Genomic DNA, 119,176 nt, shown 5'->3' with positions numbered 1-119,176 from the left:
CCAATAAATAATGACAATTCTATGTAAAAAAAAAAATTTTCTATTGTTTCTTATGAGTACAGCTTACAACTTCCCAACTTAGCTACTAGATTTCAGCAATCCCTATTTTATTGTAGCTGCCTTATCCCTCCCCCCCTTTACAGCAGTGGTGTTAGATGGTGTCTCCTGATCCATACAAGGCTGAGAGCTTTAGCCAGGCTGTGCTCTTCAGAATGTTTATAAGTCAGATACAAATTGCTGTGTCCCTGAATTCTGGGAAGTACCCTTCCAACCCTTTCATTTGTTCTTTTCAAGTGTCTCCCCCTCCCCCAACTTTGACTAGACTAATGTCTTAGTTAGGGTTACTATTTCTGCTACAAAACTTTATGACCAAAATGCAAGTTGGAGAGAAAAGGGGTTATTCATCTCACACTTCCACATTGCTGCTTATCACCAAAGGATGGTTCAAAATCATTCTATTGATTCATTTTTTTTAAGGGAGGAACAGGCTTATTTGGTTTACACTTCCACACCACTGCTGAACGCTGAAGAAGGTTAGAACAGGAACAGAGCAGAATCCTGGAGGCGGGATCTGATGCAGAGGCCATGGAGGGGTGCTGCTTACTGGCTTGCTCCTCATGGCTTGCTCAGCCTGCTTTTTTATAGAACCCAGATCATCTGCCCAGGGATGGCACTACCCACAATGGGATGGACTCTCCCAAATTGATCACTAATTGATAAAATGCCTTACAGCTGGATCTCATGGAGGTATTTCCTCAACTGAGGCTCCTTCTTCTCTGATGACTCTGGCTTGTGTCAAGTTGATACACAAAACCAGCCAGTTCATCTAACAATGGCATGAGTTCCACATCTAGTATGGAGAGGAGAGACTCCATGGCTCTTTAGGATTTTATTTAGAGGGATACTTGCTTGGTCACTCCATCCTCTCTTATCCAGCATGTAGTTTTGAAGTGAATGTTGATTTAAGGATGGTAAGAAGTCTCACGTTCTCTTATAGTATACGTTAGAAAGCTATGAGGCGAGGAAGGGTGTGATTGGGAGGGAATGAGGGAGAGGGCTACAGCTGGGATACAATGTGAATAAATTGTAGTTAATATAAAATGAAAGAAAGAAAGAAAGAAAGAAAGAAAGAAAGAAAGAAAGAAAGAAAGAAAGAAAAGAAAAGAAAACTATGAGGCCTTGGCTGCAAGTTAGATTCAGTAAATGAAGTCATTGTGGATGTCTTCGTACATACACCTCTATCTGTATTCACAATATGAATCCATAAACACAAAACAAAATAAAATCACAAGTCTCAACACCTATCAAAGAACATGATTCATACCATGATTCTGTATTTCAATTCAGTAAATTCACATATGAGCAAATAAAAAGATAAATAATCTTCAGGTGGGTAGATGGTTTAAAATAACTCAATGTATAGGATAACTTGGAAAATAATTAAAATTAAATTATAGAAACACCCGTGTGTGTTCGTTAATTTTCTGTTGCTGTAATAAGGTACCATGACCAAGGCAGCTTATAGAAGGAAGCATTTAATTGGGGCTTATGTAGGTTCAGAGAGTGAATCCATGAGCATGGCAGCAGGTAGGCAGGCATGGTGCTGGAACAGCAACTGACAGTTTATATCCTGACCCACAAGCACAAGGTAGAGAGAGCTAACTGGAAATGAGGTGGACTTTTGAAAACTCAAAGCACACCCCCAGTGACCCACCTCCTCCAACAAAGCCATTTGCCTTCCAATCCTTCCCAAACAGTTCCACTACTGAGGAACAAGTGTTCAAATATATGATCCTGTGGGAGCCATTCTCATACAAGCCACCAAACTGTGTATCGATATTTATGTACCCGTAATTTGATTTAAAGGAAAATTAAAATGTATATACACATGTGGTACACTGACATGCATGCAGACAAAAAAAAAATATATGCTGGGGCAACATCGCCTTTGGTTTAATGTATGTGTGTGCTCGTGCAGAAGCCGGAGGTCTACACTGGAAAACTGATGTCTACAGCGTACAAACTACTTCTCCTCTGGTGTTCCACATTATCCCTCAAGACTAAGTCCCTCACTGAATACAGTGCTCAATATTGGCTAGACTGAATGACCAGCAGACTTAGAGGATCCGCCTGTGTCTGCCCTTTGGTCCTAGGGTTGCACATGAATGTGACCATGCCTGGCTTTTATGTGGGTGTTAAGGATCAGAATACAAGCCTGCATTTTGCCAATTGAACCATCTTCCCAGGCCCTCAATTGAATGCTTGTTTAAAAGGAAAGAAAATCACCTAGGAAAATCACATGTCTTAAAGTTATAGTGCCTGGGCAGGAGAGATGTCTCAGCAGTTAAGAGCACTGGCTGCTCTATTAAGGGACCTGGGTTCAATTCCCAGCACCCACATGGCAGCTCACAAGTGTCTGTGAGGATCTGATGCCCTCTTCTGGCCAGACACACATGTGCTACACTGACATACATGCAAAAATAAAACAAACAAACAAAATACCCATAAAATAACGTTTAAAATAATAAAGTGCCAACAGTAAAAAAATAAAAAATAAAAAGCTAACCCATGATGGGTTAAAAATTAAGCTTTGACATTTTGCATAAGTGAATGAACATGCTTAACAGGAGGAGAAAGCTGGGGTCACAAATAAATGCAGTTAGAAAAGGGAAAAAAAAATTGAGCTTTGAGCTCCCTCTACTGGTTCAAAGAAAAAAAATCGAGAAATAATTAAAACCCAAACCAGGAGCTTGTAATGAAGTAATTCTTGACCAACATAGATATTAAAAGGTCATCAGAGTTGGCATGGTGTCTCAGCACTGATGATTCTGAGGCAGAAGGATTGCCTTAAGTTTAAGGACAGCCTGGGCTCCCTGCCCTGTACTTCTATGTCAGAAGTGTCTGGGTTACTGGTTACTGCTTGCTTCAGCGGGAGCGTCTGTGGTGACAAAAGGCAGAGTGTACTCACATCCTCAGAATGTTCTGGACTTTCCCCTGCCTTTCTCTCTCATGAGAGGCAGGTTGTCCTTCTCCCCAGCGTATGTTTATACTATAGAGTGTTTTCTAACTACCCTTATTGCAGGCATAGAATTCATAGAGCCGAGAATAAGATCTAGTCCATTCTGCCATTTTCCACCTGAAGAAACAAAACAACATTATTCACAACAAGATGAACGCACCCTCTCTATAGGTATGGATTGACGTTTAGAGTTAAAAAAAAATCTCTATGTTTCCAAATTAATTTAGAGTGCTTATCTAGTCTGATTTATTTTATTGATGGGACAGTGCTGCGGCCTTTTGTAAAATGTGCTTTTAAGACATGTGATTGTTGGTACATACCATAATATCATTCATTTTAAGTCAACAAATATTCATTGAGCATGCTGACCTTGAGCTACAATAAATACAAAAAAGAGATTCCCTCTGTGGAGTCTACAGAATGATACATTAGTTTTTTTAATTTAGAAATTCTGAAAAGCAGTGGAGAAACTAAAGATGATACTTCATTACCTGGATGCTAGTGTGGCTTTCTGTATCAACAACTTGTTCACATCAAAATATTAGCAAAGCCGACTGTTGATTCAGAGGATTTGGTTGGAGTCTAATGAGTGAGGAGACTTTCTCATACTCTGATAGCTTCCCACTTTCTGCAGTAGGAATTGTGCTTATAGCCACTTCAGGAATTGCTCGGCATATAACGTAGGTGGGGTGCTTGGGGCTGGGCTGAGGGAAGTGCGCAAAAGATGCCAGCTGGAGCTGTGATAAAACTCCAATTCAAGTGCCCATGTGACCGTTTAGCTCACAAAATCTCTAACAGTGGCTGAAATCAGGACAGGAAAATAGGAAATACATGTTCAAGGCAGCCTACTTATGAAGAAGGCTGTGTGGTGGTCCTGCATCGGAGGGGAAGAAAGTTGTCACCCCATCCTCACTACAGGAAAAGAGGAATAAAGCTGAACTGAACACTTTCTCCCAGTTCAGAGAATTGATGTCACCTTCTCCCCTCCCCACTTAGCACAACTGACCACCGTGAAAACCGCAGTAAACAAAGAATACAGAGGACCCTAATCTAACAAAAGCAATGCTTCTGCCCCTAGAGAGCCAGGACTGGTAGGAAATTAAGCTGTGTTTATGAACTGCTGGCAGCTCAGAGTGAAAAATTGATTGTTATGAATTTTACCTATGGCAGGGAAATCATATCCTCAAATTATGAATCACCATGAACTAATCCAGTCATGCGATCAGAGCTCCGATAACTCTAGCACGTTGTTAATGACCCATCTCTGAATCCTGGGAACCAAGCCTTCTATACATGGCTGTCAGGAAGACACTTCAAATCCAAATCGTAATATTTATCTAGGAAGAAATGTTTTCATATATATATATGAATATATGAACATATATGATTTAAATACAGTAGAAGGAATGAATGAGAATAAAATGTTTTATTTTTCTACTCTAGGTTTAATAAATAACATTTTCCTCAAAAGAATGGTAGCAGAAATATGCTTGGTGATTATGCCTTGTGGATGAGTGATGCAAATGACGGATGTGCTGCATTATCTCCATTTTCAAGAATGTGCACTATCCGCAAAGCGGTGCCGTGTTAGACGATGCTGTTCTTGGGCTGGTTAGAGCTGACCATTGCTAACTCTAAGGCAGTCACTGAACTGTTTCAAATAATGCTACGCCAACGGGAGGGAGAAATGGAACCAAATATATGTTCAGCCAAAATTACAGAAGAAAACAGTGGAAGACAAAGCAGGTAAAAAACAAGGACAACAAATATTACACCTGTAAAATGTAATAATTCAATTATAGCAATAATTGTATTAAACATAACAATCTAAGTATGCCACTGAAAATGTACCAGTGTCACTTTGGGTTAAAAAGAAAAAAAAAAAAGGCCCAACTGCATGTGTTTGCATGAAATCTACTTTGAACATGAAGACATTGATCAGTGTTTGGAGGCACCATGAGTTTTGCCCTAGAAGATAAGATTTTTTTCCACCTGCCACCTTGTTCTCCGGCCTTTATTTTGGTGTCCTTCACAGCAATATTAAAATTATGCTTTTTAATGGCAGAAGCATCTAATGGTCAGGTGTTTAAATCTAAAGCTTGAAATAACTGAACTTTGCCAAACACTGGGCCTTCTGCACTAAGTAGCCATCAATGCAAAGGGAAAGTTTTGGAAGGAAATTAAAGGAGTTATTCCACTAAGAACACAAATAAAACAGCCTTGCTGCTAGTTTGAAGAAAGCTTTAATGTCTGGGTAGGACAAACTGGCTCCACCCGTCTGTGGGTTGGGAAGTCCTGAGTGAATGTGTGTTGTTGACAGGAGCGTGACCCCTATGTCTGGGCTGTGTGACAAGACTCTTCCTGAGAGGACACAACACACATATCTGGTCACCCCCAACAGAGAGCCCAGGACAGACCAAAGTACAGATAGCACCACTGAGTGGATCAATGAGTTTTACTGGGGTTACTTGCAGGCATATGGGTGAGGGGTGACTTACAAGAGCAGAGATGACCACGGACAGCTGCACCGCCAAAGCCCACCCCAGCACTGGTGGCAGCTCCCCAAAGCTGGGAACCTGGAGTGCGCTGCACAGCACGTGGGCAGCTCGACATGGTGGAGAGTGTCCTTTCCAAATGACTCCGTAGGCCTAAGCCTCTTCCAGACAGCCCTGCTTCTGGGCTTCTCTCAGGCAGCTGGGCCCATCTCAGCCTTCTTCATGGCTTGTGTTGTCTGAGTGGCTCTCAGCAGCTTGGCTGGTTTACTCTTGAGAAAAAAAAAAAGAGGGAGAGAGTCAAATGAAACTGGTCAAGGTGTGGAGAATGAGACCGTGGACTGCTCAGCCCTAAAGGGATGGCTATATCACAGCCCTCCTCCAGAGGTTCATGGATCATCCCATACAAGGAGCAGAAAGATCATAAGAGCCAGAGGTGGTGGATGACTACAATTAAACAGTGTTTTGGGGACAAAAACAAGGCAGTTACACATATGAATTCACAGTGGGTATCACTACTGGAGCACGAGCTCAAACCAGACAAAGATCTCAGCATAGAGTGGGGATGTGGTCATGAAGCTCCACCCCAGCTGAGGAGCTATGGGAAACTACTGGCTGCTGGGAGAGGGAGAGCAAGCTTCTCCTGAGAGGCATATCCATGCTACATCCACACACACACACACTGGCAACCCTGAGCAGATTCAATGGGGAGAAAGAAGAACACATGAAATTGGAAGAGAATAGTGGTCAGAAGGATGGGAGAGGAACTGGAGTGGAGGGAATGGAGGTTGGAGGTTGACAATGATCAAAACACATTGTCAGCATGTACAAAACATGATTTAAAAGGGAGAGCAAAGCAGAACACAAGTGCCTGTGTGGAAGATGAATCAAGATACCCACAGAGAAAGTGCTTGGTCACTACAAAGCTCTGAGAAAGATGTACAATGAGACCACTGTTGTTTCTATAGCTGTGACACACCCATTCTGCTGCCCATAATCATGACATCATTCTGATTTGAGAGTGATATATCTATATAATATATGTATATATGTGTGTACATATGAATTCTGATTTTAGAGTGATATATGTGTGTATTTGTATACACACACAGACACAGACACACACACACATCTTGTTTGCTTGCTTGCTGAGACAGGGTCTTTTCTGAAGAGCTTGGCTGACTTCAAGCTTCCCATGGTCTCCTGCCTCTGTCTCTTGAGTACTTCACCACTACAGGTGGCAAGTCTTATTATAAGAAATTTTGCAAGGCCACAGTAGCATAGATAGTTCTCTGATGGATACGGTCAGAATAAGTTGAAAACTTGGGAAAGTTCACCATTATAGTTGCCAATAATAATATGTGTGATTTACAGAAAGTCAAAATATCAACATCAGCAGTACTTTGGAAGAAGTTGATACCAACATTCAAAGATGAGTTCAAGGATTTCAAGACTTCAGTGGAGCAAGTCTCTGTAGATGTGGTGGAAATAGTGAGAGGACCACAGTTAGAACTGAAGCTTGGGAGTCGAGAGGCCCTCTGTGAGCATCCATTACTTTGAGCAAGTGCAAGGTGGCACGCCTCTTTCCACTCTAGGAGAACCTGCTGGAGGATACCTCTGGAATTCATCTCACACAATGAAATGTTGGCACTATTTGGGAAGCTGGAAAAGTATGTCACAACTGAGCATGTACTTAACAGACAAATGATGGCCTAGAGCTTGCTGGATATTCTGAGGGAAGGCTGCCATGATGAAAGAGACTGCATCGCTGTCTTGAAAAGAACCAGCAGCTTTGATGATTCAGAGCACTTCACTGTTTTGTCAGGAGACTTGGCCTTCAACACCATATGCTTCTCCAAATATTTATGGTTAGAATTAACTTGAAGATCAGAACGATCAGGTGAGGAAAACCGGTAAGGCAGCTTTGCTAGCTCTGCTAGAGCAGGAGCTGATGGAGTGATTCGAGGTGGAGGCCAAAGTGTGCCATGTCCCCCTAGATAGCAATGACAGCATGAAGACAGAAGCTGTGGCTGTAATGTGTAAGATGGCTCCCATGGTTGTGGACATTACAGAGTTTCTTATCCTCCCGTTTGTGAGATGTGCTGTGACTGTAGAATGTTTCATGTTTGAAAAGTCTGCGCTGCCAATTTTGATCATATTAGGGGAGTTGGCAGGCAAGCTACCAAGGAAATGCTGCTGCCCAAGTTTTTCCAGTTCTGATAATATGTGGGGAGTCCGAAAGGCCTATGCTGAGTGTTTCATGGCTGTCTGATGTGTAACGTGATGAAATCCGATGTAACACGTGATGAAATCCAGTGAATGAAGTTATCAGCACTGTTGTGGTAATTGAATTCACCATGGGCTCATATATTTGAGTGTTTGTTGCTGCAGCTGGAACTGTTTGGGAAGGATTAGAAGGGGTAGCCTTGTTGGAGGATGTGTGTCCCTGGGGATCAGCTCTGAGGTTTCAAAAATCAAAGCCATTCCTATTCTTATTCTCTCTCTTTATGTGTGTGTCCTCTCCTCTCCTCTCTCCCCCATCTTTCTTCTCTTTCTCTCTTTCTCCCTTCTTCCCTCTCTTCCTCCCTCTCTTCCTCTCTGCCTCTTGCTTGTGGATCAGATGTAAGCTTATAGCTACGGCTCCAGTGCCCTGCCAGCCTGCTTGCTTCTATGTACCCCATCATGATGACCATGGACTCACCTTTTGAAACCATGAGCTCCAAAGAAATGATTCTTTCTATACGTTGCCTTGGCCATGATGCCTTATCACCACAACAGAAAAGTAACTAAGACTGCTACTTATTACCTTGATCGGTGATCCTTCAGGTTGGGTTAACCAAACAGCCCTTTTCATTTGTTTGTTTGTCTGTGAGGGTGTCTTTCATATATCCTTTTAGTAAAAGTCAGAAGATTCATCAGCAGAGACAAAAATAGCATCACACGATGTAGAAGGACTGATTAAGCCAGAGGCTGCTCCTCCAGACCTCAGTGTCCTTCATTCTGGTGCCAGACTGTGCTTCTATGACAGCTGGGAACTCTCCAGGGGACATAGATGCTCCAATAGACAGCTCCTTACTCTGTACTTTGTCCTCTAAGTCTCTTCAGGCAGCAGCCACTAATGAGAATGATTTAAAAAATGCCCACTAGCACATGTCTATGTTCCTACCTGAGGTTGGCACCAGCTCACCACATTTGGCTCTGTTAATCAGGGATGGTTCAGTCCCCTCCGTTTTTGAAGGGACTTGTCTACCTGAAATAGATATTGACATAGAGCTCAAATAGGACTCTGAGGACAGAATCCTCCCAGAATGAGCAGAAGCACCTGGAGTCCTCATACAGGGCTCTCCTAAAATCACCGTGGCCACCTGGAAGGAACTTGAAGAGGGGACAGAGAACCTGGAGCCCCACCTGGATGAGGCAGACACTAAAGAACAGGTTGGAGCCCTGTCAGCTAAACTGCTTCTAGCCTGAATGTTCATAAAGTGGTAGGTGGCATAGAACAGGGGAGTGAGATGCAAGATGTGCTGGCTATAAGTGAGCTACCAGACTGTACCAAACCAAGAAGACCCCGTGCTTTTAGTTAGTGCTGCTGCTGAGAATTTGGATGCCACTCCTCACCATGTCCATGAAGAGATGGATATGAGCACCAGTATTGGCTGTAACCCCAATGAGGAGAGATCTGAAGTGCAAGGTGTCAAACCACAAGCTTTACGATCAGTACTTCACAAGGACCAATCCCTTTTGAGCACAGTTGATGTCGCGATTGCTATGCATTGGGCGTGAAGCCTTCCAGGTGTGGTCCTAACACTCCACAGGCAGAATTGGCACTGCCAAAGACATATTTACAACTCTACAGCATCAGACATGTGGTGGCAAGTGCAAAGAACTTTAGTATTCTTCATCCACAAGCTTCCAGTTAATCTTGGAGACCAGATGACAGCTGCAGATCTGGTTCTAGTTTTTAATGGATTTTTAAAAGACCCCAATGACCTCAGGATAGGTATTCATAAACACGTTCATGATTTTCTTAATTCGAGTTGGAAACAAAGGTGCAGACTGGCTGCCTTGAGTTTCTGCAGAGAAGTTTAATACTGCAATGGAAGCCAAGCATGCTGGCACACACCTGCAACCTCAGCATCGAAAGGCAGGATCATGAGTTCAAGGCCAGTCTCAGCCAGCTTAAATGACCTAAATAGAATAGGGAGGTAGTCAACTAGGGAACTAAGCCCTATATAACACAAAAATAAAAAGAAAGATTATGGCTTCTTTTATCACACAAAAAAAAAAAAAATTAAAAAGAAAAAAAACCACAACATTTTGAGTAGCCATAAAACCTCCCTTGATTGAAATATGGTACAATGTTTATCTAATGTACTGAAGCATTGAATGGTACTTAACGTAACACATGCAGTGTGTGTTTGCATGTGTGCGCATGTGGGTGCATGCTTTTATTTGGGTATTATTTTTGTTTGAGTTTCCATGTACCTGGAATTCTGGCTTATTACGGAGAAACTAAAATCCCTGCCTCCTAAGTTGTTACCCAGGGTTCTGTTCACCGTATGATGGTTTGGACAATGGTCCGACAGAGCAGCGGCCCTTGCCGCTTTCCACCCAGACTGTCACTGATGAGGTGTCTTCCCATAGACCGGTTGCTGTGCACCTGACACCACATTAGCTTGCTTTGGCAAATGAAGGAGTTCCAAATATCAAAAGTGCTACTCACAAAATGATTCCAACAGATGCTACTGTAGGCTTTAGATTTTTGAAGCACCTATTTTATTGAAGGTTCTTAAACACCTCTTCCTCCCTAGGGAAAGGGACTATAGGCCTCTTTTACCTACTTCCTGCTGATGAGAGTCTTTGGGTTCTTTGAGGATTACCAAACTCGGTTGTCAGGATACCAGCAGTCTAGTCAACATCCAAGTAGCAGCAGCAAGACTCATCAGGTGCAGTGAAACAATTAAGTAGAGGTGGCAAGACTCTGCCCAAGCAGCACAAGTACGTGGAAGTGGCAGAACTCCACCAAAGCAGCACAAGCAGTTCTCTTTTCAAACATTTCCCTCTTCGAAGTCCGGCGGAGGCTGCAAACCATAGCAAAGCGCAGCAATGCAAAAGGCATTGTCTCGCTGTCTGTGGGCTTCTATTTATCCCTTCTCAGTGTCCACACGAGGTTTGTTTTCCAGCTCACGAAAACCACGCCCCTCGTACAAGGTAGTTTCCAGCTGACAGACATCATGCGCCTTTTCACAGAGGCTGTTTTCCTCAAAGGGGCAGGGCACATTCCCCCATCCCACACTTGGGAGCAAGACAAAAACCACATTCACACGACACAACTGAGTTTCCAAAGAAACCATAAACTTCCAGCTCAAGCTACTGGAAAAAAAGAATACCACTTAGCTTCTGCTAACTGTCATGAAGAGGCCCTGAAACAGACCGCTATGACACCCCAGTGATGACAAGTACTTTGCAAGCATCCACCCATCCAGTCCCAAAACCTCTGAAGATGCGATGAGCACTGCTTCCTCATCCTATTGGAAAGCATGGTCCAAGGTGTTCTTTCTGCTTCTGCAAGAGCTAAGGTTTGACTGCTCTGACCCAGATGTGGGACAGATGTGAGAGGACCTACCTCTTGCCCTCCATTAGGGGTGCTATTTGCTACCCAGATGTTTAGGGGTTTTATGAGTCAAACAAAACAAAACAAAACAAAACAAAACAACCCCCCCAAAACAAAACAAAAAACAAACAAGCAAACAAAAAAACAGTCTATAAAGTACTAGTATCGTATCTTGCTGTGAGAGAAAGTACTTTTTCAGAGGATTACAATAGTCACCAAAGCTGCAACTCATCTTCCTGGCTGAATGAAGCCTGAACTGGAAGAGCATTTTCTCTTTGAAAAGGATGAGTTTCCTAGAGACTTGCATTGTTTTCTCCGGGTTTTATTCAATGACTAATAAACAGCATACTTATGGCCAAAAGGCTGATGTGCAATGGATGGGGGGAAAAACACTTCTGTATTAGTTTAAGCATTCATTCCATGTGCAGAGTCTGTTCAGCACCATAGCTGACCATCCCAGCCCTCATAGAAAATAGTTTTTGGTGTCGCTACATGGTAAAAGAGGGTTTTAAAATTTTTATCCTAAGGGCTTGATGTTAACACTAAATAGGCTCTGATTTTGACTCCTAATGTAGCACATTGCTTCACACATTTACACAATGTTTGCAGAATCTCTCTCTACTTTTTTTTTTCATCCTGGTCATGATCTGAAGGAAATTTCTGGTTTTTTTACTTTATTTTTTATTTTTATTTTTTAGATATTAATCACAGGTTATTTACTTTGTATTCCAGCCGTAGCCCCTCCCTCATTCGCTCCCAATCCCACCCTCCCTCCCTCATCTCCTCTCTGTCCCTTTCCAAGTCCACAGATAGGGGAGGTCCTCCTCTCCTGAGGGAAGTTTCTTGTCATGAATAGTATATGTAAAGAGTATTTCAACTTGATTCACAGTCAGCTCTCAGGTGCAATCTTTTCTTCCTGTACTGCACAGGTGCTGCCCTGGTGAGGGCAGACTTTTTAATTATTTATTTATTTATTCTTTATTACAATTTATTCACTTTGTACCCTCTCTGTAGCTTCCTCCCTCATCTCCTCCCAGTCTCACCCTCCATTCCCCTTCTTCCCCTATGCTCCTATCCTAGTCCATTGATAGGGGAGGTCCTCCTCCCCTTCCTTCTGACCCTAGGCTATCAGGTCTCATCAAGACTGTCTGCATTGTCTTCCTCTGTGGCCTGGCAAGGCTGCCCCCCTTCAGGGAGAGTTGATCAAAGAGCCAGCCACTGAGTTCATGTCAGAGACAGCTCCTGCTCCACTTACTAGGGTACCCACTTGGAGACTGAGCTGTCTATGGGCTACATCTGAGCCGGGGTTCTAGGTCCTCTCCATTCATGGTTCTTGGTTAGAGTATTGGTCTCTGCAGGTCCCCCTGGGCCCAAATTTTTGGTTCTGTTAGTCTCTTTGTGGAGCTCCTGTCCCCTCAAGGTCTTTCTATCTCTCCCTCTTCCATAAGATTCTCTGCACTCTGTACATTATTTTGTGCTATTAGAATGGTCATGGAACCAGTGCCTAAAGATAGAACTGAACTGCTCAAGCCCAGGAAAAATGACCACTGAGTGAGGAGATGTTTCTTACTCATGAGCAAAGAAAGCCATCACTTGAAATGTGCTCTTGGAGGACATGCTATGAACATTATTCTAATGACAGCAAAGGACTTAGATGATTGTATACGCTTAGTTGAGAAGATTGGCTCCAGTTTTGATAGATGCTCTACTGCAGGTAATTAAGCAGCATGGAGTTACAAAGACACCTATCAAAGTGCATTGCACTTTGTACATTGTTTTAAACATCATTCTATTGCAGATTGTATGCATAAGTTTTATATGTGATGAGAAACAAAGAAATTCATGTTGCTTGCTCTGCTGTGGCATTTACTCAGTTGCAGTGTTCTGCAAAGGAACCTTCGATATCTTTAAGGCACGCTTGTGACAGGATGAAGAAGTATACAGCATGCTAATATAAACCATATCTGGAGCAGCTATATTAATGTCATACAAGGAAGAACTCAGACATCGGGACGTTATCAGAGAAAAGTGGAATATTGCAAATTGGTAAAGGAATTATGTATCCAGAATGATACCGCAGTCCCTAATGTGCATGAGCCAGCAACACATCAACGCACATGAACCCAGGTCACACAGCACTTTGGACAGAAGTAAGTGAACCGGTCATTCTAATTAGAGATTTCAGTCTTCCTCTCTCAGTAACTGGCAGATCCAGAGAAGAGAAAATCATTAATGACACAGCTGAGCTGAAGAACCATCATCAGTCGGCTGAATCTAATTGACATGTATAGACATTTATGTTTCAATGACAGCAGAATATGGATTCTTCTCAAGCTTGCACAGAACAGTTGCCAAAACCAAGCCTATTATGGGCCATACAGAGCACCTTAGGGAACTTTCAGAAAAGGAAATTTTCTTTTTAATGAAACATACATTATTGATAAGAAGTGCCCAGAGGTATTCACACGCAGTGACCTGGAAATGGGTGATGTGACATTTAATGGGAAGTGATTTGAGCACCTAGACTTAAAAATATCTTTAAATAATGAAAACATCTTAATATCTAAAAGACACGGGTTAACACTCTTTATAATCTACTGGTCCTCAGAAGCTTGTTTTACGCCTTGGTTGTCTTTTTTTTTTTTTATCTCAGAAAAGGAGATCTTAAAAAGCAAATGCTTGGGGCTGGAGAGACAGCTCTGCAGTTGAGAGTACTTGTTGCTCTTGCCGAGACCTGAGTTTGGTTCCCAGCACTCATGTCCGGTGGCTCACAGCTGCTTACATCTCCAGGTGCAGGAAATATGACACTGTCTTTGGCCTCAGCATATACATACTCTCTCACACAAACACACTAAATAAATATAGATGTCTTTCAAAACTATTCTTTTATGCCACAGTGAAATTAAACTAGATACTAGTAGCAGAAAGATATCTAGAAATTTTTAAAAAAGGTAAATGATTGAGAATAAAACTTGTCAAAACATGTGGGTGCTGGCAAACACTTCACTTTAGGAGAAATTCATAGCTTTGCACATGTGCATCAGAGGAAAGATCCAAAAATCAATAACCTAAGCTTCAAAATTAAGAAAATAGAAAAATAAGAGCAAATTAACTTCAAGTGGAAAGATAAATGCTAAAAGCCAGAAATCATTAACATTTAAAATATCAATAAAGAAAATGTATAAATCCAAACCTCACTCCTTTGAAAATATCAATAAAGTGATAAATACCTAGTTAAGAATGAAAGAAGACACCAGCTGACAATATCACAAATGAGAGCAGCCACCGATACTTATTTCATGGATGCTAAGAGATGCCCAACAGGCTGTTGGGAGTAATTTTGTGCCCACGAGTCTCACCTTTCAGATAATAAGAGACAACACACTGAAAGGTATGGAGCCTGCTAGAGCCAGAGGGGTCTGAGAACCCAGCACAAAACTTCCCCACGAATTTTTTTTTAACCTTGATTTTCGGTTAACAGCCTCTACTCCTGTGTATCTCATGACGGTTTAGCTTTTGTTTGCATGCTGGTCAGGTGGGGTTTAGAGTGCTGGGTGTGTCCACTCTGCATGTCCACGCCAACGCAGTCACTCCTGTACCCTTCAGCCGCATCTCCTACGCTTGCACTCACACACTTCCTACAGCCTTTCTCCTTACTCTCAACCTTATCCCCTCTTCTCTTTACTTCCTAAATATAACTTCAATTTCTAGAGTCTGTGAATCCTAATAATGTCCCCACTTTCCCTTCCTAGCTTCCTAGTTACTTCCCATCTTGATTTTGTTTTCTTTTCAGATTCAGTCTAATACTCCTTCTCTGCCATCTTCTACTTTTTTTACTTTTTTTCCTTTTTCTTTCTTTTCCTTATTCATTTCTTTATGGTTTTTGTTTTTTGCTGTTTTTTTTTTTGTTTTTTTTTGTTTTTCTTTTGAGACAGGGTCTCACTATGTAGCTCAGGCTTGACTGAGGCTCATAGAGATATGCCTGCCTCTGCCTCCTCAGTTCTGAGATTAAAGACATTTGAAACCATGTCACCCACACTGCTAATCTTATATCTTATTTCTTCTTCTTCTCCTTCTTCTCCTTCTTCTCCTTCTTCTCCTTCTTCTTCTTCTTCTTCTTCTTCTTCTTCTTCTTCTTCTTCTTCTTCTTCTTCTTCTTCTTCTTCTTCTCCTCCTCCTCCTCCTCCTCCTCCTCCTCCTCCTCCTCCTCCTCCTCCTTCTTCTTCTTCTTCTTCTTCTTCTTCTCTTGATTTTGGTTTTTAAAGACAGGGTTTCTCTGTGTAGCCTTGACTGTCCTGGAACTCACACTGTAGACCAGGCCAGACTAAAACTTACAAAGATCTTCCTGCCTCTTGCCACCACCAGGCTACTTCTAATCTAATGAATTATCCCCCAACAGTTATCAAAGTCAAAATGGGTAGTGCATCAAAATATCCTTTGCGTGCCCCCTCCCCCACCTCCCAGCTCAGGGAACATCAAGAAGAGGGGGTGGAAGGAACAGAGATAGGAGGTGGGAAGGATTGCTGTATAATGCTGTCTTCTGGACATACCCTGTCCTTGCACACATGAACTCACTGCAGCTATTGGTTACCTGCCTAAGAACTATATAAGATCCAGCTAAAAAGAGCAGTCCACATATGAACAGACAGTACTAATTGGAGCCAGCAGGTTACACCAAAGGAAAATAAAGGTGAGGCCAGAGGACATGTTGGAGGAAAAGAAAGTTGGAGGTAGATATGCTCAAGGTGCATTGTTTAAATGTATGACCTTGCAAAGGAAAAGAAAGGGTGTTTTGTTTTGTAAATGGGCATTAATCCTGAAGATACATTGCCAGAGAAGATATACAGGCGGCAAATCCACATATTAGATAATGTTCAACACCAAATGTTATTAGAGGTTTGCAAATTACAACAGTGTGACAGCTCTGTACACCTATAGCTTAAAGTCAAGCCTGCTAGCGTGAAGCATCAGATGCTGATGAAGACAGAGAGCCATAGAGGTCCTCAGACAAGGCCAGCAGGAAGGTGACATGTCCCAGCCACTTTGGTCAACAGTTTAGGAGGTTTTCTTTTAATGAAACTAAATGTACCTTTTGCCTTGCTGCTATGACGACTCCTTAGTATTTTCTCAAAGGAACTGAAAAGTTACGTTCACACCAGATCATATAAAAACATGTTTGAGCATCTTTATACATGATTTCTCAAATTTAAGAGAAAATAAGAAAATGTAGGAGGTTCCTTTTTTAAAATAGAAATATCAAGATGGTAAAAATAGAGTGTTATGCCAAGTGGTAGGGCCTTCCATGACGGGACGTGCACAGTTGCACGGACCACACTGGTGAGCTCACAGTCCTCACAGTGAGCTCTGTGCTGAAACATAGTGCTGGCCCCCAGAGCCCGTGTTTAAGGCCTGCTAAAGTGAGTTGCCAAGTTGTTACTGATCCATTAGGTCACCCATCGACGATTTGTTCACAAGTTAGGACCATGCCCAGAGAGCCCTCCCTCATGTCTTTCTTTGAATATGGAGTATACAAACTTTTAAATTTAAAAACATCAGCTTGTTTTGAACTTAACCTGTTTGCAGATGATCACTTAGTTAATAGGAACCAAATGGGAGCTTGAGCTCCTTTTCTAGGAGTCATTTTCAGGAGTGTGTCTGTTGAGCACAAAATATCACAGTAGATAGTAAAGAAATTTAGGGGAAAATGATTCTGGCTATTATGGAATTCTGCCATTCTGTAGGGAAGCAAAGTAATTGTACTTTATAGCAATATATACCTAATTTACATGCTACTCAAGTGTAGCTAGAAATTCTCAATGGAACCAATGTGCTTGTCAGGCAGAGACAATAAAAAGGCTTTAGGAAGAGCAATGAGGAAGCGAGTCTTTAAAGGAGAGTAGGCCCCATATACACAAAGTTGTGAGGAACTGAAAATATTGGAAGCACATAAGGTTGATATCAGGCTTTAGGTAAGGGGATAGCAAAAGGTATGCATTGGGGTTGAATGAGCCCATACTGACAATGTGGTAGCTGGATTTCTGTAGGCAGTAAGGGAAGAGGCCCACAGTGGAAACAGCTCGTTGTTCATAGTGAAAACACAGGCTGGCTTCCATAAAGAGATTAAGGGTTAAAAAGGCAGAGTTCAAAACACTGAGGAAGATAAAGAGGGCTTGTAGCTGGGTATGAGATAAACAAACTAAACAAATAAGAAGCAGGACAAGGCTCTAGGCTAGTGACAGCAGGCTGGCTAGCAGCCATGCCCCAACCCTTGAGTGGGTTAACTCCTGGCTCACCTGCCTCCTACCTATGAATTTCAGGTGAATAATTCATGATGTTAGCGGGTCTTTTGCCTGCATGTATGTCTGTGCTCGCTGTGGGTGCCTGGTGCTCCCGGAAGCCAGAAGAGGGTCTCAGATCCCCTAGAACTGCAGCACATGGTCTTCATCACTGAGCCATCAATTCAGCTGCCACAGACGGAATTTTGAAATTAAGCTTTTGTACGTTCATTCCTTTTTTGAGAATAAAAGATAGCCGCCCGTAACAATAGCTCTAATCAGAAAGGCAGTCAACCCCTATGCCTATAAGTTGAAAATGAATGAACGTATATCCAAAGCTATATCACTCTTGCTGATGTTCTTGCTTTTAGTACCTTGCTTCCAATACAGAGAAAGTTGTATGGTTGACTTCTAGCAAGGTGCTGTCACCTAGGAGAACACCTCAGACTACCCCAAAGACAAGCAGCTGCATAGGAGGTAACCAAAAGCCTGCACAGGGTGGCTGTGATTGGATAAACTGCCATGGTGAAAGCTTGTAGCTGTCACTGGTAATGTGAATGTGAGGACAGAAATTGCCACCCTTGAAGGTTAGGGTGGCAATACCAGCCAGTGACTAACAACTAGTCAAGGCCAAAGCTGGAGTCAGAGATGTACAGATGTGGCTTCAACTCCCCCTAATAAGCTAGACATCTAATGGATAGTGCATGATCATCTCCCTGGTTGGGGTTTTACTTGCCCCCAAGTGTTCCCATCATTAATCTTCTTTGGTATGATGTAGTGGACTGAATATAAATGTCCCCTTTAGGTCCATAGCGGGTGGCACTATTAGTATGTATGGCTTTGTTGGAGTAGGTGTGGCTTTGTTGGAGGAAGCGTGTCACTGAGGATGGGATGTGAGGTCTCAGAAGTGCAGTCCAGGCCTTTCCTCTGCCTGTGGATCCAGATGTAGAACTCTTAGCTCATTCTCCAACACCATATCTTGCCTACATGCTATCATGCTTCCCTCCATGATAATGGACTAAATCTCTGAACTGTAAGCCAGCCCCAATGAAGGGTTTTTCTATATAAGAGTTGTTTTGGTCATAGTGTCTCCTCACAGAAAAAAACAAAACAAAACAAAACAAAAAAAAAAAACTAAGACAGATACAGAAAACTAAGAGCCACTGTCCCAGTTGGACCTTTGGTGTCTGTGAGTTTGTGGCACGGTAGGTTCTTGGGTCAGGCACAACCGGGCTAGGAAAAGTCTATTGCTCTTAAAAACCCTGTATCATCAGTGCAATGGCAAATCAAAGCTAAAGGAGTTCAACTTTATTGTCCTATTAGGGGGGTGGAAGAAAGCAAGGGTCATCTGATTAAAATGGTGGCTGTGTGTAGAAATCCAAGTCTGTGTCATTTCAGCCTTGTCACTTAAACTAGTACCAGAACAGTGGCGAAGTCATGATGGAAGAGGCAATAGAGAGCTCCAGCATGCTTGGGGGTTTGATTAATGGAGTTGGTTGAGGAGGAACAGCCGTCAGGACTTATTTCTTATTGCTGGATGATACTATTGATGAAATAGAAAAGGCAAAATCTGAAAACAGCTTCATGAATAAAGTGACAAATTTATCTTCCAACTGTTTGCACTTGGGAAGATCCTGAGTCAGGCAGACAGGTACAGAAGTTGTAATAGCTGATTCTGTCTCCTGCCTGTCAGTAGGGATTGTGTTGAGACTGACAATCTTTAAAAGCCATGTCCCGTTGGACCCAGAGATGGCTCTTCTGATAAAGTGCTGGTCTTGCAAGCATGACAATTTGAGTTTAGCCACCAGAACTCACACAGAAAGCCAGCTGTGTGACTCAGTGGATAAAGTATCTCTTGTACAAGCGTGGGGACCCAAGTTCAAATCCCCAGGATCTGTGTGAAAAGCTGAGCATGGTGGCATGTACTTAAGTGCTAAGAGGGCAGAGGAAGGCAGATTCCCAGCCCATGTAGTCAATTGTTGAGCTGTGGGATCAGTGAGAGAGTCTCTCTCAAAATATAAGATGGTGGGCAATAGAAGAAGACACTGAAAATAAACCTCAGGTCTGTGTATAAAACACACACACACACACACACACACACACACACACACACACACACGGTGGGGTGGGAAGAGAACATCACATGTGGTGATGTGCATTTGTAGGCATGGAGAGAAGCAGATCCCTGGGGGCTTGCTGGCCAGACAGCCTAGCCTAGTAGCCTGTTTGGTTAGTTTCAGGCCAGTGAGAAACTCTGTCTCAAAAAAAAAAAAAAAAAAAAAAAAAAAAACCCACAGATCCTGAGGAATAACACCTGACATTTCCTCTGGCTCTACAAACTCTGTGCACAAACCAAGAGTCTGCACTGTGGTAGTTGGGGTTGGGTGCAAGGAGAAAGACGGTAATGAGAGCCATGGTGGGAGACGTACTGTGATTCCCGCAATCTCAGAGGCTTGTGGTTTGCTGATTATAGGCTGGCTCTCTCCCTTCTCTGCTGGAAGAATGTGATATTAGTCCTGGTATTGTTTCTCATGTGTGCTGTTAGACAGCAGGAATAAAATGGGTCAGATTTGCCGTTGGTAAAGATGCCTCTCATGATAGCCATAAGAAATGGCCCTTCTCAAATAGGAAGAACCTAGAAGCAAATAACACATTTTGTAAGAGAAAATAGTAATCAGATGGAAGAAGAATTGGCACATCATTCCACATGCAAGATAATGAAGGATCTTGCAGGAAAGTAATCCTGCATGAGTAAACATGGCGAGGAAGCAGAACTCCCACTTGCCCCCTCTCCTGACTGCCAACTGCAATTACTCTTCTTCCAGAGCCATGTTAAAAAGGCCAAGGGTTCTTTACACACGATAGCCATGCCACACACAGTTTGTGCTCTCACACTTGTGCACAGGTCTGTGATAGCGCCAGTGTTTTCATGCTTTGAGCAAACACCTGTCCAACTGCACATCACCTTCTTCAGGAAAGAAAGTAGGGCTGGTTATTCTGCAGTCTTCTAATTCTCTGCACCTTTACTAGCTGTAGGTCTCTGCGATGACAATCATCTACTGCAAACAAAAGGTTCTCTGCTAAGGGCTGGGAGATTCCTTAGTCTATAGGTGTAAGTCATTTGAAGTTTATTTTAATACAATGTCCACTTAGAGTAAGAGTAGCACTAGATTCTGTCCTAACAAAATAATGGTAGTAGGCTCTCTCCTGCAATCTGTGACCTGTCTAGCCCTGGAATTTTGGTTGGCTGGTGGTGCCAGGTATGAGTCCCATCCAATCAGAAAGATTGGTTATTTCTATGCCATCCATGCCTCTATTACATTAATGGGGGTGCGCCTTTCCCTATCAGTCCTTATTGTAGCTCACAGGACTCACAGCTGGATATGACTTAGGATTCCATTTCTCCTCTGGTAGCTTGCAAAGCACCTGCCAGCACTATGGAATCTAGCCAAAAGGGAGGCGGCTTTTCAGATAAGTACGAGTAGAAGGTTTAGCCTTGAATGGAGCAGGCAAACTGCTTCCTCTAAAGGCTCGGGGATCATTGTAGAAGACGGGGTCACAAAGAGGGAAAGGGTCCTATCCAGTTGATAATTACGGGTAAACCGAGTCTTACCAACACAGCAGGGCAGCTGCACAGGTGAACTCAGCAGCTGTGACACATGCACTAGACCTGTGTGAGCCTAAGCCAGACCCAATCCCAGCACAGAGAGGGAAGCTGAGCACAAAGGTCTACTGGGCTGAGGAGCTACCGGCAGTTGGAGAAGAAGGGTCAGCTTTCTCTAGGAGTGAGAGCCTTGACAAACCCACCATGCTCCAGTAGAAGGCTACACATCCAGGAATCTGGAAAGTACAAATTGGCCTTGCAGAGTGGGAAGGGAAAGCAGAGAGGATCTGAGAAGAGTTGGAGAGAGAGCGTCAATACGATCAAAACACATTGTATGAAATTCTCAAAGATCTCATACAATTTTTAGAAAAGCAATGACAAAGAGAAAAAATAAAGGAAAGGAGTTATTTTATGCCATTTCTGGTCTTGCCTTCTGGCAAAGAGCTTTACTCAGTAAATATTGGTTGTGTGAACATTTTGAAATATTTCCAGGAACTATGACATTTAAAAGTTAACACAAGCCTATGACGGCGAATTACATAAGTAATCTTAACTTCCATCACAGACGACATTTCTGAGGCCAAGTATAACTGCCTTAGTGTACACTGAGGGGAAAAAAATTTATATATATGAAGAATATGAAGAACTAAGCTGTGTCTGAAGTCATGTGTGTGACTAGACTGAGTCACAATTGTGAGCCTTTGAAAGAATGAGAAGAGCAGCAACTACAGGACTCTGGGGCAGCTTCCTACTCCCCAAGGTGCTCAGACTCACTCCACTAACTGTCTGAGCCTGCTGAGTAACTTCGGGAATACAGTGGGAAGACCAAACAGAAAAACATGCTCATGAAGCTTCTTTTCATGATGTGAAAGACAGACAGAAAACAGATAGTTACGTCATCATATCAGGAGGACATGGGGGCCCAAGGGAAGTCACTCTGGGACAGGAGGACGCAGTCAGCGGTTAGAAGATTTAGACTCTTACTTGAGTGAGTACTCTGAGCAGTTTTCAGCGGCGTTAAATGGAGTGGGAGTCTAAGTGCAGCTGCTAAGTGAATAGGGAATACAGGTATATACACCCAATGATGAGACAATATGAAAAGGTGGTTTGGTGGAAAAATACTCTGAGCTGGTTTTTGAAGACCGAAAGACTCTTGCTAGCAGAACACAGACAGGGAAATATGAAGAGACTCGGAGTAGGTCAGACACATGGCTCCAGTTTCATGCAGGACAGGGCCTCGGGGCTCGTGCCTGAGATGAGGAATATGGAGCAGGCTATAGCACACGACAAGAGTCTAGAGAGCAAGGTGAGACTGGGTCTGTAAAAACAAAGGTCTGTTAGGTTTGGATCCCAAATGTCCTCCAACAGCCATGTGCTAAAAGTTGATTTGGTTAACAAACAGCCTGTGTTGCTATTGGGAGGTGGGGCAATTGTTAGAGAAGCAGGACAGGGCAGGGTGCCTTTGAATAAGATATTAGAGCCTTACTACCCTCTACCCCTGCTTCTTGACTGTCTGGAGTTGAGGCTCTTTGGCTGTCTGTTCCCTGCCATAATATTTTTCCTCAGCCTAGGCTCAGGAGCAATGGCGCTAAGAGACAATGCACTATAACCTCTGAAACCATGGTACAAAAAAACCATCTTTTCTCCTCTAAGTTGATTTTCTTGGCTATTTTCTGGTAGCCACAGCTAACGGAGGATGACAGAATTTTTATAAGTATATATCCTATAAAGACAAGTAAGTTTTTTTCTTTAATGGCGGTTAGAGTGCGGCTGTGATAATGATGGGCACATGTGTGGGAGAAAGCACAGGCATTTATCAGTACTTTCACAGGGTAGCTCACCTGCACAGAACATACAGCTTAACATCTTTGTAGCTAAAATAATACAATTTACTGGTGAGGCTGGGATATGACTCAGGCTGCAAAACGCTTGCCTTGTAATCACAAAGACCTAGTTTGGTCTCCAAAACCTATGTTAAAAACAAAAAAACAGCCTGGCGTGGCAGTGTGCACTGGTAACCCTGGGAGGAGCAGGCGGAACCCAGAGGCTTGGCAGCCAGCCAGCCAGCCTAGTTGATTGGTGAACTCCAATGTAGCGAGAGAGCGGGCGTGTGTCAGGAAAAAGAGGGACAACTCCCAAGGAATAAAGCATAACGTTGTCCCCTGGCTTTTATATACACATGTACAGATGTACATATACTCACACACAAGTGCACCTATACAGGGACACACACACACACATATATACACACACACCATTAATTGTCAAATTGAAATGTTTTTGAGAATAAAAGCCGCCCTTAACAATAGCTCTAATCGGAAAGGCAGTCAACCCCTGCGCCTATAAGTTGAAAATGAATGAACGTACAAAAGCTTAATTTCAAAATTCCGTCTGTGGCAGCTGGATTGATGGCTCTGTGACAAAGACCACGTGCTGCGATCTGATACCCTCTTCTGGCTTCCAGGAGCACCAGGCACCCACAGCGAGCACAGTCATACATGCAGGCAAAAGACCCACTAACATAACATCATGAATTATTCACTGGAAATTCACATGTAGGAGGCAAGTGAGCCAGGAGTTAAAGCCCCAAAAGCAAATAGAACATTCAGCTTTGTGACCTGACCAAATGGCCTGGATTGAAATCCCAACACCAACGCTCATAGTCAACAGCTAACCTTTGACATACCACTTAGGCATCATGTCCACGCTTCTTTGAGTTTTTGTCTTTTTTTTTTTTTCTATCATGTATGCAATAGTCTATCTGCATGTACACCTGCATGCCAGAAGGGGCACCAGGTCTCATTATATAGTGGTCGTGAGCCACCACGTGGTTGCTGGGAATTGAGCTCAGGACCTCTGGAAGAGCAGCCAGTGCTCTTAACCTCTGACCCATCTCTCCAGCCCTTCTTTGAGTTCTAAATTGCTTAATTATTCATCCCCAAATCAAGCTAACGATGTAATTTTACTTTTAAGACCTTTTTATTCCTACTTGAGGTCTATGTGTATGGTGGCCTAAGTGAAAGTATGTACACCAGATACTTTTTTCAGTACAAGTGTGTCTCATGCAGAATTTGTGGCAAGATCTACTCTTTCTTAGTTGCCAAAACAACTTACATGTTGTATCCATTTGGTTGTGTGTAAGTGCCTTTGTATGTTGACCATACCTGCTGAAGGGTCCTCCATGGCTGTGTAGCTCATGAGATTGCTCGAGGTGGAGTCCATCATTTGCAACCAGGATCCCCGGACCTCCCTCCCAGCCGTGCTGCAGATGCTTGGCCAGCACTGTCTTCCATCTACTTTTTTATTTTGGATACACTAAGAACAGTCCTGAGAATATTTTAAAATAGACTTATTAACTAATTGGGCTAGAATAAACTCCAGTAGGGGTGTGGTTTTTGTTTGTCTAAGTTTTTTGAGCCAGAGAGAGAGAGAGAGAGAGAGAGAGAGAAACCTACTATAGAACTATAGTGCTTTATTGTAGCATACAAATGAACTCCAATAGTATTAGAGATTACCAACAAGGAGAAACTAGAGTTATCATTAACTTTAAAAAGAAACAACTTTAGCGAGTCTTCCTGGTTTGCTTTTGCTGTAATAAAATCAGCTTGGGGAAGAAAGGATTTATTTCGGCTTCCAGGCTATTGCTCATTTTATTTTATTTTTGCTGTTTGCTGAAGAAAGCAAGGCCAGAACTCAGACCTGGGAACTGGAGTGGGAACTAGAGCAGAGACCACTGAGGAATGCTGCTTACAGACCCCTTCAGTTTGCTTTCTTTTACAACCTAAGACTTCTACAAATCCAGTTTGCTTTCTTTTACAACCCACAGTGGGCTAGGCTCTTCTACACCAATCATTAACTAAGAAAATGCCCCATAGACATGTCCACAGGCCAGTCTGATTCTTAATTCTTCACTGAGGTTCCCTCTCCCCAGGTAATCCCCAGGTTGGGTGAAGTTGACAGAAAACAAACCACCACAGGGCTATATTATTTTGCCCTTAAGTTATAACTGTCTGCTGATTCCCCTCACTGTTTGCCCATCTAATAACGCATTTTACTTCCGTACTATCCTAAAAGTAAGCAAGCATTTGGGGTATCATCTATGAAATCTGGGTTTCAATTCCAGCTCTTCTGAGGCTTGGCTTGCACATTTATAATTCCAGAGTAACAGTATCAGCCCCACAAACTTCTCAAGAAGTTCAAATGAAAAGGGGTAAGAAAAGCAAGCCGTATATCATGGTATGAATGTGAAATGCCCCTCTTAGGCTTGTATGTGAGGATATGTGTTTCTAGCTAGGGGCTAAGTTCAGACAACACCTAGCCAGAGGAAGTGGGTCACTGTAGAGGGCCTTGAGCTTTCTTAGCATGGTCCTACTTCCTGTCTTCTCTTGGCTTCCTGATTGGGGCATAATGTGCGTGGCTGTTGCATTCATTCTCCTGCCACATGCCTCGCCTGACAAGATAGTCTAATCCCTTTAACTGTGAATCAAAATATGTCTTTTATTCTTTAAATAGATTCTCGTTGGGACTTATGGTGAAAGCAACTACAATAATAATAATATTCCTATGTGTTTCATTCATTTCTGCCTCTTTGCTATATAGTCAGTTGAATAGTGACACTAAGCCCCCTCCCCTGGGCTGCTAAAGATATATGTATGTGTGATCTAAGTGTCTTTGGACTTAGGCTGGGTCCTCAGTGTAATGCCTGTTGCTGACAATAAATGGTAGAGGGCTAATAATGTTTGTTATTAGCCTATAATTATTACAGTGGTATTGTCTAACTTGCTATTATAATCAGTAAAGGACACAGACACCTGATAGATTTTAGAACAGCTTTATATCACCTGGGACTGGGCAGATACTAACCCTCTAACCTGCCTTTACCTCCCAGCCCCATCCCAAGCTACCTCCCATCCATAATTCCATAAATACTTACTTATTCTTCATCTGGGCTGATTCCTCCAACACTAACCCTGTGCTGTCTCCTTCCCAGGATCCTCTCCTGTCCCCAAAGCCCTCAAAACTTAGCCATGCCTACCCCATTTACCCTGCCCAGGTGTGTCAGCTTTTTATTGGTCAAACAGGTTTTTTGTTGTTGTTGTTGTTTGTTTGTTTTTTTAAGGCAAGGTTACAAACGTCAATTTGGGGTGAGTGTGCACTTTTAAAATACAGCAAGCAGACGTTGGGGAGCAAATTAATTAACAATCAAATACAAAGCACCAGACAATGCTGTTATAAATGACAAATATATTTAAAGAGAGGGAAGGAGATTTGAGCCACACATCCATGGAATGAAAGATGGCCACCTAAACACAGGGACAAGGACTAGAGCTAGGTTGGTACAAGCTAAGAAACACCCAGTAACCAGCAGAAGCTAGAAGGGACACAAGGGATTCTCCCACCGGGCTTAGAGAGTGGCCCTGCTGACACGTTGGTTTTGGACTCCTGCCCTTTGGGACTGTGATAGCATAACATCTGTCATCTTTAACCGCTGTCATTTGCTAGGACAGACTCAGGACATCTGAGCTAGAGCCATCCCTAAGCTAGAGCGGCTCAAATTTCATGTCTACTCTACACACCACCTTCAACCATCATTCTAGGCTACCAGGATCCCTCTGCTGGTGATCTTTTCACCTTTCTGTGTGCTACAGGCACATGGTGATCCATCCATGTGTGATATAAAAGTGAAATAAGATCTTGTCAGTCCTCTGTCCATACCCATCCACATGCTTCCTGCTTCAGTCAGAATCGAACACATAGGCTTTATTTACCATAGCCTACAGCCTGGGTTTGACCAGGATCCTGCTCTCTCTGTCCTTGGTTCTTGCCAGTCTCTGACTTCTGTGGAACAGCATGCCCCTCCCCCAGGCCCCAACTCCATGCATTTTTTTTTCCTTCTGTCCAGATAACCACCGCCTGTTTTGTGATAAGTTTCGGCCCCAAATCTCATTTCTTACATGAAGCCTTGCGTTTTCATCCCTCAACCGTAAGTGGTAAACCCAAATTATGGTTCATGGCACATTACCCTTGAATTGTCTTGCTAATTTTCCAGCTCATGGGCTCTTTCCCATTTAAAGGAAAGCTACACATTAAGACCTTGTCTGTCTTGTTCACTTCAGTATCCAAAGTACCAATGCTCAGCCCACTATAGCCCTTACTTAATATTTGCTAAGCGAATGAAGAAATCAACATACCTTATAACTATAAAGGGTGTGAGCCAAAGGGATGAAGATGGTATCTTACTTCCAGCACCACCCCAAACACCACCTTCTGAAGAGTAACCCAGAAGGCCTCCTACACACATTCTGAGGGGATAAGGTAACAAAGGGAACAGCCCACAGTAGCTGCAGAGCCAGCTCCACAGTCACGGAACTGCTAAATAGTATTAGTTTTGGGGGAAGCATCGCACAGTGTTTAAAGCTGTCAAGTTCAGAAGATGCATCAATGTGAAATCTATGAACAAGTCTCTGTAGGAAAACTTCCAACTACAACAAAAACTACGATTCTTCATATGTTGAACACTAGGCAGGTTAAAAGCCCTTTCATCCATCTTATTTTATTTGACTTTGTTATCTATCTGGGTTAGCGATGGACAATATTTTCCCCCTTTAAATATAAAAATAAGTCTTTCAGAGGCCCTCTGTGATAGGCTCCTGGACTGTTTCCTGTTTTTCCCCTCTTCTGATGTCTATCCCGTTTGCCTTTCTGAATGAGGATTGAGCTATTTACCCAGGGTCCTCCTTCTTGCTTAGCTTCTTTAGGTGTACAGATTTTTGTATGTTTATTCTATATTATATGTCTAATATACACTTATAAGTGAGTATATACCATGTATGTTTTTCTGCTTCTGGGATACCTCACTCAGGATGATTGTTTCTAGATCCCACCATTTGCCTGCAAGTTCCATGATTTCCTTGCTTTTAATTGCTGAGTAGTATTCCATTGTGTAAATACACCACAATTTCTGTATCCATTCTTCCATTGAGGGACTTCTGGGTTGTTTCCAGGTTCTGGCTATTACAAATAAGGCTGCTACAAACATGGTTGAGCAAATGTCCTTGTTGTGTACTTGAACATATTTTGGATATATGCCTAGAAGTGGTATAGCTGGATCTTAAGGTAGCACTATTCCTAATTGTTTGAGAAAGCGCCAGACTGAATTCCAAAGTGGTTGTACAAGTTTACATTCCCACCAGCATTAGAGGAGGGTTCCCCTTTCTCCACAACCTCTCCAGCATGCATTGTCACTTGAATTTTGATTTTAGCCATTCTGATGGGCATAAGGTGAAATCTCAGGGTCATTTTGATTTGCGTTTCCCTGATGACTAAGGATGTTGAGCATTTCTTTAAGTGTTTCTCTGCCATTCGATATTCCTCTACTGAGAATTCTGGTTTTTTTATTAGCATTTTTAATTGGATTACTTGATTTGTTGCTTTTTAACTTCTTGAGTTCTTTATATATTCTATTAGCCCTCTGTCAGATATAGGGTTGGTGAAGATCCTTTCCCAGTCTATAGGCTGTCTCTGACTTGACTCTTTGATCACCTCCCCCTTGGGTGGGAACAGCCTTACCAGGCCACAGAGGAAGAGAACTAGCCACTCCTGATGAGACCTAATAGGGTAGGGTCAGATGGAAGGGGAGGAGGACCTCCCCTCTCAGTGGCCTGGGAGAGGGGCATGGAAGGAGAGGAGGAAGGAAGAGCAGGACTGGGAGGGGACTAAGGAAGGGGCTACAGCTGGGATACAAAGTGAACAAATTGTAATAAATAAAAAAATAATAAATTAAAAAAACATAAAAGTAAGGAGAACAGTTGGTTCCTACAGGGGAATGTTGCGGAACAAAGGGTCTTCAAATCCAAAACAGGATTTCTGTGAATTTTTTTTTCCTTTCGCACTTCATTCATTTTTTTTTTTTAAACCTCTGTCGTTGGGTTATTGGACAGCATTTGCTCCAGGTGCCTGTTAAGATAAGGAAGTCGGTTTTTTGTGTGTTTTTTTTTTTTTTTTTTGTAAGATAATGTACATTCACCCGTACTTAAAAAGAAAACCGGCAAGTACCAAGTACCTTGCCACCCTTCTAGTGCCCAGAACCTCTCTCAGGAGGCATCCTCTGCTCGGTGGACCGCTGGGATCACTGCCCTGCCAGGGACCGAGCTACGTGGGCGGCCGCGCACCGGGGCGGGTTCTGGGTGGGTGTGGGGCGGCGCGGCGGAGGCCGGCCGAGGGGCGTGGCGGGGCGTGGCGGCGACGTGGCAGCGGGGCGGCGCGGAGGCCATCTTGGCGCGGGGACTCACGCTCCTCCGGTCCTCCTCGTCCTCCGTGAGCCGGATCCCCGCGCGGGAGCCCCCGACCCGGCCCCGAACCCCGATCCGCGTGTGCCGCTTCCGCGCAGGCGCTCGCTCGGACCCAGGTGAGCGCGGGCCTGGGCGGGGACCCGCGCGGCAGCGCCGGGACGCGGGCGAGCCCCGGGTGGGCGGGCCGGCGGGTGAGCGGCGGGGTGCGGGGGCTCGGGGCGGCGGGGACGCTCGCCGGCACAGCGGGGTCCATCCCGGCGTCGCTCCGGCCCGATCCCGGCTCCCCGGGCCGCACCGTCCCCCGCGTGCACGGGTGGCCAGGTCTACGGACCTTCGCCCGGCCCAGCCTGGCCTGCAGACGTGGCACAGGCTGCCCAGGCCGCCGGCCCCGGTGGGACGCAGTCTTCCCCTGGGATCCCCTCCAGTGTCCAGCGCCGCCGCCCTGCAGGACCCCTTAATCCGGACCCATTTCAGCCGGATTCGCAGGATTGCTTATTTCCTAAACGGCGAGATCTCTTGTCCCAGAGTTTTTTTCAGAGTAGTTGATCAGCTTTGTGATCCTGTGTGAGCACTGTTTGAGGCACTGAGTGTTTGGGGAAGTTTATTTTGGGCTCTGCACGGGGAATGAGAAGCTGCTGACCTCCGTCCTGAGTCTGTGGTGGTGTCTGAGGCAACCCTACAGCATCCGTAAGCTCAATGGAGTAGCTTCTGACGTTCTGAGTTTATCAAAAGTCTATTATCCGGTTTTAAAGTAGCCATCTCTTTTTTAAAAGCAGACCAAAGTAGGTGCAAGCAGATTCGAAGAGCGGTTTGATCAGATGAGCCTGAGGACCCATCTTCTAAGCTGTTTCCATCTCTTTTCCTGTAGTAATGTTGATGCATTCGGACTACTTTTTTTTTTTTTTTCCTTCAAAGCTGTCAGCTGATGCTTCAGTGTTGCTTATCCGGATAGGCTGTTTCTTCTCCTTTTTCTCCTCCTCCTTTTGGGAAGGTAAGTTTAGGACTGTGAAGTTTATCTAAGTATTGTCTCTAAGCCATCGGATTAAACAATAAACGACCGTGTATCTCGGGTGTGCTCTTTTGCATAGGTGAGATGGAGTTGTCTTTAAGTAGGAAGTAGCCATGGCAAGAATTAGCTAGCTTCTGCCGCAGAGAGATGAATGACTAATAAAGAGATGAAGGAAAGGGATAGCCTTGGTAGAAAGTGATGCAGTCTGTGGAGGGGCCTTTCTCACGTAGGGAATAGACAGTTTTAGCCTCCTTGAACGCCTTATCTTTCACCTCTTCACAGCCAGGCTTTGGTGGGGCGCATCCTCCCATCTGCTCCTCAGTCTGACCCTAGCCGTCTCCTAGTCTCCCTTCTTTGGAAAACAGCTCGGAGATTGACTGTAGTTTAGCAAACCCGTGGGAACTTTCACAGTGTCCCTTGTGGCTTCTTTGCAGTATTTAGTGCTGTCGACCATTTGTACCCTGAAAAGTTGGCTTCTGAGAACTACCGTCTACTCATTTCTCCCTGCCGTCCTGCTGGTCTTATTTTCTGCAGGTTAGTTGGCCACATGCCTGGAAGAAGATTTGGGGTTAAGGATCTTTATCTTGATGTGCCCTTCTTTAGAAGAGATATTGCAGAGCACAGCACCCGAAGTCATTGCATATCTATGACACTTGTGGTTTGTGAACTCCAGACCTAGTTTTCCCTACTCAGGTGTTTCAAGGCACTTGATCCTGCTGAGGTGAAATGCTTTATGATTCTCCATAAGATGCCATCAAACTCCTTGGACTCTTACGCTGCTCTCCTTCATAACTGTTGGCACCCCTCTGTCTTACCTGTTGTCATCTGTCTGTCTGATCAGCTGTGTAATTGCTGTCTTATCCCCTCTGTGGGCACTCACTGAGTTTTACAACTAAAAGTTTCTTTGTCTTTTCTTTCTCGTCTCCATCATCAGCACCTTGGTTTAGACCACAGAGGCTCAGCCTGGCACTATGGACGTATGGGGTCATAGGACTCTTGTGTGTTGTGAGATGTACATTATGGGATTTTGAGTTGCTACCTAATACATATCAGCAGTACCCTAGTGATAGTCAGAAGTTGTGGAAACCTGAGAGATACGAGATTCTGGCCATCCCTAGTGTATGGTATTGGCAGACTCTGTTTAAACCTCTTGTGTATCCCCAAGTGGTCCAGTGTGCATACTTCAGCTAAAGGAGTCCGTTTTCATTTCTCCCTCCATAGTGCTGGTGGTTGAATCCTTGCTAGGCAAGTGTTTTACCACTGAATCACAACCCCAGCCCAAAGGAATCTTCAAAACACAAATAAGAATTGTCAATAACTGGAGTCTTCCATTGTGTCTGTGAGGTGGAAATGTTTATCAAGAAGATAAGTGGACCAACTTGGTTGAATCTTAGAGATATTTTGCTGTGTATGTGTGTGTGTGTGTGCACGCGTGTGCACTTGTGCACCCGATATTAAGAGATTACTTGGCATTTTATTTATCTCACCTTTACGAAATGAAAAAAATGAGAGGACAAGGGAGTGTTTGGCTGTCAGAGTTTGTGTTTGGAGGGAGGATATGACAGGAGTACCATGAGGGAGTTTGGAGGGATGCTGTGCTTCTGCGTCCCAGCTGTGGTGGTGACAGGTGCCTGTGCGGTGGTTCAGGTTCACAGCGCAGCACACACCTCATGTACTCACAAGTAACTAAAAATGGCCTAAGCCCAAATAAGGTCTGGTGGCCCTGCACCATCCTCCATTTTCTGTGTTTGCCATTTGTCGTGTATGTCAGTGAGCGGCTGTGACTGAGGTCAGTTTGCATAGAGCGCTCTACCCTTTTCCCATCTTATGCATTTAAGATGTCAGAAGACTTAGGATAAAAAGACAGAAGCATCCTCTCGCTCTAGTGCCTTACTTTCTGTTCTTCAAAAGTCCTGCTCCTTACCTCTGTCAGGAAGGCCGAGCATCTGGGCCCCCGTCTGTCCCTCCGTCTTGTTCTACCATGTGGGTGTTCTTGATGGCGTCTTACTCCCTTTGCCGTACATACTGGTTATACCTGCAGTGTGCTTATGTTTTTTTTTTTCCTGGAAGCTTCCCCTTTCCCTTGGCTTATGGAAGTTTGATCTATCCTTCAGAACTGAGCTTATCTGTGAGTTAGAAACCTTCCCCAGATGCTGCAGTCACAATCCATTCTTTTTCTGTCCAGCATGACTGTGTTCTTAAGCCTCAGCAAACTGAATCCTGCCGTCGGGGTGTATTTGAACTTTACCAGCATCCTTGGATATTGGTACTGCCATTTGGTTGTGTCCTGTTCAAGTCTCTGAGTTGACTAGGTTTTGCTTAGCACTGTATTTCCAGGGGCTCATTACAATTCTTGGTAGACAGTTTGCCTTTGCTGAACATTTGTAAAATGAGGGAAAACATCAAGAGCCAATTTGGCATGTTTAGAGTTGGTTTGGTACTGTCCGAGTTTCCTGTTGCTGAATAAAACACTCCCAACAGGAGCCACTTAAGAGAGAAAAGGGCTTATCTGCTTCAGAGTTCAAGGGTACAGCCCACCACAGTGGAGACTTCTAGGCTGCAGCTTGAAGGTCACGTGGCATCCAGAATTAGGAAGCAGAGATTGATGGATGAATTCCTGCTGCTGCTTGTTAGCCATGGCCACACTGGTTTGAAAAGTTTCCAGCTTGGTTATGTGATAGCAGTTTCCCCAAACTACAGTACTCAGCATTCCAGACTTGCTTTCCTAGATTCCTGCTGTGCTGCCCACCTCCTCAGACCCTTGTCTGGGGCTGGTCATAGAGATATTTATGGTCATCCTTAGTCGACAGTCTCTCTCTCTCACTGTTCTTTGGTTATCTTTGGCAATGCATGCTTCAGACCCCCGCTTTTCCCTCTGTAACTATCCATAGTCTAAGTGGACAGTGAACTGTCTGTTTCCTGATCTAGAGACCTCCCTCCCATGGGTTTTCTCAGAATAAATCTGTTCTGTTCTAGAAGTTGCTCCATTGCCCCCAAGCAGCTCCAGCAGCGACTGATCATTGGGACTTCGTTCAGCCAGTGGCTGTTTTGACTGTGGGTGGGTTTCTAGATCTGATCTTTTAGAGGTTCTTCATTTCTGACCGTCAGCCAGGTGGACCCCTCAGGAATCTCAGGTCAGTGGGGAGCTTTCTCTCAGATCATACCGAGGTTCACCTCCAGAGATCTGAAGAGCTATTCCAGTCTTCTTGAGGGTTAGGGCCCCTTTTGGAGAAGGGTACTCCTCCTTTTGAAAGCCTTTCTGTTTGGGAAGATTTCTTGTTTCATCTCTCCTTAATGACCATGGGACAGTACTATTGTAGATTGCATAGAGTAGTGATTCTCAACTTTTGGGTCAGGACGCCTTTGGGTTTGAACAGCCCTTTCACAGGGTTGCTTAAGACCATTGGAAATCTCATATATTTGTATTACTGTTCAAGACAGTATCAAAATTATAATTACGAAGTAGCAATGAAATAATTTAATGTAGAACTATATTAAAATTGCAGCATCAGGAAGGTTGAAAACCACTGGCCCAGAGGGTCTCCTGTCTCCTAAAACGTGTCTGCCCTTGGGTTAGAAAGATGGCTTAGCCTTTAAGAGTACTGGCTGCTCTTCCGGAGGACCTAGGTTCAATTCCCAACACCCACGTGGTGGCTCACAACTTACTGGACCAGGGCATCTGATAGCTCCTTCTGGCCTCTGTGGGCACCAGGCACCCCCACACAGAAGATGCCTGTGCATATGGGACTAAAAGCTTCTCTTACGTCCAGATGTCTTGTAACTCACTGCAACATGGCCTGGAGGCGCTGCCCTTTGACCCTGGCTGCTCCTGGACAGAGGACAACATGTTTGGCTACCAGATTCAAAAAGACTTAGTTCAGTGTACTATGGTTCAAGGTTTCCTAGAGTCCAGCCCTTATCTCCTTGGCCTCTGCCCTGATCCCTGCTTATCCCACTTCGGCTCCTGCACAGGCATCTTGTGTGTGGGTCACCACATGGAAGGTGAGCAAGAAGGACAGGCAGACAGTGGAATAAGAGTGCAGGCCTTTCCTTATTCCAGGAGAAAACGTGCAAAGGAGTCTCTGCAAGAATCAGAGACCACTGTCAGCTTCCTTGCTGGGGTATTAGAAAGTAGGGCGGGGAGTTGAAAATCTTGTGAGCGCAGAATGATGATCAGGGAGTGTAAGAGTGTCAGGTGATCAATGAGCATCCTTCCTGGAGCCCACCGGGCAGACTAGTCAGTAATCTATAGAACAAGTTCATTTAGTTCTAGAAGCCAAGTTACTCTAGTTACTGGAACTGTTACCAGTCAACAAAATGAGGTTTACAAAATGGCATGACCCTGGCCCCGCTAAAGTCCTTTTTTCCATTTTTACAGTCCAGGATCCCAATTAGGGCGTGGTGCCACCTACAGTGGGTGGATCTTGCCATCCCAGTAAACACAGCCAGGATGTTGCCCACAGGCGTGCCAGTGGTTCTTCCTCCCAGGTGATTCTAGAGCCTGTCAAGTTGACTAAAGTTAACACTATCATATACTTAAGATGAATTTTGTGATTTGTAATTTTTATATAGAATCATATCCACCCTCCATCCCCCCTACTTACACCTCCTCCAAGCTCTGCCCCACCACATCTTCCCAATTTCATGGCCCCTTTGTGACCCAGTGAGTCCAAATAGTAGTGCTTGTGTGTGTGTGTGTGTGTGTGTGTGTGTGAGGCCATCCACTTGTGCATGGGTACCCTATTATGGGATATATCCCCGAGGAAAATGGACTCTTCCTCTCCACAGCCATCAACTCCTGCAGCCCCTCAGCCATGGCTGACACTTTGTGAGCCTCTACTTCACCTCTGCTGGAAATTTGACTGGCTTGATTTTGTTCAGGTCTTAGAGCCAGGTCGCATCTAGAAGGCACTGTCTAAGCTGTGGCTCTTACAGTCCGGTCTTCTCACACCCAGATGCGCCCTGAGCCGCAGGGGGAGGGGTGTTAGTTACAAGGGCTACGCACTCCACAGTAACTGACTTGCTGTGCTCTGAGAGGGTCTGAGTCTCGTATTAACTGCTATCCGTTGCAAAAAGATGTTCTCTTCTGAGGGATGGCTGTGCAGATTGGGTGTAAAGATAAGTGCCCAGAAGACAGTTCGGTTTGTAAGGACATTTTCTTATGGTTGGTACCCACCATCATCTGTTAGGCCCTTGCTTTCTCGTGGCTTGTTTTCTACTGTTAACATGTAAAACACGAGGCACATGATTTCCCTGTCACAGGGCTACTGTGGACCAAGAGACCGGAAGCCAACATGCTTATAAAGTTGAACTCATCTAGGTTGTTTTTTTTTTTTTTTTTTTTTTGAAGGTTAATATTAACATGCGATGTGTTGAGAGAATGGGAGTATGTTCGGAACAATCAGGCAAACTTCAAACTTAACTCCTAAAAAGAAATGTTAAGAGAGCAGCCTACATAGACTGCTTTGTGAGAAAAGATGAGGAACTTCAAAGTTAAATTAGATGTTTGTACTTAAAGCATCTTGACTGAAAACCACATAAAACTCTAGCAGGATTCAAGGGGCCAAAACTGACTTGGCACCTTACTATTTAAAATACAGAGCTTTGTTAATAAAATGATTAACATAAAATTAACTCTTAGTTGTAAAATTATATGTATGGAAATGTCACAGGTTATTTGCATATTAAATAGTTTGATAGAATTTAAATTTATTTGAAATTTTGTTATAAAAATTGTTGCAAATAAACCCATAGACTGTGTGTGTGTGTGTGTGTGTGTGTGTGTGTGTGTGTGTGTGTCTGCCTGTCTGTGAGTGACGTGTGGGGAAGCTGGAGTTACAGGTGGTTGGGAGCTGTGTGATGTGTGTGCTGGGATCTGAACTCAGGTCCTCTGTAGGAGCAGCAAGTGCGGCCACTAGGTGGTCATCGCTCCAGCTCTCAGGAGTCTTGACAAGCCCTTTCTCTAGACAGGGCTGCATTTGAAGTGGTAAAGGTCGGCATTAATTGTGCTCGAAATACATGAGCTGCCGCCCCTGTGTCAAACTTACTACATTTTTATTTCTTTGCAGCGCCCCGTGATTAAGGAAAAATGATGGAAGAAAGTGGAATAGAGACAACCCCGCCTGGAACCCCTCCGCTGAACCCTGCAGGCCTGGCTGCCGCCGCCATGCCGGCCACTGAGGTGCACTTAGGTGTGTGCTGCCGCTAACATCTGATGGCTGGAGGCTGGGGGGGACACTGGCCCTTGAATCAGGAGAATGCGAGTGTTAGTGCTTCTCCAGTCTTGTCAGGCTGCGAAGAAATAGCCCGTTAAAGTTTGCACAGTAACAACTCTTTCTCGTCACAAGTAAGGAAGCAAAAGGCTGCACCCTCTTTCTAGCCAGCCTTCAAAGCCTATGTTGTCTTTGATGTTTGACATTGTGAAGAGTAATCTTTTTGAGGTTTTAGTGCCTAGGTTTTTATGTTCCTGTCAGGGATTCAAAATGACCTTCCTTTCTTAAGAAAAACAGACAGACAGAAAGGAAGCTTCGCTCTCAGGCAGTGCCGTTGTTCAGTTGTGCTGTTTCCCCAGTGGAATTACAGGGCTCTGTACTCAGGTACAGTTGTTATGCATTGGAAATTACACCTTTAAAAGTAGTTACTAAGATTCGGCCTAACAGGCTAGGAATTTCCCAAGCAGTGAAAGTTTGAAAATGAGATATAATTTGTGAGATATAAATTGTATTTATCCTCTCTACTCTTTTTCTAGCTGCGACCAGTTCCTTCTCCTCTCCCAGTGTGTCCGGGATGGAGTCTTTGCCACCACAGGTGTACTCCACACCTCAGCCATCCCTGCCCCCTGTGCAGCCCTCAGCACCGCCTCCTTTTGGGCCACTGCCTCCGGTTCCGTCGGTTCCCCTGAGTGGCACGTCTGTGCCGCCCTCCATGTCTCCATCACCTGCCACTGCCTTCAGCAGCCCTCCTTTATCCCACTTCCCACCGGCGACTTCCGCCCCTGGTGCCCTTTTATCTGCGCCGCCTTCGGGTCCTCCTATATCAGGATTTTCTGTTGGCACAACGTATGACATCACGAGGGGCCACGCCGGGAGAGCTCCCCAGACACCTTTGATGCCATCATTTTCTGCACCTCCAGTTACAGGTGATCCGTCTCTTACAGTTCTGCAGTGCTCAGCTCTATGTCGTGCTCTGTCACTGTGTGTTAGCTTTAAGTTGTGTTGTACTGCCATTTCTATACTAGACAGTGGTTTGAAGGGAACAGTTGAGTACGTTAGTTTCTGTCTAGGCGTGGGCACCTGCAGCTCATGGGGTTTTACTTTATATTAGTGATCTAGTCTCACTCTGCCTTCCAGTGTTTCCCGCTAACATCTTTTTGCCATTTAAATCATTAACAGTAAAACTGATGTAACTTTTTGTAGTTTTTATGTGGTATAAAAATTGATGTATGATTGGCCTTTGAGGTGCGAGGAAGAATTCCCAAATTCCATGTTAGCATTTGTTACTTACTGACACACTGCAGGCCACCATCCGAGTACATTATAATTTGCTTATTTTTTTTTTTTTATCAGAACCACCTTCCCTAGGGAGTAGATGTTCGTCTAGCCAGCCCCATGTGCCACAAGGGGTGGTAGCAGGCCATTCCTTTCCCTAGACCAGCTGCATCCCCTTCCGTCCCCTTCTTTAGTATGGTTGTTAAAGACAAATTATCAAAACCTAATCTTTGTCATCCTCTGTCGTTTATCGTTTTAGGGTAGAGGAGCTCTTTAGCTTTGATTATTTAGTATCCAAATTGGCCTGTCTATCTCTACAAGTACAATTTGTCATAGAGCATAAGAATTACATGCTTCTCTGTGTTTACATGTGTTTTTAAAAAACTATTTATTTATTTTGTGTGTGTGTTTGTGCCTGAGCATATATATGGCCACCACATGCATGCTCACACCAGAGGCCAGAAAAAGCTGCTGGATCCCCCGCAACTGGCGTTAACACGTGGTTGTGACGCCACCTGCTGTGGGTGCTGAACCTGGGTCCTTTGCAAGAGCAGCCAGTGCTGTTAGCTGCTGAACCCTCTCTCCAGCCCAGTGGGTATCTTCTTTTGGAAGCATATGGATTATGTGTAGTGATTATCAGGGGTTTTTGTTTTGCTGTGTTTCGTTTTTTGTTTTCTTATAATGGGCTGAGTGTTCAATTATTTGTATGGACTAAGGAGAGTAGAGACATAGCAGTCATCCAAAACCTATGTAAAGGGGGAAATACCTTTTGGGGGATTTTTACATTTGTATTTCTAAAGGTTTGAGTTAACAACTTCCTTGTTCGGTGCTTAAGTGGTTCTTTTATTGAGTTTGTTTTGAGCTTCTCGTGTGCTGTCTCTTTTTATAGGAAAACATCTGTGAACTAAATTCCACCACTAAATTTTTGCCATTGACTAGGTATTTTACCAGCCCCCATTACTCAGCAAGCCAGTATGACATCTCTGGCACAGGGACCCGGAACCACGTCAGCCATCACTTTCCCAGAGGAACAGGAAGACCCTAGACTTAGCAGAGGCCAGGACGATGCACCCGCTGGTGGGATCTGGGGCTTTATCAAGGTGAGGTGTCTGCTTTTCTGATTACCAGTCTAACTGTAAAGCCGACATGTGGCCATCAGTGAAGGTTCTGAGAACACAGTACAGCGTGAGGGAAAAGAAGCCCTTTACGGGCAGATTTTGGTAGCTGCACTTCTCGTCTGTCTACGCGTGTCTACATACATGTGCTTATTCTCTTGACAAGCATCCAGTTGGATTAGTGACATGGCTATTGTGTTCGTTGTCTTAATTAATGAAGACTAAAAGACTTCCTTAACGTCCTCCCAGCCATACAATTGTCTGTCTGTCTTTGTGTTATGTACTTGGGGTCTGCATATGTTTGTGTAGATGTGTGCGTGCAGGTGTGTGTGTGTGCTTGTGAATATGGAGGCCAGCATAAGGGGTCTTCCACTCTTCTCCATATTATTTTGGGGCAGGTCTGTCACTGAATTTGGAGTTTATCAATTCTGCTAAGCTGGCTTGCCTCTGAGCTCCAGGGATCCTGTCATTTGTGTCCTATCCCAGTGCTAGGGTTTTGGATGTGTGCTGTAGTGTTCCACTTTTTACCCCGGGGGATAGGGATCTGAACTCAGGGCCTCATGCCTCATGTATTTACCAGTTGGATCATCTCTCTAGCTCTAAAATATTCTTTCTTTAGAATATTTTCTTAAGAACAGCTTTGTCAGCAGAGCTATTGCACTTAATCATGTTTTATTTTACAAATCTATTGTGTTATCTGGTTGTAAATTTTAAAATCATTTTACTTAATAAGAAAAATGTATAAACATTCTATAAATTTTTTGTTGTTGTTTTTGGTGGTATTGAGGATTGAACCCAGGCCCTTACATACACTGATAAGCACTTTATTACTAAACCCGATCCCCAGATCTCTATTTCATTCTGAGAAAGCATGTCATCAAGTTGCCTAGACCGGCCCGGCACTCCCTCAGTATCCCAGGCTGGCCTGACACTGGCAGTCCTCCTTTCTCTGCCTGGCTTATGGCAGGGATCACAGGCCTGCACCATTGGGCGTGATTGGCATGGTATCAGCAAGAGCTGGACAATGGTCCCTTCTGATTTTAATTCTTAGGAATAAAGCTGATGAGCACTCCTGAGCGTACATCGTGATGGGCTTCTCTGAAAGTCCTAGTGAACGCCCTGGCACCTCCTATATATTGCTTTCCAGTAGCTACACTACCACGTGTTGTTTCAGCCTCGTTCTCTTGATAGTAAAGGATGTTAATTTGAAGCACAGTACTTTTTTTTCTGATTTAATAGACAAAAACATTTGAAACCTTCTTTGGGGTGCATGTGTGTATGTGTGTGTGCATGTATACCTGTATGTTGGCCCAGGGTTGATCTAGAGTGCCTTCCTAATATGTTGAGGTCGAGTTTCTTGCTGTACCCAGAGCTTGTGGTTTGAATTAGCCTGGCTAGCCAGCTTCCCCTGATTCTCCCTCCTGGGCCTCCTGGGCATTGGGATTGCATTTGGCTACCAACCCACTCCGTTTTTGTTTTTTTTTTTTTTTTTTTTTTTTTCATGTGGGCTCTGCGGACCCCAGCACTGGTCTCCATGTGTGATGGAGGTGCTTCATCTGACAAGTCAGATCCCCAACCTTGAACCACCCCCTCCAAGATGGGGTTTATCTTATAGCTCTAACTGTCCTGGACTCACTTTGTAGACTAGGCTCACTTCGAACTCACAGAGATCCACCTGCCTCTGCCTCCCAAGGGCTGGCATTACAGGTGTGTGTGCCACCATGCCTGGCTATTGAAAACATCTTTTGATTTTCATTTCTTTGCTGTTAAATTTGGCCCCCTCCCCATATAATTTTGGTGGCACATGTATATGAGGACACTAACCAGGCTTAGTTGCTTATCAGAAAAAAAACATGAAGTTGGGAGGGGTGTGTTGGGACATGGGGGAAAATGAAGGGGAAAATCAGGGTAGTATAATCATACTTAGCTGTTTGCATGTATGAAATTCTCAGAAATAAAGCTTTAAAGGGTTATTTCTTGCTTACAAGAGTCAAGGTGTTTTTTGCTTGAGGTAAACATTTGCATCTTGCTTTGTGCAGGGCGTGGCTGGGAATCCTATGGTGAAATCTGTCCTGGATAAGACCAAGCATTCAGTAGAAAGCATGATTACAACGCTGGACCCTGGCATGGCTCCATATATCAGTATGTACATAAGTGAGATCAGTACTGGCATATGTGTTCATCAGTGTCACACGCTAATTGTAGTTTTAATTCATTTCTGCTGGTCATGTAATTGATACAAATTCCTCCTGTGCTCTTAATTCAAATTCATTCTCAGTTCTTAGTACTGGGTGTAACTGATTTATATTTTTCTTAGTCATTATTGTATAAGTTTTAAAGCTCCATAGCATGAACTTTGAAACTATAAATTATGACTATTGATAGTAATTGTTTTGTGGTTTATATGAATTTTTCTTTATTCACTGTTAGTTTTAAGGTGATACTTTGTTTATACTTGGTTTTGGCAATTTTTTTCTAGTTATCTCTTTAATCAAATGTGTTTATGCTTAAAATGGAATAATATTTTTAGAGGAAGTCATTCTAGCAATTAATAAAATTTGAATAAATGTTCTGGCAACATTTTTTTGTTTAACTGCTTTTAAGCCCTTGTCAGATATCCTCAGACAGTTGACATGATCATGCTGCTCTTTTATTTTTATGTACATTTTCAGTTTATGAACAAATACGGATTAGCTAGGTCAGCATCAGTTAATAAAGTATAGAAGCGCTTAGCAAGTTAGAGCTGTGCACTAGGAACTCGAATAGAAGTTTTTAGTGGCAATTAAAAGCCAAGAGCTTGTCTTGACTCTGTTGGTTCTTTCCTGTCTACTCTGTGTACATTGGTAACACCTATAGAGATGTAAATCTTTCAAGTACTTGTGTTAGACACCGATGTTTGTAAGAACTCTGTGACATGTGTTTTCATTCAGTTTGGGGTAAGGGACCTGGATTTAAACAGGTATCAGTTGTTATATTAGGTCATGCATCTTGTTTGGAGCTCATTTGATTTTACATACACACGTGTCGTTCCTGCCTGTCTGTCTGTCTGTCTGTCTATCTATCTATCTATTATCTATCTGTCTATCTATCTACTTTGCTTTCTGTGCAGTAGAAGTTGACTCAGGAGTTAAATCAGGCAGCCATGTATAGTTGCACGTGAGTATCATCCTAGCACTTGGGAAGTGGGTGCAGCAGGCTAGCCTCAGCCACGTGGTGAGTTCACCGTCTCAAAAATCAACAACCTACAAACCAACAAACTCACAAAGAATTCAGTAACTGTCCATGTTAGTAAGTGTTTGAAGGATTCATGAATTTGATTTCACCACATTTATTTATTTTCATATTCATATACCCATATCCAGTCTAGCTGGAGATACTTGCTAAACAATATGTTTATTTCTTTCCATGTACATATTTTTCATGAAGGAATGAGCGTTTTTTGGAGCTCTTGCTGTTCCATTGGACATACTATGTTAGAGCAAGCCCGTTGAGGAGGCAAGTATTTTTCTACAAAGAAACCCAGCTCCCTGTCTTCCTCAAGGTAGCGAAGCTGGTAAATGAGAAAGTGTAGCACTCAGCCACAGGACTCCCTCCTGCTGGTACCCTCTCCCACCACTGTGTGGCTGTATAAGGCAGCGCTTCAGACGAAGCTGATGTGTTCTGGAGCTTTCCTAGAATACTGAAGGACTGTCCTCTTTACCGAGTACCACAGGTGACTCGGAGCCTGTAGGAGTGTGCTCCAGCCTCGGCTTGTGAGTAAGACTGAACTGCCACCCTTAAACGGCAGGGGAAGTTGGTAGTTTGGTTCTAAGCGCATGTTGGAATAGCATGCTCAGAGGTTAGAGGGTAGGAAGTGTGCGATTATATCAGATGGTGTGATGAAAGGAGTTGTGTCCAGCTGACCTGGCTTTGAGTCCTGATAGTAGTGCTTAGCAGCTGCGTTGTGGGGGTAAGGTTCTGTCATCCTATCTCACAGTGTGACGTTGGTAACAGTAAATACAGTGTGAACCTATGATGTGTGTCTCAGTTAGGGTTTATTGCTGTGAAGAAATGCCATGACTGTGGCAACATAAAGACATTTAATTGAGGCTGACCTACAGTTTTACAGTTTTAGCCATTGTCATCATAGCAAGAAGCACGGTGGCATGCAGGCAGACATGGTGCTGGAATAGGAGCTGAGAGTTCTTTATCTTGATCCACAGGCAGCAGAAGGAGACTGTATGCTTCACTGGGCATAGCTTGAGCATATAGACCTCAAAGCCCACTCCCACAGTGACACACTTTCTCCAACAAGGCCACACACCTACTCCAGCAAGGCCACACCTCCTAATAGTGTCAGTTTCTTTGGACCAAGCATTCAAATACATGAGTCTGTGGGGGCCATTTCTATTCAAACCACCACAGTGTGGTAGTAATTACTGGAAAGTTACTGCTTAAATTTAGAGCTGAAATGCCTTTTTTTTCTTTTTTCTATAGAATCTGGAGGTGAACTGGATATTGTTGTAACCTCAAATAAAGAAGTGAAAGTGGCTGCTGTCCGAGATGCCTTCCAGGAGGTCTTTGGCTTAGCTATGGTTGTGGGCGAAGCTGGACAGTCCAATATCGCCCCTCAGCCAGTGGGCTATGCAGCTGGATTAAAGGTGAGTAATAAAAGTGACTCCACAGTATTGTTCCGGGGGCCTCTGTGATAAACTGCATATTTATAGACTGAAAAATACCAGCTTGTCATTAGTCAGCAAATATTGCAATGTTATGAAGGAATTTTAATTGAATAAAATACTAATTACATTTTGATTATTGGAGAGGGAAAGCAGTGGTTAAGAAAGAATAGATAATCTTGAAAGGAATCTTCATAACTTAGTATTGATTTTAAGTCAATACTGAAATTATATTATCTGTTAGATACATACACAGACACACACATGCACACACATTACTCTTGTATTTTTACAAGGACACAATCATGCCAGAACAAATAAAATTGATGGCATCTAAACATTTTCCTCTCTTAAAGCAAGTGAAGGTTGATCCCAGCAGAGCTCTGACCTCACTTCCCCTGTATCGTCTACCATGCTTGTTTCCTTTTGCAGTAAAACTTTTGCAAGAATTTTGAACGCTTTTTTTAAAAGATTTATTTATTATTTATGCAGTATTCCACCTGCATGTACACCTGCAGGCCAGAACAAGGCACCATATCTCATTTTAGATGGTTATGAGTAAACTTATGGTTGCTGGGACTTGAGCTCAGGACCTTTGGAAGAACAACTATGGTATTAACATTTGAGCCATCTCTCCAGCCCCCAATTTTAAACATTTTTCTTGAATTCTCTGGTGTCCTGTCTGCCTGGCCATACTTCTGCAGTCCTATCCTTATAGGAATGTACTCCCAGCCACCAGGCGGCCATTTATTTGCTCAGTGGCTTGGCAGACAGGTGGTCATCCTTTCTGTTGTTTAGATAGGGTTTCCTGTAGCCAGGCTGGCCTCACACCCCTTCTGCAGCCAACACTGGCCTTGAACCCCTGATCTTGCTTCCAGCTGCAGAGTTCTGCGATTACAGGTGTGCAGCAGTGTGCCGACTTTCACTCCCGTGCAGCTTCTTTGGTGCACACGTAACTATTTTCCAAGTTCATCAATTGTTCTCTGTGTTTGTGCTTCCTGTGCTGGTTTCTCCTTTTCTCCCTAGCTTCCTCTTGGTCTTTGTCTCTGCACTTCTTTGTTGACCTTCCTGGTCTTAGCCAGTGTCTGTGCTGACAATTGCACTTTTATGTTGCCACTGAGACTGTTCTTGAAATCTTAATTTATATATAAATTGCCTTTTTGACAACTTTACTTGAATATCCCAGACTTAGTATGTCTAGAATGAAACCTTTTCTTTCCTTTTATTTATTCCCTACCCTCCTATCTCAGTCCACGGCAGCCCCATCCTTCCATTTTCTCAGAGAAAACTTGGCACCACCTGTAGAGTCTCCTTTTACTTGTCTCTATTCCATCATTTGGTCTTGTTTGCAAGACAATCAAGTTTGCTGCGGGTTTGTTGTTTTTGTTTGTTTGTTTGTTTGTTTTAATTCTGTGAGGTTGCCACATACAGTTTCAGTGAATATAGTATTTTGGTACCAAGGGAAGAAGGACTAGATCCCTATAGACTTCTGACCACAATGTTTTTTGCTCGCCTGTCAACAAAAAAGTTTTTTTTTTTGTTTTGTTTTGTTTTGTTTTTTAATGTCTGATTCTGTTTAGATATAGCTTTATGTGTACAAACAGATATTGGAATGCATATAGTTATAAAGTCATAGCCAGCAGTCCTGTAAATTGATTGGGTGCAATTTATTTGGCACATACATGCTTTTCTTCTAAAGTCCTTCAGAGCCCTCCCATGCTTAGGAGCATCAGACAGCCCTTCAGCATTATACCTGGGATCGTTTGAAATGGTGTCATCTTTTAACAGTACAGAAGTGTACAAGATGGCACCAAATACAACACCTATTTGTTACAACAATCGAGCTTAAACAAGAAGATAGTGGCATTTGTTTGACTTGACTAGAGATCTACAGGACAGACAACTTAAGTGTTTTTGTCGTTTTATACGCGTCTGATGTTGAGATTACCAATAAATTTTAGTAAATAGTTGAATTCACAAGTTTAGATTCCAGGATAATTGAGGATCTGAATTTCCTGTATTTACCTTTACGTTCTCTGCATAAAGGAGCATGTAATGGTTTAATTCTACTGCTCCTTTGTGAATTGGGCACACATAGTCTTTACTTGTGTTCACGTAGAAATCAAAATTCATTAGAATGGGGGAAAATGGGGAAAAGTCTGGTGTGTTGATTATAATTAGAATTAAATATAATCTCACATTGATACTAGGTTATTTTTAATTCTAATACATTCTGTTAAATAAATTTCAGAAATAAATTTCAGTGCTTTTTAAATTATAGTTGAGTTTATTTAAGTAGATGAGTGAATCTCATTCTCCCTGACTCTGTCTCTCCACTTCTCTGGACTTGGGCCTGTTAGAGAGGAGTAACCTATATCTAAATGCAATATGTTGTTCATAATGGGAATCATATTGCAGTTTTTTTTTTCATGTAGTTTGTGCCTCCACGGGACATTGCCTCAAACCACATCTACTTTGAAATATTTCCATTAATACTTTGCCAGGTGTTTCCTTTGATGTTGACACCAGTGTACATTTATAAGAAAAAGAAAAAAAATAAAAGGTTTTTATGCCACATAGTAAAGCTAATTGCTGTCTGTAGGGTTTGAATCTAGTCTAACATAGAAATGAAAGTGGTAAGCTAGAAAAATAAATATGTACCCATCATAATTGCAAACCTTAAGGTATATCAAAAGTCCTATATGGATGAGTTTCTTTTGAAAGGTGGATAAATCTCTTGCCTAGACCCAGTCTCTGTCTGTCAAGACTTTAAGATTGCTTTTGTAAATGACAAAGAATTTGTAGATCTGGGACAGAAGACATCAAAAGTTTTGATATAGGAATAGTGAGTGTATTTAACATTAGAGACTCAAGGAAGGGCTCTAGTACACATGGGATTCGGTGCTGGCATTACTCTGTGAAAGAAACGCCAAGTGTCTCTGTGGATTCCCTCAAAGTGGTTAGCTATCTCTGGGAGCTCAGAGCTCGCCTGTGGATTCCGGTAGGAGGCAGGCAGAAAGACAGCAGGCCGCAAGTTGGAGTCTGTCTCTGGAAATGTGGAGAGAGGGGGCAAACGTGAGAGGATGGAGTTATACAGCGAAGTGGGAAGCTGCAGGTGTAGCAATCCAAAGAGGAGGAGATTAAATGCCTTCCTGTATGGAGGCTCCAGCTCCAAGGATGTTAGGTCAGATAGTGTTTCTCACTAATATTTATAGTACGTAGGCATTGTGTGTGAAAGGCTCCTGTGGGTATTTTTTTTTCCCCTAAGAAAAACTTTGACAGATATTATTGGTAGTTCAGTTTATCTTGTGATTTTTTTTTATTTGTATTTGACCCAACTTATTTTGGCTGTTGGTTTTGTTTTACAAATTTAGATGCAGGTTATCTTTTTATAACTTTTAATGTAGGCTCAAAATGGAAATACTTACAAATTTGTGATCACTTTTCCCCCTCAGAAACAGTAGAGGGAGCTAATGAGAAGAAAAAGTATTGAATCTTAAATTGAATTGTTCATTATAAAAATTTTAACTCTCCTATCATATTTTATTTGATGTCAGTGATGTTCTAAACTAAATTTAACTTTCCCTTAAATCCTATGTTATTATCTAAGACAGTAAGTTCAATGGAAATTAAGTTAGGAAGCTTCCGAAGCTTCTGTGGCAGTCATTTTTATTGGAAAGCTTGGAGTAAAATCCCAATGTGGGTGATGTCAGTGAGCTTTGTGACAACATGCACAATCGAATTGTCTGTCTGAACCAAGATGCTACAGATACAGTGTAAGTCCCGAGTTCTTCTGCCTCAGCTCAGTTGCAGAATATTATTTGTGTGTCCTCAAAACTGTCTTAATTATGGCTGCCTTATACTGGTGAGAGTAAAATTCTCTTTTCAAAACATCAGTAGGGAATGATATTTTAACTTCTTAAACTCTAATAGCCCCTACATTTAATTAATACGCTAGTCAATGGAAAAGAGAGGCTGGGGATGGCTCCCTTTCACTTTCTTCTGTGAGATCCATAAACAAAACAAAACTTGCTATCTAGCTGATTATCCTTTTCTTTGTAGGTACCAGTTATCTGTATTGCCAGGTAAATCCAGTGAAGTATGGAGTCTGGTGTTGTAGGATGGTGAAATTAAGCAGACGGGGGCGGTGTTCCCTAGAAGCACATGTGGAGTGCTTTGTAAGGCCTAGCTCAGAGGCACCAGAGGGTCAGAGAGGCTGTCTGAGCATCCCACTAATCCTGTAAATGCTTTTCAACTCCTCTTTAATCCAGGTGGAGGGGGAGTGAGTTAGGCACATTTACAGTGTCCACTATAAAGAATGAAACCATCGTAGTCTTTCAGAACCAGCAGCTGCCTCCTGTTCCACCGGTACAAGATGGATCGAGGCCACGCTTTCTCTGTTGCCATGCTTTTCCCATTGTCTGGCTTTTCTTGTGGCGAGGTCTTACTGAGTGCTTTTTGGCTCATGCCTAATGCTGAGCGTAGGAGGTATAATTGTTCAAAAATAGACAGGTGGCATTTACTTATCTGCTATAGAATTGTATTATCTTTCTTCTTCCCCAGCTATCGTCTTATGCTGTTGAGTCCATTTTCATGCAGTTGTCACTCATCTCTTCACCATCCTGTGAACAGAACAGAAATTAAGCATTTGATCCTTCTTCCTTCCTTCCTTCCTTTCTTCCTTCCTTCCTTCCTTCCTTCCTTCCTTCCTTCCTTCCTTCCTTCCTTTCTTTCTTTTATTTTATTTTATTTTATTTTATTTTTCTTTCTTTGTTCTGTTAGCTCTTCTGTCCTTAAAACTAGGCTTATTCTTAGCTGTTTTTTGGTTTTGTTTTTGAAATTTTGTGTGTGTATTTGTGTGTATCTGTGTGTGCCCTCCGAATCTGGCTTTAGCTTCTCTAATCTCCCGGTATATACCCTTAGCTTTGAGTTATTTGTACAGTTTTTTCAAACTCTTTGGATTCATTAATGATAGTTATTTTGCTGAGTCAGCTCTAGTGTACCACACACACTTGTAACTTTTTATTTGTAGTAGTGTTCATGTCTCTGCATGTGTATTTAAAAGGTAATTAGAAACTGAGAAAACACATGCTCAGTGCAGGTGTGATCACAAACCCAAAGTCAAGAGTAAATCAACCAAGCACATACCAGGGCTCTTGCAAAATAAACATTTAAAAATAAGGCTTTGTCATATGAAAACTCAATTAGAAATTGTGATTTTAAAATAATCTATTAAATAAATTGCAACCAACTGTTGAATTAAAGGATTTTTTTCTATGCCTGCTTTAGCTCCCTAATAATGACCATGGAGACCTGTTACATTTACTAATAAGCTTCAAGCACTGTAACTGGGCAGGTCGACTTTCTCCTCCTAGCCTGGCCTGATGGCTACATGCTCAGAGCCCAGCCCAGCGACCTCCTCTCCTCTCTCCCTCTCTCTGTATGGGACCCTCTGGCTAGGAACGGAAGTCCTGCCTACTTTCTCCACTACCCAGTAATTGGCTCTTCCGCTTCTTTATTAACCAATCAGAGATAATTGGGAAGTAATTTTTACCCAGCATTGAGACAGGAGATTGCTTAATAGCAATGATAATACCAGAATCTGTTAGCATTTAGCTTGCTGCTGATTCAGCAATTAACAATTGAATATATAGAGAAATACCTTAATTCAATGTGAGTGAGGGTGACAATAATGCATGAGGGAATAATTGGGAAAATGTACCCTAAACGTAATACCAAGGGAATGCTATTGGATAATTTTACTCTATGCCAGGGGTTCTCAACCCTCCTGATGCTGTGACCCTTTAATAGACTTCATCATGTTGTGGTGACCCCCAACCATAAAATTATTTTCTTTGCTACGTCATAACTGTAATTTTCCTAATGTTATAAATTATAATGTAAATATCTGTGTTTTCAATGGTCTTGGGCAACAGTTGTGAAAGGGTTGTTGTACCTCAGAGGTATAACTCCACTCAGGTTGTGTTGTTTGAACATTACAGTGTATATGGTAACTATGTGCCTGTATTACGCAACTAAGAACCAGTATATTTAATAGTAAAACTGTCTCTAAAGACAAGTTTCCTCCTTGTGCCGCTGTTGCTTAGGGTGCCCAGGAACGCATCGATAGCCTGCGGAGGACTGGCACGATCCATGAAAAGCAGACTGCTGTGTCAGTAGAAAACTTCATCGCTGAGCTGCTGCCCGACAAGTAAGACGCTCAGGGTTCCCTGGGAATTGGCAGGGCTGTGTCTGGCATTCATGCGGAGCACCTGGAAAAGACATCTCCTCTTTTAAAGCCAGAGTGGAATGTCTGCTGTGATGGCGGAACCATCCACGCTTCGCTGACACCTCTGTTCTCATTACTGTTTTGTAACTGAGCAGCGCAGGGCAATGCCCACTCTCTAAGACTGCTTACAACCACTTGATACCGTAGGATGGAATGGAAGCAGTCCACTGCCCCATAGCCTGGGTATAATTGAGCACTGGGAGTGAGCACAGTGCTTCCTGTGGTGACCCACAAGAGTGACGAGGGCAAGGAGACTTGATGGTAGCTCACAGGTTTGGAGTTACATAGCACCATGTGTTTAGCTTTAAAAAGCCCCTAGAAATCTCAATTCATCATGCCTTTTGAGGGCGCTGTGTTTCTGTTTTGTTTTGTTTTTTAATAGATTAAAAGAATTATTTTTTGTAAATGGGAAACCTTTTTGGATATGCTGTTATTTTATATAAACAACCATGCATTTTGGATTCTACTTTTTATTTATAATTACAAGGTAGTTTCACTTGTGTCTTAAATTTTTATGTACTTGTTACCTAGCATTTTGTAACCATATATGCAAAACGTGGCCTCTACTGAGCTGGGAAATATCCAGCAGGGAGAGCAGTTCAGCTAAAAGGGAAATTCACCTTCAAATGTGCTTGTCGGGTAACACCAGTAGAAGCTAGTAAGCGCTTTGAAAAGCGCTTATAAGCAGTCTAACCACAGGAACAATCTGTTCTTGCTAAGTTGGGAAAATTAGTCTCATGTCTTCTTGCACATACAGACTAATGCCAGTGTTCTGAGTATGACCAGTTCTAGATTTTGGTGTTAGTCTTGGATTAGTGTTAAGCATACAGAAATGCTCTTGTAATGTGTTAGGCATGCTCCTTCACTGTGAATTGACTGGTGATGCTGGGTAGTCTCTTTATGACTTCTGAGCCTAGTGTGAAACTTTTCTCTGCTGTGTGAAACGTAACTGCCTTGAACCTCAGCCCATCGTGTTCCTCTTATCTTGCCTTATACACAGAAAGGGAAGATGGAGCTCCCTATGATCAAAAGTGATCATCTTGGATTCTCTCCACTCTCATCCCCAGTTATGATCCTGTTGAAGAACTTTATGAAGGACAGGGAAACCTAAAAGTTCCCTTAGCCAGCAGGGCCACAGACCGAAATGGAAGGGCATTGGGCACATGGCAGGAATTGCAGGGTTCCAGAGAAGGGGACAGGAAAGTTGGCTCCAGGCTCTGGTGGAGGTGGTGCTCTTGGGAACGGAGGTTTACAGGAGTTCTGATGTGTGTTCACCAGTGTGGGGGAGAGGGACTGCTCGTTCTTTATGCTGGCTCCCGGTTGAGTGAGTGCAGTACCCTGATGGGCACCACGCCCAGAGCATGCAAAACAAGGTTTAGCTGAGCTTGGCTTCATTTTCCTGGACGAAAAACACTGTCAAAATAAAATAGGAAATTGTAATTAGTAGTCAAGTTGAGGAAATATTATCAATCAATGTTTGCAAGTTGAAACATTTTAGGATGTGAATGCTAAGACATTACAAAGTGCCATTTTAATATTCCATAGTTGCTTATTATGGTGCTTTGTGTCTTAGTGTTTTAAATGTAAGTGTACCTCCTTATTCATTTTGTAGTTCTTCATGCTTATTAAAGGTATTTACTTTCTAAAAGATGGAGATACTGAACACAGCCTGTCTGTCTGCCCTTAGTGCTTGAATTCATTTCAGGGTTATTTGATAATTCTAGGGCTAGAATTCTGGTGGTACTCCAGGTGTTTTAAGTATGCTTATAATACCTCATTTTAAAATAATCTACAGGTAAGTATCTTTCAGTGGGAAAAGTACCTTGATTTCATGAGTGTGTTTTTGAAGGCCAGTTCCCAACGGGTAACTCAGAACAGTGATTCGAAGGGATTATGTTCACAGGGACCAAGCACATGGTTATTTCTTTTGAGTGAGCTTATTTCTTTATTTATAGTAACATTGTTAGATGGTTGCATGCTGGTGAGGGTTGATAATACAACCCTCACCATATTGTAGCAACTGTCATTTAAAAATATTATCCACAAGGAGTTCTTTCCATGTTCAAATAAATGTAACTTTTATTAACTATGTGTTTGAGTACCCCCTTCCCATTACCCTCCACCCCATCTTAGCAAGAAGGAAATTTCCCATGGTCAGTAACTTCAGTTTTCCTTTCTGGTTACTCTTGTCCTTTTCCTGGAATTAAGACAGTGGAGTAATTTTAGCTTTGTGTTTATGGAATTGTCTGTTTGCAAATTAATTAAAAAACATTTTCTTTCTGAGAACTGTGATACTTGAGTCTGAACAGTAGGTAGGACTTGCTTTTTCTTTTTGTCTCTGGACTCTCATTTTATCTGGCGTGTAAATGGTAGTTATGCTGCTCCCATTTCTGTTCTAGGTGGTTTGACATCGGCTGCTTGGTCGTTGAAGATCCTGTACATGGCATCCGCCTGGAAGCGTTTACTCAAGCCACACCGGTGCCTTTGGAGTTTGTGCAGCAGGTTGGTTTTCTTTGCCTTTTCTTCACGCTCCATATTTATTGTAAGGATTATGTCCTTGATTCTGTCTTTCCTTTTGGCTGTGCCTGTCAGTTTCCTGATTCTACCATGCTGTTATTCATCCCTGCCCCCTTTATGGTTAAACAGAAGCAAATTGGCCTTTAAATCTGTCTGATGTGTACTTTGCGTTACCTTTCCCTTCATTCATCAGTAGTGTGTCTGTGTATGGAAGCAAGTGCAGATGTGTGCACATCTGTGGGAGCCAGAGGCCAGCCCAGGTGCTACTCCTCAGGATTGCTCTGCACTGCTTTCCTTCTTTCTGAGACAGTCTCTCCTAGGCCTGAAACTCCTCACCAGTGAGGTGAGGCTGGCTGGCTAGAGAGCCCCAGGATCCTTCTGTCTCCACTTCTCCTGCCCTAGGATTTCAGGCAGGTGCTGTCATGTTTGGTTTTTCTTCTGTGGGTACTTTGTCCTTGTCTTAGTCATTTTACCAGCTGAGCCATGTTCCCATTGCCTGTTTATCTCATCTTCATTCCCACTATTTTTTTCTATTTCCCTTCTCTCTGATCGAATCTTCTTTTTTAATTGTTCATTTTAGTAACAAGTCAATATTTAAAAAATTAGATATAAGCTGGGTATAGTAGCACACACCTTTTAATCCCAGCACTTGGGAGGCAGAGACAGGTTGGTTTCTGTGAGCTCAAGGCCAGTCTGGGCTACAAAGGAAGTTCTAGGCCAGTCAGAATTATATATGGGACCTTGTCTCAAGAAACCAAAATAATAAACAAAATGAGGATGAAGACTTGGCTCAGTGGTTAAGAACATTGCTTGTTCTTTCAGGGGACCGTGGTTCAATTCCTAGCACCCACATGGTAGCTTACAACTGTCTGTAACTCCATTTACAAGGGATCTGATGCCCTCTGTAAACACCAGGCATGAATGTGGTACACTGCCATATAGGTAGGCAAAATAACCATACACATAAAATAAAAGTGAGATTTAAAGAAATGTAGTTGATAGAAGTTTGTCTTTAGATTTGCTGACTGAAGAATGAACCTGATCATGTACCCGTGGACAGTTACTGGAAATTGAACTCAGGACCTCTGGAAGAGCAAGGCAGTGCTCTTAACCACTGAGCCATCTCTCCAGCCCCCACCTTCAGTCTCTCGATAAAGCATCAGGGAACTGTTAACCTTGGAATGGCTCTGTGAGTTCCAGGCCAACCTGGTCTATATAATGATCTCCAGGACAGTCAAGGCCACACAGAGAAACCCTATCTGGAAAAAAAAGCAAAAAGAAAAGAAATAATTTCTTCAACAAAATGCAATTGTCAGTGTGTGTAATAGTAAAAATCCATTGAAAGACTTCCATGTGACTTATACTTCTTTCCCTTCCCCACTAGAACCCAGCCTCTTGGTTTGTCTTAGCAATCAGACCTCTCAGAAGTATGGCCTCTGACCCGAATCACAAGCGTCACCTACAATTTTGACTTAAACAATACATAGGAGAAGCTTCTGGCTCCCTGTGCTGAGCTGCTGAGTCAGGACTGCACTTTCGCATCAGGACCACCAGGGCTCCTTTGGGTGTGAGAAGCAGGCCCCCAGGGTCTTTGAAGACCCAAAGTCTCTCTCTGAAGCCCAGTGCAATGCCCGTAGCACAGAGCACTGCGCTGTCTGTCGGGGTTGCCAGGAAGCTGGTTGATGTAACTCTTGACTGTTTGTCTTCGACTAGGTCTTAGTGTTTCCAGTGTAATTGTTGTAAGGTAACTAAGTTGAGCTTAAGAAAAGTTTTGTTTTGTTTTTTTCTTTTTGAGGGGCAAAGAAAGCCCCTCGAGTGATTGTGAAGCAACCGCCTGGGGATCTGTGTACAGTGCAGATCCAGTCTGCAGACAGATATTCTCTGGACCGTGCTCAGCGACCTAACAAAACCCTGGCTGTTGAACACTGCAATCTATCTGCCTCTCACTCTTGGGTATGAGCAAGTGGTTTTCATGGAAGCAGGGACAGGCAGGGCCAAGAGTGGTGAGTGACAGCGCTGCAGGTACTGGCGTGCCTAGGTGCTGTTTGGAAGCAGCACAGACTTACTGTCACATGAGCCATATCTACAGACATTTCCCACAAACTAATGCATTCTTCCTTAAATGGACTTAATATGTAGTCTCTCTCTGGTTGGGATTTAAGAATATCATGTTAGCTGGGCGCAGTGGTGCATACCTGTAATCCCAGTACTCTGGGAGGCAGAGGCAGGTGAATCTCTATGAGTTCAAGGCCAGCCTGGTCTACAAAGGGAGTTCAGGACATGCTAGGCTACACAGAAAACCCTGTCTTAAAACAAAACAAAACAACCAAAAAAAAGAAAAAAAAAGAATATAATTTTAGACAGGCCTATTATTAACACGAAGTGACCCTGAATGTGGAGCTATAATTTAAGCCCTCAGAGTGAGTTGGGAGGAGACTTGGACGTGCGCTGAGCCCCGTGCTCCCTGCTCAGTATCACTAAGAACGTGCCGTAAATGAGGAGATGTTATATCTGGACAGTGAGTGTGCTGGGCTATTTTTAACACAGTGGTGCGTGCAGTGTTGCTTGTTTCTTTTGACCCTTGTCGCTTGGTACAGCTGGTGGCAGCACAGCTGAGTTTTTGAGGGTTTGTTACATTCTATATGAGAAATAAGCCGAGTCTAGACTTGAAGCTGTCATTTCTAACACATTGAGTTCCAGTGCTGTGTCAGTGTGCAAGTAACCCGGATTCCTTTCTCCACAGGCACAAAGCCTGACTCCCCAGGACTACAATCTGAGGTGGTCAGGTCTCCTGGTGACAGTGGGTGAAGTCCTGGAAAAGAGCTTGCTTAATGTCAGCCGGACTGATTGGCACCTGGCTTTCACTGGCATGTCTCGCCGACAGATGATCTACAGCGCAGCCAAGGCTGTGGCGGGCATGTATAAGCAGCGCCTGCCACCCAGGCCCATGTGAGACCAGCTGCTGGGACATGGAGACTGGCCTGCCGTCACCTTTGGCTCCGTGTTAGAGGACACTGAGTAACTTCCGTGAATCCCACAGGTTTTTACAATTTTCCTGTAGGCTGCAGTCCTTTTTAAAAGATTTCTTTTTCTTTCTTTCTTTTTAAAAATAAAGGCACAGTGTCATTGTCATTCCAGTAAAACAAAAGAAATAGATCCTCTTTTTATTGTCCTGATTTTATACATCTTAGTTCTCAAAAGGTACACAAACACATGGACAGCACAATTCAGTATACCAGGTTTATAAAGTGGACATCTGTGCTCACATATGTGTGTTCTTGGCTCTCCTGGTTTCTACTGCATGGTGAGGTCTGTGTGTACCAACTATCTTGTGAAGGTTTGTTTCCTGTTGTCATCTGTGTGTGCCCTTGATCTCAGTCACGCTCAGCAGTGGACCTTACATGTTTGGGGGAGGGTGGGGGTGCACAGTTCCATGTGTTTTATAGAGTATGGGCCAAATTAATGGATATTGTTTCTCATGTACTTGTATGGTTTGGAAGTTACACTTGTTTCTTTTCTATTTTAAATTTTGCTATTTTACAGATTTATACTATTGACATCCAAAAATAACATTTTATTCTTTTCACTGCAATATAAAAACTCAAGGGCAGGCCATCCAAGTATCTTTTAGATCAGAAATGTTATTCATGTTTTTTTTTTTATTATTTTATTTTTTTGAGATTTTTGAATTTTGTGTATTGGTGTTTTGCCTGCATGTGTGGCTATGCACCATGTGTGTTCAGTGCCCAGGGAGGCCAGAAGAAGCCATCAGACCCCTGGAACCAGAGTCACAGATGGTGGTGAGCTGCCCTGTGGGTGCTTGGGTACCAGCCTGCCTCCTCTAGAAGAGCGGTCAGTGTTCTTCAGCACTGACACATCTCTCCCGGTGCCTCGTGTTGTTCTTGTGTAATGGTGTCAGCACTTCCACAAATCAGCTGTCATAACAGCTGCTCCTCCTGCGTCCACTCACATTCTCCAGACTGCGAGAGGAGTCCACTTCTTTTGGGATGGTATACATTTTCTATAATTAATGTTGCTTCTTTTCTATTATTTGAAAACTTCATGCAATGTATTCTCATGACGCTTATCTCCCTCCCCTAACTCTTCCATCCCCACTGTATGCTCCCTTTGTCCTCTTTTTTTTTTTTTTAACAGCCTATCAAGTAAGTACATTCTGTACTGCCGAAATAGGTGTGAGGCAAAACTGACCAAGAGGCCACACCCTTAGAGAACTTGACTGTCCCTTCCTCAGAAGCCATCAACTGCCTATAACTCCCCAGTTGTATGTACTGGGGTGGGGGTGGGGAGATGTAAGCCCCTCCACACTGGGATGTTGACTGGCTGGATCTTGTGTAGATTTAGGGTTATTTCCTAGTCTGCCTTAGGCACAGCTTGACTTTCCTAACTGTGCCCTTCTGCCTTCATTTCTTACAGATGTTTTCAATGGAATGATTTTATATTTGATGTTGTTTAATCTATTGCATTTAGCTTTTTCCTTCCTGACGTAATGTATTTTACCATTTGGGGATTTATGTAAGATGAAACTAAGTAAATGTTTTTCTTCCTCAGTTGAGCACTATATATGCAATTCAGATATCTTCCTGAAGACAACTTGATACATAAATGTAGTTCGGCTTTCTTTTCCTTGTTGATGCAGTTGTGTAGACATTAGAGTTAGAAGACTGCAGTCATCCTTCTGTGTCCTTACCTGGGAAGTGTACCTGCCGTGTCACGGTGCTCTTCAGGAATTATGTCATTTCTGCTACTTTTACAGAAGAAGTATTACTTCTGAGGTGGGTGTGTGCTAACCCCAAGCAGGAGAGAAGCACTGCAGTGGCTGCACTGGCCCAGGGTAACGAGGCCACAGTACTTCTCGCTTTGTGCATAAGAAGCAGGGTCTTTCTCTACACCTGCTGCTGTGCTCTGATTTGAAAAACTGTCCTTTGGGTCTAGGGATGTAGCTCCATGTCAGGGCCTAAGGTCCATCTCTATAAATACACACACACACACACACACACACACACACACACACACACGAGAGTGGGGTAGAGAAAAGAACTGTCATTGTCTAACAGTATTTCGTAGGACATTGGCTGGATGATAGCGTTCTGTTGTACTCTGAGACAGGTTTTGCAGTCTCTGAAAGGTACCTTGTTTTTCTCTTCATTGTTTCATTGAGTCTGCACTACTTCAGCTACTGTTTTAGAGGGCTACTCTAGTAGACTCACTAGAGGTCACTGACATCTCATTGAGTGACAGTTTTCATTGAATCCTCAAATAACAGTGGCAGACCTGTGTCATGGCTTGTTTAAAACTGGATAATTGTCATTACTTAGTCTGCCTTCTGTGAGAGGAGGAGGAGCAGCAAAGGGCAGATAGAAGGGAGAACTGTTTGATCCAATTTGATCTCTATAGACAATTTTCTCTGGCCCAGAATTTTCTTTGGAAGATGTCAGAGCAGGGCTGACTCCACAGGCTTGTCTTCCCTGACCTTTGTCACCCTGGGATTCCCCTGCTAAGTTAGAAGCAAGAATAGGGAGTGCTGATTGATCTCTCCTGGTAGCTCGTGTAGGAGTCTGCTTGGTGGCATTCAGGCCTGGTCAGTTCAAAGCCCTGGCTCCCTTCCTGGCCCTTCTGTTTCCTTGCACTTTTCTCTTCCTACCTGTCTTGCATAAATTCCACACTGACATTTTTAGGGACTTTGTGGGTGGCTGTTGCCCTTTTCAAGCCTTTTAGGAAAAATCATGTAAGAGTGTGTTATCATTGTCACAGTGGTTCTCATGAAGTTTTGGGTTTTTTGTTTGTTTGTTTTGAGTTCCATATTATTGAATTTTTATTTTAATTAATTTTTTTATTAGTTGGGAAATAAAACAGGAAAAAAAATTAACAGCCTCACAAGATGGCTCAGCTATTTAGTTCCAAGGTCATCCCATTTAGTTTTTGTTGCTTTTCCTGTTTTGCTCCGGCTTGGTTTGTTTGTTATGATCGTGGGCATGGAGCTGACAGCTCATTTACTCCTGCCAAGCACACTACTGAAGAGCCCCAGCCCTAACCCCCTACTAGTTTTTGAGACAACGCTGTACTGCCACAGACTCCTGAAATTGGAAGGGTCTTAGAAGCTGGGAGTTTTCTCTTCTGATTCTCTTTTCATTATTGTTTTCCCATTCTTGTCTTTAGCCAGAGATAAAGACACTTCGATCTTAAGTGTAGGTGTATAAGAAAACAAATGAAAGCACATAATGTACACCTATTCTGAATTATGCAAATTATCAGTTACTCAGGGTCAACTAAATTACTTCAGCGTGCCCTTTGGTTTACTCTTGTTATTCGGCAAAAAGGAAAACTAAGCAGGACTGTGTGATTTATAAAGCCAAATTGATAATCTGTTGTAAAAGTTGTTGAGTTAAACATAAATTATTAAGTGTAGATTTTTTTCCTAGGATATTGTATTCATTTTGTGATATTATGTAGAATGATGTATTGGATAAAATCATTTTTGTAAGTATGTAAATATGTCATAAATAAATACTTTGACTTATTTCTCAAAATGTGTGCAGTTATTTAAATGCTAATGTGTGTAAACATATCAGAGAGCCACATATTCTCTTTGGGGTCTAAATTGGCTACTGTGGTTAACTGCCACAAATTATTAGACTTCAAACACCTTCTTTCTGGAGAATTGTAACACTCAGATACAACAGGTTCCAACACTGGGGTGGGAGAACTCGGTAAAGATAAGAGAAAACGCATTGTGGATACAGGGAATGGTGGGATGCCAAGGGTTTATGAAGATAGCTCTGAGGCCTGGGCTTGACTTCTCCTTCCCATTCAGACCTGTCCATCTATCCTACTTATTTATATATTTATCATTTATGTATGTATGTATGTATTTTGGAGTCTTTTAGAGTCAGCAATATTAATTGGGGAGAAAAATACACAGGTTTTGAATTGCACCTGTATTATTCCTTACTCATGGCCAACCCATTACTAGAGTCCACAGCAATTCATGAAGGTCACTGACATACCATCATCACCCATAATTTATGGTTAATTGGGTTAGGTAAATGTGTATGACACTATTATAAAATCACACAGTATTGCCACCGTTCTCAAAATCCAATGTTTTGTCTATTCGGTCCAGCCCCTCTAGCTGACAAGCATGAATCTTACTGTGTCCCTAGCATCTCTTTTGCGGGAATGTCATAGTTGAAATCTGTGACACTCTTTGGATTGGCTGCTGCTGTGAGTAATACTCATAGGTTACCTTCATGTATTTTCATGTTTTGTTTTTTAATTATTTTCATCTCTGAAAAATAATACTCTTTGGATGTACCAAAGAAGAATCTTTAATTTATCTATCAAAGGACATCTCAGTTGTCTTGAGTTTTGGTGGCTATGAGGAAAGTTGCTGTAAATATCTTCAGGTTTTCTGTGGAATCTTGACGGAATACGACAGACATAATTGATATTTTGTTGTTGTTCGTTTTGTTTTTCCAATAGTCTTCAGTATTTTTAACAGGCAGAAATACTATATCAGGGTTCAAGGAAAGCCATATTTATACTTAATTTCAGAGTTAAGAGGTGGGGAAAAAATCTGAACAGAAGTGAAACTGGCAAGACAAAGTATCAAGGAAGTTAAAGCTATAGATGAAGGAAGTTGTAGTGAGGTTTCAAGTGAGCTCACTTTAGGAAGTCAGACTGTGTGAAACCTGAAACACTGAAACTCTAGAAGAAAGCAGCAGCATCCTACAGGGTGCCAGTGGAGAAGGACTGCTGAATTCGACTTCGTTAGCCCAGGAGTTAAGACTGACAGTTGACAATGGGACCTCATGATGCTACACAGCGAAAGCATCAATCAGCGAGTGAAGGCAAACCCAAAAGCCTGAAATTCTTCTAAACTTTCTCCCTTTTCAATGGTTTCTTTGGTATGAAGAACTACAACACAGAAAAAAATGTTGAAGCATTTTTCCAACAAACACAGCTAACTGGATTTTTAATTCTTGAGTATTTTGCATAGCACAAAACCTGAAATAGCTTTGCAGCTGAAGCACTAATTACATACTTTGTTTTTTTCAATACAGGGTTTCTCTCTGCAGCTTTTGCTGTCCTGGACTCACTTTGTAGACTAGGCTGGCCCCAAACTCTGACTCCCAAGTGCTGGGATTACAGGCATGCGCCACCGCGCCTGGTGCATTCTTATATTTTTATAATGGTTTATTGGCTGCCCAGATCATTCTTTCTTTTCTTTTTGCCTATACTAAATTCTCTAAAAGGCTACAAGCAAGTCTTATCATCAGCTGGGACTTGGCAACTAATTTCACCTTTCTAGATCCCCCTGTGCCTTGTTTTATCCTCAAGACGTTAAATTACGAAGCCGGGCATTGCACTATGAATCCGATGTTATGGAAAAGAGGGCAGTACGTGTGTTCTCTCTCTCTCTCTCTCTCTCTCTCTCTCTCTCTCTCTGTGTGTGTGTGTGTGTGTGTGTGTGAGTGTATGTGGTTATTGAAGCCTCTTTCCTTCACAACATTACACTTTGGGTAGATGAGATGTGTGTTGCCAGCAGGAGCTTGGGAGACAGATGAGAAGTTTCCTTATACCCTCCCTCCCTCCCTGACTTAGCTCTGCACCTACACAAGGCGAGAGGGGAAAATGGTGAAATGGCCTATATGTAAAACCACACTTCCCTCATGCTTCTCAGTGTGAAACTGAGGCACGGTAGACACACGTTTCTGGGAAGCGATACTTGACCACCGAGTAAGCTTCCACTAGTTGAAAGATACCAGTTTATGTCAAATGCAGACGAAAATGCACAGGTGTACAGGGACGGCGGAGTGAAGAGTAGATCTGTTCAGTGTGAGCCCAGCTGGACGTCCTGAACCTTGATTTTACAGGAAGATCAAGGCCTGTTTGTCATGTGTATATGTGTATTGTATAGCAGATGGATGGAGAGATGGGTGGATGGATACAGTGCACAGTATTCCGTGGCATAATGCATTGTTTGAGGGCGGCTCTTTCATGCCACAGGTCCTCAGGAATTTTACACATCTGTCTCTTATTTAGCTTCACCTTGCAATATTACCTCCTTTTGTAAGCCCAAAGCCACACAACTAGGAAGAGGTGGAACCATGTCCTGTTGTTGGATGCTGACCCACATGCTCTTTCCACGGTGTCCCCAGCATGGGTGTCGACTGGGGAGACGGGATAAGATAAACTTTCACGGTTAGAGACATACATGTCAACTTCTACGTACGTAGTTTGATACATGACTCTGGGTGCACGTGCGTGTGCCGTGTGCCAGGAACTCTGGGATGTATAGAAGAACCTAAGTCAGGTGTTCCGCTCTGAAGCGGGCTGCAGTGCACATGGACGTCATGACGCTCCTATCATGGTGCTCTGTAGGCTCATGGGATATCCACGAGGTTGGGGGTGCTATTGGAGAGGACATCGTACGTCATGCAGGAGGGCCGGGAGGTCTCCGCATAGAGGCAAAGTGTGTGCCGAAGTGTGCGGAGCTTCATGGGCGGTGCCTTGAAGAAGGGAAGGAAAGCTGAAAGACACCTGTTGGATCATGACCGTCTTTAAAAACGTTATTTTTATCTTCTGTGCATTTGGCATTTTGCCTGCAATGTATGTTTATGTGAGGGTGTCAGATCATGGAGTTACAGACAGGTGTGAGCTGTCATGTGTGTGCTGGGATTTGAATGTCCTCTGGAGGAGCGGTCAGTGCTCTTAAGCTCTGAGCTATCTCTCCAACCCTGGATCATGTCTTTCATAAGGTGGCCAGACGATAAATAGAACAGGCTGTTTTACATTGTGAAAAATCGATGAATGGCAGGAAAGACAGAATCTGGCTTGGAAGAGAGAAAAAAAAAGTCATCTCTGTGGGAAGTGGCCAAGATAGATTGGAGCAATGGTGTCTAGACAGACAAATGGAAGACAGCTTGGTGGTAATGCCGCAGGGAGAGAAGGAGTGGGGAGGACAGCATGGCCTCTGCCTGGGGATGGTGGAGGTCATCATCACAGGTGCAGCCACGGCTGGGGCTGAGGAAGTGTGGTGGGAGGGTGGAGGAGGAGCTTTCACAGTGTTCCCTGCGGAGAACACTTCTGTGCTGATATTCTTTGGTCGTCTGCAGACCTGAGAGGATCTCGTCTTGCTGACATTGTGGGATATTGGAGAAGTGCTCTTTAATGCCTGGTATTCAGGAGCTGAAAGGATTGGGTGGTCTGGGGAGCATCTCTGGAGTGGAGACCAACTTCTAACCTGTAAACCCAGAATGCAAGCTGACATTTGAATTAGAAAGGGGTTCCAGCACCTGCCTCCCCACCCCTGCCCTCTACTTGTTCATCTCCACAGGCCGGTAGGTAGGTAGGTAAGAATGGTTGCTCCAGCTATCATGCTGCTGCAGACCCTGCCCACTGTCACTAGAGGGCACTAGGCGCTTGCGCTATATCTAGTACTCCTAGCCAGGAACCATTTCCAAATTTCAAAGGGCAATGACTTAAAAGGTGACTCTCCCACTTCTGTCCATATTCACTTCACTTCTGCTGCTGAAGAAAGAGGGCACTCCAATTGTCCTCAGGACCTACTAAATTGGGGATCGACAACCCTATGTTTTTCACAAGGCCACAGAATTCATATTAACTTCGCTGCCCTTTTCCTAATTCTTACTACATACTCATTTGAGGCACGTGTTGGTTATTATTATTATCTTGTCAACTCGACACAGGCCAGGTTACATGGGAAGATGGAACTTCAGTTGAGAAAATGCCTCCATAAGACTGAGCAGTAATCAAGCCTGTAGGGCATTTTCTTAATTAATGGTTGATATGAGAGGACCCAGCTCCTTGTGGGCTGTGCCATGCCTAGACTGGTGGTCCAGGGTCGTATAAGAAAGGAGGCTGAGCAAGTCATGTGGAGCAAGTTGGTAGGCAGTATTCCTCCATGACGTCTGCTTCAGTTCCTGTCTTGGTTCCTGCCCCAGCCTCCCTTCATGAAGAGCTATAAGGTGAAATAAGTCCCCTTGCTTCCCCTCCCCCATGTTGCTTTTGGTCATGGCGTTTATCATGGGGATAGCAAACAAACTAGGACAATGTATAAAGAACTTCATGATTTTTTTTCCCCAAATCTATTTCCTCTTCTGCAACAAATGAAAATGGTTGGTATCAATAACAAAGCCAAAGTATACCATCCAGTGTTAAGTTAGATTCTTCTGCAATGAGCAAAGAATAGGTGCTCCTGCAGTGGCTTGGGGAACTCTGTGTGGGTCTGCGCAGACGCAGATGTCCTCAGGAGGCTCCAGCTTCAGCTGCTTCTTCACCAGAGAGAACTGAACTTTGTGCCATCCATACTGGAATTTACACACGCAAAAACTGGCCTCACCCTTGCCCATGTTTGATATTTTCCCCAATCCCTCGTTATTCTTTAGGGAAGAAAAAAGAAAAGGAAGTGAGCATGTACATCAGAAGAGGCCAGGGAAACTGGGTCGTGAGTTCAAGACCAACAGGGGCAATTCAGCTAGACTCCAGCTCAAAGGGGATCAAAATTATGAATTCCACATGCCTTCAGAATCTGTGTAACTCCTCTAGGACTGAGTTGAAGGGATGTGCGTGTTCCTGTGTGAGAGGGAGCTGGCTGAAGAAAAGAGCTGGACTGAGGTTTGAAGACAAATGATCTATGGAGTAGAATTATTTTCCCATTTTTAAAAGGGAAAAAATGGGGCTATCTTCAACTTCAAGATTTGCCTAAGGTCGTTGCAAGCAGCAATGGAAGAGTGAGTGACAGTCACCACTGGTGGTGCACATGGATGGCCCTTATTACAACCAGCATCATTGTTTCTGACGTAGCTCAGCTAGGACATGGTGTCATACTCATATTACAGATTGGAAGCCTGAGTTTGCTTGAGGTTGCCCTTCCCCAAGAGCAAGCCAAACTTCTCCTCCCTTCTCTCAGCCCAGCTCCCAGGACTTCTGCTTCTTTCTAGAACAGGGAGGCAAAATCTGGCAAAATAATTTACTTGCATAACATAGGGAAAATGTCTTAATTGGGGTTACCATCCAGAGCTTTACCAGAGGGTGCCTGGCGAAACAATGGACCTGTGCTTGTTTCTACACCAAGAGTCTCGTCAAGGATATTTGGGAAGTGTAAAGTGTTCTATCTTCCCTCATAGAGGTTCTTAACAAACATTGCCAAATCAAAAGATCAAAGAAACCCTGGGTTAGTGATCCAAGACCACCCTTCTCATTTCAATAATACCCATGCCCTAGTTTAATCTGTAAAATAAGTAAGTTAATGTGTAAAGAATCTAGAATACCTTTTGGTAATTAGTAGATTCTATGTAGACAGATACTCATTGTTGGCACTGTGACCACCCCCAAAGCATTATGGGTCAGAATACAAGGTTGTGGGGTCCATATGTATGCAGACTTTAACAGCACATCCTGATGGGAATTGCAGGCAAACCATGGGGGTGCAGGGAAAGATACAGACTCTCCATTACCCAGGTATCCATATGCCAGCTCCACAGTTGAGTAGTTGTGGGACCTGGAGTTGTTTGCAAAAGCTCTCTGTGCCCCAGCTGCTCATCATCAATAGAGGATGTGGTACCCTCCCTCTTATTACTGTGCAGACCCAAGAGCTCGAGAGCCAGGTGTGTGGTTCTCATTGGCCAGCAGGTGTGGGGTGCTACAGTAAGAGTGTGAGGTGGACAACAGACTCAGAGAGAGGTTTGCTTAGGGGCATTCAGCTTCCCTACATGTAAGTCCACAGGCAACATTGGCTCCCCTCTGTAGGAAGACATAGGCTACACTTGTACGAAGGACAATTCAGGTCTGGGCCTGTGGATGTGGAAATAGGTCCAATAAGGGATGTCTCCTATTGCACATAACCTTATGTTCTAAGTTGTTTTCTATTACTATGACAAACACCATAGCCAAAAAGAACATGAGGTGGAAAGGGTTTATTCTATTTATAGGTTACTGTCCGTCATTGAGAAAAGCCAAGGCAGGAGCTTAAAGCAAAAGGTCACAGAGGAACATCACTTACTGACTCATCCTCAGGCTCACGTTTTCACTCAGCTGAAGCCTGACGGTCTGGGGATAGTGCTGCCCACAGTGGGCTGGTCCAGCCTACATCCATTAGCAATCAAGAAGATGTCCCCTAGGCACGTCCACAGGACAGTCTGATGGTGGCAATTCTTCAGTTGAGGTTCTTTCTTCCCAGGTGTGTCAAATTGACTACCAAGATTAGCCACTGTGTCTTCTAAATAAATCTGACCTGTTTCTATTGGAGGAGCTGTCTCGTTCTACAGATGGTTAAACCTAAGGAATTATGTCTTCTTTTGAAAATTAGCGAGCAGCGAGCGGACTCTTCCTCACTTGGCTCCCCAGTCTCCAGGTAATTGTTCAGATATTAGTTGTCTAGAAGGGAGGGTTTTAGGGGAGGACCCCCATTCCCATACTAAGCGTATTGTCAAATCAGGAACTGAAGCTTCAGGTGTCTTGACTAGTAGTCAGCAGAACAGTGTCTGAGTCACGTTTTTGGCTTGGGCTGAGATAGGACACATTAGGCTGCCTCCCCCACCCCCAAAAAGCATAGGATTACTATCTGGCAGGAAGCTTTCTAGCTGATAAAGCTGTTTATGTCCCCTCACATAAGAGGTCCTTCAAATGAGGCTGTCCACCACCCAGACAGGAAAACACTCCCCAGGAGAGCTGTCTGTTCCAGGGATTTTAAGAGATAGTAAAAAGTCCATTGAAGCATGTGAGTTGGCACAATGGTCCCTTTGGCCGTTGTCCATTCTAACCTCTTGAGACAGTGCCCCGTGCAATGCTTTCTCTGGCATTGTCAAGTCTTGTCATGTCAGAGTAGTTTCCTCTGCAGTGGTCTCTTTAGCCATTGCATCCATTCCAGGATGCCCCCTCTACTCTGTAATATACCCTGTCTGTCTTTCACACTATTCTGCCTAAGCCCTGTCTGAATTCTTTCAGTGGAGACTAAAAGGACCAGGAGGCTGAGGGGAGATCAGAGTAGATTTGGGTAACAGCACTCTCATGCAAGCCTAGAGCCAGGAAGAAACTGAGCTAGGCTAGACGGTGGTAAGGAAGTGACAGAGGAACCATTAGCGAAGGTTCGAATTCTGAATGTCATTTGGAAGGGGGCACTGGGATGCATTTTCTCCAGCTATAGCTATATTTTTTGCACTTAGTGCCTAGGCAGTCAAGGTCTTGGAGGTGGGAGGGGATGTGATAGGCCAGGGGATGGAAAACCTAGCCTCCACATCACAGGATGAAAAGAAATGATGCTTTTCTGAGTTTGTGTATGTTGATTAAAGACAGAAACTGCTTGCCGTACTGAGCACACAGGGAGGGCAGATTTTAATATATTGGACATATTGAAGACTTTCATGTCCTAAAATAGTATTCTTAATAAATTGCTTTTGCTACTTAAAAAACACATTTATTAAAAATACTTCCATTGGGAGCATGCCAAGATTCTTTTTCAGATTAAATCAATGGAAGGAATGAGTAAATAGTACTTGGAAACCCTTGTCTCAGAAGTAGGTGACTAACACATGTTACTTTCCTTTTTCTCTCTGATTTAAAAGCAGGCGATGGAATAAAACAAGGCAGACAAAAAGCAGCACGAAATGGGGAAAGTGAGAGAAAAAAATAGAAAGTAATGAAGTAAAAGAAGAAAACTTCCCCAGAGACTTTATGCCAGTGGAGGTAGAGTGTCTTCTGGGCATTTACATAGTGACCACTTCGGTGGCCTTTTCCAGTTCTCCATCTTATCTTTTCCAGGGAGTGCCATCCAGCTGTGTGGGAGGCAATCTGAGGAGACTTTTTAGCCAGTTCTCTAGATACCACAATGGCCTATCTTAAAAAGATAGAAGCACCAATCACATTTGACATTTCCTCTTGTGCTGGTTTCTTATCTGCCAGGGATTTGTTTAAAAGGACAAAAATGTATCTTTAGCAGCAGTTGTGAAATGTACTTTTAAAAATCAGGCTATCATCAGACAGTTGGACCAGCTCAAAGGAATGAATAGGTCTCTTTGTAGGTCCAGTCCTAATAATCCTTAGCTAGCCTGGGCTGATTTGCTGTGTTTCCAAAGCCATAGACAGGTAAGTTTGATTACACATACATGTAAGTAGATATGATTTCTTTTTCAGGAAAAAGGGCACTGGGGGATAATGAACTTTGATATCTGCATACTAGGCTCTTAGAAGCTTGGGGCTTCACTAGCTAGCTGAAAGTGTGGCTCTCAAATGCCTAATGTGGGTATACTGTCTGGGAAAGAAACCTTCATGGCCTGTAGGTGGCAGGGGACACTTGGACAGAAGAATTTCTGGAATAAGACTATACTGAAAAGATTTTTAAATCTCAGTGTATCTGCATTTTATTTTTCTGACTCTTGTGTTAGCTTTTTCTTGTTTTAGGGGCATGAGTGGTCCTTTGGCCCGGAAATACCAACTACTGAGTATCAGACATGCTATTTTGTTTTCTTTTCTTGATAAGACTGTGTTATAAATGAGCTCGACTGGGTCCATTCCAGTTGGGGAGGAATTTTCTTTTTATCTCATAAGCAAAGCCTATACTTAATGATCTCACCAACTCAGTACTTAGAAAGCTGGCTTGGCAAAGGTTAGCAAGCCTGGCAGAGCTAGTGAGAAGTCCTTGAACCCTACGCCACCCTCCCCCACAACACACACTCTCTTGAGGTAGTCTCTTGGCTGTCCTGAGGGGGTCAAGGCTACAGACCAGCTTTTTCAGACCAGCTTGGGAAAGTTATTGCAAAGCCATGGGTAACAACTTGAGAACCAGGGAGGTGTCTGCTGTTCGGGGTGACCTTAGAGGAGCCTTGCACATTTGTCCTTTGTCCCCTCACAGACACAAAGGGAGCTCTGTGCTTTGTTAGTCGCCCTCTGTGGAGATTTCTGCTCCCTTCCTTCCCAGAGACCGTTCCTGTGACCGGAAGGTGCTGAAAGAAACACATTTCAAGTAGGAAAAACAAGTGTCCAGGAAGGAGCTTTCGCCAGCTTGTGACAAATGAGAGATTCATGTTTCCCCACCTGGGTCTGGAATGGGCTAGAGAGAAACAGCAGTGAGCTGTGAGGAGCTGTCAGCAGGAGCCCTAGGCTCAGGCACCCTCCCCTTGGCAGTACTAGTTTGTTGCTGGGTGGCTACTATTTGCCTTCCCCTTTTTTCTTTCTGTTATATATCCCTCCTCCCAGCCACCCCCATTCCATTTTCTTCCCCTTCATTCTCTCTCCTTCTCTTCCTTCCTTTTCTTCTTTTTAGTTTTTGTATTTCACGAAGGATCTCACACAGCCCAGGCTGGCCTTGAATGTACTATGTAGGTGAGGATGCCCTTGAGCTTTTGCTCCTTCTGCCTGTTATGCCCCTGAGAACTGAGGTTGCATCTGTGTGCCACCAAGCCCAGTTTATTCAGTGCTGGGGACCAGACCCAGAGCTTTGTTCAGCAAGGCACGCACTCTCCCAAACAGGGATAGGCTATATCCCCAGTCTTCATTGTTTTCTTTTCTTAAAACTCTGTATTAGGTAAGCTGTTTCTATGAAGACTATGCTGGCTGTCAATTCATGGTCTTCCTAGCTCAGCTCCCTAATGCTATGATCCCCTTTGAACCACAGCACATGGAAGCTTCCTTTCTTTGCTGTTCCTCTCCGGTTCTGCTCAAAGTTCTGATACTGTTCTTGTGACTCCCATTACCGTCTATCTATTCAGCAAATTTCCTCTAGTTCTGTCTATATGTGCTCACTTCTTTTTTATTTTAATTTTTAATATTAATTACAGTTTATTCACTTTGTATCCCAGCTGTAGCCCCCTCCCACACTCCCTCCCAACCCCAACCTCCCTCCCTCATCACCCCCATGTCCCTCTCCAAGTCAACTGATAGGGGCGGTCCTCCTCCCCTTCCATCTGACCCTAGCCTATCAGGTCTCATCAGGACTGCTGCATTGTCTTCCTCTGTGGCCTGGTAAGGCTGCTCCCCCCTGAGGGGGAGTTGATCAAAGAGCCAGCCACTGAGTTCATGTCAGAGACAGTCCCTGTTCTCCTTACTAGGGAGCCCACTTGGAGACTGAGCTGTCATGGGCTACATCTGAGCAGGGAGTCTAGGTCCTCTCCATCCATGGTTCTTGGTTGGAGTATCTGTCTCTGTAGGCCCTCCCAGATTTTTGGTTCTGTTGGTCTCCTTGTGGAGCTCCTGTCCCCTCCAGGTCTTTCTATCTCCCCTTTCTTACATAAGATTCCCTTCACTCTGCCCAAAGTTTGGCTATGAATCTCAGATTCTGCTTTTTATTCTGATTGGTAGAGTCTTTCAGAGGCCTTATGTGGTAGGCTTCTGCCCTGTTTACTGTTTTCTCCCTCTTCTGATGTCCATCCTGTTTGCCTTTCTGAGTGATGATTGATCATCTTACCCTGGTTTCTTCCCCTTGCTTAACTATTTTAGGTGTACAGATTTTTGTATGTTTATCCTATATTATATGTCTAATATCCACTTATAAGTGAGTATATACCATCTGGAATACCTCAGTCAGGATGATCTTTTCTAGTTCCCACCATTTGCCTGAAAATTGCATGATTTCATTGTTTTTAATCGCTGAGTAGTATTCCACTGTGTAAATTACCACAATTTCTGTATCCATTCCTCAGTTGAGGGATATCTGGGTTTCCAGGTTCTGGCTATTATGAAGAAGGCTGCTAGGAACATGGTTGAGCAAATGTCTTTGTATCCCAACACTTTACCCTCATTATATGGTCCATAGTGTGATACATGGTTGCAAGGTAATCAGAAAATGTATTCAAGATGAAAACAAAATTATGTGGTGTGTGCAGCATGGTCTGTACTGTACTTTGGCCTTGTCATCACTTCAGGAGGAGGGGATTAATCTGCGAACACTCTGTCATTGGTTAGGATTCCAGCCCTATCACTGCAATTCTAGAACTACACTCTCAGATTTGTACTTTGCCTTTTCTGTCTTCTAATAAGATTAGTAATTCCCTCTTCTGTGTTAATTCTCTGCTACCTTTTATAGACTTTGCTCCCGTGTTTACTACCTTGTACCTGTTATAACTGTTTGCCTAAGGGAAAGAGAAAATTCCTTTTCCTATCTGCATCATCAGCAGATAACATTGTGCTTGGAACACAGTAAGACTCCATAAAAGCTTGATTAATGAAGATTATCTCTGGTGGTTTACTAAGGGAACCCTGAGGTCTTATATCATTGAACAAGTTTCACAGAATAAAGATAAGGAGTCTGGGTCTCTTCAGCCCTTCAGCCAAGAAGAAGTCCAATCCTTTGAATTTTTAAGTTGGAAATGATGGCAAGATGGTGAAACAGGACCTTTCTATGATTATCCTCCGCAGAAGGGTTGTGCATTGCACCAGTGCCTCGAAGATGACACTGCACGAGAGACAATGAGCTCGACAGAGAAGCTGAAGTGTGCTGCAGAAGGAAAATGACCTTCAGCCCTGATACCAGAAGCTCTAAAGAAGGTCAAAGCCCATCCTGAGCCAGTGTTCCCACATGGGGAGGAAGTGAGAAACAAGTCCATGTCTTCCTTATCACACTCAGAATTCATGAGCAATGATGTGAATGGATGAATGGCTACAAGAGTCTGGAGCAGGAAGAGAGGCACAGTCTCCTCCTAGTGATCCACAGACTCCACAGGAGGCCCTGATGGCAACTCTGTATGCTACCATTTGGCCTGTGGGCATGATTCCTGCTCTTCGTGCCTGCCCTGCCCACAGGCTATTTCCCTGAGCACACACCTGCAGACATCAATATTAGTGTAAACAGGTAGTGTGCACAGCTGGCCTTGCTTGAGCTTTTCAGGGCACCACCCTCAGGGAAACAAATGGACACTCCTAGCTCAGCTTCGTCAACTCAAGAGAGTACATACAGCTTTAGGAACTAACCCCCAAGGGGGGCAAGAGGTGCAGAGCAGGCTTATGCAGAAGAAAATGTGAAGAAAAGATCTCCAGAATCTCCCACTGGACTGTTTATTGGACATGTCTCTTCTGCAATCAGTAAAATCTAGATGAGGTGACTGAAGAGTCACAAGCACAGGGATAAAAGACTTAAAAAGAAGAGAAGCATGAATAAAAAAAAAGTGCTATTACTGAAGAACTAAAGTAATATTCCAGTAACCAATCCTAAGGAATTGGATATCTATGGCTTGCCAAACAGAGAATTCAAACTGATTATTTCTAAGGATGTCCAAAGCTACAAGAGAATACAGACAACTCAAAGATAACACAAAAATAGACAAAAAGGGTTCAACAAAAAGTTAGAATATAAATAAAATTTCAAAATATAAATAAAATATAAAAAAAATTTCAAATATAAATAAAATTTCTGAACCTGAAATGAAAGCATACAATAAAAACCATCAGACCAATCAAGCAGGAAAATAAAAAGACTTGTGAATTCTGAGACAAAATTTTGAAAATATCCCAACAGAGAAGAGAAAAGAATAAAAAGAAATAGTCAATGTTAACATTGGAGGGATTTATGAAGAGGAGATATAGGAGGAGGGAAGAAGTTTTTGAAGAAATACGGTCTTAACACTCAAACCCCAGGAAAATACAGGTATTGAGATATACAAAGTTAGCAGTTAGCAGTTCAACAAAGAATTTCAACCCAAAAGTTCACCAAGAAGAAGGTGTGGTCATACTCATAAGAAATCCAAGTTACCAGGAAGACTGATTATGAGTTAGAGTGATTACCAGGGACATTATGAGTTCTAGTCCAGCCTAGTCAACATAGACTTTGACTCAACAATGAAAAAAAGAATTAAAGAAAAATAAGTAAATAGAAAGAGAGAAAGAGGAAGGAAGGAAGGAAGGAAGGAAAGAAGAGAGAAAGAAAGAAAGAAAGGAAGGAAGGAAGGAAGGAACGAAGGAAGAAAGAAAGAAAGAAAGAAAGAGAAAAAGAAAGAAAGAGAGAAAGAAAGAGACTCAGCAGGACATATTAGAATGAAGTTATTAAAAATCAAGGTCAAATAGATTTTTTGGAAGCAAAAGGAAAGAGTCTTGTTTTATAAAGGTGGTAAAAAAAAAAAAGAATCGAGCAAGAATATTTTACTCACCAAAAAGTTTCATTAGAAAGGAAGGACAAACTTGACTTTCCATGAGAAAAGAAGAAGGGAGCTATTCAAACAGAAGTGAAAGGAGAGATGTTAGCAGTAATACAGAAACTGTCGACCAAATGAAGGTCACTGATGAAGTTCATGGCCACACTGAGAATATGTGGAGGGAAAAAAACGTGTTGAATTTTTACACATGATCAAGGATAAATTGCTATCTTTTTAACGTATTGTTATTGGGGTTGCGGAGATAGAACAGTCAGTAAAGTACTTGCCTTGTAAGCACCAGGATCTAAGTTTGATCCCCAAAACCTATATAAAAAGGTTGGGTGTGGTGGCCTTCAAGGATGCCAGCCCTGGGAGGCAGGGACAGGTGGCTTCCTGGGGCTGCTGGCCATCCAGTCTATTCCACCTGGCAAGCTCCAGGCAAGTGAGAAACCCTGTCTTCAAACAAACAAAGGAAAAGATAGAGAACATTTTTTCCAGTTAGCGTCAACTGTCAATTTGACACAGCCTCAAGTTACTTGAGAGGAAAGTCCAGACTGAGGAATTCTCTAGAACAGATTTGCCTGTGGGTGTGTCTGTTAATGATTGTCTTGATTGATTATTGATTGATACGGAAGTACAAAGTCTATGATGGTCAGTACCATTTCTCCTCAGGTGGTCCTGAGGAGAAAGGAATGAAGACTATATGAAGGAAGGTAGTTGAGTATGAAGTGTCTTGTTTACGCACCCAGTCTGTGGAAGGTAGTGATAAAGCCAGAGAGGTGCAGTGTTTATCACAGCTGCAGAAACATAATTAGATTATAACTATAAGATATTTTATATAATCTTTATTTAAAGACACACAAAAGATCATGAAAGAGGAAGTCAGGCACAACACTGGAAACAAACAACCTCCAACCAACCATCCAATAAGCAAACAAACAAACAAACAAAAAAAAAAACACAAAAAAAAAACCTTCAGCAAACCACAAAGGAAGACATCAAGAGAGAAAGCAACAAAAGGGAAACTAACAAGATGGAAATACATTCTTAATCACCAATAATTACTTTAAATATAAATGACTTAAATTCTGTAATTGAAAAAGCGCACATCAAATGGCTCTAAATCGTCCACTGTATGCTACCTATAAGATACTTCACTTTTAAGAACAGATATATAGTGAAATAGAGGCATGAGGCCAAGGCAAAAATAAAAGAGAACAGAATTTTTATTTTTACATGTTTTGGGGCAAAATAGACTTTAAGTTCAAAACTAGGACAGAAAACAACATAGTCACCACAAAGCCAAAAAAAGTCAATTCATAGAGAGGATATAGTACTAAATGCATGTGCAACTTACATTATAACAACTAAACAAATGAAGAATGTGTTTTTTAAATACAAGATATATAGGTCCCACTACATTAGTAGCAGTGGATTTCAAAACCTCGTTCTAAACAATGGATGGATCATCCAGACAGAAGATCCACAAGGGAACACTATACCTAACTGTGAAAACTAATAAATTCATTAAAGGTGCAAGCTACAAAATGAAAATACAAAGAGCAGTTGCATTTTTATATAACAATGCACTGACTGTAGAGAAGAATCAGAAAACATTCTCATCTAAAGTAGCACAAAATATATTAAAAATAAATTGAAGAGATAAAAGACTGCATTTAGAAAACTGTAAAACATTGACAGAAATAAAAAGGGTTGGTAATGTAGCTCAGTAGTAGAGTGCTTGCCTAGCTAGTGTGTACATTAGCTCTGGGTTTGACCCCAAGCACTGAAAATTGAATTTAATTGAATTGAATAAGACATAAACATAAATGGAAAGATATTTAATATTTGTGAACTGAAAAAGTCAATGTTACTAAAGTGCCTATGTCACTCATGACAATCTATAGACTCTGCTTCACTTAAAATCTCAATGGCATTTTGTATAGAAGTCGAAATAATTCATATAGAACCACAAAAGACTAAGAATAGTCAAGCGATCTGGTGAGGGGGATGAAACTGGAGGTACGATACTTCATCTCAAAACACATTATAAAACTGTAGTCATCACACCTGTGGTATCAGCGTCAAGTCTGACATATAAATCAATGGAAGAGAACAGAAGCCTAAGAACTGCATCCATGCACCCATGATCACTTTATTTTCAACAAGAGTGCCACACACATGCAACGGTAAGGGGTGCTCTCTTCAAAACAAGTATGTTCAGGAAAACTGGACATCTGTAAGCATAGGAATCTGATGCCACCATTTTTAACATCATGCACAAAAACCAACTCAAATGGATTAAAGAGTTAGATTAATTAAAACAGATTAAATAATTAATGTAAGATAGGAGACTGGAAAACTTGCTGAATATGGCTGTGCATGTTGGTGCAAGCCTGTAGTCTCAGCATTTGGGAGGTAGAGGCAGGAGGATCAGAAGTTGAAACTCCATAATGATATTATATTGTGTTTGTTGACATAACAAGTTCCAGGCCAGCCTGAACTGTATAAGACCCTGATATTAAAAACTGAAATAACTTCCCTCTCCAACCCCCAGACAAACTTTTTCAGAATGCAAAGGGGCAAGTCATCTGACTAGTCCTTCCCGGTAGTGAACAGGGAGTGGAGTGGGGCAGGTGAGTGGGGATTTTCAGGGAGCATCTTGGGGAGGTGGGTTCATATATCCATAGATCTGTTCTGCTCTTTGTGTGCAGGACTTGCAGGAATGCGATATTGGCTTTGCCTTAAAGCAGGGATTCTCAACCTGTGGGTCACGACCCCTTTGGGGGTTGAAGGATTCTTTCACTAGGGGTCACCTAAGGCCATTGGAAAACACAGATATTCACCATGCAATTCATAACAGTAGCAAAATTGCTGTTATGAAGTAGGAACAAAAATAAATTTTATGGTCTGGAGTCACCACAACATGAGGAACTGTGTTCAAGGGTCACAGGGTTAGGAAAGTTGAGAACCACTCCCTTAAAGTATATCCTCCAGAATTATTGTTAATTGCACTAGTGTTTTCAAGTTATGTGCATGAATTCTTTGGTACTTCTCACACCAACATAGAGGGCTAACATCTTCTTCCCTTGAGTGTAACCTGGATTTATAATGTATAAATATATAGGGTAACCTGACTTTTAATGAAAAGAGTACAAGAAGGGGGCAGGGAACACTATACATGTGAAAACTGGCAGGCACCAGCTAATGTTGACACCTCTACCACTAAGCTATGGTGATGGCCTGTCCCCTGTGACATGGGTGTGACCAGAAGGGCTTTTCATCTGTGGGATTCCCTTCCCAAAGTCATCACGGAGTACATTTGTGAGATCACATCAGACACACCACATTGAGGAGCATCCTATAAACATCTGACCAGCGCTCATCAAAGGCATCAGGGGCAGGGAAGACAAGCGAAGCAGATGGAACTGCAGACTCTATAGCAGGTAATCCTGGATCGAATGCAGAGACTACAGGAAGGCAGCAGACAGCCCAGTCTGGATATTACCTGTGTCGGTCTGCACCAGTGTGAACTAGCTTTGATGAGTGTGTCCTGGTTATGGTCAGCGTGGACAAAAGTACAACTATCTCAAGAGGGAACTCTCTAGATTATCACTATAAGTCCTCTGAAATCATTTTTCAGACTAAAAGCTTAGGAAAATATTTTTAAAAACCTTCCTTCAAAGAAGACCTCCCCTATCAGTGGACTTGGGGAGGGGCATGCATGCAGAGGGTGGAAGAAGGGAGGTATTGGGACAGGAGGAGGGAGGGGACCACAGGGAGAATATAAAGTGAATTGAATAAAGTGTAATTAAGAAAGAATTAAAAAAGATGAATAATTTAAACAAAAAAAGAAAAAAAAAACCCTTCCTTCATGCTTAGTAAAGTGCAAAGTCCTTGTTGGTAACCTGTGACGGTCACACGAAGCCCCACATCCTTTGTGTTCCTCTGCTCTCTTAGTCCCATTCTTGGCTGGCTTTAGCTCCAGCTCCTTCCTGCACCTCCAACACTCCCAGCATACCCTGCTCCTTAGGCCTTGACGCTCAGCGTCCTCTTGGTTGGCCAGTTTCCCTTACAGATGCTGTCACAGCATTTCTCTTCCCTCTCAGTGTTTTGTTTGTTTTGTTGTTATGTTTGCTTGTGCTGATTTTGAGAAAGGACCTCACTCTATAGTCAAGGCTTGCTTGGATTTCATCGTGTAATCCAGGCTACCTTTGAACTCTCTTGACAATCCTCCTGCCTCACTCTCCCAAGTTCTGAGATTACAGGAATGAGCCACCTTGCCTGGCATGTTAGGGGAATTTGCTCTGTTGTCCCTCAACCTTGAAGACACATGTTGATCATGTCTTATTCCCTGTGTCATTGCTTTATTTCCCCATTGTGCTATCATTGACCTGTCACCCAATACATTTTATCTGTCCCTATTTTGTTTGTAGAATGTAAGATAATGCCCACAAAGAGGCTTGTGGCCTGATCTCTAAAATCTGGGGATCCATGTGGCAGAGGAATATTAAGCTTGCCAATGGAATTAAAGTGGTCAATCAACTGACCTTGAGAACAAAAGATTATCCTGAATCATCTAGATGATTCCAGTGGAATCCAAGGGAACCTGAAAAATGAGAGAGGGTGACAGGAAAGGAGGCAGAATTGGTCCAGGTGACAAATGACTTAAATTTTCAGTACTGACACTAGAGACAGAAAGAGCCATGAACCAAGCCTGGGCATCCTCCTAGTGTCAGAAAAGATGCAGGATTCTTCTCCAGATACAGGATTCTTTTCCAGTGCTTCCAGAAGGAACAGAGCTCTGCTGAATGCTGAGTCTAGTTCAACAAGGCCCAAGACAGATTTCTTACTGAATGGTGAGATGTTAAATTTCCAGTTTCCTGTGATTTTCAGTAACAGGAAACTAACTCAGGACAAAAGTAAGCTAAACTCACTGCTAACGGCCAAGTTAGGACTTCAGGTCAGCACGGCTATGGTTACTTTTTATAGACCCCTTCCACTGGGATCAGTGAGTGGGAGAGATGCTGGGAACACAGAAGCAGGCCAAAAGTATGTGAGGACGGGGCAGTGTCTGTTATGTGAAGGGTCCCTGCTGTGTGCTCAGGGACCCCAAAAGCACCTGCCCTTCTATTATACTCTTCCAGTGTGGCTTTTGTCATTTCTAGCATCTGCTGTTCAAAATCTTGGGGGTTGGGGAGATGTCTGAGTGAATAAGATACCTGCTGTGCAAGCATGGGATTCCAGATCCCCAGTTCCCATGTAAAAAAAAAAAAGTGTTGCTGCCTGGAAGTGTGTTAGCCTGTTTCCAAAAGAGAGGGCTGAAGAGAGCTAGGATTAAGCTATCTTTATAAAGAAAAATATTATGTAATTTTCTAGAAGAAGAATGCAACCTGAAAACACTATCTTTACTAAGAAAACTCAGGTCCAGAAAGACAAACACTGTGCATACTCTCATCTTGCTATTGGTTTCATAATTTAGAATCACTCAGAGGCATTGATTCTACAGGAAACCGCACTGGATCCACTGTTAAGCCATGGCAGTTAGAAAGACTATTTATTTGTTTTCTTCTAAAATAACATGTGCCCATCAAGGGACTATGATTACCAGGAAACCACACCTCACAGCACACCTGGCATCTGATGTGTACTGTTTTTCCACACCAAATACTTCTCCAGCTCTCCAAACACCAGCTGGGGATCTTATAATTTAGTCAGTTCTAGCACTACCTGGAATTAGCACTGATCCCAGAGGTAAAGCACCCAGCCACGCAAGACTGCTCTCTCTTCGATTGCTCCCTGTAAGTCTCGGGCTCCAGTGTTTCTGAGGGGCCAGATCATTCTTAACTGTGGGTTCTCATGGCTCACCCACTTAGGGATGATAACTCGCTGGAATGGTTCACAAAACTTGGGGAAACACTTGTGTGTACTGGTTTATTACAAAGTATACAAGTGAGGGACAATTTGATGGAGAAGCAGCATGGGAGAGGTATGAACCTGGGGGAACCTGGAGCCTCCATGTCCAATTTGTGCAGCTTCCTTCCCAACATCTCCATATATTCAACATCTCCAAGCTCTTTGGATCATGTTGATCCACGGTCTCTATGGAGACGTGTCCTCCCATCCCTTTCACCTGTGTGGAGCAGTTCTGATACTGACTGACAATCCCAGCTCCATGCCATTGTTCTTAAAATGCCCTGCCCTATCCAGAGGTTTTCTAAGCAATACCTATATGACTCAAGTCCCCTCAAGAGAATAAGCTCAGAATAAGAGAATAAGTCTCTTTATGAACACTAATGATATCCATACTTTCAGAACATTCTTTCAGGGTTTTAACAGTTGTGTGCCAGGAACCAAGGAAGATCAAACGTATTTCTTATTTCTACAATCATCAACTTGACTCACTTATCATGGCCTATTTGAGAAATACAGAAACATCTAAGGAAGACCATGGCCCGTGAGCAATTTCAGAGAGTCATACAGGGGAATATGTTCTTCTGGAATTACTCTGGCAAGAGCCTGTGCAAAGTGGAGGTGAGAGAAGAGTTGGAAGTGTTCAGGGATCATATAGTGATGCCTTGTTGAAGCACTAGACCCAGCCAGAGGGAGGGGAGCAGAGAGCAGGGGTATAGGGAAAATAAAATTACAGTGGTCCTGTTGGTGAGCATGTGCTGTTGGCACCACAGGCTCTTGTCAGCTTTTGGGCCATTACAGTGATGTTTCTTTCTCAGACAGAACCTCTAATGACATCACCATCTTATGTAACTTTTCAAAAGCCACTAAGAACTTTAATATTGCCTTATTGTCTAGGTGAAGAAAAAAGCATGCAAGAAAAAAACCAATTTTTTTTTTTTGTTGCATTCCCTTTGAGTATAATGTTAAGTCTTCACTGACATTGTTGAAAGTGGGGTTGCATCACAGGACAGATAGCTGAGCGGCCATGAAGCTGCAGAGCAGCTTGCATTGTGAACATGGCCAGAGCCTCTGAATTTCCAGGAGCCACTGGCTTTCCCTCCACTGCTCATGACTCCTCCTCTCTTCTTCCTGTCTGTGGTAGCTAATCTGAATTGTCAACTTGATGGGTCACAATAGAAACATATCTCCTGACCTGTGAGAATGTCTCTAGATTGGATTAATGAAGAATCGAGACCCAACTCTCAATGTGGCCAACACCATTCTGTGGGGTGTGGCCCTGGACTGAATAAAGGGAGAAAAGAAATTGAGCTCTACTATTCACTTCTCTCTGCTCCCCACAGTGTGACTCCTCTGTGTGTCACAGTGTGAACACAATGTAACCAGCTGCCTCAAGATCAGGCCGCCATGCCTTCCTCCCTGTGATGAATTGTCTCTTCAAACTGTGAGCCAAAGTAAACATTTCCTTAATTAGGGCCTTTTCTCTGGTAGTTTGTAACAACATGAAAACTCACTAACGTTGTTGGTTTCTGAATTTTTTTTCTTCCGGAGAACTAAAGCATTTACTCAGATGAACGGATATTAACTGGACGTAATGACATACTCCTATAATCCCAGTGCATGAGAAGCTGAGGCAGGGGGATCATGAGTTGTAATTAAGTTATGAGGAGTTGACCGACAACAGCTTGGGTTATATTGTCAGACCATGTCTCAACATCTCCCACCCAAACATAAACAAATAGACATCCCATATCTGTGTTTTTCCAACTTCCTCCTTCTGCCTATAGCCATCCATGAGAAAGCAGGAAGGATAGAAGCTCAGCCCTACCCAGAAAAATTTCCTTGCCTGTAGAAGGTTAAAAAAAAATGGCAAAGCACTGTGTTCTTTTAAGCCTACAGGTGGGGTGAGCCATATTAAGAGGTTGGAAGTCCTAGTTATCTATAAATTATCTCCAGGTAAAATGACCCCAGGAAAAGAGAGAGCTGGTTACAGCTAGTAAACAAATAGACTCTGAACTCAAATGCTACTTACTTCAAGGTCCTTAGTTTCTTGCTGGAATCCCTTCCCAAATAATCAAGTGTTTGTACATAATGACTTATATGTTGACTTGGTCCCTAATGTTCAACAGGACTTCTTTGCTATGGTTCTAATTTTATATAAAAAATTTTGGTAATGCCTAGGAATTACCTTGTGGCTGAAATGATGGATTGGCAGCCATGTTCCCATAATGGTTATTATAATCTGTCACAAAGCATTTACTTAATCACATGCACTAATGTCCCTGCATAGTGGTGTGATAGTAAATATCTCTGGGAGTGGGTTTCACTCTTAACAATGTCTATGATTTTTGGAAGTCTTTTTTTTTCTATTGTTCAACTTTGTTCAGTTTGACCATAAGATTTCTTCAGGGACCCCCTGAACCCAGGGAGAAATGGACAGTGAAGCTAGCCATGGAACTCTGAGAAAGGATTTTGGCAGCTTGTGATGAAGTGCTTATGAAAGAAAAATCAGTCATCATAGGGGATTTGCTAGGTATCCAATTATCTGCAGACACCAGAATGATTAGGCTGAGAATATATATTACATTGGGTAGTCAAGAATAAGTAGAAATAACTAGATGTCCTCTTCATACTTCCACCAAGTTGAAATTATTAAAATAAAATATTAAATAAATTGAGCATATTAATAATTTATTGTGCCTATATTACATAGGAATATGAACTATTTAAATGTTATAAAACAGTTCAGTGTGTTTCAATACATTAAATTTATTAGACATCAGTTTGTGGAAGTATAAAACTATACAAATTCTAATAGTTAATATTAACATTGGGATACTAATTATGAAAGGTGCTGGCCTCTTGTAGTAAAATGGAACCCTGGTGATGTCTATGGAACTTCATTTATTAAATTTCTGATATGTACCATGTTTTATTCTAGGTCTACAAATGATGTAAATATCTCTACTCCCTTAGAGTGCAAACACCAATGTAGAGGTAGAGAACAAATAATAAAAGAACAAATGTTGGAAGACTCTGCTATTAAGACTGCAGTTTACTATGTCTGGAAATCTCTCTAAGCTAGGTGCAAAATGGAGGATTCTCTTTATTAGAGGGGCTTCCTCTTCTCTGCCTGACCTCATTTGGAGAGCTTATCTAGAGAGTGTCTCTAGGCACAGATGCCTGGCCGTATTCAGAATATAACCCTGCACAGGTGCTACGTTTCTCAACTCACAAGTCCTTCTCTCTTGCTTGCCCATATGATAAGTAGGTTCTATGTTCTGACTAAACAGCCTTTCCTGCTCATATGATAATTAGGTACTGTGTTTTGACCAATCAGTCCTTCTCTCTTGTAACCCTAAAAATCTTTATATACTTCACCTCTGAAACAATAAAATAAGCTGTCTCTCTGAAGCTGCTTCTGGAATTCTTGTCTATTGGACTCACTGACCATCCAAGCCTCATAGCTCCTTTTGTCCTTGTGGGCTAGTGGCTAATGATCCCCAGGTGAAGAAAGGACCATAAACAAGATAATTTTAAGATATTCTTGTTATTATATTTTAATTATGTATGTGGGGTTTTCCCCCAGAAGCCAGAAAAGAACATTGGATCTCTTGAAGCTGGAGTTATAGGCAGTGGTGTAAACCAAACTCAGCTCTTAATGTATAAGCCACTGCAGTCCCAAGATCATTTTGAAAAGTGATGCATACTTTGGTTCATGAATAAGGGAACATGATTGGAGCTGGGTCTCAAGAGAGAGGTCCTCAAGAGAAACCTCTGTGGAGGCTTGTGCAGTGAGAGCCAGGACTACAATGCTGTGTAACCTGAACCCAAGGGAGCTCTGCAGTTCTCTGAGGAGTCCCCACAGTAGGCACTTATGGCCTTTTCACCCGCTCTGTGGAGAGCATACCATCTTGGCACGCTTTCAGAAAGAGAAATGAGCATGTTTTAATGGTCTTAGAGCCTAGAATTCATTAAGATGAAGCTAGGGTATTTAGTGGACAAAGGTAAAATGATTTCTGCCTTGATCAATAAACTGGTTCTGAGACTTGAACACACATTGGAGCTGGGATGCTGGGATTCTAAGAAGAGGCCAATCGCCAGCAAGTAGCAGATGCTTCTGCCTGCCTCAGGTTCTTTCCAAGACTTTGTCAGCATTGTGTCCGGGACAGCACAGGCTGCTGAGAATGAACAGCATCTCCAGCAGTTACTCCAAGGCATTATATCTCAGACATATCCAATCCTATTGAGAAGCTCTCAGCCAGTTCTAGCCTCACAGGTAGGACTCTGAAATCACCCTTCTTTCCCAGGCTAGAAGGGAGGAGGTCACTCCCAATTGTGGTGGCCCTGGGAACACGTGATGTTAATGTGAGTCAGACTCCTGAAGGTATACAGACAGACTGGCAGACTGGCCTGGCCATCTCGATTTTCACTCTTGGCTCCTCAGTCAGTGGTGAGACAAACTGTTAACCACTTTATACTTCAAGTTTTTCATATTTAAACAATACTGCATACCTATTGTGGGGTTTTGATCTATTCTTAATTGGATTATGGAGGTAAATAATGGAAATTCATGTGCTCCCTTCTTTCCAGTTCATCTATGAGTTTGTTTTTGGTTTTTGTTTTGTTTGTGTTTTGGCTTTTCAAGACAAGATTTCTCTGTGTAGCCTTGGTAGTCCTGGACTTCCTTTGTAGATCAGAGAGATCTGCCTGCCTCTGCCTCCCTGAGTGCTGGGATTACAGATGAGTGCCACTGCACCCAGCTATGAGTATTCTTTGATGTTTAAACCTCTGTACAGGAGCTACCACTGAAAACCATTTCTTCTCTGTGTTATTTCCTTCACATCCTTGAGAAAGTAGTTTAGTACATTAATTTGTAAGATGATAGAACTAAAAGACAATCACTTAGACTCTAAATTACCTTTTAATGGCGAGTTTAGAAGCTGGAAGCTGGAGAAGAAATCTCAGCCTCTGACTCTTCCCACGCTGGTGGGGTGGGGGGAGAACACTCAGGGCTGAAGAGCCAGGTTAAGCAGCTGCAGTGTGGATGCCTGACTGATGGCCAGTGAGCGAGGAAATGAGGCAGCATTTCACTAGCTACCTGCTCAGTGCCCCTCTGTGCCGGGCACTAACCTAGGAGCTTTGAGACAGAACTGCCCTGCATGGTTGTAACATCTTGAAAGGCCAGGTATCCTCAGCACAGGGATTCACACTGATGGACTTCGAAGTGGGTTCTCATCCCAAACACACCCTATGGAATAAGGTGTTGGAGTGGCTCAAGGTGTAAACAAAAAGTAATTTTTTTTTTAAAGAATGAGGAAGTAAAAGATGAACACACATGGAAAAGAGGAGCTTTGGGGAGTAAAAGATGAAAAGAAAAAAAAAAAGTTGCAAACTGTAAATGCTTGAGGTTGTCTTTGACCGCTTTGTCTTCTCTGCCTGCTCATTAATACCCGTTTCTGTTCAATCAGCACAGTACTGCATTCCACAAATCTGCCAGGTGCTAAAGCGGGTGAAAAGAGGTCAAACAGAAATGAGCATTCATGTTCTGTAATTTGGAACTGGCATTTGGAGGTGTTTGTGAGGACTTAACTTTAATTAGTTGACTCCTTAGAAATAAAACCAGCAGGTCCTCTTCCATGTACTTTAGAAAGTTGATTTTTTTTCCTTTAGAACTTTGCAGTTCCCTAAGTCTCCTGGCCTGTGGAGGAGGCTATCTTTAGATAGATGGCCTGTTTCCTGGGAGAGTCTCTTCTCATAGACTCCATGTTGTTTGCCCATTTACCTTGAAGGAGGATGCACTAAATTCTCTTCAAAGGGCTATTTTCTGGTGAAATGGCACGGAACTAGAAACGTATTGAGGAATGGCTTAAACCTTTCTCCTTTTTCTTAGGAAAGATTCTGCTGGCTTCCCATCTTGTCACGTTAAACTCAGGGGAATGATTTCAGTCCCGTTCAACAAGCCTCGGCTCCCTTTGTTCTCAAGCTCTCTGCAGAATTCTCAAGCTCAGAGCCATCAAGCCACATGCTAATCACAGAACTTAGCAATAGAAGGCCAAGTGGTGCGGTCCGGGCAAGCACTTGCAGGTATAGAGGATAGTTTGAGCCAGTCAAGGTCAGTTTCCATGTGTGACTGGGAAGCCTGATAGGCAAGAAGATGTCCTAAAGGCAGAATGAATCGTGGAGTACAAATTTTGTAATATGAATTCTGGGAAAGCAGTATGCCTGTGTCGCTGTCACCTGATGTGTTGACCAGCATCGAAAGGAGAAGACTAAAGAGAGATGGGATAAAGCTTACAAGTTTCTGGAGATGAAGCACTATCATTTCTGGCTTAGGGATGTGATACTGATGGAAAACTACCCTCTCGGTGTGGCAATACTGGAAGTGCCATTGCTGGGACCCTCTAGTACCTTTGTCATATATATGTAAGATCAGGTAGGAGCTCCCAATATCAAGTCTTTAGTGGCCATCATCTATGTTTTGCTGACATTACACTATAGGTGGAAACATTGGAGGGGTCACGAGAAAAGAAAGCTCTACCCTGAACACCTGTAAGAGCTGTGACCTACTATGAATATTGAGGAAATGTGAAGGACCTCTTTTGAGAATCATCAAGCTATATTACCGTGGCAGTGGAGGGAAGAGTCCCTCTAGACCTGAGACCAAATAAGACACATTCTGCATATTGACTTTAAGACTCTACTCCACTTAGATGATACGTGGTGAGAAATTAAGCCTGGGCATGTTGGGATAATAGAGTTATTATTTGATTATTGAGAGAGAATATAGATGAGAATGTTGGATTGCTAAAAAAAAAATCATGTGATGTGAACCCTGGGGCGAGGTGCTAGGTGATTTAGTGTAGCCCCGGCCCTTCCCTTGGTTTTGGGGGAATCTGGACTGTCATCCCCAGGGCTGACTTGCTGGACCCTGTCTCTCCATATTCCATTAGAGTGCTTTGTTGCACATTCATTTTCCTAGGAGAGTGAACTGATTCAGAATTAGGAGGAAGTCAAGTGTAGAGGACAGGTCAATTCTGTCTATCTATGACTCTGTGCCTCAAGAGATTTGTAGGGCAGAGAGAAGTATTTTAAGTATCTATATGTATTCATGAATTTAAAAAAATAATGTCCTAGGATACAGTTCAATAATTTCTCACAGCAGAACAATGTATGCTAATCAAATTTGGGTAGTTACCACTTTCATCTCAATTGTTTTTATTAATACGTGATAATTATGTGCATTTATGGCAAAACCAAACTTAACTGAAAGAGACAATGCTGCTTGCTCTTGAATAGAGTTAGCATTGGCAAACCTGTTGTGGCCTTGTAGGCATAGCTCCATGGCTATACCAACCAGGAGAGCTGGCCAGGGAGGATGCTCCATTCTCTCTAATGGAAGATCTGGCCATCAAATCAAAGACATGGCCCTTCAACTGAGTTTGGGGATTTCTTTTAGGATGGAAGACCCCATGAAGGGAAAATTATGTTCCTTTCACAGTTGGGCTGAAGGCTTGAAGAAACTTAATCTTAGGGAGGATGGTGCCTTACTTTGTTTTCTAGGCTGTGCAGGTAGGATAACACAATTCCTTATTTCATTGCTCAGATAATGAGTGTGCATTCTCATTTGCTTCTGATTTTCCATGGTGCTGGAATAATGGGCTCAAGTAGACTTTGAGCATTCGGAGAAATCAGTAGCTCCCTGCTGGTAGATGGGTTCATGTGAAGACGCAGAAGAAGCAGCTGCAAACACAGAATAGACAAGTGGGGAAAAGCTTGAGGTTCAAATTTATAAATTAATTATGAAATGCCTGAAGTAGAAGATAAGACCTGGACTGAAAAATAGAAGTGTCCTGTTGTTGAAATCACTTAGCCGTACCCCTACCACCAGCCATCATCTATGATCTCTGAACGCTTTCTTTTCACAGCCCCTGTGAAATAATGACACGTCCGGAAGGTGACTGGTGGATCAAACGAGAGAGGAGGTTCTCACTTCCAGGAAAATAGAATGAAGCATGTCAGGTCTCCTGAGTTTTGCTGTATAAACCTTCCTGAGGTAGTTCAGAAGACAGTCACTTGAATTATGCTGTAAACTCAGGACCAAGATTTGGAGAGAGTGTGCACTCTTCTTCTTTCCAGTGTTTGACTACTGATGCAGATCCATAAACCAATGCCTTAAGAAAAGGATAGTCTTCTGTAACATCAGGTGAGCCAACTCCTAAGACCAAAGCATATTTTGATAAAAACAAATTTATTATATCCATCAGGTTTCAGAACAGGCAAAAGATGCTATACAGACCATTAAGGAGAGCTGATTGTAAATGTGGCTCCTGCCTCCAAGTTCCTGCCCTGTTTGAGTTCCTGTTGATGATGAACAGCGATATGTACGTATTATTAAGCCAACGAAACCCTCCCAACTTGCTTTTGGTCACGGTGTTTCAGTGCAGTAACAGAAACCCTCATTAAGACAGTGTCTTTATTATTTCTGTCTACTGTGAAAATCAGTCAGAGCATGCCTTAACCAAAGCTAGCATGAGTCAGATTTTAGTTACTGGAAAAGGTCATCGAGTGGGACTTTGTGTGCAGTGGGTTACAAGTGAAGAAGTAAAGGAGGTACAGCTGAGTAAAGGAAGAACTTGGGTGGAATCCAGTTTCATCCAACGCTTCAACCTGTCCGACAATGATCTCTCTAGGTCTGCAGTGACCCCTCTGCTCAATCTGAACTTGGCCAATGTGATAGATAACCTTCATAGTCGATCCAGTTGGTTTTGGAATGAACTACAATACTGACCTCAAAGCTGCTCTCTGAGGGCATTTCCAGGAAGAATTCTTTGGGGAGAAGACCTTCCCTTGCCAGAGCGAATGGCATCTTCAGGATACAGGCCACACAAAAAGAGGCTAGGGGAATGCAGTACTGCTTGCCTGCCTTCACTTCTTGCTGGAGAATGCAATGATCTCAGATGCTGCTTCTGACATTAGAATCCAACTTCTTTGACTCCAAAGGGGACTGAATTTACCAGTGACTTTCCAAGTCTTCACAGCCTTCAGAATCAGTAATAATAAATCCAATGAAAAGATGTAAAAATAATAGCATGGGGAAAGCATTTTGATTCTTTTCATTATATGTCTGGGCATACACCCTAGCACTAACTGTAGTAATCTGAGAACTGGTGGCTATCTAGGGGATTGTCAAGATTATTCCCATGGACGGGTAAAGAATTAAACCACTTGGAAATCCCACAGACCAGGCTTTGGAGGAAGGAGCTTTGTTACTTTGGGATAGGAGAAGGTTTAAGGGTACACACTGGATTGAGGATCTTATAAAACCCCTGGGTTCCTTCCTTTTGCCTATTGGTCGTCTTTATAAACCAGCCCCCCATATCTTCATCATTTCTCCATGTAATGTCTTTTAGGTGCAAGACATTGCAGCCTTTCCTTCCATTGTCTGTCTATGTCCTTCTAATACTTCTGCTGCTGCTTTTGTTCAAAGTGTGAACAAAAGCACACTTTTTTTTTTATCTGTTCTTCGGAGCTGTGGCATCACAGGATGTCATGGTGGCAGAAGACTTGTCACAGACAGGAAAGCACCAGGCTTCTCTGTCCAATGGCATGGCTTCCTTTCACAAGGCTCTACCTCTTAAGGGTCCTATTACCTATTAATAACACCATAGGCTGAGGACAAATCTTTAACTCATGGGTCTTTGGTGGAAATTTGAGATCTAAACTGTATCATCTCAGTGCATAAGTTCATCCCAGAATATTCCATCTGAGGTGAGAAGCTAATATAGATATGAAACCCAGCATTTATTCTTTAGTTCAAATTACATCAGACTACCAAAAATGTCAGCTAAGCAAAGTTATTCTTAAGTCACAAAAGCCAGAAGAATAAATTCTAGCCCTTACATATTATCTTCTTGTATTATTATATCTCAGAACACACAGGACTCAACACTCAATCCTTTCTTTTACCTGAAGCAGAATTAGGACATGATGAAAAGAATATGTAAGTCTTTCAATGCCTAGAACCTCAGTTTTGGACCACAGAGGCTTCCACCGCTGGCTTCCCTTCTCTTACTTGGCTGAGGAAACGTCAAATCCCTGGAAATGTGTGCCTGAAACCCAGCTGCAGGATTGGTCTTAACTTTGATACCAGTCAGATAGTGTTAACTCTGAATAGGACAGACCTTGAATTGGTTCTGTCAAGACTAATAGGTTTACATCTCTGAACTTTATTCCACGTCTCCTAGACAGAAAATACAGACACCTCCATCTCATGGAATATGGGAAATGGAAACCCCACAATGAGCCTCAGGGTTTTGCTCTTAGATGATGGAATTCAAAAACTTTTAGCATCCCTGTCATTTCATTTAATCTCTTTCAATGCCACTCTAAGGAGTGAAATGACCAAACTTTTTTTTTTTTTCCTTAAGAATGTGGCAGCAAATATGCAGTCAGCATTTGCTTGGAGGCCAACAAATCTAAAAGATTCATTTTAGATTAGGGTGCCACCAAAACACAGCTTTCAAAAGAGCACCAGAATTGTTTTATTGTGCTATCTTTTGGTTTAGCTTCAGTCTGTTTCTATCAAATGTACAATTTACAATTTAAATGATAACAAATGGGGCTCCAGGTTCTTTTATGATGCAGAACACTTTTTAGCAATGGTTGGCAGTATAATCAATGTGTTTTCACAACATAAAGCACAGAGCGTTTGATGGAAACCGGCTGTTCCAGAATGACATTGTATTCTTGGGCTTTCATCCAAAGTGAATGTCTTTAAAAGGAACTTTTAAAAGCGGTGATTAAAACTTCAAAGAGATAATGTTAAAGCAGCTAAATGATGAATATCTGTATATTTCAAACTGTATTCTGAATTTGAAAGTGTTAAGAGCAAAGAATTGTTGCACAGATTTTTCCTTTTACCTTTAACAGAGATACTTTTCAACTTGCCGTCCTATTGAAGTTGGGGGACCGCAGTGGAGATATGCTTGAATATTTATTTGAACAGCTTCAGATTATTCTCAGCTCACCCTCCACATGGTCCAAAGTGGGGGGCAGGGCTCTGGTTATAGTTGGTTGTATTATTTTTTTACAGAGCTTAAACAATAAACAATAAAGGACGAGTCTTAGGAATCTTTCAAATCTGTGCATATTAAGATCAGTGTTAATATGCATTTTGAATGTTCTCTGTAGTACCTTAAAGACTCTAATGGGAGAAAAAAAGGGAAATGGGGAAGAAAAGGGACTGGGGAGGAGGGCAGGAGGATGGCTGCGATCTGACAGAACCTCATGTTTCTGACTTGGCACCCTCACTGTCCTTGGCAGCAATGGTTATCACAAAACACAAGCCCTCCCAAGGGCTCTTTCTGTTTCATCTTCTCCACTTTACCAGTTTTTCTTCCTTTACTGTTCTCCTTCCTGAATTTCCCATGATACCGCTGGGGCATTACAGAGCAGGAAATACATTTTTTTTTCCCACCTCAAGAATGACTTCTCTATTTCCTCAATACATATATGAGGATCATGAACAGGATGCTCACAGCTTCTGATATGTATGTGGGCAGGAGGCAGATTCTCTTTGTCACCATAGATGAGTCCTTACTTCTCCATGTTATGTGAAGTCCCTGAGGTGCTAGGTTCACCTTTTTATTTCACAGCATCTTTTCATTATTTTGTATTCATCAAAAGAGTGTGAACTTCTGTTACAGTCTTCCATCTGCTCATGTCCTGCCTTGGCACACTGTCTTTCAATCACTAGGAAAGCCCATAAAGTTTTGTCTCCTTGATCTTTGTTTTTCTATATTTCAGTGACCCTTCAGTTATAATAGTCATTGGTTAGGGTTATAATTTTAGACTTTAAGCCGCCTACAACTTCTTGGTTTATTTTCTAATGAAAATCTTCAATCCTACTGTCTCTTTCTTGATTATACCTCTATGTATTTTATATCACAACTGAGCTGTCCGGCTGTCTATAGCCCTTATTTTTAACTTCCTCCCATTCACTGTTCGCTCCTTATAGATTCTGGCTTGCATTGGGATCATCCAGGCCACTCTTCCAAATACTTTAATTTTTGTCTGCTTCTACTTTAGTCGATAATTACAACTTGATTAGAAGTTAACGCTGCTCCCTGGTATCTGCTTTCAGTCTCCACACTTGAGGGCTGTGGAGGAAAATTACCTTTGTGGACAATATTATAGTCTCCAAGTGGATGCCCAGAGTCTTCTTGCTTATTCTGGTCCTGGTGTCTCTTCCATTCATTGATGATTTCAATGTCAGTGTTCTTCTCATGTTTGCAGCCTGGACTTGCTGCTCCCGGGTATCTGCTTTCAGTCTCCACACTTGAGGGCTGTGGAGGAAAATTACCTTTGTGGACAATATTATAGTCTCCAAGTGGATGCCCAGAGTCTTCTTGCTTATTCTGGTCCTGGTGTCTCTTCCATTCATTGATGATTTCAATGTCAGTGTTCTCCTCATGTTTGCAACCTGGACTTGCTTTCCTTCTCTCAGGAGATCTTGCCTCTAGCTTCCTCAAGAAAGGAGGCAGCCATTTGCCATCCATCTCCATGTTTCATGTTTATTTTTTAAACCATCCCCTTCTTCCTGTTTCTATCTCTGGAATAGTGATGGATCCTTCCTACAGACTAAAGTCTCTTTCTAGGACTCAATCTTATTGTCTCCTTTTCTAAGATTTTCTCTAAAACTGCACTGCTTTCACTCCCAGTTTTCTTAAGTTGACCATCACTTTTAGCTCATAAATGGAGTCACGTCATTTTCAATATTTGACATCCTCTTCTTTGCTTCCCTATCTCTCTTTCTGAGACATATGTGTTGAATGGGTGAGTGTCAAACTCTCCATTTCAATCTTTGGTGACCCAGTTTCTACTTCTGCACCCCTGGTATTTCTGCTACTCCCCCAACTGCTTCTTCACAGTCTTTTAGGTAGACTGTTCTTTCTACCCCCACTCTCTGGTTCATGCCTCTCCTGGGCACCTCATAAACACAAATGATGCCTGTGAATACTTACTAAATCTATATGTCTAATTCTCCAGACCTATCTTTTTTTGAGGTTCAGAAATCGTGACTGACAGCTTGGTAGACATCTCTATGTGGCTGCCATGCTGGCAATTCAAATTCAGCACACCCAGGAATTAATTTGTCCTGCTTCCCATCTTACATTGTTCTATGCTAGCTCAATTTCTAGCTTCTTTGACTCAATAAATTTTATTATGATTTATATGACCACAGAAGCTATTTTCTTCATTTGACTTTGCATCTAATCGCCAAACACATGCAAGCTTTTGGATGTCTCTCAGGCCTGTCCTCATTGCTGTTGTTATGGCTCAGATGTTCAACATCTCTCTCATGAGCCACTGTATACATTTCTCACGTCACTCCTGCTTTTCAGTCAGTGACCATGGCCATTGGGGTACTCACCTAGAGATCCCTGAATTTCTCTCTCCCTCAAACTTTTCACAGAGCCTCATCCTTCAAAGGGTCATTATCTAGTACAGGACTTGCAAAGCCCTGGGCAGTTTAGGGCACTTAAATGTGAGGAGCCCAATTCCATATTTTGAGAATCACATCTGAATATGTTGGGTTAATAAAAACTATTAGTATCAATTTCAAGTGTTTACTTCTTTATTTTTTTTTTAAGGAAGCTGTTTGAAAAGTCACAATGATCCTAATGCCTTCTTTTATCTTTCTGTCTTTCTATCATGATGCTGCCCCAGTCCCATGACCTCTGCATCAGCTCTTGCCTTCAGTTCCTGTCCTGGCTTCCCTGGATGAACTAAAAGCTGGAAACTGAAATAAACCCTTTCCTCTCCAAGTTGGTTTTGCCCATGATGTTTATCACAGCAAGAACTAGGACAGTTCCTATGATGGCATGTTAATAGTCTCTCTCCTATACACATACACAACACATATAGAGAGAGACAGACAGAGACAGAGAGACAGAAGGAGACAGAAGGAACAGAGACAGAGAGACAGAGACAAAGCGAGAGACATGGAAGGGGGAGAGTGAGAGAGAACATTTGGTCATTATTACATTATTACTCAGGAGATCCTCATGACACATCTATGCATTTTATTTTTAATACTGAAGGAAAAATCCTCAAGGAGCTAGGTGATAAGCCTAGGGCCAGCAAGCTTAGAAATCTGTGTTTTGGCATTCCTATCGTCACCTTCCAGAGGCAGGCACCTCTCCACTGTTAACAGTGACCTTGGAGCCCAGGGTTCTCCTTGTTATATTTACAGGAGCACGCCTAAGATTTTCATGAGAAATGACCTTCAATGTGGTCTCTCAAAGGACAAAGGCAGGTGAATCTATTCTATGTTATTAGCGCATCTTCTCATCTCTGAAATTTGTCACTTTGGTCATTTTCCCTTCTCAGACAGTGACAGTCCCCTGGAGATGTTTCATTCCACATCATCTATTGACCTTTCTCAGAGAGGTCATTTCTCATTTCTCTGCCAGCTTTCTGCATGGCCCTTTTTCACTTGCAAGTGTTTAGACGGAGCTCTTTCTTGTGTGAGCTCTGTGCCTCAGGCTGTATTTTACTCTGAGGCCGAGTGTCCCTTGTGAAAGAAACTTAACAGCCAGAATAAGATGAAATAATAACTTCTTAGGTTGTCCTGCAAATTCTTGAATTCTACTATTTGGGTTTTTGTATTTCAAGTCTCACACAGGTTAACCTTTCAGGATTTCTCTTTCTGGTTTGTAAGCACTTTTACTAAATCTGAAGGAATACATTTGCTGCACTGAGATTTCCTGCAGAAATGTCAGTTGGCTTTCAGTGCCCTCCATAGATAGGGCTCTCTTATAGGTTGGTGCCTTGGAAGCCCAACAGTAGTTGATACTCAAAGCTATGTAGCATTGAGGTTTATCTTTGGTTTGAAAAAGCACTGAAATGATTGGTTAAAATAATCAAGGAAGAGGCTTGTTGGTGATGTTATAAAAATAAGAGGGAAAAATAGTGTAAAAGAAAGTTAGACTCTGAAGCTCAGATCTAACCTTGAAGTTTTAATGCCAGGGGACATCATTTACCAAGTTTCAATTTCCATGATTGTTTTATAGGCTCAAAGCACATAGCAAAAGATATATCTGATATGGAAAATAGATACAGTAAATGTCTAAGTAGAAAGACAGGTAAACTGAATGAATTAATTTCTTCTTCTTTATTCTTGTTTTAGAAATTTCTATGCAAACCCAGGGAAGAAGAATCCTGGAAACTGCAATAGCATACAGCAGGTGCTGGAGGGATGGCTCAGCAATTAAGAGCAATTGCAGAAGACCAGGATTTGGCTGCCAAAACCCACATCAGGCCAGTCACAACCACCTGTAACTACAGCTCTAGGAAATTTGATACCCTTTCCTAGTCTCCTTGAGCACCTGCATTCATAAAATCCACATAAATTCACACAGCGGCGGGTGTGTGTGTACCACTCCCCCAACACATACAAAACAATTCCTAATAAATTAAGACAAAGATAATGTTCTGAGAAGCCTAGTGATTTATAAACTGGCAGCTGGCATGTACCACAGAGGCTGTGCTGCTTGTATTTAAACAGCAGGCTGAATGTAGTCTTCATTCTTTAACTGAATTTTATTCTGAAACATTGTGGTACTTTTACACAATGGAATACTGCTCAGCAATTAAAAACAAGGAAATCATGAAATTTGCAGGCAAATGGTGGGCTCTAGAAAAGATCATCCTAAGTGAGGTATCCCAAGACACACACGGTATATACTCACTTATATATACCTGTAAGATAGGATAAACATACTAAAATCTGTACATCTAAAGAAGATAAACAAGAAAGAGGACCCGGGGTAAGATGATCAATCCCCACTAGAAGGACAAATGGGATGGACAGGGGAAGTAGGAGAAAACAAGTAACAGGACAGAAGCCTACCGCAGAGGGCCTCTGAAAGACTCTAGCTAGCAGTGTATCAAAGGAGAGGTGGAGACTCATAACCAGAACTTGGGCAGAGTGCAGGGAATCATATGAAAGAAGGGGGAGTTAGTATGACCTAGAGGAGACAGGAGCTCCACAAGGACAAAATATATCTGGGCATGGGGGCCCTCTATGAGACTGTTTCTCCAACCAAGGACCATGTATGGATATAACCTAGAACCCCTGCTCGGATGTAGCCCATGGTAGCTTAGTAACCATGGGGTTACTAGTGGGTTTCCCTAGTAAGGGGAACAGGAACTATTTCTGACATAAACACAATGACTGGCTCCTTTGCTCCACCCCCACTCCCCCCCCCAGGAGGAACAGTCTTGTTAGGCCACAGAGGAGGACATGGCAGCTAGTCCTGAAGATTCCTGATAAGCTAGGGTCAGATGGAAGGGGAGGAGGACCTCCCCTAGGAGTAAACTTGGAAGGGGGCAGGGAGGAGATGAGGGAGGGAGGGTGGGATTGGGAGGGAATGAAGGAGGGGGCTACGGCTGGGGTACAAAGTAAATAATCTGTGATTATTATAAAAAAATTAAAAAAATAAAATATGTCAAAAAACTGCCATCATGTTAATTTTTTGAGAAAGTAAGGCACTCTGTCAACATCAATTTTGTTTTATTATAACATGCATATAATTTGATAAGCATTGTGAAGTATTCAAGCTAAGATGGCTGTGTAGCTCTATACTTGATCTAAGAACAAAACACACTAATCCCATAGTCAAGCAATATCACTGTCTGTTCTTTGTGAGGAGAGCTTGGTAAATGTATGAGCACCCCTCCCCTCCCCCCTGCTAGCCCTGTACAAGTCACCAGGAACAGTGGTTAAAACCACATGGGTTTGTCCTGCCACTGCTTGGGATACTACAAGAAAGGAATTGGTTAAGCTCAAGGTGCCAGCCGGGCTGCTGCTGCTGGAGGCTGTGAGGGTGGGGTGGTCTCTCTTGATTTCTAGCTCCTAGAGGCCTTTTTCCTGGGCTAGTCAGCAGTACAGCTCATCTCTCCTGTCTTACCCCTGTGTGAATCTTCACTTCTGTTTTTTGACTTCCCCTTTGTCCCCGTAAAGACCTTTATGGAAGTCTTCCGTTTTAGTCAGATCTGCAAAGACCCATTTTTCACGTAAGGTTAACATTCACAGGGTCTACAGATTAGAATCTGGGCAATCTCTGGGGCCAGGTATTCTGAATACCATGAAAACAAATGTGTAGGTGTCCTTAAAATTCCTGAAGCTGTGCTTTTTTTTTCTCTCCAAAACAAGCTGTAATTTGCAGATATATCCACCTCCAAAGCCACATGCAATGAAAGAGAACTAAGAATGTCTCCCAACACAAAATTGTAAGCTCAAAACATTATAAGAACTTTAAAAAGCATTTAATCTTTTTTTTTTTTTTTTTTGTAACCTGATTGTACATGCTCAAGTGTGAGCTTTTTAGGTAACAACTTGGAGTCACAATGTCAAAAGCATGGGCAGGCCCACTAGAGTCAGCAGATTCCATCCTCACACCTGAGGAAGGGGGTTTGTGAGAGAGCATGAAAAGTGGAAGTTGAAGCCACTGCTAGAATTCTGATCTTGACACCACCCTATTCCACAGTGGTGTCTGTGCTAAAGATTTATTTATGAAGTTTGGACCTAGGGCTTTGACTTTTTAACTTATCCTGCTGTTTGGAAGAGAAAATGAGGGCAGAGAAGTCTAGATGCTGTGGCATAAATCTTGGGAGAGTTTTACCATTTCTGGACTTCTTCCCAGCATAAACAACATTTTCCATTTATAGTCTGTGCCATCTTGAAAATGACTTGTCAAGGTTTCTTGGGGCTGGTCAATGAATTTCAAATCTTCTTACGAGTTGACTATATTAATTTTTCGCCTACTTTTTCAAACACGTTAAATCAAGATGAAGATGGCTCAATTCTTACTCAGACCCACATTCTAAGCTTAATGTTCTATACTAAGGAAAAGGGGGGGAAAAAAGGACGATTTCAAGGAAAGAGTAACAGGAATAAGTGACTTCCAGAAACTCAGGTGAACACCAGTTTTGTAAACAGCAAAACAAAACGAAGGACGGCGGAACACTCTCTGCCCCAGACAATGCGTAGGTGGTGGCACCCCCCACGCCATTATACAAACTTGTTTTTGTAAAATAATATTTTCGTTATTATTTGAAAATTGTGTACATTTGTGTAATGTATTTGAATTATATTTATCCACCACTACCTCTCTCCAACAGTGCCCTGGACCAGTTGTGGTCATTAATAACGAACGTCAGGTTCTATTGGTGGTCCTGCTCGCAAGCACAGAGGAGTGGAGGCCGTGGGTGCGACGTGGGTAACCTATCAGTGCTGTTTCCGAAAGGAGAGCGACCCTCCTCTACTCTGCACCTATCAACCGCCAATGACTGCTCTGCCAAGGGTGAGGCCACGAGGCCCCCTCTACCGGTCACGCTGGAACCTTGCCTGGCTCGACCTTAGGCAGGTGCTGTGTTGGAAACCACAGCTGTGGAGTTGATGTGTGCGACAGCCGCGCCGAGTCCAGAAGTCAACATTTCACAGCTGTCCTCCCCACCTGCCCGTCCTTGCATTCTTTCTGCCGCGTCTTCTGCAACATTCTCTGAGCCTTGAATCTGGCGGAGGTTGCTATGGACGAGTTATCTATCCACAGTTGAGCACTCAGCTATTAATACGTAGCATATTGACTAGTTATAAGTCTCTGTACTGGCCACAAAAAGAAACTTCCCTGACCGAAGCTGACAGCAACACAAACCCATTCGCACAAACATACTTACAAGGTGCTTTGACAATGTAGCTACTTAGCAATACAAGAATAGTGGGTACAAGGTTGTTTTTTGCCATCTAAAGTTGATATCACGGAGCTTCAGGAAGCACAGTCAAACACCGCTGGCTCCAGAGAGCTCCACGTTGTACCTTTGTAGGTTTTTTTAGGTCTTCTTTTTTTTAATTGAGTTTGCTCTCACTAGACTTTATTCCACTTGGGTGCTCCTGACCTCCTCTCCCTTCACAGCCAGACTGTGGAATCATGCCAGGTAACCACTGACATCTTTAGAATAAGTTTCCAGACTAGGACAGTATTTGTTCATTAAGATGCCAAAGATGCTACTCTCCACCCCCCCCCGCCCCCCGCCCCCCCGATAAATATTTTAACAATTCATTTTTTATAAACCATCTTCCAATTAGTAATCAAATTTACTAAAAAAAAATCAAATGTTCCTAAGTCTTAATTTTAATGCAAATAAGGTTTTTATTCTTTTTTTTTCCTTCAGCTTGTGAAACAAGATAGGAATGTTTTTTTTTTTTTTACACTTTTTACATTTAAGTGTACATTTGGTAATATCTCCCCGTTATCCTCTTATCCCCTTCCTCCCACTCCAACCAAGTCCTTTTTTTCTCCCAAGTCTCCCTCCTTGTGTGTGTTTGTGTGTGTTTGTGTATGTGACAATTGCATTTACTTAGGGCTGACAGGGAGTGAGTTTACTTATTTAGGCAAGGGTAACTTACTGGTGGCCACACTGCTGAGGAATGTTCTCCCCTTCCCCCTACAGTCACTAACTGCCTGTAGATTCTCATGGGATGGTTGGGCTGAGTGACCCCTCTCCTCACTCATGGTGGGCCCGGTCTTGGAGAAGGTGTTGTGCAGGTGATCACTGTGTCTGGGATTTCCTGGGTGTGGCAGGATGCCATGTCTAGGAAGCAGTTTTTCATAGCATCTTTCCCTACCTCTGCATCTTTCTGCTCCCTTTTCTTGGAGGTTCCCTGAGCTTTGGAGGGGTTGCTGTAGAAGCCTCACTTAGGGCTTACCACTCCACAGCCCTTTGAAGGAACGTAAATTTTAAGTAGAACTATGTTTTCTTTCTACTACATTCATTTCCTGAGAACCATTAATGTTTTTTTATGATCAATTTTTATTAAGTTTTTATTTTTTTCACATTAATTACATTTTATTTGCTTTATATCCCAGCTGTAGCCTCCTCCTTCATTCCCTCCCAACCCCACCCTCCCTCCCTCTTGTCCTCCCATGCCCCTCTCCAAGTCAACTGATAGGGGAGGTCCACCTCCCCTTCCATCGGACCCTAGCTATCAGGTCTTATCAGGATTGGCTGCCATGTCCTCCTCTGTGTTTTGAATGTCTACCTTGTCATGAGTCTACATGCATAGGAGTGTTTCCATTTTAGTGAGCCTACGAATTCTATTTTACCTTACTTTATCAGTGTTTGCTAATAAAGTATACTTATTCAATCAATGCTTTTAATTTTGTGTGAAACTAACAGAAACACACACAATAGACGGATGTTCATAACTTTTCAAATGCAATTTTCATAAAAACTAGTTTTCTTTCCTATAGCTGTAGATAATTGTCAATTTCTTTTTTTTGAAGTTCTTTAAGAAACTAGTTCTTAGGGGCCTAGGGAGATGTCTCAGTGGTTTAGAGCACTTTATGCTCTTGCAGAGGACCTAGCTTCTGTTCTCAGCACCTCAGGACAACTAACAACCATCCGTAACTCTAGTCCCAGGGGACTCTGAATCCCTCTTCTGATGTCCCATGGCAACTGCACACATATGGTCCACTTACATACATGCAGACACATTAAATCAGTCTTTAAGAAGAAGCGACTGTTTATTAGGATCCATTAAATTTAGCTCATGGCCAGCAGTATAAAATAAACTGTATAGTAAGTGATGTAAAAACCTATTTTTCAATACGGAAAGCGAAAACAAAGCACAGAAAACTAATTTTATTTCAGGTGAGAAGAAGAACATGCAGGCAACCCAAATTAATTTCCTGAACATATTCAATTATAAAAAGATTAAAAGTTAAATCATTGAATCATGAAGATTATAGCTCAAATTTTTGTAAAGCATAATTTTGGTGACTTTACAATCTTTTTAGACTAATAATGTTTGGTAATTTATTCTATCAATAGAAATCGGATTTTTAAAGAGATGCTGAGATGATTTATCTCTTCACTGTGAATGAGCTTCCTTTGCATCTTCTAAGCTGCATCCTGGCCCCACCCTCCTCACAACCTACCCTTCACCTTCCCCAGACTTCTTACCCCATGAACCCCACACCCATGCCTAGTTAGGGTACACACAGATTTACATCAAGGGCATCAACACAAGCTAAATGCATGTTTCCAAAGAATTTCAGTATCTGTACCCTTTCTCTGTCCTTTGTGACCCAGAAGGGATAAAAAGCTTCAAAGTCTAAAGATTCTTTATTTTGGAGGAATGCCACTTGCAACTGGTAGAAGCTTCACAAAGTGGGGTGCTTATGTGAGAGGAAAAGATGTTAGTGGGAGAGGTAAAGTTTTGTCCAATGGAAGATAATGTTTACATCTGCAGATGTGCTGACAGTCAGCTAAAGATGCCTAAGCCCAGACAAGATGAAGATGCTTCTTAATGCCATAATCCAAATTTAAAAGCAAGACTAAATTATAAAATAGGTGTAATGACCTAATCACACTCACCCATTCCCATTGGTTACACTTGGTGGCCACATTTGAATGACATGAGGCAGAGCTTTCCACCATCACTTTGGTACCTCTGTTTGGGGAGCAACTTAGGCATCCTTCATCTGCCCACAGCCTGGTCCAGCCACTTGGAAGATGTGAGTCATGTTGGTGGGCGGTTTGTGCCCACGGGCATTCCTTAACCATGTATAAAGCCTTCCTTCTGCAGAAACACATTTTTCTTACCTCATCCCTCAATGCATTTTTTTCCTGAATATAAATAACTTCAATTCATCCTCACTTTTATACAGCTTTAGTTGCTGCTTCTAAATGCAGTTCACTAATCTGAGCAGCATGCTAAGTGAGTAACCTTCACGTCCTTGGAGAGGAAAAACTCAAGAATGAGACCTGGAATTGGCCTTTAAGTGGAGGCTTCACCTTTACAACTTTATGCAATGGCCTCTTTAGACCTCTATGGAGGGACACCCCCACCCCAACATTTGCTGGGCCACAGTGGCTTTCCCGAGGAGAGGGATTCTACTTTTTTTTTTTTTTATCATTGACTCTAAAGCCAGAACTATGTAGCCAAACCTGCCAAGTTCTGCTGCTTGCTTGATGGTGCTGGAACTTGGTCCTTTTGTCCAATTACATTGCATCAGCTTTCTGATATTGATGGTTTCCTTCACTCTCTAAGCTTTTCTTTAATTCCTTTCACAAACTGAAAGCTTAGCTGGGTAGGCTTTTACCCTGAGGTCACCACTCCCTTTATTCCATTTAGCATCAGGCTTTTCTATAAAGTTTTTATCTCCTTGAGCGCAGGACATCAACATCACATTTCCTGGGGCTTCTTTTCTTCTTAAACTGTACATTTGGAATGTTTTCTTACTTTGGTTGCTCCTTTTCATTGTAGAGCTGCATAAAAGTGCATAATAACCACATGTCATAGTCAATGCTAGGCTGTTTTGGTATCTCCTCTGCCAACATCATTAATCCAAAACTTTTTAATTTAGCTTCAGGCAGAATTTTTTTTAGGGCAAGGGCAAAAAGCAGCTGCATTGTTTGCCAAAATATCACAATAATTGTCTCTAAGCATTTAATATTCTTCCCCTCTGAAACCTCTTGGACTGGGCCGTCACAGTTCACATCACCCTCAGCACCACTGTCTATGTTCCTACTAGGATGGCCCAGAAAGCACCACTTAGAGCATTCCACCACTTCTCTAGTCCAAAGCCCAGTCTTCAAATCTTCCACGTTTCTTCAATAAATAGCACAGTCAGGCCTGTCACAGCAATACCTTAATGTTATTAATACCTCTGTGTTATCTATCTGGTACCAACTTATGCTTTAGTTACTGTTCTATTGATGTGAAGAGAAACCATGACCTTGGCAACTCTTGTAAACCAAAGCATTTAATTTCGGGGGCTTGCTTACAGTTTCAGAGGTTTAGTCCATTATCATCAGGGCAGGGAGCATGTCAGCATGTACGGAGCTGCAGCAGTCGTGGAGGTATATCTTGACCCACAGAAAGAGTGTGAAAGAGAGAGGGAGAGAGAACCACTGAGCTGGATATGGGCTTTTGACTCCTCAAGTCCATTCTCAGTAACATACCTCCTCCAACAAGGCCACACCTATCTCAACGAGGCCACACCTCCTAATCCTTCTCAAATAGTGCCACTCCCTGACAATTAAGCTTTCAAATATATGAGCCTTTGGGGGCCATTCTTAGTCAAACCACCACATGTACCTTGTTTTGAAGGTAGATCTGACAGGTGGTAATTAATTTAAAGGTTTACATGATCAAGCCCAAAAGAAATCCTTAAGAGTTTTTGTCTTGGTAAGGAGATTGTTGGAGTTGCCGCTTACTGAGAAGATGGAGTTTTGAGGAAATATATCAATAGTTAGGTCTAACCGTGCTAAATATGAGAAAAAAGTATAACTCCAGGTGGAGACATGAAGGAAGGGGACTTTGAGAGTGTGTTGAGATAACTAGCCCTTAAGTTGTGGCCAAACAGATGACCTTAAGACCATAAGCCTAGCAATGACTTTTCATTAAAAACTTAGCTTCACCGGAAGGTCCCAGGTCATGATGTCACTGAAGCCTCTCTCTTTAAGTAGATGCTAGTTTTTGCCTCCATTTCACACAGGTCTCCCTCTGTGTTATCTGCAACACATGGGCTAGGTCTATAGTACAGATCTCATTTTGATGGAAGAAAGGATTTAAGACCATGATTCTAAATCTAGTCACATTTTAAGGTACTAAGAGTTGGGCATTCAGTGCTTGAGTTTAGCAGAGGACAAAATTCAGTGACAAGTATCCTTTTTAATTTACCAGTTGAGGGGAAGCAGGAAGTTTTGGGCTGAAGCATCATACAGAGTCATCAAAGTATTAGCAAGGTTACCCCTTCAAATCTGAGTGATTAATACTTCTCTTTGTTTGGCAGATATTCATGTGGAAGCTAAAAAACTGAAACAGTCTCAATCTTCGGATATGGTTCAGAGAAAGGCTACTTTCTCTTGGGGAGCATGGTATCTTAAAAGGGGCAAGACCCAAGTTAAAGTAGACAAGCTAGTCTTTGGGCTGGAGGAAAACAGAGAAAACATTTAGAAAGGTAATGTTGGGGCTAGAGACCCCCTTAGTGGTATAGTGCTTGTAGGAGGCCTTGTGTTTGATTTCCAGCTTAGAGGGAGACAGGGACAAAGAACACTAATATAACATCAGTGTTAATCGTGAAGAAGTCAATTTTTGGTCACTAAAATGGGCTAATTAAAGTAAATCTAAACTATTTTTCAGTTAAAAAAACTACTATAGACTCCCATTAATATGCCTTCAATTTGAAACAATCCCAAGAAAATATCACATTTTAGACATAGCATTTAGTTATATATGGAAGCTAAGAGTCATGAGTTACAATTTACTATAATGAATTCATTAAATATTTTCCAGTTGTAACTGAATTGAAAAGTTCAACTCTTCAGGCTTTAGGGGAAGATTCTACAGCTTCTCTGAGTTGCTTTCACTTCAAGTCTCTAGAAGTTTTCTTTTGTACCACTTTGTAATCTATTTTTCAATATCTCTGCTGCTTGGATATTATTCACCAAAGTACTGTGTCTTGGTGCTGGAAACACCTTCATAAATTATACCTGAAATTCACTGAGAATCTATGGGAAACTCTACGGAAAGCAAATTACTTCTTTTTTTTTTTTTTGCTTTCCACAGATTGATAGTCATTTCTTGGTAACTTCCAGTAACCAAAGTTAATGGAATCAGTGGTAACTTTCGGAAATTAGAATGCAGCATCTAATATTTCTACAAAACAAATGATCTGTACCAAGTGCAATTTCTTGGGGACATTAGGCTGAAATGGTGATTGAGGCAATTCAAAGTTTATCTGTGAGGTTTTAACACATTTTAAGGTATAAGACTGGATTGCTCAGAAGGGTGACATCCCAAGTTTACATAAAGATACGAAGGTGATGACATTTGTGGATGAGAGACAGAAAGAAGCAGAGACACTGAAAAGTGAAATAAAACCATACAAAAACGACAGTGTTGATCTCACAGTATTCTGCCAGGGAAGGGGTTAATTCCTCCTAATGTGTTTGTTTGTTTGTGGGGCAGAATCTCATGTATCCTAGACCTGCCTTAAACTCTGTGTGTAGCCATTGATGGGGATGACCTTGGGCTTCTGATCCTCCTCCTGCTTTCACCTCCTTGGGGCTGGAGTAACAAGTTCTGTGCTCCCATGCCTGGCTTATGAGGTTCTGAGGATAGACCTGGGGCTTTGTTCGCACTGGGAAAACTCTCTCCCAACTGACCTACATTCCCAGCTCCTACATCCTTATTAATAACATAAAAATATATTTTCCTTGAGGGAACTATGAAAAAGATAACTTTTACCTATAAGCACAGGCCAGCCCCTCCTCCCAGTCAGTGGGCTGCTCATCTAGGGAAGGTTTGCTGCTCTTTGGTCCAGGCCCGGGAGTCCTTTATGCCACATTACCTCTAAATGGGGTCATTTTGGAGCACAGGTTCACAGACAGGACAGAACAATAAATGGCTGACAACCCTGCTTTGGCATTTCTTCCTTTCTCTGATAAGTAAAAAGAGATTGGGCCTCCCCAGACCTTGGCTAATCCTTGCAGATACTGAAGACTGAAACATGCCTGCATCAGAGTACCAGCTGCACCAGCACTGACCATTGTAGGATCTGCACACAACCTTCTCCAAATGCATGGTTCTCAGGCGGCGTGGGTTCTCCCCGCCTTGGACTTTCTCCTGTGGCGTTGATTCTGTTGCCATCCCTCCCTCGCTAGGTTCTCGGGAAGGTCTGTCAGATGTTTGCAGATAATTGTGGCTCTTCTCAATCAGTAAAGGCTGTAGTCGGGCACATTTGGAAATGGAAACACGTAAAAGCAAAACCACTCTTGTACCTCCTCCTCGTCAGCTTCCTTATTTTTAAAATAGACACTGACTAGTCCAGCTCATGGATTGCTTTAGACAGTGTGATGTGACAGAGAAGCGAGTGCATCAAGTCATTAAACCTTACAGAGAGAGAGAGAGGTTTGCCATTTGCCCCACCTCTTAGTTCTGCAGTTTTGGATATAGTTCACATGTGTCCACCGAAGATTTGTATGTTTAAATGTAATTCCTATTGTGTACTTAGAAGGTAGAAAAGGGCCTTTGAAAATTGAGTAGGGTTAAATGAGGTCATCTGGAGAGAGGGAGAAGGAAGGAAGGAATGGGGAGGGAGAGGAAGAAACAATAGAGATAGCCATATAGGTTCTCTGTCGCTTGCTGTGTGGTGCCTTGTGCTGTCACAGGACTCTGCCAGTAACAAGATCATTATCAGATATGACTCTTTGGCCCTGGTGCGCCTTAATTATGAGTCAAAAGAAAGCGCAGTTTACAGAGTTACCTGCCTCAGGTACTCAATCAGAGTGACGCAATATGTATGCTTGGACTACATGTAGTTGTAGTATGTTTTTGTCAGGATCTGCAAGGATCATCACGACGATAACACTGGTGTTCATGGTAATGAGCTCAACGGAACGCAAAATAAAGCCCAGAGCCCTTCGTAAAGCAACACATGTATGTTTAGGAAACATAAGGAGCCACTCTCCACCTTGATATCTGTCACCATTCACCTCCCCTTCCAAAATGGTGTGGCTCCACTTCTCTCTTTAGGAATGGATTTAATGTTGTGCAAATAAGCGCAGGCTGCTTAACTGAGAGCAAAGAGGTTTATTTATCCAGAACTTGCTGTAGTGAGGGACTGGTACCATCATTTGCATTCATCAAATAGGCTGATGCAGGCCAAAAAGGTTTTCAGTGGAGAAAATGGGAAGCTGTTGACATGGAGAAGTCGCGGCGCACTCATTTGTAGTAGGACACCTCTGTCACCCATTATGAGTGCATATTTGGTTTTGCTCTGGTTACTTTTAAACCAGGGCAGCCAGCAGCTGCTAATCAAGCAGTGGCTGTTTGGATGGTATTGCTACAGGGTGTTGGCTGGCTTCTTAGGCTGGTTGCTGTGCATTCTGGGTCAGCGTTCTATTTTATATGAGGTCTGATCCTTTGGGTTGTATACTCAGGCCCTTACCATAGGTAATTATTTATTTACAGATTCTTTGCATGGCCTGAACATGATCCCATTTTCCCTTATACATTGCAAAGTGGTTTCTCCCAGTCTGTGATATTTCATGTTGGAGTTTTACAGTTTCACATGGCCAAATTTGTTTTTCTTTGTGATTTCAGGGATTTAGTATTCACAGGGCAGTCTCCTTCATGACATTAAAAAATGTCTCCTGAGTTTCTTCTTAATGTTATTGTAGTTAAGCATGGAAGTTTAATCTAGATTAATTTCTACGTATAGTGTGAAAGGAATAGTTTTATTTCCTTTTCCAGATGGGCAGCTCCTGAGAGCCTTATGTTTTTTCTCATTGACTTAAAAGGCTATCTTCACCAAACACTCAGCTCTGGCATATAGTTGTGCTTGCTTCCTGATCTGTGTTTTTTATTTTGTTTTGTTGTTTTTGTTTTCTTTTGTTTTAATCACTAGAGCATGTCACTTTTTGGGAGGAACAGTCCTCCTGCTTCCATCTTTCTCTATTTCTTTGTGTCATTGAGAAAGGGTTTTTCAAATTTCAGGCTCCAAAGACATAAAAGAAACTGTCTTATAGGGTTGTTGCAATATTGGACAAGAGTATGATTTGTATACTTTATGCCTTTTGATTGTTGGGGATTTTTAAAAATTAAAATATCTATCTAAGCATGTTTTGTCAAATCTCAGGTCTCAAATGTTTTATGCTTTGCCTTAGACAGCAAAAATCATATTAAATTCTTTAGCAGATTTTAGATTTGCCTGTGTTCCTTGTCTTTTAACATCCTAGATTTATACTAAAATAATATTATTAGTTATGTAAATTTCATGACTACTCAAATCTCCTTGGTTGATGTTGTATCTAAGATTCTGGAAGCGCCATTCCTAATATTGAGAGGGAAATCCACAAATGGGAGGTAAACAGAAATCAGAACATGGGGTGACTAACTGAGCTATTTGTTCCAAGTGTCACCATGATTGGAATTCGTAGTTTTCACAACAAAGAGGAACTCTAGTGGCCAATAATTCTGTCATAGGGAAGCAACCATCCTGTTCTCTGAACAGATCTGAATCAATAGGATGGAACCACAACTCTGCGCAGTTTCTTCTGTCTTCCTGGCCACAGGGCATGTACTCATTGTATTTGAGATATTGAAGTGCATTCACTGAAGGTCATCCTGATCACAGGGATTTTTTTGCCATGATGATGGTCTTTTTTTAAATGCTTTTATGACTGTATTGATAACGGGATGAGGCTGTCATGGCTTGAGTACTTCTCTGCTATGTACTGCTTACACAGAATTACAGGAAAATGTTAGATTACAAAAAAAGAAGGCTTATCAAATTGCTGTTATAGTTGTCATTGAGTTAAAATTCCTTGGTGATAATCTTATTGAATTATCTTTTTGATAGTTAAGTGTTACGTAAAAGAAGAAGAAATGTGGTATTGGTTGATAGGTGCTTACTAAGATGGGAACTTTGAGGAACTGAGCAAGGACTAAGCGCAGATTCCATCTCTGACTCTAAAGACCTCTGGTAGCCAAATCTTTCAGGTGACTCTCTAACAGTGGTTATTCCTTCTCCCAGGTATAAGGTCTTAGGGGACAACACCGGAAAGCTAGGAGAAAACCTGCAACATGTAGCAAACTCCAAGTTTTTTCTCTAAATCAGTTGCAGGAGATGTCCTGTCATTTCCACACTAATTTTATTATTATGCTACAGAGTGATATTTGTAATTTCATTTTGTAATGTCTGGTTGGTTAATGAGAAGATGCAAAACCAGTCTTGAGACTCTGCTGAGATTCTTTGGCGAACTAGGGGTAGATCTGTTTGAGAACGCCAGATAGAGTCATTACCATGGTGGCTGTGATGCAGCACAGGCCTCACCTTTGTTCACAAACATGAAGTAAAACAGTTGAACGTGATACGTGCACTTGAGGAAAATAATTTTATTTTTAAGGAATAAAAACTTTGCTGACAATAGATAGATTCTAGATGTTTAGGAAGCACAGATCATGAAGAAGCAAGAAACAGAGCAGACACTACTAACAGAAAAGCCCTCAATTTTAGTCAAGATGGACATATGAAAAAACATTGTTTGTTGCACCCCCTGGAAGGCAAATTCTTATTATGCTCTGAGACTGTTTCTTATTCTCATCAAGCTTCAAGCATTTAACTCATTGTTGCTTAGGAAGTATGAGAATGTAAAGCTTATGAAAATTTGACTACCTGATCTGTCTCCTGTCAGACTAGAGATTAGTGGCAGTTTAAGTGGTTTGTGGTTTAAGTGGAGTGGGGTAGGACGAAAATGGGGTGTGCATGAAGGAATGAATGCTTGCTCATATCTTTTTAGATAATTGCTACATGGATTCCATGAGCTTGAAAATCACAAATAATCCATGATGTGATTTTTCTTTTCTTAATCTTTCCTTGGCGTCTCTGTGATTAGAGCATGAAGTCAACACTCACATTATTCTCTTCAAATCACCTGTGAGCTATCTTTGCAGAGAAAGGCACTTTCTAGTGGCTAGAGGAAAGATGAGAAAACTGTTTCCCAGATGCAATGGGATCCCTACAGGGATCTTTGGTACAGTCTATATGCACTTCGGTACATCATTCAGTGTTTTTGTTTTTGTTTTTGCTTTTTTGCTATTGTTTGTTTGTTACATGAAACAACAAATTAAAGTTTGTTTGTTTTTTTTTTTTTTTTCAATGCAGTTTATTCAGGAACCTTGAACAATCTTCTGACCCTGGGGAAAGCCAGCCCACAGCTTAAATAGCCTCTGGGTAGCCAACCCCAGCGTGCCACGTGGGCAATGCAGATAGGTCCACATACATGGAAGCAAGCCAGATCCTCAGCCTTAGCCAAATATGGAGTTGTTTGTGACAGAGAGCACTCATCATCGGGAAGGTGGAAGACGGAAACCAGCTCCATCTTTAAGGCACGGCATTACGCAGCTCTCTACAGTTCCCCCTTTTTGTTTTAGATGCGTCAGGCAAGAGTAGAGGTCTGATCTCTGATATGAGAAATAAATTGGGACTTTGTACTGATGTTCCTTTAGGTGTCATCCACCCAAAGAGCATCAGACCCGTTCGATACCTTTTTCTCAGAGGCAGGACCTGGGGCATCAAGCTGCATGCAATCAGACATGCTCTTCTCTGGGTCGAAAGCGGCTGACCCTGAGTGCAGTGCTTAGCCTCGCATCCTGAGCGTAACATTTTAGCTTTTTATGGTAGCCAACCATGCTTGGGGAGACTATCCTGCTTCAATGGCTGTAAAGGCCTGAATGGTCATGGCTGCATTACACTGTTGTGAGACTCTAATCTTGCATATACACCACAGGCAAACCAAGATCATGGATTGCTGCAGCCATGAATCATCTGAAGGAATGGGCAGGCATGGGAGCGTTAGCAGGCCTTCTGGTGTTGGTCTCCAAATTAAAGTTTATATCATTATTTTTATGGGTGTTAAGAAAAGCCACTATGGAAATATAGGGAAATCAGTTGATGCCATCCATTAAAGCAATGCATACTAAAATTCTCTGTTAAACACTTCAGAAAATTGCCGTAGTTTCTCTGGCTTCCTTTTTGCTCTTTTCTTCGTCCCTCCTAATCTCTTCTTGCTTCTAGAGTACCATCCCCTTCCCCTCCTCAACCTTGCACTTTCTGAAGTAACACTGTTCTCACCCTGAGCAAGCACAACATACATAGGCATACAAGCCTATGCTCAGTGGACTCCATCTCCTTGAAAAGCTGACCTACCGCTGCTGTGACCTGGGAAATACCCTGGTGGGGGGGGTTTCTTCCTCCACCATTGAAGCTTCCCAGAGAGTCGTCAGACAGAAAGACGTAGGCTTGGCCCTCTGTGATGCTTGATACTTGAGAGTTGGAGCTGGTGGGGGTCCCACCTCCAGTGAGTTATGACGAACCTATGTGAGCAAGAGAATACAGTGGAGGTGACACTGCATAGCAGTTTTAAACTGACTGTTGAAAGTGTTGGTCTTTCTAAGTTGGTGTCTGTGTAATTTTCTTTTGGGAAAGCCAAACCTTGACAACACTCAAGCCTTTCTATGGTAGGTCATGTGGAAGGGAACAGAGACTTCCTGAAGAGAGCCAGCACTCAGATTGACAGTCATGTGACTGAGCTGTCTTGAGGCAGAGTCCCCAGTCCTAGTCAAGCTTCAGGTAATTGTTATCTTGAATGACATACTGTTGCTCATTAAAGTCTGAGGGTCACAATGACCCAACAAAGTCAGTCCTGAATTCCTGGTTCACAGAAACAGTGATTGAACAAATGATTGTTATTATTTTAGGATTGTCAGTTTTGGAGGTAATTTGTTATGAAACAGCATATAATAAACACGCAAAAATAGAAAAATAGTTTTATTTTTATTTGCGTGTGTCTGTGTGATTGTATGCCACAGAAGCCAGAAGAGGCTATCAGATCTCCTGGAGCTAGAGTTACAGACAGGTGTAAAGTGCTCAGCATGAGTGCTGGGAACCAAATTCTGGTCTTTTGCAAGAACAGCAAATGTTCTTGACCTCTAAGTCATCTCTCCAGCTCTATTAAGCAGCAATTCTAGTGCTGCTAAGTTGTGCTGTTCAGGGTTTGTAACACTGACTGGCTTGCCTTCTATACTTCCACATTTCCTCCCTCATTCCTTTCCTCTTTTTCTCCCTTCCTTTAGACTGGGTTGGAAACTCAGGCTGTCAGCAAACTCAGGGAAATCCTGCTTCAGCTTCCAGGTACTGGGCTGACAGAGTGAGACACCATGCCTGGGTTGATTTCTATATTTCTCATGTAGAGACATTTTTTCTTAACAAAAACAAACAAAAAGCCATAGGGAACTCTAACTATTGCCTTAAGTTTTCAGCAGATTAATTTTTAGTTAAAAAATTAAAATAAACTATTATAAAAACCTTGTAAATGCATAAAAAATAAAAAGGATACACTAATGGACATGAGTTATGAAAGAGGATATAAAACTAATGGTTGTTCTAGTTCTAATTCTGTCATGGATTATTTTGCTTTCTTGTGGTGGACAAGTGCATAAAATATATTAGATTTCGAAAGTGTAAAATTTAGTGTGAACCTCCACAGCTTCCACTGTGAATGCCTATTCTAACTGGAGAGAGGTTGTAATGTTTTTTATTTATTTGGACTGATTTTGAAAGGTATCCTAACCCAGTATCGAGGGTAATAAGACAGAACGTGGACCCTGGAGTCATGAAGCCTAGACTCTACAATTTTCCAGCCGTGTGTCCTTGGGCGCAATATTAATCGGCGATCCAATTTTCCCATCGTGAAATATGCAGAGCAGTTATAAGCACCTCGCAGCGAGTGGAAGAGATGAAATATGATAATGCGTGTTCCTTATGCATTGCTTGGTTTGTAGTGAATGCCCGATAAATGTCAGCTATTACTGATGTACTTACGGTTTCAGAGGTATGTCTGCGCTGATTACATTTAAAATGGAAACTTGGCAGGTAAAAGGCAGAAGTTCAAACCCACATCTAGCCAGCATTACACCTGTTAATGATATTAATAGCATTAGAATGGCATTGTATTCAGTAACACACGCTGGTAATGTGAACTTGGGTGTCACGGAAAGCTAATCATCTCTAACAATGTCAATGTCAGGGCAAAGCACCAGCTGGAGAAAATTTAATCAGGGAAACATCTTCCACTTTTAAATGCTATATTTTATGTATATTTAAAGTGTATTGCATGGAAAAATATGGCAATCATAGAATATTCATGAAGGTGACTTTTTATATTTCTCATGCTGTACTTCCTGGATTTATCCACTCCTCCATCACACGCTCATAAACACCCGTCCCCAAACACACACACATGCACTCACATACATACATACAAGTTCAGTCTCTTCAAAGGTTGAGTTATTGTTAAACATCAGTTGGCTAAATAGTTTGATCTTAGGGTTCCATAAAGAGGGATGGAATCTTAGAGAAAAATAGTTTGGAAAATAGCAGACAAAAAAATATTTTTAAATCACTAATAGAAAATCCCAAAGACAGAGGGGAAAATCATAGTAAATGAAAACTTGCAGAACAGGCCAAATCATGAAAGAAAAAGAGCATTTGTTTGTGGCAAGGAATTAGAGCACAGAGGCTTCAAGGACAATCGTTTACTTATAAGAACTCCTCACAACTCCAGATAGCTTTTATATTTCATCCTGCTTCCCTTAATTCATTTCTTTAAGGACAAAGAGGATACTGTTACGTAAGAACACTGAGAGGAAGTGGAAGTTTAGCTTAAATACTTAAATCTGGAACCAGGTAAGGGTAACACTTTGAGTAATAAGTTGCTTGTCTGAGTTCCCAGGTGAAAAGGAAACTTACCACTTAAGAGACTCTAGGATGTCAATAAGACTCGGTGTTTTGTTCTAAGTATAGAAATAATAGCATGTGTCCTTTACCATATCTGAGCACTGAATCAATGACTTCTCTGGCCAGTGAGTAGTATTTGATGTACAGGTGGACTGGGGAGGCAGTAGAGAGCAGGGAGGATGAATACGAACAAGTATACTGACAGATACATATGTATGCATATGCGTATACATATGTGTGTGTTGCTATAAAGCTCAATAACTTGTATTAAAAAAATAACAATTGTTGTGTAGCAAAAGCCTCTGAACTGAAATGTTCCTTCTTGGAGAAAGGCCCATTGAGGCTAATAATACACTGGAAGTAAATTCACAAGTCTCAGGAATCTTCTGAAATTTAGGAGACTAACAAGGCCTCTCCCCAGGATTAAGAAGCAATTGTTGGAGAGAGGATCCCCAATCCATTGAGCATCCTGCAAGTTGTACCAGGAGCTCTAAGGATGGTCTCTGAACAGAGCACTCATGTTGGGGCATGTCTGGTGATGCAATTGTCTTGAGTCATTGATGCTTCAGTAAGAATCCCTCATTTATGCTCCTGTAAATTGCCCCAGGCCTTAGGTAGGGTTTCTATTGTTATGAAATACTATGACCAAAAGGAACTTGGGGAGAAAAGGGCTTATTTCAGTTTCCATGTCTCAACTATATTATATTATGAAGGGAAATAAGGACAGAAACATGAAGCAGGAATTTAAAGTAGGAACTGAAACAGAAGCCATGGAGGACAGCTGCTTACTGGCTTGCTCTTTATGGCTTGTTCAGCCTGATTTCTTACAGAACCTCAGACTACAAAAACAGGGGAGGCTTTACCAATAATTGGCTGGGCCCTCCCACATCAATAATTAATTAAGAAAATACCCTTGGAGGCTTGCATACAGCTGAATCTTTTGAAACATTTTACAAATTGAGTTTCTCTGCTCTTGGATGACCCTCGTTTATATTAAGTTGACATAAAACTAGCCTGCACATGCCAATACATTCCTAGGTTCACTAAACTATACTTGCATGTAGTCATTAGTTTGGTTTGCCATTGGTTCCCTATCTGGGGTGAATAGATGTTTGTTTTGTATCCCCAACAAAGTCACACAACAGTAATACTAATTCAAAAAGAAACTTCAAATGGATATTTCAACACATTGAGAAAACTAGGAAGGGAGCAGATATGACATTCAGATCACCAGGCCCCAAAAGGAAGTTATAGTAATAGCATGGACATCGGACTTACGTGAGTTCATGCTTGTTGTCCTGCTTTTGTTGTGTTTTTGTCATGTCAACACACACACACAGGCTATATTTGGAAAGAGGAAACTCAGATGAGCAAATGCCTATATCAGAATGGTCTTCAGGCAAGTCTATGAAAGCATTTTTTGCTTAGTGATTGATATGGGAGGCTCCAGTCTTTTGTGGGCACTGCTATCCCTAGGCAGATGGTGTTTAGCAGTATAAGAAAGCAAGTTGAGCAAACCATGAAGAGCAATCCAATACAAGCATCCTTCCAGTTCTTGTATTCAGCTTCCTTCTTGTACTTCCTTTCATGATGATCTACAATTGTAAGCTGAAATAAAGCCTTTCCTCCCTAAGATTCTTTTGGTCATGGTGCTGTATTACAGTAATATAAACCAAACTAATAAGATACTTGTTGCAACACCTAAATGTTTAGATGCCCACACAGCTGATATCATTCATGAAGAGAATAAAATGTTTCTCCCTTGGGGACTGGTGTAGCCTAAGAGGAGAGAATGGAATGAGGTTGACTGCCCCAGCCTATGTAGATCACCATAGGGAAGGTCAGTGTTAACTTACTTCACACATGAATTCAGATGTCAATCTGGAAAGACCTCAGTGATGGAAGAAGAAAAAATAGAGTTCATGGAAAAACAATGGATAGGCAAAGAAACCACCGATGAAAAGAAAATTTCCCCAAACTTACCATGAATACCTAAAAAATTTAGGAAAATACTGTACCTATGAGCCAAGAATAGGAATCTGCAGAGAAGCAATTTAGAAAACACAAAAGAATAAAGTAGAAAAAAAAAGATTAAAGAAAAAGATCAGAGGAGATAAGGAGCTTGGGAAAGATCTGAAAAAATTTAATACACAATAATCAAAGTTCAAAAAGAGCAAGAACAGAGAAAATAGAATATAGAAAATCATCACAGAGGTAATTTTTAAGACATTTCCCCAGACCAAAGGCCACGAGTTTTTAGATTGAAAGGGCTTACAGGAAACATAAACAATGAATGAAAATAGATTCCTGTAGGGCAGAACTTCAGAACTGGGTTAGAAAGGGTTGATTCTCAAAGCTTCTCGGTGGAATGACAAGTCACACACAAAGCGCTGAAAAATCAAAGTAGCTCTGTAAGCTAAGAGAACAGAGGATTCCTTTGAGGATTCCTTTAAAATTAAGGAGGAAACCCTATGTAAACTTCCACAGAGATCCAAATTATCAGTCAAATACAGGTATTACTAAGTAAGCGAGGTTTTCCCCCAGGACTCCTGACAGATGTAACCCACTGTGCTGTTTAGTTTTATGCAAACTTGGTATAACATAGAGTCATCTGGGAGGCAGGAACCTCAGTTGAGAAAAATGTTCCCACCTGCTTGGCCTATGGGTTATTTTCTTGATTAATGATTGACATGAGAGGGCCCAGCTCATGTGGGTGTTGCCTGAGTGCTACAAGAAAATAGGCTGAGCAAACCAGAGGAGCAAGCCAGTAAGTAGTTCCCTCCATGGCTTCTGCTTTAGTACCTGCCTACAGGTACCTGTTGTGAGCTCCTGTCCTAACTTCCATCAGTGGAGTAGTGTGATCTGAGAGGGGTAAGCAGAAATAATCTCTTTTCTCCACAAGTTGCTTTTGGTCACAGCAAAAGAAACACTAAGACACTCTCCAAACTGATGCAACAAACCAAGAAGGAGAAACGTGGGGGCACATGAAAGAAGTCCAGCACAGGAGAGTCACAAGGGATTATAGCAAGTTGGAATTCAATATGGCTGCTCTTCATGACCACAGAGGCCAAACAATCCATGGTGTTAGCAAGAAAATATGTAGCCAAAAGCAGTGTAAGGGTCTGTCTGTGGATTGCCTCCTCCCAGAGTGAATAGAAAGGTTTTGTGTAAGTAAACAAAATGACTGCATTTGTTGATGAGGGAGAAGGGCATATGGTTGAGAATAGACAGAAATACAGTTATATTAAAGACTGGTTTTCTTCCTCCCTTCTCTCTCTCTCTCTTTCTCTCTCTTTCTCTTTCTTTCTTTCTTTCTTTCTTTCTTTCTTTTCTTCCTTTTTTCTTTTTCTTCTTCAAATCTTAAGAGTCTCAGTCTCTTGTTCCCATAGATAAGAGAGAAGAAGAAAACATGAGTCTGCCAGTATGCTTTGCTTTGTAAGCAATCTTTCAGACTCTCTTTTTTCTAGTAGTGGATATTGGGTTGCTCCCTGAAAATCTGTTTATTAGTTACCCTCTATTAAAAAAAAGGTCACGATAATTATCCCATCATGAATATTGGGAATATGAGAGGTTTAGCAGGAAATCAGTGCCCTTTCTCTCTTCTGAGTAGGGCATGGAAGCAGAGGCCTTGTTGGACAAGTGAGTTGCTGAGTTGTCTTTAGTGGGCAAAAGCAGGATACTTCTGATGTTGGATGAGACCAGCTCCTTGGTTTTGCTATAAGGAATCCCCTACCTCATATGAAGAGCTATGCAGAAGAAAACTGAACCTTTTTAAAAATACTGTAATTGCCCAGGGCTTCGTATGTGATCCTCAGTCAGTCAACGGAGCTTTCTGCAATGGAAGCTATCTAGACAAAAAAACGCCAAAACATGGACTTATGTATTTAAATCCTCTTAAGTAGCTTCATGACTGTAAAAGAAATACATGGTTACTGGTTGGTTTTGGAATGATTTTGATATAAATCAATGCTTCTTTGCTTAACTGCAGCCAATTATTTAGAGTATACAAGTACTTAAGTGGTAGCAGCGCTGAGGAATGCCTTCCAGAATGTGATGGACTACGTAGTCTGTCTCCACACACGAGAAAGCCATTGATGGACCCACTCTCATTAGGTGGCTGTGGCTCCATCCCACCCATATGGGTATCTTCTCTTCTTTTCTAATGATGATATCTGCCATCCTCAAAAACATTTTGTATATTACTGTCAGAGTTAATCTTATATATTCCTGTGTGTCTGTGTACATGTGTGCGCATATATGTGAGAGCCAGAGTGTCACCTCAAGTAGAGTTTCTCAGGTTGTATTAACCTTGTTTGTTCAGACACTGACCTGAGGTTTGCTGAGTAAGCCAGACTAGCTGGACCTCGAGCCCCAGATGTCTTCTTGTCTCCCACTCCCTGGAGCTTGAATTGCAAAGACACACCACCATGTCTGGCTTCTGACATAGGTGCTGGGGTTTGAACTCAGGTCCTTATATTTGCACATCAAGCACTTTACTGACCATGCAATCATCCCAGAACACAAAGTTTATCTTTTTAGTCTCTTAACACCATCCCTTCTCAGTTTTATACTAAGATTTGACAGATAAAATGATGATAACCAGTGAAAAGGCAATAGTTTCATCTACATCTGTTTAGAAAAGCTGCTAATGGAATTTTAAAGTAGTTTTTTTTGAGGAAAATTATTTTATTTTTATTTTCACATAAGAAAGATAGTATTTCATTTTACCAGAATTGATTGCTTTTGCAGAGAATATGCATTTTCACTATTACAAAGTAATTTGTGTATGTGTGTGTATGCTGTGTTGTATGTCCTAAATCACAGTATAAGGTTTAAAGGATTAATTTCTTAGCTGGCGTTACTTGTGGCTTATCCTTAAAAAAATTCTCATAAATTATTCTATATCATCTTGTTGATTTGTCTAGAAAAAAAAACATTCCTCCTACATTTATTTACTCAAAAATAAGCAATACAGGCAAGGTCATATGGTGCTATCAGAAAGGAACCTATTCAAGCACATGAATTAAAATACATACCTAACTTTGGTTTAAAAGGCATGAGAAATAGTAATGCAGTCTGCTTTACATTAAAAAGGTGTTCAGTTTTCCCTTTTAAAAATAAATTTTCCCAGAAAAAAAAAAACCCTACACTGAAGGCAGGTCAGTAGTGTTAGCATCATTTTGTATTCCTGGGTTTTCTTTTAAATTATGTGCTGTAAATGATATTAGAAATCACAGCCTTGGCTGTGTAAGTAACAGACATAGGCCCTTGGTGTGCAAAAATAAATGCTGTTTTATTTAGTTTTCAACTCTGAAGTCAGGACACGATGGTTTCTGTTCTGCAATAGAACAGCAGAAAGAATCTAGTCACTGCTAATGGTCTGTGGGACTTACAGATTTACCCCCACTGTCCTGTCCATTCGAGCAACAGCACAGCCTTGCTTGTTCTGGGATTCTCATGGCCTCCTTCTCATCCTTCTCCCCCAGGATGAGCAGTGCTCAGCGATAGGACGAAAGCAGTGGGGGGTTTTCATTGCCATCGTGTGAAGGTCCTCTAAATTAAGTGAGTGTCAGCCAGTGATTGCTCTCAGGGAGCAGAGCGCCCATGCTTACCATCTGACTGTGGTGGAGCGGTACCGCTCTGCCCCGCTGACAGCAACTGCATCAGTCCTCAGAGGCGACTGAGGACATGATGTGCCTTAGAATACAAAGTTAGAATAAAAAAAAAAATCTTTTGTAAGTATTCAAGCAGGTTGAGAAGACTTGGAGTTCTCCATTGCTATTTGAGTGGTCCATATATATTAAACATTAATATGTGTGTTAATGCATTTGATAGTTCTGATATTTGTACTCACGATGGATTTTTGCATATAAATATGTGTAGAATTCTATAGGATGGTCTTTACATGTACACACATATAACGTGCACACAGGCAACTAAGACTATCCATTTTGACCTTTCAGTAATCATCAAAAATGGTCAGGAAGACTGATTTTGGAAACAGTAATACAGACGTGAGCTAATGTACCTACTTCAGCACTTCAGACTTTACTCTGGGAGTAAAGTCGTGCGAGACTCCTGTGAGTGGGATTTTCGCATCCACAGAGCAGGGCTGTGAACCCCACAAATGAAGTGTTCCATCGTTCTCAGACGAATTCCTGAACCCGCTGAGGTGTTGTACATGGATGCTATACTGTGAGGTGTAACTTCTGGACCCTTCCACTGTCCTCCGGGACAACACCCCCACCCGCGGTGTCTTCTGGGACCCCACAGCACACCTTCCCCCTCACTGTGTCTTAGTTTGCACAAGCACGAACGCATTTTTGTAGTTTTTCTCTGCTTCTCTGTGTGTACCAATGAATCCAGGGGGACAAAGGAGCCACAGAACCCCGAGTGGCCCAGCCACAATGCGAGGGCGACAGTCAGCTGCAGTGGAAAAGTGACAGCGTAGCAGTCACCTTTCTTCTAACCCAAGGCCAGCCTGCCTCCTGAAACACGCTACCCCGGGCCCTGTGGCTTCCTTCTCAGATTGGATAAGACCAGGAGGAAGAGAGCACTCCCCATACTACCCTGTCTTTGAGGGCATTTCAAACATCAGCTACCCAGTGGTAGCAGGCATCCACGCTTGGATGACAGAAGTTCCTTCCGCAGACAGTTCAAAACTGTTCTCCTGAGGAAAGACCTGGCTTCCTGCTGTGTGCTCACAGGGACTCGGTGTGAGCAGGACTTGAAAAGACTTAGGAGTCATTGGCTCTTCTGAAAGACATAGGTTTAGACATTTAATCGAATGCCAGTCATTCTTACTAGTTCAAGCTACTTCACAGGGTCCTCCAAGAGTCCGGGTTCCTGCACCCTAAGTAAATACGGCCGTGTCTGATAGGTATGCCACGTGGCCCCTGTGCCACGGTCTTCGAAGGCATGTGTGTGCCATAGCTGCCCATCAGTTACAGCCTTTGGTTCCCTCGCAGCTGCGCTGCTTTCTCTCTGAGGCAGAATCTCCTCAGAACTTGGACAGCTTTCTTAAAGTCTGGACTCTTTTTCTCTGAAATCTATGAACCTGGTTTTCCATCTGCAAGTGCACCTACCGACAAGAAACAGCACATCTAAGTGGACACAAGGACCCCAGGAATGGGGCACAGGGCAAGATCTGCTTTCTGGCAGATTTCAACATGGCGCTGCCTCACGGAAAGCCCCAGTTTCCTTCTTCATTTTTCCAATTGTTTTGCTTTGTTACAGAGGGAGGGAAGGAGGAACAGAGGACCTTTCCCGTTTTAGCACCTTGAGCTATAAAATGAATACTAAAACAATTACTTCCTAAATTAATCTGAAAATGAATGAAACAAGTAAGAAAGAGTGAATTCTCGCAAAAATAGCTTGCTAATCAGTGAGTGTAATTAAGAATGTGAGGAACCAT

At 42.3% G+C, this 119,176-nt stretch overlaps 1 protein-coding gene and 1 pseudogene across 3 annotated transcripts; both read left to right on the top strand.

Annotated features, from left to right (window-relative positions):
* Positions 1–5,527: 5,527 nt before the first annotated feature.
* Positions 5,528–29,863, top strand: LOC110557293 (serine/threonine-protein phosphatase 4 regulatory subunit 1-like; annotated as a pseudogene).
* Positions 29,265–58,918, top strand: Prrc1 (proline rich coiled-coil 1). Of its 3 annotated transcripts, XM_060377239.1 has the most exons (10): positions 29,265–29,411; positions 30,211–30,286; positions 36,373–36,495; positions 37,053–37,442; positions 38,731–38,891; positions 40,946–41,048; positions 43,383–43,546; positions 49,672–49,775; positions 52,253–52,355; positions 55,114–58,918. In XM_060377239.1, exons 3-10 carry the CDS (start codon positions 36,393–36,395, stop codon positions 55,321–55,323), a joined length of 1,338 nt encoding a protein of 445 aa, XP_060233222.1. In that variant the 5' UTR covers positions 29,265–29,411; positions 30,211–30,286; positions 36,373–36,392; the 3' UTR covers positions 55,324–58,918. The 3 variants fall into 3 exon arrangements, with proteins under 3 accessions (XP_060233222.1, XP_021507243.1, XP_060233223.1); XM_021651568.2 differs by lacking the exon at positions 30,211–30,286; XM_060377240.1 differs by lacking the exons at positions 30,211–30,286; positions 55,114–58,918 and adding an exon at positions 53,387–53,717.
* Positions 58,919–119,176: the final 60,258 nt, after the last annotated feature.

The sequence above is a fragment of the Meriones unguiculatus genome, chromosome 2, assembly GCF_030254825.1.
Source record: "Meriones unguiculatus strain TT.TT164.6M chromosome 2, Bangor_MerUng_6.1, whole genome shotgun sequence".
Lineage (NCBI taxonomy): Eukaryota > Metazoa > Chordata > Mammalia > Rodentia > Muridae > Meriones > Meriones unguiculatus.
This window is presented reverse-complemented; position numbering and strand designations above follow the sequence as displayed.

Bases quoted from the DNA above. Each gene is read 5' to 3' on its own strand.
- Prrc1 (XM_021651568.2), top strand. From the start codon at position 36,393: ATGATGGAAGAAAGTGGAATAGAGACAACCCCGCCTGGAACCCCTCCG. The intron at 37,443-38,730 runs GTGATCCGTCTC...GCCATTGACTAG, and splicing joins TTCTGCACCTCCAGTTACAG to GTATTTTACCAGCCCCCATT. The intron at 52,356-55,113 runs GTTGGTTTTCTT...CTTTCTCCACAG, and splicing joins CTTTGGAGTTTGTGCAGCAG to GCACAAAGCCTGACTCCCCA.